This window comes from Staurois parvus, unplaced genomic scaffold (genome assembly GCF_062004578.1).
Source record: "Staurois parvus isolate SC_StPar_1 unplaced genomic scaffold, SC_StPar_1.0 ptg000087l, whole genome shotgun sequence".
NCBI lineage: Eukaryota > Metazoa > Chordata > Amphibia > Anura > Ranidae > Staurois > Staurois parvus.
This window is the reverse complement of record NW_028317883.1, coordinates 9,824,244-9,968,422: the sequence shown is the minus strand read 5'-3', so window position 1 is coordinate 9,968,422 and position 144,179 is coordinate 9,824,244. Positions and strand designations below refer to the sequence as shown.

The 144,179-nt window shown below is 42.5% G+C and overlaps 1 protein-coding gene across 1 annotated transcript; it reads left to right on the top strand.

Moving 5' to 3' along the window:
* Positions 1-45,484: 45,484 nt before the first annotated feature.
* Positions 45,485-142,789, top strand: POU2AF1 (POU class 2 homeobox associating factor 1). The gene is made up of 5 exons (XM_089670233.1): positions 45,485-45,725; positions 121,300-121,430; positions 127,304-127,346; positions 132,147-132,430; positions 142,431-142,789. The coding sequence occupies exons 1-5, from the start codon at positions 45,710-45,712 to the stop codon at positions 142,746-142,748; spliced, it is 792 nt and encodes a 263-aa protein (XP_089526359.1). The 5' UTR covers positions 45,485-45,709; the 3' UTR covers positions 142,749-142,789.
* Positions 142,790-144,179: the final 1,390 nt, after the last annotated feature.

Sequence of the window (144,179 nt, the reverse complement as noted above, 5' to 3'; positions counted from 1 at the left end):
AAATTTTAGCTTTGCAGTATATTATTTACCAGTCATACAGAGTAGGTGTGAATTGCAAGTGAAGGTGACATGATGACTCACTAGTATATAAAGGTTTTGCATGTATTATTACAAAGTAGGACAGATAGTTTAAAAAATATAGTGTCAGTGGTTCTTTTGGTATTTTCACAAAACGTAGCAATATTTGTTCTTTTATCTGTATTCATTACATTTAATGGGAACCTAGCTGTTTCAACTTGTGTAGCATCAGGCAAATACAAAATTTTTTTAGCACCATAAGTAATAGAGTAATATGTGATGTGTTTTAAATATTATACACATTCAAAAGCTTTGCTTGTTTTACCTCGGTATTAGTTTAGTTATATTCCCTGTGTCATTTGTTTGCTTTACCTTGTAATGATGGGCTCACATGTTGGAGCTGCAGTTTGTGTTTTATGCCTGATCAATTGATGCCCATTTATTGCAGTAGCTAGCCTGTCTGTCCCTATTCCCTTGTAAGCACATGCCTACTGTAGGTAAAGCTGCCAGGTGAACTAAATGGCTGCAATTATTGCAGTGGGACCAGGCGGTGGAGTAAATGTACAGGTGCCATTACATGTGATATTACAAGTTCTGTTTATGTGTCACTTACCTGATGTTAGAGCCTAACATGTAGAGGGAGGCGTCTCTTTGGCTCCAGCTCAGGGACCACTGGTAGTGAGACAGTGGCTGCACGACCACGGAAAAGTAGGAGCGCCTGTAGCATGACCAGCAGACCACATGGTTGAAGAGCAGGAGCTTCACCAGGAACAGATCAGATGACCAATACAGCAGATGGCAGTCGGAGTAGCAGGTCCAGGACTTGGTAGACAGAAGGCTGGCAGTTATTTGGCTGGCAGATGACTGGTCACAGATGCAGGGTAGACAGGTAACACGTGGCAGGCTGATTACCAGTAGGGACCAGGTTAGTAGCGTAAGGAACTGATGGATAAACAGGATGTGTAGTCAGATGAGCCAGTTCAGCAACAGACGGTCATGGACAGCAGGCAGGAGAATGGTCAGGAAACAGACAGAAGTCAGCAACACTGGAGTAGGCAGATGAATAAGAGGCAGAGCAGAATCCAAAGACAGGTCAAGGCAGGTAGAATTTTAAGCGTGATCAGGACAATCCAGGTCAGTCACGGAAGTCAAGTACAGGAATGGGCACATGGGCACAGGAACACAGGAAGAGCTGCAGATCTGGCTTCAACTAACTAGTACAGCTGCTGCACTTATATTGTCTCCATGGTGAATGCACACATGCTTGCGTATATTCTTGTACATATATGCGTGATTGTGCACAGAAAGATGAGCTACAGAGAAGGTGCACAGCCTGCCTGCTCATTCATGTGCACCTCGGAGGTTCATTTGCACTATAGCCAGAATTTCCTTGACATTATGTGAGATGGTCCTCTTATGTCGTTTTCAGTAAGTGCTATATGTGGTGAAGGCTGCATTATCAAGTAGGAATATGTCTCCGTAAAAAGAGGATTTTGTGCATCAGCTGACATTCCACAAGGAAAATGTGATGGGGAGCTTGACTATAATATCTTTATGATGGGAAGCATTAATTGGCCTAATATATATATATATATATATATATATATATATATATATATATATATATATATGCACACACTATATTGCAAAAAGTATTGGGACACCTGCCTTTACATGCACATGAACTTTAATAGCATTCCAGTCTTAGTCCGTAAAGTTCAATATTGAGTTGGCCCACCCTTTGTAGCTATAACAGCTTCAACTTTTCTGGGAAGGCTGTCCACAAGGTTTAGGAGTGTGTCTATGGGAATGTTTGACCATTCTTCCAGAATTGTATTTGTGAGGACTAGAAGGCCTGGCTCACAGTCTCCACTCTAATTCATCCCAAAGGTGTTCTATCGAGTTAAGGTCAGGACTTTGTGCGGGCCAGTCAAGTTCTCCCACCCCAAACTCGCTCATCCATGTCTTTATGGACCTTGCTTTGTGCACTGGTGCGCAGTCATGTTGGAACAGGAAGTGGCCATCCCCAAACTGTTCTCACAAAGTTGGGAGCATGAAATTGTCTTGGTATGCTGACACCTTAAGAATTACTTTCACTGGAACTAAGGGAACAAGAGTCCAACCCCTGAAAAACAACCACACACCATTTTCCCCCCTCCACACACATTACACTTGGCACAATGCAGTCAGGCGAGTATTGTTCTCCTGGCAACCACTAAACCCAGACACATCCATCAGATTGCCAGAAAGAGACGCATGATTCATCACTCCAGAGAACACATCTTCATTGCTGCAGTGGTGCAGTGGTGGCATGCTTTACACCACTGCATCCAACACTTTGCATTGCACTTGGTGAGGTAAGGCTTGGATGCAGCTGCTCGGCCATGGAAACCCATTCCATGAAGCTCTCTATGCACTGTTGTTGTGCTACTCTGAAGGCCACACAAAGTTTGAAGGTCTTTAGCTATTGACTCAGCAGAGAGTTAGTGATTTCTGTCCACTGTGCTCTTCAGCATGTGCTGACCCCACTCGGTCATTTTACGTGGCCTACTACTTCATGGCTGAGTTGCTGTTGTTCCCAGTTGCTTCCACTTTGTTATAATATCACTTTAATTTAACAGTTTACTGTGGAATATTTAGTAGGAAGGAAATTTCACAGATAGACTTATTGCACAGGTGGCAACCTATCACGGTACCATGCTTTAATTCACTGAGCTCTGAGAGAAACCCATTCTTTCACAAATGTTTGTAGAAGCAGTCTGCATGCCTAGGTGATTGATTTTATACATGTGCCTCTACTATGAGTATCCATTAAATACATGTGCCTCTACTATGAGGACTCCATAAATTGTTAGTTAGGACCACAGAATGTTGTGGTGCTGTGATGTGGCTCTGTGGCTTATGTATATATTTGCAAATGTGTGCTAACTAAACCCGTTTTTAAATGCATATTGTTAGACAGGTTAATTTGGTTGTTGGCTGGCTGGCATGTTGAATTGGCTATTTTATCCTCCTCTGTGATAAGTTATACCTATCCATGTTCCTTGTGGAAAAGCCATTGTTAGACTGGGGCTGGCTGACAAGTTGAACTGGGTAGCCTTAGTAGTTTATGTTTAATGCCCATCCATATTCACTGCTGAAAAAGCCAGTTATAGACCGGGGTGGTGACCCACTTCTATCGCTTGATTTTATACACCTGTGGCCATGGAGGTGATTGGAACACCTGAATCCAATGATTTGGATGGGTGTCCCAATACGTTTGGCAATATAGTGTGTATGTATATATATATATATATATATATATGTGTGTGTGTGTGTTGAGTCCTGATGATGAGCACATTTTTTGCACATGTGGTAATCACAGGGTGACACTGAAGGTAGAGCACTGATACAGTGCATCCAGAAAGTATTAACAGCGCTTAACTTTTGCCACATTTTGTTATGTTGCAGCCTTATTCCAAAATAGATTAAATTAATTTTTTCCTCAACATTCTTCAAACAATACCCCATAAAGACAACTTGAAAAAAGTTTGTTTTTAAATCTTTGCAATTTATTAAAAATAAAAAACAAAAAAACCACATGTACATAAGTAATCACAGCCTTTGCTCAATACTTTGATGAAGCAGCTTTAGCACCCATTACACCTATTTTTGGGCAATTTCTTCCATTCTTCTTTGCAGTACCTCTCAAGCTCCATTAGGTTGTATGGGTAGTGTTGGTGCACAGCCATTTTCAGATCTCTCCAGAGATGTTCAATCAGGTTCAAGTCTGGGCTCTGGCTGGGCCACTCCAGGACATTCACAGAGTTGGCCCATAGCCACTCCTTTGTTATGTGGGCTGTGTGCTTAGGGTCATTGTCCTGTTGAAAGGTGCACTGTCGCCCCAGTCTAAGGTCCAGAGGGCTCTGAAACAGGTTTTCATCAAGGATGTCTCTGTAAATTGTAGCATGCCTCTTTCTTTTTTTTAAAAAAAGAATATTTATTGGGGTTTTTTGAGACATACATTGTAGCGAACAAACAGGCAACATAAAAGGGATATCATGTCAATATAGAGATGTAGAAAATCTCTAATCATATTCTACAAGAAAACATTGCATAGGAACATTGAGGTGCTCTTGGATTAGAGAAACCCTAACACAGAGCAGATATAGACCAGTATCTGAGGGGTGCTGTGACAAAATGGTGAGAGAAAAATGATCTAAAAGCTAGAAACAAAGAATGATGGAAAGAGTAAAGACAACAAAATGTATGGTGTGGGATTTGTTTCTGGGCATGCAGGGTGCAAAGAGATGTCAGCCGATGTCCACCAAAGACACAAGAATGGAAATGAAAGATGGAGACAAAAGGAGAAGTTATGTACTAGAGATGAATAAACGGAGGAGAAAATGGAGGGAATAGAGAGGGGTTAAAGTAGGAAAAGAAGGTATGGGAGAAGAAGAGAGAGGAAAATGAGACGCTAAGGCACATGTATTAGAGTACGGAGAATGAGGAGACTAAGGGAGGGGTGGAAGGGGGGTAAGCAAATACTACCCGGGGAACCATGTATCCTGAAGGGACAAGAGAGTAGTTAACCTGGATCTGAGTTCGAGTAAATGTAATGGGATAAGTGGGGGTCAGAGAGGAGGGTGTCCCGTGACTCTGAGTGCTACCATAGATAAAAGAGAAAGCGTGCTCAGCTCCAGTTGCTTGCAGTAATTATGTGGAGCATTCTGACAACAGATGTACAAATAATATAATGAAATATATCATACCGAGGGTTCAAACCCTTTCATAGGGAAGGAAAGAAGAGAATCAGAAATGGAGAGGAAGGCAAAAACTAGTGAAGAATGTTACGCATAAAAGAGGTAGCGTGACCTATAAACAACATATCCATACTGTAGTTAAAGTAACATTGCATCATTTGAGAGGCTTAGTAAAATAAGGCTTAGTTTCGAATAGAGACAAGGCATATAGGCACGATGCAGGATCTTGAATTGTTGTTCACACCAAAACTGGTTTGAATTAAAGGCACAGGTGGTGTTGAAACCTGATAATAATTGTTGTACTGTAAAAGCATTATCAAAGTCCATGACCCGGTCACTGATGTGGAGGTTTCCAGGGGTTTCTTGTAATGAAGATTTAACGGTCCATAAATGTTTGATATTTTATATTTTCGGGTTTGTACCAGTACATCTATTATTGTCATGCGGAATCTAGTAGATTAGAGTGGAGCAACGGAGTTGACATAGTTCCTCACTTGTAGAATATAAAGGAAATGATTGGAGGGTAAGTTCAAGATGCACTGAATGTTGTGAAGAGGCTTCAGGGAGCCAGTAGAGGTATCAAACAGGTGCTGAACCAGAGTGAGGTCATGCATAACCCAGGTTTTATAAGCTGCATACAGTTGCGGAGGAGGAAAGGAAGGATTATGATGAATAGGATGAAATCGAGAGAGCCACGGAGAAACCCCCTAACTTACATCTGACTTCCCTCCATGTGATGAGAGTGTCACGAATGAGTGAGTTATGTTTCAGGTGGGATGGGAGAGTTTACATTTGAATGTAGGAGGGCTGTGAGGCTAAATGGATGGACCATAGCGTACTCGAAATGATAGTTGGAGTATCTGTAGGTTTGGGTAAGCCAGTCCAGGCATATAAGTGGCAGGCAAGAAAGATTGTAAATTTGTATGTTAGGAAGACCGGATCCCCGTTCTCTCCGTGAAAGAAACAATTTACTGGTTTAATCTCATTATATCATTATGCCTCAAAAGGAGAGGTATAGTCTGAAGTGGATATAAAAGTTTCGGGAAGCTCACCATCTTGAAAAGATGCGACCTGCCCAAAAGTGATAGCGGCAGATCCTTCTACATCTCCAATTTTGCTATAATTTTATTAATCGTTGGTGTATAGTTGAGCACATATAGAGATAAGGCAAGTTTCCTATCTTAATGCCTAGGTATGTGATGTATTTAGTAGAAAGTTTGAATATCGAGTTTTGAGACCACAAGGGAGAGCGGGCGTGATACAACGGAAGAACCTCACTCTTAGTATGCGTAGTCCTGAGTAAAGGCGGAAGTCAGAAAATGTGTCTCGAATATATGACAGATCTAAAGACGGATTGGAGGTAAAAATTAATATGTCATCTGCGAATAAGGAAATTCTCAGTTCTTCTTGACCAATTGAGATTCCATGGAGGTCAGAGTGAAACAATAAAAAGCGTGCCAAAGGTTCCAGGGCTTGATTAAAGAGTAAAGGGGATAAGGGACATCCCTGTCTAGTGCCCTTGTGGAGTCGTATAGGATTGGACATATGGATTTGATAGGTGAGCTGCGTTTGTTTCGCAGAACTCAAGCCAGGTGTCATTCAAAACCCGAAATAAGTCTTGATTATTTGCTAGGAAAGATGGAAAACGCCATGTCCGTGTGTGTTGACTAAGTTGTAGATAATTTAGTGTTATGGAAATCGGAGAATGATCTGAAATGGCAATATCATGTATAGTGGAGTCTGCAATGTGGTGTAGCAGAGTGGAATTGGAGAAGAGGTATTGAATTCTAGATAAAGTGTGATGGACGGGGGAGAAAAAGATAAAATCCCTACCTTCCGGATGGGCTAAGCACAAGCTGCAAGTGAAGAAGGAAGGAGAGGTGCGTTTGACTCGTTCCTTGTGGGTGCATCATATGGAACCAGCTAGGAGAGGGCTTAGGAGGTCTCACTGCACATGTCAGTACATAGTGACCCGCATCACTACAGTAGAGGCAGAGTTTGGAGCCTTGCCGTCGAACACGTTCAGCAGAGGATAATGGTGGTCTCCAAATCTCCTACGAGGAGAATTACGAAGCCCCCTTTTGCTGGAGAGTATGTCTGATGCGACAGCAGTGGGTGAGGGGACAGGAGTCTCTATTTCAGAGCAGATCAAGACACCCCTGCTAGTTCTTTTACCCTGCCTTTCCCAGAACCGTCGGTCAATTTGAATGGCTAGGTTTATCATGTCCTCTAGCCTGGTTGGTACCCCAACTCGGGCAAGCTCATCTTTCAAGATCTTAGAGAGACCAAGGCGAAACTGATGGCGGAAAGCAGACTTGTTCCATTGAGTTTCGGAACTCCATATACGGAACTCGGTGACACATTCCTCTAGAGGCCTTTGGCCTTGCTGTAGCTTGCTAAGCATAGATTCCGCAGTCTGACGACAGAAGGGATCAGTGTAAAGTTGTGACATCGCTGAGAAAAAAGAGTCCGTAGAAATCAGAGCTGGATCATGTTGCTCATGAAGGTGGTGTGCCCAGGATTGGGGTTCATTCTGAAGGAGTGAAATAATGAATCCCACTCTGGTGCTTTGTGATGCAAAGGTTCTTGGTAGCAGAGAAAAATATAGCTCACAGGAGTTACGGAGGGTTTGAAACCTTGTGCAGTCTCCCGTGAAAAACTCAGGTATTGGAACCCGGGGTTCCGGTGGAGTAGAAGTTCCATGAATCATGCTGAGCTCTGTCGGGGTAGTTATGTTTGAGAATGCAGAGGGACCCATGGCTGTTGAGACATCTGACTTGGTTGGTAGTTGGTTTTCCATGTGCTCAATGTTTCTTTGCAAACTCTGCACCATGTAAGACAAGGCATAGATTGATTGACAGATGTCCCCCATTGCAGAGGCCTCTGTTTCAGACTCCATCACTGGCTGACTGGTACTGTCACGTACTTGATTGGAGACTGAAATGACGAGGTCGTCCTCACTTTTGTCACTAGCTCTGACCCCGCTGGAAGTGGAACAGAGGGTGTCTAGGGACCAGGGGGACAAGAGCGCCAGCATATGTTGTTTGCAGCTCTTGCAGTTGGAGACTTTGGAAGACTGATGAACCTCCGATTCAGGCACAGTAGTAATATGCAGAGCTGGTATGGTAGATCGCCAGGTGTGCACCAGAGCAAGGCAGATGCAGGGATGGGAGACAGGAGCAGTGTCAAAGGAATAGCCAGGGTCATCAACGGGTGGACAGCGAGGTAACAAATCATAAGCAGGCCAAAGTCAGGAGCAGAGCCAAAGTCAGGAACAAGTATCAAGCAGGAGAGTAATCAGTCAGGTCAGGAACAAGCCGGGTCAGCAACAAGGAAATCAGACAGGAACGAGCAGGAAACGGGGAACAGCTGAAGACCAGTCAGCACTCAGAACAGGCAGAGGCACCTTTTAAATAGTCTGTCTGGCACCAATATTCACCGCGTGTGTGCGTGATCGTGCATTTCTGTGCACATGTTTCACCAGCCGTCTCACGGGAATTCCCTTACAGCACCTGTGCCACCCATAATTTTTTCATGCGCGCAAAATCGGAATCAGGTGTGTTTCTTGGTGAAATGCTATGTCCGATTTTAGCCGTTTAAGATGGTGGAGTATGGCCATACATTTATGAGGTGACTGAAGACCTGAAAAAGTGACAGACAGGTCAATCGGTAATAAGAAATTGGTTTAAACTAGTAAGTGTTTGCCCAGTCAGGGCGGTCAGAGCTTAGCAGAAGAAAAGTTGTCGCATTGCTGTTTAGGTGGGTCCTTACGAGGACTACATTGGTCTCTCAGGCCTGGGTGCATGTTGGGAATTTGGAGGGCCCATGATGTCAGAGAGATTGGACTATAGGTATTGAAGGGCTTCCTCCGGGTGAATGAATGACTTAGAATCCCCTGTAGGTGTGGTGAAATGTAGTGTAGCAGGATACGCGAGGGTGAATTTGACCCCTTTTTGGTATAACGTAGCACATATTTGCTGGAATGCTTTTCGTTTTCAGGAGACTTCTTGAGAGTAGTCAGTGAATAGTAATAGTTTATGGCCCTCTAACTGTAGGGAGCGAGAGTTGCGAAATGAGTTTAGGATGGCTATGCGGTCAGCGTAATTAAGGTATTTGACAATTATAGAGCACGGTGTGCGTCTGTCGTTTGAGGGCTTCCCTATGTGGTGTGCTCGTTCAACTTGACAAGGTGCAGGGATGCCAAGTGCCGTAGGAATGTGCGTAGAGCATATTTTGGATAGGATGCCTGAGTTGTAGGATTCTGGGAGGCCTACGACCCGCAGATTGTTCCTGTGCACACGATTTTCTAAGTCGTCAATTTTTTTCCAGAATACTTTGCTGCGTGCGTTTGGAGTGTAAAGCGTCCACTTGCATAGCTTGAAACTCATCTTCTAAGTCTGAAAGGCGCTGTTCCGCTTCAGTTGTACGTTTAGCGTTATCTCCCAGATCCTTTCTAAGTTGCTCTATTCCCAATGATACTGCTCTGTCCACAGCCTGAGTATAAGTAGGTAACAGTAAGGAAGCAACAGCTTGTGCAATCTTGTCATATTGATCTGTGAAACTAAAGGTGTCAGCATGTCCCAGTGTAGCTGCAATCAGTGCCTGTGTCTCTGCCATGCCTGTTCCTGTGTCCATGCTGCTGCTGCTGTGAGGATCGGCCATCTTGGCTGCAGGAGGGGGAGAGCTGCTTCCCTCTGGCCGTGCATCGGGACCGGAGCCAGGTGGAGCCGGCAACAGGTACCGATCCATGCAACAGGTACCGATCGGGTGAGGATCGAGTGGCACTTTTGTGCCTATTAAAGTAAGTCCCAGGTGCAGGGAGCCAGTTTTCTAGGTGGGTGTGTCCAGAGCCGCAGGTCCCATGCCTAGTGCATGCGGCGCCGAAACCAGAAGTGTATCTTTCTTTTGATCCTGACTAGTCTCCCAGTCCCTGCAACTGAAAAACATCCCCACAGCATAGTGCTGCCATCACCATGCTTCACTGTAGGGATGGTATTAGCCAGGTGGTAAGCAGTGCCTGGTTTCCTCCAGATATGATGCTTGGCATTCAGGCCAAAGAGTTCAATCTTTGTTTCATCAAACCAGAGAGTTTTGTTTCTCATGGTCTGAGAGACCCTCAGGTGCCTTTTGGCAAACTCCAGGCGGGCTGCCATTTGCCTTTCACTGAGAAGTGGCTTCTGTCTGGTCACTCTACCATACAGGCCTGATTGGTAGAGTGCTGCAGAGAAGGTTATTCTTCTGGAAGGTTCTCCTCTTTCCACAGAGAAACGCTGGAGCTCTTTTCAGAGTGCTTGGTTACCTCCCTGGCTAAGGCCCTTGATCGCTCATTTTGGCCGGGCGGCCTGCTCTAGGAAGATTCCTGGTGCTTCCAAACTTTTTCCATTTACGGATGATGGAGGCCACTGTGCTCTTTGGGACCTTCAATGCTGCAGAAATGTATCTGTACCCTTCTTTAGATCTGTGCCTTGATAAAATCATGTCTCAGAGGTCTACGACAATTCGTTGGACTTCATGGCTTGGTTTGTGCTCTGACATGCACTGTAACTGTGGGACCTTATACAGGTGAAACTCAAAAAATTAGAATATCATGCAAAAGTTCATTTATTTCAGTAATGCAACTTTAAAGGTGAAACTAATATATGAGACTCATTACATGAAGAGCAAGATAGTTCAAGCTGTGATTTGTCATAATTGTGATGATTATGGCTTACAGCTCATGAAAACCCCAAATCCACAATCTCAGAAAATTAGAATATTGTAAAAAGGTGCAATATTCTAGGCTCAAAGTGTCCCACTCTAATCAGCTAATTAAGCCATAACACCTGCAAAGGGTTCCTGAGCCTTTAAATGGTCTCTCAGTCTGGTTCAGTAGGAATCACAATCATGGGAAAGACTGCTGACCTGACAGTTGTGCAGAAAACCATCATTGACGCCCTCCATAAGGAGGGAAAGCCTCAAAAGGTAATTGCAAGTAATAAACGTCCACGCTTTACCTCACCTGTTCTGTACCGCTCACAATGGACGGGAGGTCTAGGTCTTCCCAATTTTTGGCTATATTACCTCTCAGCCATTTCGCACAATTATCACAATGGGCGACTGTAAATTCTCAGACCCCGTGGATTAGATTTGAATCTCAGTATATACACCCATTTTACTTACCGGGTATTTTGTGGTCCTGAATCCCCCCTCGATCGTTCACTTTTTACAACTCTATAGTTGCCCATTCACTGACACTTTGGTCCAAATATACACTTAAATTAAATCTGGTCTCTTCTGTTTCTTCGGGTGTTTCGTTTTTTGGTGATCCAAACTTTATTACGGCATTTTCTTCCCCTCAAACGTTTCGTTGGTGGTATGACAGATCTCTTATTAGATTATCTGATTTTTAAAAAGGAGGATCTTATATTACTTTTGATATACTGCGTGTACTTTTTGAGGTTCCACTTCGAGAGTACCATCGTTATCGACAGATTAGACATTTTTTTCAGTCACATTTTTGCCTCATACCCTCTTTTCCGATCTCATTCTTTGAACATATTAGCCGTGACTCTCCTAGGGGTAGGGGTCTTATCTCAGATCTTTATCATCAATGTTTGATCAGTTTCTCTCCCACGCCCCCTTTATATAGACAAAGATGGGAGAAGGATATTGGTATCATTTTCTCAGATGAGGAGTGGGATTCCATGATGGATAACATATGTAAGTGTTCGAGATCCCTTTCTGTCCGTGAGATTGCCCTCAAGGTATTAACCAGATGGTATTATACCCCATCAAGGCTACATGTACTGTACCCACAAACGTCCCCCTTATGTTTCCGGGGCTGTGGCCTCACGGGCACATTGATTCACACGTTTTGGGCTTGCCCAACTATATCCTTGGTTTGGCGTAGGATATCTGAGGTAGCTGCTTCATTGGTAGATGCCCCGGTACATCTGACTATACAGTCTTGTTTACTGGGAGCTCGTATCCCGGGGCTCTCTGATGCTGTTATGAGATTGATACATACCCTTTGTATTGCCACTTTATGGTCTATTACCCTACATTGGAAATCCATCACTGTACTCCTGGCCTCTGTTTTACATAGAGTTGACGCTGTGATGCTCATGGAGCGTATTCATTATACTTTGCTGGATAAGATGCACTTATTCGATAAAAAATGGGAATCATGGAGGGTTCATAGACATTTATTACAGGACTAAAAAGCATTCCATTTGAAGGTTATTTGGCATATACTATTGGCAGATGTGTCTTTTGACCCACTTTATCGTTCCCGTTTCTCATGTACCTAAAATCTTTTCTCTTTCTTTTTCCTTCCTATCTATCTCTTTTACATATATGTACTCTTTGAAATGTACTTTTCAAATGTGCCTTGTTATTAATGTACGCATTACTTGAAACTGTACTGTTGTTTTACAGTCTACCTTTGAAAAATAAAACCATTTGTAAACAAAAAAAGGTAATTGCAAAAGAAGTTGGATGTTCCCAAAGTGCTGTATTAAAGCACATTAATAGAAAGTTATGTGGAAGGGAAAAGTGTGGAAGAAAAAGGTGCACAAGCAGCAGGGATGACCGCAGCCTGGAGAGGATTGTCAGGAAAAGGCCATTCAAAAGTGTTGGGGACTTTCACAAGGAGTGGACTGAGGCTGGAGTCAGTGCATCAAGAGCCACCACACACAGACGGACCCTGGACATGGGCTTCAAATGTTGTATTCCTCTTGTCAAGAAGCGTCTTACCTGGGCTAAAGAAAAACAGACCTGGTCTGTTGCTTAGTGGTCCAAAGTCCTCTTTTCTAATGAGAGCAACGTTTGCATCTCATTTGGAAACCAAGGACCCAGAGTATGGAGGAAGAATGGAGAAGCACACACTTCAAGATGCTTGAAGTCCAGTGTGAAGTTTCCACAGTCTGTGTTGATTTGGGGAGCCATGTCATCTGCTGGTGTTGATCCACTGTGCTTCATTAAGTCCAGGGTCAACGCAGCCGTCTACCAGGAGATTTTGGAGCACTTCATGCTTCCTTCCACAGATGAGCTTTATGGGGATGCTGACTTCATTTTCCAGCAGGACTTGGCACCTGCCCACACTGCCAAAAGCACCAAAACCTGGTTGAATGACCGTGGGATTACTGTGCTTGATTGGCCAGCAAAGTCGCCTGACCTGGACCCCATAGAGAATCTATGGGGCATTGCCAAGAGAAAGATGAGACATGAGACCGAACAATGCAGAAGAGCTGAATGCCGCTATTGAAGCATCCTGGTCTTCCATAACACCTCAGCAGTGCCACAGGCTGATAGCTTCCATGCCACGCCGCATTGAGGCAGTAACTGATGCAAAAGGGACCCAAACCAAGTACTGAGTACATATGCATGCTTATACTTTTCAGAGGTCTGATATTGTTCTATGTACAATCCTTGTTTTATTGATTGCATGTAATATTCTAATTTTCTGAGATTGTGGATTTGGGGTTTTCATGAGCTGTAAGCCATAATCATCACACTTATGACAAATCACGGCTTGAACTATCTTGCTTTGCATGTAATGAGTATATCTCATATATTAGTTTCACCTTTTAAGTTGCATTACTGAAATAAATGAACTTTTGCACAATATTCAAATTTTTCGAGTTTCACCTGTATATACAGGTTTATGCCTTTCCTAATCATGTCCAATCAACTGAATTTCCCACAGGTGGACTCCAATCAAGTTTTGGAAACATCTCAAGGATGACCAGTTGGAACAGGATGCACCAGAGCTCAATTTTGAGTGTCAAGGTAAAGACTGTGAATACTTATGTACCTGTGTTTTTTTTATTTTTAATAAATTGCAAAGATTTCAAAATTAACTTCTTTCATGCTGTCATTATGGGGTATTGTTTGTAGAATGTTGAGGAAAAAAATGAATTTAGTCCATTTTGGAATAAGGCTGTGACATAAAAAAAAGTGATAAAAGTTAAAGGCTGTGAACACTTTATGGATGCACTGTATCTGGGGACACTGATGAACTTTTAAGAGGTTATAATCACAATATTATTGTATTATTGAAGCAGATAAGTTTGTGACACTTTTGGGTGGAGTACCATTTAAAGTTATTTTTTTCACTCATTTTGAACCATAACTGTTATAGCATAGTTAGTTTGGCTGAAAAAAGATAAGCGTCCATCTAGTTCAACCATAAAAAAAAAAAAGTGATAATCCTATACCCACAGTTGATCCAGAAGAAGGCAATAAAACCCCAGCAAAAGCATGGTTCAATTTCCTCCTGCAGGGGAAAAAATTCCTTCCTGATCCCCGGAGAGGCAATCGAATATTCCCTGGATCAACTTTACCTATAAATGTTAGTATCCAGTTATATTCTGTGTATCTAAGAAAGAATCCAGGCTTTTTTTAAAGCAATCTACTGAGCTGACCAGAACCAACTCTTGAGGGAGTCTATTCCACATTTTCACAGCTCTTACTGTGAAGAAATCTTTCCATATTTGAAGATTAAATCTCTTTTCCTCCAGACATAAAGAGTGCCCCCTTGTCCTCTGTGATGACCTCAGGGTGAATAACTCTACACCGAGTTCACTATATGAACCACTGATGTATTTATACATGTTGATCACATCCCCCCTTAATCTCCTCTTCTCAAGAGAGAATACAATCAATTCCTTTAATCTTTCCTCATAGCTGAGCTCCTCCATGCCACATATCAGTTTGGTTGCCCTTTGCTGCACTTTCTCCCGTTCCCCAATATTATTTTTGTGCCCAAAACTGAGCTGCAATTTATTTGATGTAAATGCTTTTAGTTGACAGATTTATCAGTAATTTTTTGGTACATGTACAGGGTTATTCAAAAAGATGGAGCAGATTATACATTCTGCACATCACTGGATAAAGGAAGGTTCAAAGTTTTATAATCCTTGAAGTTGTACTGTATGCACTCAACATGAGCACCATGTATTGCATGACACATTAAAACGGTAGACCATTTATTGCCACACACAAATCAACAGGTCGCTAGTTATGGAATTCACAGCTTCAACAATTCAATGTTCCAGATCTTGAAGAGTAACAGATATAGGTGGGACAAACACCCTTTCTTTTAAGTACCCCCACAGATAAAAAATCACAGGGGGTAAGGTCTGATGACCTGGGAGATGATAAACAAGATCTTGTTATCCACGTCTTCCAACCCATCGTCCTGGAATGGTGTAGTTCACATAACACCAGACCTCCAAGTGGAAGTGAGCCTGGGCACCATCTTGCATGATAATGAAGTAATTGGAATCTTCTTGAAGTTGGGGAAACAACCAATTTTATAGCATGTCCAGAAATGAAAATCCTGTCACAGTTTTCTCCGCAAAAAAAAGAAAGGACCATAAACTTTGCTTTCAGAAACGGCAGAAAACACATTCAGCTTCAGCCAGTCTGTTTCATGTTCAGGGGCGGACTGACCATTTGGAAACTTGGGCACTGCCCAAGGGCCCGGGGTCGGTAGGGGGCCCCATGAGATGCCCCTGGTACCTTTTTCATAGGTTTTTTTGAGTTTGGGCAAGGACACAGGGGCCCCATGATCCCCTATTGCCTGGGGGCCCCATGAGTTGATAGTCCACCCCTGTTCATGTTCGATGATTATGCAAAGATTTTCACTCCCTCTAATTCTAATATTGTAGTGATTAACCCTAACAGAAAGGTGGAACATTTATTCAGCCAAAAAAATAACTTGTTCGAAAAAATTGTCTTCTTCCATATCCTGCAGAATCTCAGTGCAAAATTGGAACCTTCTGTTATAGTCGCCAGGATCCTTGCAGTAACTGCATTTTCATATGAAACAGTTTCTAAGAACACGTCATACCACTGTGTGAGGAATTCCAAGTTCAACCTTTGCCCATGTTGTGGATTTCCTAGGGCTCCATTTGAAAGCACTTCAAATATGTTCAGCATTTTCATTTGACGTGCGAAGATGACCAGTGCTTTTCCATTTGTATATGCAACCACCTTCAACATATTTTTCATGTCACTCGTAAATTTGTTTATGACAAGGTGGCTGTTTGTTGAACTGATGATGTTATTCATGTTGCATTTGAACAATGGATTCACACTTCTCAAACTGCAGCACACAAAAGTCTTCTCCTGTGGCGTTGCCATTTTCCTGTAAACAAGAAACAGCACCTCTGTGTGGCAATAAATGGATCTTATAGGAGGGCTTTTAACTTTGAACCTTCCTCTTTCTCTCCAGTGATGTGTGGAATGTGCTTCTATTCCTTACAGCTTATTTGAAATAAAAAGTTGAAATCTGCTCTATCTTTTTTAATAACCCTGTATATTTAGATTTTATTTCATCACCATAAGAAGTGGAGTGCTACATTTGTATATTATATAAATTGGTCTTGAAGTATAAGTAATAAGCTTTTTGGTGTTAGCTAGCTTTACAAACTGGTTATTGGTGGTGTTGGGTAGCTGTGTGGGGAAATATATATTATTTTGTTCATTTTGATTTGCCCAATATTTTAAACCTAAGTGGTGCATATTAATTATTTTGGAAGACCTAGATATTAGTACCACACAGAAACAGTTTTTAAGAATCCTACTGTACTATGCTAGAAAAATCTTTGGAAAAACCTAGTTAGTCAAATTATACCCCATTACAAACTAACCTATGAAGCCTACGGCTGTCTACTAAAATGTAATAGGATATGGGGTGAGTGGCTGAACCTTGCTAACACTCGTGATGTGTGCACTACATAACCCAGTGAGGGAGATTTACTAAGGCTCGGTTCACACTAGTGCTGGTGGAAGCTGCTGCTGGACCTGCACTTTGTCCCACAGCTGCCACCACCAGCACACAAAATGTGGGACCCGCTAGAAGGTGGCATTAATCTTGATGGCATACCGCCTGCATTGGAAATCGCACCTGCACTAGGAACCATGCTGTAGTGCGGTTTCCAGTGCGGGCTGCAATTTCTGCAAACATGCAGGGACCTTTTCCCTGCATTTTGCAAGGCACGGTAGCCCATTAAAAACAACACTAGTGTGACCTGAGCCTAAAACTAGTGCATTTAGGATCTGGTGCAGCGGTGCATGGTAGCCAATCAGCTTATAACTTCAGCTTGTTCAAGTAGGCTTTGGAAATGAAACCTGGAAGTGTTAGTAAATAGCCCCCACTGTTTTCAACTAGAGATGAGCGAAGTATTCAAAAATTCGATTCGACTGATTCGGCGAATTCGTAGAAAAAATTCGATTCGAGTCGAATATATTCGCTGTGAATTTAACTTAAAAAAGGGTGTTTCTAGGCTTCAGAGAGACTTAATATTAGTGCTGAACACTGTACCTTTAATTTAAATGCCCTTGGAGTCTGCTGGGGAAGAGAAATAATACTGTCAGGCAGTATGACATGCAGATGAGTGCCGTCGATCTTAGAATCACCGCACACTTCACTCATTTGGCCAGTCACGGGGCCAAAACCAGAGTGTGGAGCCACAGTGTGGCGGTGGAGGCAGCAGCAATGGGAGGCCATGCAGCACCCTATGACAAAAATGGAAACCACCAGCAGTGTGAGGAGACCTGAAAGTGGCACATGGCAGAGTGTGGCGATAGAGACAGCAGCAATGGGAGGCCGTACAGGGACCCATGACACACTCTGGACCTGGCAGCAGCATGAGGAGGCGGTACAGGGGCCCATGGCAGATTACGGGCCTGGCAGCAGCATGAGGAGTCGGTAGGGGGGCCCATGGCAGATTACAGGCCTGGCAGCAGCAATGGGAGGCCGTACAGGGACCCATGACACAATCTGGACCTGGCAGCAGCATGGGGAGGCGGTACAGGGGCCCATGACAGATTACGGGCCTGGCAGCAGCATTTGGAGTCGGTACGGGGGCCCATGACACACTCTGGACCTGGCAGCAGCATGAGGAGGCGGTACAGGGGCGCATGACAGATTACAAGCCTGGCAGCAGCAACTTGGACAGGAGGACGTTCAGTTTCTGCACCGTCTGGTGCGTGCTCGCAAACTGTTGTCTCTTGGAAACGGATTCCAAGAAAGACTGCTGACGGAATCCGTGAAGAGGAGTAGCAGGAGAAGGAGCATCTGAACGAGCGGATTATGCCAACAAGCGACAACAGGGGCCCATGACAGATTACGGGCCTGGCAGCAGCATGAGGAGTCGGTACGGGGGCCCATGGCAGATTAGGGGCCTGGCAGCAGCTATGGGAGGCCTGTAATCTGCCAGCACCCTATGACAAAAAATGGAACCCACCAGCAGTGTGAGGAGACCTGAAAGTGGCACATGGCAGAGTGTGGCGATGGAGACAGCAGCAATGGGAGGCCGTACAGGGACCCATGACACACTCTGGACCTGGCAGCAGCATGAGGAGGCGGTATAGGGGCCCATGGCAGATTAGGGGCCTGGCAGCAGCTATGGGAGGCCCGTAATCTGCCAGCACCCTATGACAAAAAATGGAATACACCAGCAGTGTGAGGAGACCTGAAAGTGGCACATGTTTGGGGCATGATTCATGGCGGATTTAGTCAGTTGTGTCAGGAACTGGTGGTTTGAAATCCAGACTAATCCACGCCTGATTCATTTTCACAAACGTCAGTCTCTCCACACTTTGGGTGGACAGTCGTGTCCTCCGCGGAGTTGCAATACCTCCTGCCGCACTAAACACGCGCTCCGATGCCACGCTACTGGCCGGGCATGACAGCCTTTCAAGGGCAAATTCAGCTAGTTGGGGCCAAAGGTCAAGTTTCGTTGCCCAGTAGTCAAGGGGATTGTCTACCTCGGTTGGCAGGGTGCTGTCCAAGTAGGCCTAAGCCTGTTGTTTGAGGTCCTGCTCCAGGTCCACCTGATGCTGCTGCTGCTGCTGCTGCTGCGGCTGGTTAGTAGTTTCCTCACTGCGCTGGTGAAGAAAGCTACTCATCATCGACTGCAGACTGAGGCAGCCGCTGCTGGTGGAGCTGCCACTGCTCCTACCACCCCACCCCTCCCCTGCTGCCATGGCAGCGGAACGCGAGCGCACAGGGCCCACAGTGTCTGAGGATGGACGTTGGCGCAGACAGGCAGAGACCAGCTGACTACATAGGTGGTTTTTATAGTACGTTATTTTGGCCTCCCTCTCAGCAGGTGTGAAAAAGGCCACCATTTTGGAACGGTAGCGAGGGTCCAACAAGGTGGACAGCCAAAAGTCATCCCTCTGTCTGATGGTTATTATTCGGCTGTCGCTACGCAAGCAACCGAGCATGCTATGGGCCATTTGTGCCAAGGAATGCGAGGGACTCCCTGCCTCCATCTCCACAGCATACTGCCACGGTGCATCTGGGTCCTCTGTCTCCTCCTCCTCCTCCTCCTCTACCAGATGCTCCTGCTCCTCCACTCCTGTCCGCTGAGTGGAAAAACCACCCATTTCACTCAATAATTCCTGAGCACCAATGTCCTCCTCTACCTCCTCCTCTTCTTCCTGTCCTGCCCCCACAGGGGTCATGTGGCGTTGAGATCTGTGCGCCACGTCTACCGCACCCTGACCAGCCATTGTTAACAGCATTTGTTCCAGGACGTGCAACAGAGGAATGACGTCGTTCATCCCATAGTCCTGCCGACTCACGAATAGCGTGGCCTCCTCAAAGGGCCTGAGCAAGCGCAGGTGTCACGCATGAGCTGCCAATGGCTGACATCTAAGTTACACAGGGAATACCTTTATCCGCTTTTAACATCAGGAAATCTGTGATGGCCTTTTGCTGTTCGTAAAGGCGGTCTAACATATGTAGGGTTGAATTCCACCTTGTTGCAACGTCACAGCATGAGGAGTCGGTATAGGGGCCCATGGCAGATTAGGGGCCTGGCAGCAGCTATGGGAGGCCCGTAATCTGCCAGCACCCTATGTCAAAAAATTATACACACCAGCAGTGTGTGAGGAGACCTGAAAGTGGCACATGGCAGAGTGTGGCGATGGAGACAGCAGCAATGGGAGGCCGTACAGGGACCCATGACAGACTCTGGACCTGGCAGCAGCATGAGGAGGCGGTATATAGGGGCCTATGGCAGATTAGGGGCCTGGCAGCAGCTATAGGAGGCCCATAATCTGCCAGCACCCTATGTCAAAAAAATTCTACACACCAGCAGTGTGAGGAGACCTGAAAGTGGCACATGGCATGAGAGACTCTGGACCTGGCAGCAGCATGAGGAAGCGGTATATAGGGGCCTATGGCAGATTAGGGGCCTGGCAGCAGCTATAGGAGGCCCATAATCTGCCAGCACCCTATGTCAAAAAATTCAACACACCAGCAGTGTGAGGAGACCTGAAAGTGGCACATGGCAGAGTGTGGCGATGGAGACAGCAGCAATGGGAGGCCGTACAGGGACCCATGACAGACTCTGGACCTGGCAGCAGCATGAGGAGGCGGTATATAGGGGCCTATGGCAGATTAGGGGCCTGGCAGCAGCTATGGGAGGCCCTTAATCTGCCAGCACCCTATGTCAAAAAATTCTACACACCAGCAGTGTGAGGAGACCTGAAAGTGGCACATGGCATGAGAGACTCTGGACCTGGCAGCAGCATGAGGAAGCGGTATATAGGGGCCTATGGCAGATTAGGGGCCTGGCAGCAGCAATGGGAGGCCCATAATCTGCCAGCACCCTATGTCAAAAAATTCTACACACCAGCAGTGTGTGAGGAGACCTGAAAGTGGCACATGGCAGAGTGTGGCGATGGAGACAGCAGCAATGGGAGGCCGTACAGGGACCCATGACAGACTCTGGACCTGGCAGCAGCATGAGGAGGCGGTATATAGGGGCCCATGGCAGATTAGGGGCCTGGCAGCAGCTATGGGAGGCCCTTAATCTGCCAGCACACTATGTCAAAAAAATTCTACACACCAGCAGTGTGAGGAGACCTGAAAGTGGCACATGGCATGAGAGACTCTGGACCTGGCAGCAGCATGAGGAAGCGGTATATAGGGGCCTATGGCAGATTAGGGGCCTGGCAGCAGCTATAGGAGGCCCATAATCTGCCAGCACCCTATGTCAAAAAATTCAACACACCAGCAGTGTGAGGAGACCTGAAAGTGGCACATGGCAGAGTGTGGCGATGGAGACAGCAGCAATGGGAGGCCGTACAGGGACCCATGACAGACTCTGGACCTGGCAGCAGCATGAGGAGGCGGTATATAGGGGCCCATGGCAGATTAGGGGCCTGGCAGCAGCTATGGGAGGCCCTTAATCTGCCAGCACCCTATGTCAAAAAATTCTACACACCAGCAGTGTGTGAGGAGACCTGAAAGTGGCACATGGCAGAGTGTGGCGATGGAGACAGCAGCAATGGGAGGCCGTACAGGGACCCATGACAGACTCTGGACCTGGCAGCAGCATGAGGAGGCGGTATATAGGGGCCCATGGCAGATTAGGGGCCTGGCAGCAGCTATGGGAGGCCCTTAATCTGCCAGCACCCTATGTCAAAAAAATTCTACACACCAGCAGTGTGAGGAGACCTGAAAGTGGCACATGGCATGAGAGACTCTGGACCTGGCAGCAGCATGAGGAAGCGGTATATAGGGGCCTATGGCAGATTAGGGGCCTGGCAGCAGCTATAGGAGGCCCATAATCTGCCAGCACCCTATGTCAAAAAATTCCACACACCAGCAGTGTGAGGAGACCTGAAAGTGGCACATGGCATGAGAGACTCTGGACCTGGCAGCAGCATGAGGAAGCGGTATATAGGGGCCTATGGCAGATTAGGGGCCTGGCAGCAGCTATAGGAGGCCCATAATCTGCCAGCACCCTATGTCAAAAAATTCTACACACCAGCAGTGTGTGAGGAGACCTGAAAGTGGCACATGGCAGAGTGTGGCGATGGAGACAGCAGCAATGGGAGGCCGTACAGGGACCCATGACAGACTCTGGACCTGGCAGCAGCATGAGGAGGCGGTATATAGGGGCCCATGGCAGATTAGGGGCCTGGCAGCAGCTATGGGAGGCCCTTAATCTGCCAGCACCCTATGTCAAAAAATTCTACACACCAGCAGTGTGTGAGGAGACCTGAAAGTGGCACATGGCAGAGTGTGGCGATGGAGACAGCAGCAATGGGAGGCCGTACAGGGACCCATGACAGACTCTGGACCTGGCAGCAGCATGAGGAGGCGGTATATAGGGGCCCATGGCAGATTAGGGGCCTGGCAGCAGCTATGGGAGGCCCTTAATCTGCCAGCACCCTATGTCAAAAAATTCTACACACCAGCAGTGTGTGAGGAGACCTGAAAGTGGCACATGGCAGAGTGTGGCGATGGAGACAGCAGCAATGGGAGGCCGTACAGGGACCCATGACAGACTCTGGACCTGGCAGCAGCATGAGGAGGCGGTATATAGGGGCCCATGGCAGATTAGGGGCCTGGCAGCAGCTATGGGAGGCCCTTAATCTGCCAGCACCCTATGTCAAAAAAATTCTACACACCAGCAGTGTGAGGAGACCTGAAAGTGGCACATGGCATGAGAGACTCTGGACCTGGCAGCAGCATGAGGAAGCGGTATATAGGGGCCTATGGCAGATTAGGGGCCTGGCAGCAGCTATGGGAGGCCCTTAATCTGCCAGCACCCTATGTCAAAAAAATTCTACACACTAGCAGTGTGAGGAGACCTGAAAGTGGCACATGGCATGAGAGACTCTGGACCTGGCAGCAGCATGAGGAAGCGGTATATAGGGGCCTATGGCAGATTAGGGGCCTGGCAGCAGCTATAGGAGGCCCATAATCTGCCAGCACCCTATGTCAAAAAATTCAACACACCAGCAGTGTGAGGAGACCTGAAAGTGGCACATGGCAGAGTGTGGCGATGGAGACAGCAGCAATGGGAGGCCGTACAGGGACCCATGACAGACTCTGGACCTGGCAGCAGCATGAGGAGGCGGTATATAGGGGCCTATGGCAGATTAGGGGCCTGGCAGCAGCTATGGGAGGCCCTTAATCTGCCAGCACCCTATGTCAAAAAATTCTACACACCAGCAGTGTGTGAGGAGACCTGAAAGTGGCACATGGCAGAGTGTGGCGATGGAGACAGCAGCAATGGGAGGCCGTACAGGGACCCATGACAGACTCTGGACCTGGCAGCAGCATGAGGAGGCGGTATATAGGGGCCCATGGCAGATTAGGGGCCTGGCAGCAGCTATGGGAGGCCCTTAATCTGCCAGCACCCTATGTCAAAAAAATTCTACACACCAGCAGTGTGAGGAGACCTGAAAGTGGCACATGGCATGAGAGACTCTGGACCTGGCAGCAGCATGAGGAAGCGGTATATAGGGGCCTATGGCAGATTAGGGGCCTGGCAGCAGCTATAGGAGGCCCATAATCTGCCAGCACCCTATGTCAAAAAATTCAACACACCAGCAGTGTGAGGAGACCTGAAAGTGGCACATGGCAGAGTGTGGCGATGGAGACAGCAGCAATGGGAGGCCGTACAGGGACCCATGACAGACTCTGGACCTGGCAGCAGCATGAGGAGGCGGTATATAGGGGCCTATGGCAGATTAGGGGCCTGGTAGCAGCTATGGGAGGCCCTTAATCTGCCAGCACCCTATGTCAAAAAATTCTACACACCAGCAGTGTGAGGAGACCTGAAAGTGGCACATGGCATGAGAGACTCTGGACCTGGCAGCAGCATGAGGAAGCGGTATATAGGGGCCTATGGCAGATTAGGGGCCTGGCAGCAGCAATGGGAGGCCCATAATCTGCCAGCACCCTATGTCAAAAAATTCTACACACCAGCAGTGTGTGAGGAGACCTGAAAGTGGCACATGGCAGAGTGTGGCGATGGAGACAGCAGCAATGGGAGGCCGTACAGGGACCCATGACAGACTCTGGACCTGGCAGCAGCATGAGGAGGCGGTATATAGGGGCCCATGGCAGATTAGGGGCCTGGCAGCAGCTATGGGAGGCCCTTAATCTGCCAGCACCCTATGTCAAAAAAATTCTACACACCAGCAGTGTGAGGAGACCTGAAAGTGGCACATGGCATGAGAGACTCTGGACCTGGCAGCAGCATGAGGAAGCGGTATATAGGGGCCTATGGCACATTAGGGGCCTGGCAGCAGCTATAGGAGGCCCATAATCTGCCAGCACCCTATGTCAAAAATTCAACACACCAGCAGTGTGAGGAGACCTGAAAGTGGCACATGGCAGAGTGTGGCGATGGAGACAGCAGCAATGGGAGGCCGTACAGGGACCCATGACAGACTCTGGACCTGGCGGCAGCATGAGGAGGCGGTATATAGGGGCCCATGGCAGATTAGGGGCCTGGCAGCAGCTATGGGAGGCCCTTAATCTGCCAGCACCCTATGTCAAAAAAATTCTACACACCAGCAGTGTGAGGAGACCTGAAAGTGGCACATGGCATGAGAGACTCTGGACCTGGCAGCAGCATGAGGAAGCGGTATATAGGGGCCTATGGCAGATTAGGGGCCTGGCAGCAGCTATAGGAGGCCCATAATCTGCCAGCACCCTATGTCAAAAAATTCCACACACCAGCAGTGTGAGGAGACCTGAAAGTGGCACATGGCATGAGAGACTCTGGACCTGGCAGCAGCATGAGGAAGCGGTATATAGGGGCCTATGGCAGATTAGGGGCCTGGCAGCAGCTATAGGAGGCCCATAATCTGCCAGCACCCTATGTCAAAAAATTCAACACACCAGCAGTGTGAGGAGACCTGAAAGTGGCACATGGCAGAGTGTGGCGATGGAGACAGCAGCTATGGGAGGCCGTACAGGGACCCATGACAGACTCTGGACCTGGCAGCAGCATGAGGAGGCGGTATATAGGGGCCTATGGCAGATTAGGGGCCTGGCAGCAGCTATGGGAGGCCCTTAATCTGCCAGCACCCTATGTCAAAAAATTCTACACACCAGCAGTGTGTGAGGAGACCTGAAAGTGGCACATGGCAGAGTGTGGCGATGGAGACAGCAGCAATGGGAGGCCGTACAGGGACCCATGACAGACTCTGGACCTGGCAGCAGCATGAGGAGGCGGTATATAGGGGCCCATGGCAGATTAGGGGCCTGGCAGCAGCTATGGGAGGCCCTTAATCTGCCAGCACCCTATGTCAAAAAAATTCTACACACCAGCAGTGTGAGGAGACCTGAAAGTGGCACATGGCATGAGAGACTCTGGACCTGGCAGCAGCATGAGGAAGCGGTATATAGGGGCCTATGGCAGATTAGGGGCCTGGCAGCAGCTATAGGAGGCCCATAATCTGCCAGCACCCTATGTCAAAAAATTCTACACACCAGCAGTGTGTGAGGAGACCTGAAAGTGGCACATGGCAGAGTGTGGCGATGGAGACAGCAGCAATGGGAGGCCGTACAGGGACCCATGACAGACTCTGGACCTGGCAGCAGCATGAGGAGGCGGTATATAGGGGCCCATGGCAGATTAGGGGCCTGGCAGCAGCTATGGGAGGCCCTTAATCTGCCAGCACCCTATGTCAAAAAATTCTACACACCAGCAGTGTGTGAGGAGACCTGAAAGTGGCACATGGCAGAGTGTGGCGATGGAGACAGCAGCAATGGGAGGCCGTACAGGGACCCATGACAGACTCTGGACCTGGCAGCAGCATGAGGAGGCGGTATATAGGGGCCCATGGCAGATTAGGGGCCTGGCAGCAGCTATGGGAGGCCCTTAATCTGCCAGCACCCTATGTCAAAAAAATTCTACACACCAGCAGTGTGAGGAGACCTGAAAGTGGCACATGGCATGAGAGACTCTGGACCTGGCAGCAGCATGAGGAAGCGGTATATAGGGGCCTATGGCAGATTAGGGGCCTGACAGCAGCTATAGGAGGCCCATAATCTGCCAGCACCCTATGTCAAAAAATTCTACACACCAGCAGTGTGTGAGGAGACCTGAAAGTGGCACATGGCAGAGTGTGGCGATGGAGACAGCAGCAATGGGAGGCCGTACAGGGACCCATGACAGACTCTGGACCTGGCAGCAGCATGAGGAGGCGGTATATAGGGGCCCATGGCAGATTAGGGGCCTGGCAGCAGCTATAGGAGGCCCATAATCTGCCAGCACCCTATGTCAAAAAATTCTACACACCAGCAGTGTGTGAGGAGACCTCAAAGTGGCACATGTTTGAGGCATGATTCATGGCGGATTTAGTCAGTTGTGTCAGGAACTGGTGGTTTGAAATCCAGACTAATCCACGCCTGATTCATTTTCACAAACGTGAGTCTCTCCACACTTTGGGTGGACAGTCGTGTCCTCCGCGGAGTTACAATACCTCCTGCCGCACTAAACACGCGCTCCGATGCCACGCTACTGGCCGGGCATGACAGCCTTTCAAGGGCAAATTCAGCTAGTTGGGGCCAAAGGTCAAGTTTCGTTGCTCAGTAGTCAAGGGGATTGTCTACCTCGGTTGGCAGGGTGCTGTCCAAGTAGGCCCAAGCCTGTTGTTTGAGGTCCTGCTCCAGGTCCACCTGATGCTGCTGCTGCTGCTGTGGCTGGTTAGTAGTTTCCTCACTGCGCTGGTGAAGAAAGCTACTCATCATCGACTGCAGACTGAGGCAGCTGCTGCTGGTGGAGCTGCCACTGCTCCTACCACCCCACCCCTCCCCTGCTGCCATGGCAGCGGAACGCGAGCGCACAGGGCCCACAGTGTCTGAGGATGGACGTTGGCGCACAAAGGCAGAGACCAACTGACTACATAGGTGGTTTTTATAGTACGTTATTTTGGCCTCCCTCTCAGCAGGTGTGAAAAAGGCCACCATTTTGGAACGGTAGCGAGGGTCCAACAAGGTGGACAGCCAAAAGTCATCCCTCTGTCTGATGGTTATTATTCGGCTGTCGCTACGCAAGCAACCGAGCATGCTATGGGCCATTTGTGCCAAGGAATGCGAGGGACTCCCTGCCTCCATCTCCACAGCATACTGCCACGGTGCGTCTGGGTCCTCTGTCTCCTCCTCCTCCTCCTCTACCAGATGCTCCTGCTCCTCCACTCCTGTCCGCTGAGTGGAAAAACCACCCATTTCACTCAATAATTCCTGAGCACAAATGTCCTCCTCTACCTCCTCCTCTTCTTCCTGTCCTGCCCCCACAGGGGTCATGTGGCGTTGAGATCTGTGCGCCACGTCTACCGCACCCTGACCAGCCATTGTTAACAGCATTTGTTCAAGGACGTGCAACAGAGGAATGACGTCGTTCATCCCATAGTCCTGCCGACTCACGAATAGCGTGGCCTCCTCAAAGGGCCTGAGCAAGCGGCAGGTGTCACGCATGAGCTGCCAATGGCTGACATCTAAGTTACACAGGGGAGTACCTTTATCCGCTTGTAACATCAGGAAATCGGTGATGGCCTTTCGCTGTTCGTAAAGGCGGTCTAACATGTGTAGGGTTGAATTCCACCTTGTTGCAACGTCGCAGATCAGGCGATGCTGTGGAATTCCGTTCTGCCGCTGCAGCTCAAGGAGGGTGTGCTTTGCGGTGTAGGAATGGCTGAAATGCATGCAAAGTTTACGTGACATTTTAAGGATGTCTTGCAGTGGGATGGTGGATTTTAAGAACCGCTTGACAACCAGATTGAACACGTGAGCCATGCATGGCGCATGGCACAACCTTCCTTGACGCAGAGCAGACACCATGTTCTTTCCGTTGTCGGTCAACATGGTTCCGATTTTCAGTTTGCGCGGAGACAGCCATCTGTCGATTTCTCTGTTCATTACACTCAGAAGTTCCTCCCCTGTGTGACTACGTTCGCCAAGGCATACCAGGTGCAGAACAGCGTGACACCGTTGCGCCCTGCACATGTGATATGCCGGTCGGGTAATGGGACTTGGCACGGGGGTGGCGGCTGAGGACACGGCGGAAGAAGAGGTGGTAGAGGCGGACATCTTTGCCGGACCAAGGACGTGCAAACGTGGAGGCAAAAGCGGCGTGACCTGTCCAAGTTGCTGGTGCGGCTGTGACGGCACCACGTTCACCCAGTGGGCCGTAAATGACATGTACTGTCCCTGACCGTAGTTACAGCTCCACACGTCGGCGCTGCCGTGCACTTTGGCAGAGACCGACATGCTCAAAGACTGGCCCACCATGTCTTCTACATGTGAATGCAGGGCTGGCACTGCCTTTTTGGCGAAGAAATGACGGCTTGGCACTCTCCACCGCGGCGCGGCACAAGCCATCATTTCTCTGAAAGGTGCTGAGTCCACCACTTGGAAAGGGAGGGACTGCAGCACCAGCAACTTGGACAGGAGGACGTTCAGCTTTTGCACCGTCGGGTGCGTGCTCGCAAACTGTTGTCTCTTGGAAACGGATTCCAAGAAAGACTGCTGACGGAATCCGTGAAGAGGAGTAGCAGGAGAAGGAGCATCTGAACGAGCGGAAGATGCCAACGAGCGACAACTCCCCTCAGCAGAGGTGTTGGAGCCTTGACTGGCTGATGGAGGGCGATTGACGTCGGGTGACGGAGCAAGTAACGGAGCGGGTGATGGAGCGGGGGCTGGGGCGGGCAGAACCGTTGTATCTTTATCACGGTTTTCCCAGGCCACCAAATGGCGACGCTGCATATGCTGCCGCAACGCTGTAGTCCCAACATGGGCCCCCTGGCCACGCTTGACTTTCTGGCCACATAGTCGACATACGGCTACGTTTACTTCCTCGGGCGGCTTGACGAAAAATTGCCACACCGCCGAGTAGGAAACTTTGCCCCCGATACTCCTCACTGGCTGACTGCTGCTTCCTCCGTGCACACCGGCACCACTACTGGCCGTGGTGGTAGGCTGCAGTGGAGCTGGTGCTCTACTCCGTGGACGTTTGGCTCCACTGACACTGCTGCGACCCTGCTGCTGTCTCCTGGGCAACCCACCGACTGTTTTGCTCGCTGCCAAGCTGCCACCCTCTTCTCCTGATGATGCGGAAGAAATTGCCTGATGACGACGAGGCTGCCAAGTGCGATCAACCTCCTCATCATCAAGTAGGGTCTCCGCCTCACTACTAGCCCCCTCGGCTGCGTCTGGGTCAGGAGACAGACCTGTCTCTAGACCGGCTACCGAGCCACTCTCCTCGCCACTACTTCTTCGCCTGGCTGCTGAAAAGGCGGATGTCTCCCCCCGTTCCTGACCGCCCTCTGTTAGCTCTTCCTCACTGTACAGTGGGGCTGAGCCCACAGCATGCGATACTTCGCTTGGTGAGGGAACACCAAAGGACAGGGGCAGGTAGAGGACACGTGATTTCAGTGGGCTTGGTCCCGGGCCATGCCAACTAACGGTTGTGTCTGACGTACCCACCGACCGTTGGCTGTAGGTGTCAGAGGTGACCTGGGAAGAGGAAGACGACCGAGCCAACCAATCGACGACGGCAGGGTTGTCGGTGGAGACACGACCGCTGGATGACACCGGGAGCACTGGCCTCTGGCTGCGAATAGTGCTGCCTCGACCCCTTCCTCTGCTGCCACGTCTGCTCGCTCCTAAAACATTGCCTCCTCTGCCACTCCTCTGCATGTTGTCTGACATACTCTTTAATTAAACGATTATGTGTCCCTGAGTAACAATTCTGTGTCCCTGAGTAACAATTCTGTGTCTGTGCGAGTAACAATTCTGTGGCCCTAAGTAACAGTTCTGTGGCCCTCAGTAACAATTCTGTGTCCCTGATTAACGTTTCTGTGGCCCCAAGTAACAGTTCTGTGGCCCTCAGTAACAATTCTGTGTCTGTGCGAGTAACAATTCTGTGTCTGTGCGAGAAACAATTCTGTGGCCCTAAGTAAAGTTTCTGTGGCCCTAAGTAACAATTCTCTGGCACTCAGTAACAATTCTGTCTGTCCCTGAGTAACAATTCTCTGGCACTCAGTAACAATTCTGTCTGTCCCTGAGTAAAAATTCTGTGGCCCTAAGTAAAGTTTCTGGGGCCCTGAGTAACAATTATCTGGCACTCCGTAACAATTCTGTCTGTCCCTGAGTAACAATTCTCTGGCACTCAGTAACAATTCTGTCTGTCCCTGAGTAAAAATTCTCTGGCCCTAAGTAAAGTTTCTGTGGCCCTGAGTAACAATTCTCTGGCACTCCGTAACAATTCTGTCTGTCCCTGAGTAACAATTCTCTGGCACTCAGTAACAATTCTGTCTGTCCCTGAGTAAAAATTCTGTGGCCCTAATTAAAGTTTCTGTGGCCCTAAGTAACAATTCTCTGGCACTCAGTAACAATTCTGTCTGTCCCTGAGTAACAATTCTCTGGCACTCGGTAACAATTCTGTCTGTCCCTGAGTAACAATTCTCTGGCACTCAGTAACAATTCTGTCTGTCCCTGAGTAAAAATTCTGTGGCCCTAATTAAAGTTTCTGTGGCCCTAAGTAACAATTCTCTGGCACTCAGTAACAATTCTGTCTGTCCCTGAGTAACAATTCTCTGGCACTCCGTAACAATTCTGTCTGTCCCTGAGTAACAATTCTCTGGCACTCAGTAACAATTCTGTCTGTCCCTGAGTAAAAATTCTGTGGCCCTAAGTAAAGTTTCTGTGGCCCTGAGTAACAATTCTCTGGCACTCCGTAACAATTCTGTCTGTCCCTGAGTAACAATTCTCTGGCACTCCGTAACAATTCTGTCTGTCCCTGAGTAAAAATTCTGTGGCCCTAATTAAAGTTTCTGTGGCCCTAAGTAACAATTCTCTGGCACTCAGTAACAATTCTGTCTGTCCCTGAGTAACAATTCTCTGGCACTCGGTAACAATTCTGTCTGTCCCTGAGTAACAATTCTCTGGCACTCAGTAACAATTCTGTCTGTCCCTGAGTAAAAATTCTGTGGCCCTAATTAAAGTTTCTGTGGCCCTAAGTAACAATTCTCTGGCACTCAGTAACAATTCTGTCTGTCCCTGAGTAACAATTCTCTGGCACTCAGTAACAATTCTGTCTGTCCCTGAGTAAAAATTCTGTGACCCTAAGTAAAGTTTCTGGGGCCCTGAGTAACAATTATCTGGCACTCAGTAACAATTCTGTCTGTCCCTGAGTAACAATTCTCTGGCACTCAGTAACAATTCTGTCTGTCCCTGAGTAACAATTCTCTGGCACTCAGTAACAATTCTGTCTGTCCCTGAGTAAAAATTCTGTGGCCCTAAGTAAAGTTTCTGTGGCCCTGAGTAACAATTCTCTGGCACTCCGTAACAATTCTGTCTGTCCCTGAGTAACAATTCTCTGGCACTCAGTAACAATTCTGTCTGTCCCTGAGTAAAAATTCTGTGGCCCTAATTAAAGTTTCTGTGGCCCTAAGTAACAATTCTCTGGCACTCAGTAACAATTCTGTCTGTCCCTGAGTAACAATTCTCTGGCACTCGGTAACAATTCTGTCTGTCCCTGAGTAACAATTCTCTGGCACTCAGTAACAATTCTGTCTGTCCCTGAGTAAAAATTCTGTGGCCCTAATTAAAGTTTCTGTGGCCCTAAGTAACAATTCTCTGGCACTCAGTAACAATTCTGTCTGTCCCTGAGTAACAATTCTCTGGCACTCAGTAACAATTCTGTCTGTCCCTGAGTAAAAATTCTGTGGCCCTAATTAAAGTTTCTGTGGCCCTAAGTAACAATTCTCTGGCACTCAGTAACAATTCTGTCTGTCCCTGAGTAACAATTCTCTGGCACTCGGTAACAATTCTGTCTGTCCCTGAGTAACAATTCTCTGGCACTCAGTAACAATTCTGTCTGTCCCTGAGTAAAAATTCTGTGGCCCTAATTAAAGTTTCTGTGGCCCTAAGTAACAATTCTCTGGCACTCATTAACAATTCTGTCTGTCCCTGAGTAACAATTCTCTGGCACTCGGTAACAATTCTGTCTGTCCCTGAGTAACAATTCTCTGGCACTCAGTAACAATTCTGTCTGTCCCTGAGTAAAAATTCTGTGGCCCTAATTAAAGTTTCTGTGGCCCTAAGTAACAATTCTCTGGCACTCAGTAACAATTCTGTCTGTCCCTGAGTAACAATTCTCTGGCACTCCGTAACAATTCTGTCTGTCCCTGAGTAACAATTCTCTGGCACTCCGTAACAATTCTGTCTGTCCCTGAGTATGAATTCTGTGGCCCTAACTAGCGTTTCTTTGTCCCTAAGTAACAGTTCTGTGGCCCTCAGTAACAGTTCTGTGTCTGTGCGAGTAACAATTCTGTGTCTGTGCGAGTAACAATTCTGTGGCCCTAAGTAACAGTTCTGTGGCCTTCAGTAACAATTCTGTGTCTGTGCGAGTAACAATTCTGTGTCTGTGCGAGTAACAATTCTGTGGCCCTAAGTAAAGTTTCTGTGGCCCTAAGTAACAATTCTCTGGCACTCAGTAACAATTCTGTCTGTCCCTGAGTAACAATTCTCTGGCACTCAGTAACAATTCTGTCTGTCCCTGAGTAAAAATTCTGTGGCCCTAAGTAAAGTTTCTGTGGCCCTGAGTAACAATTCTCTGGCACTCAGTAACAATTCTGTCTGTCCCTGAGTAACAATTCTCTGGCACTGAGTAACAATTCTGTCTGTCCCTGAGTAAAAATTCTGTGGCCCTAATTAAAGTTTCTGTGGCCCTAAGTAACAATTCTCTGGCACTCAGTAACAATTCTGTCTGTCCCTGAGTAACAATTCTCTGGCACTCAGTAACAATTCTGTCTGTCCCTGAGTAACAATTCTGTGGCCCTAATAACGTTTCTGTGGCCCTAAGTAACAATTCTCTGGCACTGAGTAACAATTCTGTCTGTCCCTGATTATGAATTCTGTGGCCCTAACTAGCGTTTCTTTGTCCCTAAATAACGATTCTGTGGCCCTCATTAACAAGTCTGTGTCCCTGAGTAATGGTTCTCTGTCCCTAAGTAACTTTTCTCTGTCCCCAATTATCGTTTCTGTGGCCCTAACTCTGTCCCTGTCCCTAGTACAGAGCGGTCTGCCTCTGTTCAATAACTGCAGGCAAATGAAGAATTCCAAAATGGCCGCTATTTATAGCTCGACCATTACACAGTGCTGGCTGGCTGGCTGCTGATAGGCTGATGCGATCACATGTAGTTGAGGCATGCATTATGGGTCAGCGCGCCTTGTCTGCGCGCCTTCCCAGACATCCCCGCTCCGTCGCCGCACATGTCAGCCGCCATTTTCTGAAAAATTTCGATTCGCGCGTCCGAATTAGGCTATTTTTCGGATTCGGCACGAATCGAAATTTTTCCGATATTCGACTCGAATTCCACTTCGGATACTTCGATTCGCTCATCTCTATTTTCAACCTAAAAGACCCAGTAATACCCTTGCCCTCTTTTGCATTATCAGCATTAAACAACCACATGACGTTCTGTTTCTTCTATGTTCTTATATAAATGGTGCAACAGCATGCAGCTTATGCTCTGTTTTGTTTTGGTTTTTTTTATTTTTGTTTAATTTTACTGTTCTGCCTAGTTTCTTTTGCTCTGTAATAACTAGCTGGTTGTTTCCTTATATATTGCTGATTCACTGTCTGATGCCCTTTCTGTACATCAATATTACAGCTCTATTTTCTTTTCATTATTTCCTGTACTTTTTACTTATGTGCCTTGCATGGATACTGTACTGTAACCAATTGTACCTGGACCGCCTTTAAAATTTTAAAAAATTATGTCAGCAATAAAAACCACCTGCATTTTCCATAATTAATGCAAAGTTCTCTCTAATTGGACAAGGAACTGCAACATCTCCTCATCCCATCGCAGTGCAAGCAAGCCCAGCCCACTTGAGTGTGACAACACTGCTCTGAATTCAAGAGTAGCACAGCAGCATTGTCACTCCATTGCAGAAAGCTTCATTAGACTTATATTTAACAACTAAACTTAGATTTAACAGACTGATCTTAATTTGTCAGAGCTGTCCCAGGGTGTTAAACGATCAGAAATCTATGAAATCAACAGACACCTATAAAATCTGTAGTATACCAAATCACCCTGTTGTTTATATATAGTCATTTTTGGGTACCCTGTCAATCTGAACCTTTTGTTGAAAGCCCAACCTCTGCTGACACCACTGTACTTTCATGACCAGAGTAAATCACAACTGTAAAATGGACTCACACATAAGTTGGGATATACCAATATTAAGTTCATATTGGAGTTAAAGGTAACTTTGTAAAAAAGAACAAAATTGCACTGATATATGCAGCAAATGTAATCACTCTTAGCGGTTGTGAGCAAAAGTAACAACATTCACAGTAAAGTAACAATAATTGTTAGCAGGCCTGCTTTCAGAAAATATCCACTGCCTCCAATCTGAGGGGACTACTGAATCCCCAGTGAGCAGAAACAACTATCAAGAAACAGGTAAGCTCAATGTGGGTCCTCAGAACTAGATGACAGGGATTGGATGTGAAGGAAAGAGGATTCTCATTTGAAATTGAGCACTGTCCATTTAAAAACATTAGAATGTCTTCTGCGCACTTGTTGGCATGAAGTTGATCCGATGTGATGAGGACTACAGTTCCTTGGGTAGAATAGAGAAGGAATAAGGGAGATTTAACACTTTTCCTCTTGGGGGTTGCAAATTAGGGCAGGGTCCCCTTTAGAGTACTAAACAAGGGAAGGCTTGTGTTAATGAATAGCAAGAATTGGCATAACTGTTTATAGGCAAAGACAGCTCCCTCTGTATACCAAAGGCAAAAATCATCAATAATGGGAATCCTGCTTTGTTGAAGAAGGGAAACTTGTAGTTTCAGTTGGCACTGCTGTATCCTGGCCTGCAACTGTATGTCCCGCGGTCAGCTTGTAAAATAAACTGTATTGTAGATGTATCCCAATGTAGATGTATCTATGTGAGAACTATGCCGCAAGCTGAGGCAACAATATGTATTGTTCACAACTATGTGTAAGCAGATAGCTGAGGTGGCAAATTGTCAGTATTATTATTATAATTATTATACAGGATTTATATAGCGCCAACAGTTTGCTCAGCACTTTAAATTATGGTGGGAGACAGTACACGAGACAGTACAGTAACAATGCAATTCATTACAAGAGGGATTCGAGGGCCCTGCTCCTTGGAGCTTACAATCTAGGAGAGGGGGATAGAGGTACACGAGGTAATGACTGTGGGGGATGGAGTGGTTGGAAGAGTAGAGGATTCCAGTATTAGCTGAGGGCAGAATAGGCTTCCCTGAAGAGATAGGTTTTCAGAGTGCGCCTAAAAGTGAGCAGAGTAGGGGATAGTCTGATGGATTGGGGTAGGGAGTTCCAGAGGATGGGGGAGGCCCTGGAGAAGTCCTGGAGACGCGCATGGATGGAGGAGACAAGGGAGCTAGAGAGTAGGAGGTCTTGTGAGGAGCGGAGAGTACGGTTTGGGTGATATTTGGAGACAAGATTGGTGATGTAGTTTGGGGCAGTGTTATGAACGGCTTTATATGTCAGTGTTAGCGTTTTGAATTTTATCCGTTGAGCAATTGGAAGCCAGTGGAGGGATTGGCAGAGAGGGGTGGCAGATACAGAACGGTTAGTAAGGTGGATGAATCTGGCAGCAGCATTCATGATAGATTGAAGTGGGGATAGCCTGAAGTGAGGTAGGCCAGTGAGGAGGGAGTTACAATAGTAAGGCGTGATATAATAAGGGAGTGAATGAGTTGCTTAGTGGTGTCCAAGGTTAGGAAGGTCATATTTTGGAGATGTTGTGGAGGTGGAGTCTACATGAGTTTGTCAGCGATTGGACCTGGGGCTGAAAAGACAGATTGGAGTCTAGGATGACACCTAGTACCCTGGCTTGAGGGGTGGGACTGATGATAGTGTTGTTGGTCTTGATGGAGAAGTCGGCGGGGGGGGTGCAGGGTGGGGGGAATACTAGGAGCTCAGTTTTGGAAAGACTGAGCTTGAGGAAGTGGAGTGACATCCAATCCGATATGTCACTTAGTAGGCTTGTGATACGAGCGGAGACTGAGGGGGTGAGGTGAGGGGTAGAGAGATTGATTTGTGTGTCGTCAGTATGGTAATTGAAGCCATGGGAATTTATCAATTGGCCAAGGGAGGAGGTGTAAATGGAGAAGAGAAGGGGCCTGAGGACAGAACCTTGAGGGACCCCAACAGAGAGAGAGAGTGACGAGGAGGTGGCAGCATTATAGGTAACACTGAAGGAGCGCTGTGATAGGTAGGAGGAGAGTCAGGAGAAAGAGGAGTCTCTGGGGCCAAGAGAGTGTAGTTTTTTGAGGAGGAGGGGGTGGTCAACCATGTAAAAAGCCGCAGAGAGGTCGAGGAGTAGGAGTACTGTATAGGGCCATTGGTTTTGGCGGTTAGTAGGTCGTTGGTGAGTTTGAGTAGGGCAGTTTCAGTGGAGTGTAGGGGATGGAAGCCAGACTGTAGAGGATCGAGGAGGTTGTTGTCGGTGAGGTGGGAGCTCAGGTGATTATAGACTAAGCGCTCTAGGAGTTTAGAAGTAAATGGCAGCAGGGAGATGGGTCTTAAGTTGTTCCAGTCGGTGGGGTCCTGGGAGGGTTTTTTAAGTATGGCAGTGATGTGCGCATGCTGTAGAGGGGAGGGGAAGGTGCCAGTAGAGAGGGAAAGATTGAAGATGTGAGTGAGGGAGCGTAGGATGGAAGAAGAGGGTGACCGTAGGAGTTGTTAGGGGACAGCGTCCAGGGGGCAGGTGGTGAGGCGGGCTTCTGGGAAGACCTTAGTGACCTCTTCAGTAGTAGCGAGGTCGAAGGAGCAAAGTGTTGAGGGGGTTTTGGTGTGAGGAATGCTAGGTGGGGAGGAAGTCTGAGCAGTGGCGATGTCCCTACGAATTGCGTCAATCTTGTTTTTGAAGTGGTTAGCAATCTTGTGGGCGGTGAGTGAGGTACTGGGTGGAGGTGGAGAAAGTAGAGAGTTAAAAGTAGAGAAGAGCCGACGAGGACTGGAGGAGAAGGTATTAATGAGGTTAACAAAGTAGGCTTATTTGGCAGCGTTTAGGGAGGAAGCGTATGTTAGGAAGGCAGATTTATAGCGGGTGAACGCTAGTTGGGATTTGGTTTTGCGCCATAGTCACTCCAGCGCACGACTACGTCATTTGAGATTTTTGGTGTGGTCAGTCTGACAGGGTTGTAGCAGTCAGGGCCTAATGCTTCATGTTGTTGGGGGTACAAGGGAGTCTAGAGCGGCTGCCAGCGAATTGTTGTAGACAGTAGTGGCCAGGTCAGGACAGGACAGGGGAAGGATACTGTCGTAAAGTTGGTCAGCTGCAGAGTGGAAGGGAGCAGTGTTCAAGTTACGGAGATTTCTGCTGGTGATTGTTTGCTGTTTGGAGGGATAGGTGTTAGAGGACGAGGAGACAGAGAAGGTGATGAGGTTGTGATCCGAGAGAGGAAAGGGGGTATTTGTGAGGTTGTAGGGAGTGCAAAGATGAGAGAAGACAAGGTCTAGAGTGTTCCCTTCGGAGTGAGTGGTGGACTGTATACACTGTGCAAGTGCAAAAGAAGAGGTTAAGTGGAAGAGTTGGGATGTAGCCGGGTTATTGATGTTGATAGGGATGCGGAAGTCTCCAAGGATGATAGTGGGTAGCTCAGAGGAGAGAAAGAAGGGTAGCTAGGCAGAGAAGTATTCACTTGATTAGTGGGTGCATGGGCCTCTCTCGCCCAATCAAAGTAGTTCAGCAGGTTGTAGCGGTCTGTCTTTCTCTTCAAATAGGGTCAGTCCAGCTCAGACTCAGCGGCGCGTCTAGTCTCCTGCTGGGCTGCGTGGCAGACCAGGTGGTCAGTAGCCTCTTTCCAGTTTTCCTCTCTCTCTAACCCTGGCTCCATGGCCTAGTTCAGCACTTCAGCCTTCAACACACCTCCTTCTCCTTCAGTCTCTCCCTTGGCCAATCTCCCGGGCTTTGATATTTATATGCCTCCATCCACATGCTACCCCTCTTGGGAAATGTAGTTCCTGACTACCCTGCTCACCAGCTGAGTCCTGCTATTCAGCATACAAGTTCCAGAGGGCTGTTCTGTCCTTGTGAGTGACCATGAATGGCAGACTACTGCCATTAAATGTTCATTTTAATGTATTATAAGTAATAACATTTCAATGGGTTACACAGGGGTGTACCATTTTGAGTGATTATTATTCCAAATTATAAATGAATTGAAGAAATAACGTTTAATGTTTCCTTTATTTAACATATTCGTTATTTTCTCCATGTAGTAATATGACCCTGGAGTCTTGTTACTTATTCCAGCTTTACCTCTTCTGGAAAATACAGCTGGCTATTTAACACAAAATTAGTCACATTGGTTTTGTATAGCCTGTAATATATCTGTTATCTATTGCTATTTGCTTTCATTATGTTTATTGAAAAGAGTAATAAAATGAACTGAAGCAAATCAAATGTACATTGTTATATGCATATCATTCTTTTACAGTTCCGGACTGGGTATTTCTATGTAGTGTTTATTCACATAAACTCTTTTCCCTTCATTCACTCAAACAGAATACAGTTAAATAGGACTTTTTATTTCCTGTTCTAATTAGCTCACTTATTGACATCAATTAAATAAAAGAAGGTGTTCATTAAATGAAATTCATAGTTATGGACTGTTGCTTCTGAATACTTGCTGATTTCCTGATAGATATACCGAAAGAAACCGTATTATTAAGACAAACATAGTACTGTGTTATTTAACTGAGGTGCATAAACACGTGTGCCAATGTGCAGGCAGACTGTTACCAATCACCAGAGATTGTTGTCTGGGGTTACCAGAGAGCTAAATGCTGTAAAATACATTGAAATGATGCTACTACAAGTGTTCCAAAAATTTGACATGCATGCTGAAAGGGAGAAAAAGGAAAGAATAATGGAAGCTGACATTGCTGAACTCTCCTTTGAGAATGCTAGTTCGCTGGCTGTCATGTTCATACTTTGGTTTCACTGCTGTCTGAGACACAGATCTGGAACAAGTATGGAGATGGGCAATTCTGACACTAATTTTCAGCATGTTTGTTATAGGTATATGAATTATACGGTATGTGCTAAACTGCAATTGAAACAACAAAAATCTATGCAATACAAGCACACTCCTCCATGGTGCCCAACACTGAAAGAAAAAAATTGCTGAGATGCCAGAAATGCAGGCAGCTCCCTAGTTCTGCTGTGTGATGACAACACAGTACTATTGTGGACTGAGTGGTGGAAGCCCTGCCCAGTTTTCCTTTGCTGAACTTCTCAAACTCTCCACCTACCAAGTCTGAAATCTCAAGGTGGCCTTACTGTTTTATTGCATTGGTTTAATAGCACCTTAAATAGTGAGTGAACACAAAAAAGTGGGAGGAAGGTTAAGGAGGTTATGAAGCCTAAACATTTTTTACCGTTTTACAATCCTTGCACTAAGGTAAAAAATGTTTAGGCATCAGTATCGCCCCCTCATCCCCGCTTTTACTTACCTTAGCTCTCATTCAATCCAGCGATGTGTCCTTCTGCAGCTCTTCTCATACTTCCTGGTCTCACAGGCTTTGCTGAGACAGTAGGAGCCATTGTCTCCCACTGCTGTCATTCAAAGCCAGTGATGAGGGAACAGGGCTAAGTGCCACTGTCTGTGTCTATAGATGCAGACAGCGTGGCACGGAAATGAGCCAACATGAAAGCCCTTCTATGGGGGCACTCTCTGGAGAAGCGCCTGTTGGAGACCCAAGAAAAGGTTCAGAGGCCATTTTGTGCAATTTATTGCAAAGAGCAGGTAAGTATAAACCTGTTTGGTATTGTATTTACAAAAACATCATTTACAGTCACTTTAATATAGTTGTAAACCCTTACATATACCCAGTTAGGTGACTTCCTTCAGGTGGTATGCAGAAATGAAACAGATCATCCTATATATGTTTTAACTGTCTATCTGCAGCCAGATGAGAGCTGAGTTTAATCTGAGACATGAACGGAGAGAATGGACACATCCCTCTCTACACAATCTCATAGGGAAACATTGATAGCTAAGCTGTCAATCGCAGGCTATGTGCTGTGACTCCCCTGCCCTGTATGATCCTTTGGAGTCAGCACAATGAGTCAGAAATGCAGATAGCAGAGGAAAGAGACTGCGGACAGGAATCACATTCAATGCTTTGGATTGAGGCAAGTACACACTATACTGTATAAGGATATGCTTGGGGGGGGGGGGGACTAGCATCAGGATGGTTATTGTTTGTCCATGTTTTTCAATTAAATGGTTGGACCCCTACCATAATTACACCCCTTTGAGCAACTTCAAAATAGGCAGATGGCAAAGTTTCAAAAACTTTACTTAAAGTGCAGAACAACATACAGTCAAGGAACACAAAGTCTAAAGAGCAACAGAACTTTCCCAAACACTTTCAGCGACAGTCATTGTTCCTTAATCCCTAGTTCATAAACCTAACTAGGCTATGTGCTGTCTGGGTGCACCTGCAGAGGTAGAGTTCATGTGGTTACAGCATCCAACAGAGGCATACTCCAGTAGCTTGTGTCTTCAGGGTGAACCCCAAGTCTTGATGACTTTATGTCTTGATGGGTGACTGTGTCATTCTGGCACCTTATCCAGTTTTGTCTCTCTCTGAAGAACCGGGAAGGCGGTCGATGCCATGGAAATGGACCAAGAGTAGGAAAAGGCAACAGCAAGGAGCCAGAAAGAACATTAACCCCTCTCCTCCCATCCAGGGTAGCGCCTAATTAACTTAACTTCAACCTGTCTACATGCTTTTGTTAATTTTTTAAGTGAAAGGTTTACAGCCACTTTAGGCAGGTATAGGACAGATATCGCCTCAAAAATGACAATTTTTATTTAATTTTATGTTTTTTTTAGTTTTTTCTTTTTAATCAAAACATTTTTATTGCTAAAGTTTTATATATAAAGAACAATCAGTTACAGGTCATTCCTTTCAACATTTTTTAAAGTTAGATGTGACCATTTCTTACTGGAGTTTTTCTCTAACTAATCTGAACTATATACCGATACAATCACTATATCTTGGATATTGGTTTTCTGTCTGAGGGTAGAGTTAACTGGATTTTATGTATTGATAGAGAAATTTAAATTATTTATAAAGCACATTTAGAATCTTTATTTTGTTTTTACTATTGTAAGTTTTAAGTGTATTTTATTATTTTTTGTACAGTAAATCTTTATTTTACAAACAAATATGTAAAACATGGTGCACCCATAGCACTCTCTTTGTAGAGCTTTCTTGTAAAACAGAAACATTTTTTTTTAGCAGCGGCGGCACTAAACAAGGTATTTACATAAATGTCCCCTGGACACTGCCTGCCTGCGCTACCAATCCCTACTGTAATTAGGGGAACCGCAGTTCCTCCAAATGGTATACATGTAACTACACTGATTTATTTTCATCCACACTAGACTCACTTGCTCCTCTAACCACACGAAGCATCAGGCCCCGACCATTACAACCTTGGCAGACTGGCAACACCAAAAATCTTAAATGACATAGTCGTGTGCTGGAGTGATTGTGGCGTAAAACCAAATCTCACCAAGCATTCACCCTATATAAATCTGGTTTCTTAACATACAATTCCTCCCTCCATGCTGCCAAACAAGCCTACTTTGTCACTCTCATCAATAGCTTATCATCCAGTCCTCGTTGTCTCTTCTCTACTTTTAACTCTCTACTTTCTCCACCTTCACCTCCACCCAGCACCTCACTCACTGCTCATGAGATTCAAAATCATTTCAAAAGCAAGATTGATGCAATTTGTAGGGGCATCGCCACTGCACAGACATCCATCCCACTTAGCATACCTTATACTAAACCTCCCTCAACACTTTCCTCTTTTGACCTTGCTATTCCTGAAGAATATTGACTATTGTAACTCCCTCCTCATTGGCCTACCTCATCGCAGGCTATCCCCTCTTCAGTCTTTCATGAATGCTGCTGCCAGACTCATCCACCTTACTAACCGTTCTGTATCAGCCACCCCTCTCTGCCAATTTCTCCACTGGCTTCCCATTGCTCAACGGATAAAATTCAAAACATTAACAATAACATATAAAGCCATTTATAACTCTGCCCCAAATTACATCAGCAATCTTGTCTCCAAATATCACCCAAACCGTACTCTCCGCTCCTCACAAGACCTCTTGCTCTCTAGCTCCCTTGTCTCCTCCTCCCATGCTCCTCTCCAGGACTTCTCCAGAGCTTCCCCCATCCTCTGGAACTCTCTAACCCAATTTATCAGACTATCGCCTACTCTGCTCACTTTTAGGCGATCTCTGAAAACCTATCTCTTCAGGGAAGCCTATTCTGCCCTCAGCTAATAATGGAATTTTCTACTCTTCCTACCAGTCCATCCCCTACAATTATTACCTTTTGTACCACTAACCCCTCCCTCCTAGATTGTAAGCTCCAAGGAGCAGGGCCCTCCTATCCCTCTTGTATTGAACTGTATTGTTGCTGTATTGTCTCCCTTTATATTGTAAAGCGCTGAGCAAACTGTTGGCGCTATATAACTCCTGTATAATAATAAGTAAAGAAATATGTATTGAACTATTATATCTCTCCTTAAATCATTGGTAAACCCAGAATATGACTCTGGGTTGATTTTGTGCTTTGATGTTGACTTCTCTGGTTAGGAAAACATTTATTTTAATGTCACATAAGCTAACCCTTGGCATCTTCAAAGAAAAAAAAAGATTTTGTACTTGTCAAAGTAATTCACAAGGTGATACATACAAAAATAAAGCAACACATCATTGGGCAATGAAGCAAAGAAAATAAACATCTTTGGATGAATATTATCAAAGAGTATAAAGAGAAGACTTAATAAAGGACAGCAAGCCAGTGCAGAGATGAAGTGATTCCTTACTACAGCAGTTCATTATCACAAATACGGGTCATGCTATGGCAGGAGATTAAGTCAAAACAAGATGTAGGCAAGCTTTCATTCTAAAACCCCATGTATTTGTTAATTTATATGGTTGGGACAGATGTACCCTTGAAAAAGCAATAATGTATGTATACATATGCAAACTTGATTTTTGACTTTTAGATTCTGATTACAGATAATAACCTACTGGAGAAGATTCCAGAAATGTGAAACAATGACAAAAGTGCATTTGAAATTTTGTTTAAAAAATATATATGCTAAGTATGGATACTTATTTTGGCTGCCAAACCTTCAGCTGGAGAAGGCTGGCTCCAAGGCTTTTCTGGCATTTCACTTTTTACAGTCAGCCTTCTTAAGCCCCTAATGAAGAATAATATTTTAGGCCACTTAACAGTTTTTGCTTCATTGCAACTCATAATAAAAGCAAACCTTTCTTGTAGGCAGTTTAAAAAATTTCTAAAATGTGTAATTTTCGCCTGCACTTTTTCAAAACTAAAAACTGTATTAGAATTTGGGAGTGTTGTAGATAAACCTGAACATAATAGCTGTTCTACTATTGTATAGGATCTGCAAGTATCAAAAAAGCTCCAGACCGGAGATTTACATGTGCCACCATTAGGTATGAGGTTTGGATCAGGTCTAATACAAGGTTCAACTTCCATGTTCAGAGTTTGCTAACCAGCTGAATATTTGCTACTGCCAACCAATAAATAATTCCAGCTGTGCATTCTGCACAGCATAATTGCTAAAATGCCAATATACTGCTATCTGCCAGCTTGTAAACAAGCTGGTATTTATCTGAGGGGATGTACAGTAATTGACCATATTTGAACAAGTATGTCAACAATCTCCCATACATTTTGTTTACATTCCATTGGGAACTGTCAGTTTCAACTTGAAGTCTGTTGAGATCATATAGTTGTGTGTGGTGTGTGTTTTTTTTCCTGACGGGTCATCAGGATTGTGACTCCTATACAAAAACTTGCCGCTCAAAGCACTGCAAGACTTCCCCCTGTTGTTCAAGCACAGACTAGGTGCTGATGTTCAAACAAGCTCATCCAGAGTAGCTGAAACAGATTGGAAGACAAATGGCAGAAACACCACACACTGGAACCCAGACACCATATAAATACATCAGGGTTGTCAGGATTGTAATTCATCATGATTGATGCCAATCTTCTTTTTTGGATGACTTAGTTGAGAGTGGATTTACATTGTGGGACGGTTTTAAATAGAAGACTTTGTAAAAGTTGTGTGCTGTGAATGTGTAACCAGAGGTACTATGTACACTTTACTCATTCATGTAGGGGGGAAGGTATCTGGGGGATTCCTTATCTTGAAGGATGTTTCCAGATTTCACCTCCGCAGACTCCTGTAGACTTCCAGAGAATCTCAGGTTTTTGTAAAAGTAAGGGATCAACTAGCCAGTATTGGGATAGTTTGCCTTATGGTCCACCATATTCTATCTCTTCTGAAGGTCTTCTCACCCGGCATTCTTTACAATCTGAATAATTTCCCTCAGTCTGGTGTGAATCTACTGTTTTATGTATTACTGGTTCACTTGTTCAACTTTGCTATCTTTCTATTTGTATTAATGCTTCTGATTATTTTTTTGACGCTCTGTAACTGACATTTTGATGGTCAGCTTTAATCTTGTATCATACAGAAATGTACTTACGTGCCATGACTTGATAACAGCTACATGAGATGTACTGTGTACTTGCGATTTTGATAGTCACTTTCTTTGACATGTCGTATGTCCTTCACTTTGTATTGAACATTTAAATACTATGTTCGACTTCTTTTGTAATTACTTGTTTGATCCTTGTAATCTTGACAAATATCTTGAATAAACTCAATAAAAAAAAAAAATAGGAGCAGAACGGGTGGCTACCTAGGGCCCCAGATTCTAAGGAGTGCTGTGGATTCTGAAAAATCCTGCACTTCAGTACTCTTAAAATTAAGTCAGTTTCAGGTTTATAAGTTTTTAAACCTTTTTTTTCAGAGGTTAATCATCAAAGGAAGCTTTTGTATTTCTCTCAATAAATATTTCCTTTAAGATTATCAAATGATCCTACATAATACATACAGTATGTAAACCCATTATTATCTAACACCATCGTTAATATTATTTTACAGGATTTATATAGATCCAACAGTTTGCACAATGCCTAACAAAATTAAGGGAGACAGTACAATTACAAAACAGTTCAATGCAAGAAGGATCAAGGGACCTTGCTTGTTGGAGCTTATAGTACATCAAATATATACTTTACAAACTATACCAGTACCAGTGCAAAAGATTCAATTCAAAATTCAAACATTGCACTCTAAATTCCACAGAAATGGTTCACAAACCCGTGTAAAAAGATAAACACAAAAGTTTTGTAAAGTGACCCTTATGTACAATCCAATTAAAAATAGGGGTAATTAACTTAAAATTGCTTGTGACTCACAGAACAATTAATTCACTATTTATCCATAAACTCTACCATAAAAGCACTGCACAGAAGAACTTACAACTGCATTGCCACAGTCATATAATCTTTTTCAGTTTTCAAATGTATTACAGTCCTGTAAGGGATAACATGAAAAAAATGTTTCATTTCTAAATTAGGTTTCTCTTAACCATTATATGAGAACTGTAACTTGTCATGAAGTAAGAGAAAGACTTTTTGAGGATCAGTGATGCTTGAAGAGCTTGCAGGTGTTTCCTTGCCACTCTATAGTCCTTAGGGACTGTACCTCATTAAAAGAGGAAAAACAAAAAAATATGTTGACTGAATATATTCAGATAACCGTCTCATGGTTTACATAAACAACTTATATTCAAAATCAGTGTAAATGTTATAACATTTGACCTGTAAAATACAAGGAACTAATTCAGGAGATGCATTAGACTGGCAAATATTTTGTTCACTAGTTACTTGGTCTAGTTCAGGAACAGATGCTAATTCAAAAATATTTTTTCTGATGTTTCACTATCCTGCACATGTTACTTGTTCTAAAAAGTAAGTTAGCTTCTTTCCATGTGTGCTTTGTTTGACACATTACTTGTGGTCATGTGATGATGTCATCAGTGAATCGGGTACTTTGACTTATAAAACCCTGATGAAGACATACTCTCTCAATTGTCATCCTGCTTTCAAAGGCAAAAGTTTTCCATACTAAGAACCTTTAAACTGCCAAACTGTCTACTTCAAAGAAGAAAAACTCTAGCCTGCTGTCACAGAACATGCACTGGCAAAAATGTAAGTCTGCTCTTTTTTGCTTAAGTATGATTTAAACTTTATATATAAGTATATAACTGAAGATGGTACACATATATTGAAGGAGCTTTTAGTCATTGTTATATCATTAAGTGATGGAACTACGCAATATTTTTTACAGCTGAAGTAGCACTATGGACAAAATAGGAAATTACACATATGATACAGTCTGTCAATAGCATTAAGGCTCCATTCAAACGGGGTGTCCGCTGATCCCCTGCTGATCAGAGCGGAGTGGAGTGGGTGGAAGACAGGTCCGTGTCCACTCAGTTTATGCAGAGTGGACACAGACACAGCCCACTCTGGTCTATAGGCAGTTGGGAGTAAATGGAGTCTGGTGTCCATTTCCACCGTACTGCCATCTGATTTGATCCACTAGATGGAGGGGGGTGGATCCCTTTCCATTTGTTTTTAACAAACCAGTTTGGATTGGAGGTAGGCAAGTGCAAACGGACACAAGTCAGTTTACACCTATCAGTCCATAGAGGTGAAAGGACTGTCTGATCAGGTCCACCTGAAAAACTGATAGGCGGACCCAATTGGGCCCTTCATTTGAAAAGGCCTGGTACCGAAGTCTTTGTTTTTCTGAGTACCCTGTAATATAGTTTTTAACTGTTGATCCTACCAGTAAGTCTGTTATTTTTCAGCTTCCTCTAACAGACCAAGTTATCCAGCAAACGTGGCAGTTAGATGGTTGGGACAGACCATTTAACAACGATCAGTTTTTGTTCATTTAGTTAAGACCTTTATCGCAATAGTAAAAAAACTGTTTCTGTATCTGCTTAAAAAGTGTTCGCTGGGGTTAGGATTTAATTTTGATTTAAAGGATTTAATGTCCACCTAAATATACTAGTCCATCCAACACCACTTTCTCCACAGGTGAAAAATGTTGTTGTCCAAGGGTGGCTACATTGCTCTTCCAAAGTTGAAGTGGAGAAATGATTGTAGCCACCCCAAAAAAAAGCCTATAAAAAATGCAGCCACCCCTTCTAAGAATTGGTAAGCTGCAATATATTACATTTTTGTTTTTGGGTTTAGATATTCTTTAACGTATGATTTGCTCTAATAACTGGTATTGGTGAACAGTTTAGGCGATGTGTGAAGTGTTGTGGGCAATCTTGTAAGATATAATCTCTGTTGTACACAATTTTAGTGATTTCCATAAGTATTCCATATTCAAAACAAAGAAAACCCTGTAATAGAAACCTAATAATAAGGACAATAAAATGAGTAATTTAAGCATATAAATAACATGCATCATCTAGAGCACTGGTCTCTAAACTGCGGCCTGGGGGGGGGGAGGTTGGGAGGCAGATGTGGCTCTCTGCTTGCCTTTATGTGGCCCTTGGAGCACTTTTCTTTCCACTTATGCAAGACACTATTTCTCCCACTGACACTATCAATGGGGCATAATTCCTGCTACTGACATCAACGATTGGGCACTATTGCTACCATTGATGCCAATAAATAAGGAGAGGTGGATTCCTGGAAGCAATACATCAGATTCGGGAATTTATACATAAACACATACAGTAGAGACCAACTGTTAAATGAGAAGGTCATGGCTGTCTTCTGAGTTTTCTGGAATGGTGGTGGCCACAGTGGTGGAGTGAAACACTGGAGATAGCATCGAAGCAAAAAGAATTGAAGTTTACACCATTCTTGCATGAAGCACTTTTAATTGCACATATGGAAGAAGAAAAGCAATAGCAATACACATTTTTGGAAGAAGCACTTTACATAAAGAAAAATTGCACTTTGTGGACTGGATAGCACTTTAAAAGAATTTGTGTATTTATAGATATTTAAGAGATTTTTTTCACATTCACTATAGGAGCACTGTATATTGTGAGTAATCTTGATATAAGCACATGGTTGTGTGAAAATACAGCTGCTGAAGTGTGGGGAATTGGTTTTAGCACAGGTGTTAATGGTTAGAAATGATGGGACACTATTCCTCAAAATAACACCAATGATGGAGCAATCCCACTGACACCAACAATGGGGTGCTATTTCTCCTACTGACACCAGTGATGGGGCACTATTCCCCCCACTGACACCAATGATAGGGCATAAATACCAAAGATGCATTGTTTACTCCCACCAAGATAATTTATACTCCCAATGGCCACAGCTCAGCCCCTCTAAAGTCTGAAGGTCAGTGAACTGGCCCTTTGTTTAGAAAGCTTGGAGACCCCTGATCTAGAGGAAAAGCATGAAACATGCAGGTCAGAATCAGAAATATAGTCTCGCAATATGCTTATAGAATCATCAGGTAGATGAAAGATTATATCTGGGGACACCAAAACTAGGTAAAACGCATACCTGAAATAGAGACTGCATGCCTTTTTCTTGAAGTCCCTTCATTAAAAATATTGACCATAATATAAATCTAGAATTCTAGTTTTCAATCTCCTTGAAACCCCATGCACTTTGTACTGAGTCATTCATCTATCAATTTTTGGATAATGTTTTCATTAAAATAAAGCTCCCAATAATTTACAGCAATATTAATTACTGTAGCTATCAGACTGGGTAGTGGGCTTGATTTTTCCTTGGAATTAATCTAAATGTAGCCTTATGTTGCTATTTCATGGTAGCTATACTGAAGTTTTTGCTTTTATCTTCTTGCTTGAAAAATAAAGTAATGAATATGTATTTCTGTATTTTTTAGCTTTTGTAAGTATGTAATGATTTGTGCCAAACTGGCTGACCATGGAACACTAACAAACTGTCAGATGACCACCTAATATCCATAGATCAATGGTAAAAAACCAGTAGACTGGGGAAGTTATGCAAATATAGTACTTATTACTCCATATGCAATGTACATGTGTTGCAGTATTGTTGTAAGGCTAAATCTTGATAACTTAGCAAACTGTGCCAAAAAAATGCAAATCTTATGTTCAGTGATTGAAATGGCAATTCACACAAAATATTTAGCTGCATTTTATATTGATATTTAAAAGAACTACAACCCCCTACCTCCAAAAAAATGTATTATGTGAATAAGACGCTAAGATTTTCTGTGTGTAAAAGTGATTACACCGCTATAAAAATGGAAACATTAACTGCCACTGGGGGCAAAAATGGACAATGATATGAAGGTTAGTGGTTTTATTCTAGGATTGGTGGACAAAAAGTAATTTGAGTATTGGAATTGTAAATCCGGATATTCTTAATCGGCTATGTTATTCACACCAAAGATAAAAAAAAACTCATAGAACTCATTTTTTTTAAACGGTTCAAATCTGAAAATGGAACCACATCCAGTAATCTAGGGTCCTATTGACATCAAGACCAGAGAAGGGTCCATAGCCCTGCACTGGATGTGACCCAACTCCAAGAAATCATGTTTGGGTTTCCAGGCTTGGGCTGTAAATATTTTCGGCCTGCAGAAAGCAGCAAGGACAATATAATTTACATTAGAAATTTAAATGAGAACATCAGCCTTAATGGAGCATGGATTGTTAGAAATTTACCAACAAAACTATCCTTTATCACTCGAGCATTGCCATTTTCATGCCACGTTTTATTTATTTATTTATTTCAGGTACTTATATAGCGCTGTCAATTTACGCAGTGCTTTTACACATATATATTGAACATTCACATCAGTCCCTAACCCTCAAGGGGTGTACAAACTAAGGTCCCTAACTTACATTCATACATACACATATTAGGGCCAATGTAGACAGGATCCAATTAACGTACCAGCATGTCTTTGGTGTGTGGGAGGAAACCGGAGCACCCGGAGGAAACCCACACAAGCACAGGGAGAACATGCAAACTCCATGCAGGAGGCGCCATGGTCGGGAATCGAACCCATGACCCATTTACTGCAAGGCAGACGTGCTAACCACTAAGCCACTGTGCTGCCCATTGTGCTGCCCACTCTGCCATTTTTAAGAATTACTATTATATGTACATTTTGATGGACTAGTAGCTCATTATGTCTAGGCTATCACTTCCTAGGGAATGCTGTGTGTGCATTTCTTGGTCAAAATAGCAAATAATGTATTTATTTTTACTAAGAAAATATGCGTTAATGTTATTTAAATTATAATGCGTACACAGAGAGCATGATTTACTAAAGAAATGAGAAAATGCACAGATAAATTGCTAGGGTATGTGTGCATTGCCAGCTTGCAAGAGTGTCATAATAATCGTGGTCCCGGAACCTATCTAGCAAGTCAGATACTGATGTTCAATGTGTACAATGCAGTCCTAGGTTGCCATGTACATTAAACAATCAGATAATACTACTTTTGTACTTTATGTTCCAGTAGAGTACACTAAGGAATATTCACCAGTATTTCACTTGAAATTGGGCACAAAAATTAAAATTGTGCTGTTAAAGCAAAAAAGCAACATATGCATGGATATTTACCATTGGAATCTTCATTATGAGCACCGATGTTGGAAATTGGGCATACAGCAAAAGCAAACCACATTTTTTAGTAAATTCATCACTGAAACGTTCACATCTCTAGCGCATTGAGGGTACATAGTAAATACTGTGAGGATATAATTTGCTGACAACCTATTTTACAAATGTATATAATAAATAAATAGGTTTTTAACAATATCACTTTTTTTGTGTTGTATCTGTTAGCACTAAAAAATCCCCACTTTCCACAACACTTCTTTTGAGGATGATAGTTATGGCCTTAGAGAATCAGGCCCAGAGAGAGGAATGCACACAACAGATGTTTTACGTTTAGGTCGATGTTCATGGTTTTAAACACCCATTTGATTTTGATATATTCTGGAGCAATAAGGAGCAGACTGGTTGTGCAATTTCATTACATAAAGAAGGCCCAGCTTATATATTCACTATGATAGAACAATGAATGTTGTATAGGCACAAAGTTAGGTTACAAAAAGACATATATCCAGCAAATTCAACCTCAAAGGCCCAACAAAAATAAGAAAATACTGTACATACCGCACCAACAAAAAGTGCTAGGGAAGATAAAAACATACTGTATATAACATTTTGAATCAAACCAATCCTTCCTGGCTTTTAGTGGCAATCTATGTGATGATCTTAACATGGACCTTGCAGTAAAATGCAAGGCCTACCTATCCTGTAGACTCTGAACCATCCCTGCATAAAAAATACAGTTACCCTAAAAAAAAGTTAGCACAATATCAGGCAGCCTTTTCCTGGGATCCTGGGAAAGCTGAAGATCATAAATTTCATGAGAAAATATTCCTGTCCAGTATTAGAGCACCTTCCTGTGAGAGGAAGCCAGAGTGCAAGTAAGTAACTTTATTTTTGTCTTACAGTCTTTTTGTTTTCATTTGAATCTGTTTTTTTTTTTAGTGTGGGGTACAAATAACCAGACCATGAATTTGCTGTGTGGGTCATTATAATCAGGTGGTCATACCTTACAAATTCTTATATTGATTCAGTTCAGTTTGTCTGTTGTCATCAAATACAATGCTTCTATAATATAATAATATAATTTGATTCTAGCTTCAGAATCTGTAGACAGATAGCTCAAATGAATAGATTAACCTATTTTTCCATCTCTGTAAAAATTAAATGTGTCACAAATGTTCAGTAGGTCAGATTTGAACTTCCCATAGATAAGATCAAAGTTGTATAAATTTATCACTGTTGCAACTGCTGAAATAAAATGATCTTTCCAAATACTAAGCGGTATAATAAACTATGAATGATAAAGCAAATACATTTTCCACTTGCTAGTGATTTTAAACTGTTCTCAAGCATTCATTTAATATATGTTATTCAGCACCGAAGCTGTATGAGCGGTAGGCTTGGCTGGTAGCATTGGCATCCACGGTTTGGTCCCCTACAAGAATGTTATAAGAATGTCAGACCTGTTATCTGTGGGGTTGATTTACTAAAGGCAAATAAACTGTTCACTTTGCAGGGGAAGTTGCAATTTGCAAGGGAATTTTTCTCAAAACGTAGTGAATGAGGTGAAGATTTGCTGACTGCAATCATCCAGCTACAATCAAAAATACATTTATACTGTACATATTTTTTTTCATTTTCCACATGATTGGGTATCTTTGCACAGTGAAATTTCATGTTCACTAGGCTGTGGAGTGAATTCCCTTGCAATGGTACAACTTCCTTTGCAAAGTGAACAGTCCATTTAACTTTAGTAATTATGTGTGACTGGGATAAGGACATTAGGTTGCATCCTTGATGGGGTAAATACTGGCGTGAATGCTTCTGTGTACTTTATAAAGTGACACTGAAACACAATATATATATTAGTAAAACAAATATTTCATAACAGTTTTATTACAATTCAGTTGTATGTAAAGACTCTGTAAATTCATGTGTTTTCAGTGGTCCATGATGGAATTTTGGGAGCATTGTACTGTACGTAATGATGGTATTGAAGGCAGAAATAAGATCTAATGCTTGTTTAATAGAATATATTCCATGAAAGCTGTTTTCAGCAAAAAGTCAAGCAAGGGGAAAATGATCAATTCCCATTATTGCCTAATGTTCGTCTCAAGACCTATTTTCCATGCCTTATTTTGCACTGTTTCTCTATTGGGAGGTGGCTTTCCTGGGAGAGGACCAGGGTTTTCTTCCTCATGTCAGACTCATTCCTCTGATGACTGATGTTTTGAAGACAGCTGGAGTACTGATCAGTAAACAGCAGAAAAGGTAAAGAAAGCACAGATCAACAGAATAAATGAAATAAAAACAAGGGGATTATTCCACTGCAGGTCCTCAGTTTCTTGCCAGTATTCAGAAGAACACTGAGCCCCACAAAAGTGACATCACCAACAGTAATTTCAATGTTCAGGAGGAGACCTTGAGAAAAGTGATCTCTTAGATTGTAAGCTCCAAGGAGCAGGGCCCTCCTAACACTTTTGTATTGAACTGTATTGTTGCTGTATTGTCTCCCGTTATATTGTAAAGAGCTAAGCAAACTGTTGGCGCTATATAAATCCTGTATAATAATAACAATAAATAATAATAATCTCTAGAGGCAGAAGCAGGGAGTATAGATGACCTCACACTACAGACACCGGAGTATCTAGGATACACCATGTATAAGAAAGTACACTGCAACATTTTATAGGCAATTCAAGCTAAATGGTAGATTTTTTTTGTCAGGGTACTGTCTAGGCACAATTAATTTCTCTAAACAATATAATCTCTGTTGCTGCAATTCTTCCCCTTTTCAATATAGTTATATTATAAGAGATTCAAGTGTCTAATACAATTGTAATGTACTTTAATAAAGGGTTAGACTTTTATTACTTAAAAGTTCCTATGATATTATATTCCTTCAGATATGTGTACATTGCATAATAAATTCACTCAACTTGAGAATATAATAATAAAAGGAATTTACTTAGCTTGGTTTAAAGATGTATTACAGATGTCAAAAATAGATAAATACAGCATATTCAAGCCAGTGGTAGCTCACAACTTCTTCATTTGAAGTTCCAGGAGGTAATAGTCCTTGATTCATACTTGTATTCTGCATCTAATTTCAAAAGGCTCTTTGTCTTTTATATATATATATATATATATATATATATATATATATACACACACACAGTATATTAGTAGTTAGTAGTCCAAAGACTAGTCAAAACCATGGAATAGGAAAGGTCAGAGGTTCCCAACTTCCCACATACTAATAAGACCATATGTCTCAGTATACATAACATAATTGATAAATACAGCATAAAATATTAACATATTACTAAGTTTCTTGTAAATCAATGACTATTAAGAACCTACATTACCCTCGTCCTACCTCACTGGAGCCCAGAAAAATATGTTTCTGGCAATCATGGTTTGACTAACTAACCACTCGTTTAAAAGTAATAAGCCACTTATAAATGTTTAGTCTTTCATTGTAGGTTAAAAAAATATCTGCTAGCATAGAAGCTACTCACTAAGCAACATAGCAAAGATTAGAATGAAAACCATAAAGTGATATAAAGTAATTTTAGGTGATTTAGGTGTATACTGTCCTTGCATCTAGATTTCTTTTTTCTTTTAAACAATGCAGTTGTGTGTTGAGAATAAAAGGGAGCTCCAAGAACAGAAGTTTAGCAAAAAGTGAATGCTGTGCTTTGAGCACCCCACAGGCCCTACCAACACCAATAACCTCCCCCCCACCTCCACCTACAAACAAAAACCTTAAAACTAACCCCCTTGAAACTAAATCTAAATTTTTTTTAAAGGAAAGCCTTTCAGCAAAGAAAAATAACAACAGTTGCCATATAAGGTACAGCAGCTAAAAGAGACTGCTACCCTGAAATCAACCACAAACTAATGTAGCACCCTCCTAGGTAGGAAAGTTTAGTCCTGGATCACTGTGTTCAGTGGAGCTGAGTTTGTTTGTGTTCGGTAGATTTAGTTGTTCTCACTGTAATCAATGCAGGTGCATAGGATCAGTTAATTCTGTTCAGTGTTTCAGCTGCTGCTGTTTTGCCCACTTCCTCTGCTTTCCAGAGAGCAGTAGAATCCTCTGAAACAGGTGTGGAGCAATATAAATAGCAGTATGAATATTTATACAGCCCTAGCCAATCCTAGGGAGGGTGGCCCTGTAGGTTGCTGGGAGTCTGTATAAATACTTGGAGACACAGAGTTTTGGGGACTTTTGCTTGCAGAGGGGAAGTCCAGCCTGGAGGGTTTGCTGGCCTCTGGGCAGTCCTGCCATGTGCTTGCTGTTTGTGAGGCTTCAGCTGGGTGACCTGAGGGCCTGGATGCTGAACCTACAGAGAGCTGACTGAGGGTCTGTCCTCTGAAGATCTAGTCTGGTATCACAGGAGAGAGGTGTTGCATGGATGTTGGAAGGAGACAACCAACTTTCCCTGGACATTTATGAGAACAGATTGCAGTGAGAGACCTTTAGAAACTTTTTGGGCTGCTGTCACCCCTCTTGTGCTACGGAATCAGCTGTGTGACCAAAGAGAACATCGGCTGATTTCCTGAAGAACTCAGTCCATCTAGTTCTATGGGAAGGAACTCTGCTCTTGTTGCTCTAAAAAAAGAAGCTTGCTTTTAACTGCTTCTCCTATCAAGCAAGTCCAATAACAGTTTGCTATTGAAAGGACTTCTGCTTCAGCTTTTCAGAAAGGAGTTTACGGTCCTCAACCTGTACATACTTCTCATTGTTGGAGTATCCCACTCAATTTCCTAAACCCTATCCCAGTTACTCCAAAAATAAAATAATGGGAAAAAAAAGAACACTCCTAGACTCGTCATTGAGCCAAAGAGTGACTGTGATTGTGTGCCTGGCTGCGGGGCAGAATATTGGAAAAGACCAAGGGACCTACAAAATTATTGGCTCCTACAGGGGTATCGCTACACTAACATTCAAGAAAAAAAGCCACGCATAACAATAATAAAAATAAGAAACAAAGGTGGTGATTACCCAAAGAGTAAGCAATCAAATTTAAAGCCAATTTTCCTAACTGTCACTAAACTCTCCCTATGCAGATTTTCAGCTTTCCTTATCTATACTTTCTTATGTGACATTCAGTAAAACATAACTATTGCTGCATTGTGCCCACCTCTTTATATTAAACTAGACCTAGCTTATCCAAAAACCCTTTTATTGGCCATTCTAAGCCTGGCAGCCATGTTTTAAAGGCCATGAACTTCATTATGATTGAAAATAAATATTAATCCACGTGATAAATTCACTGGGACTAGAAATTTGGAACCTGCAGGGTTTGATGCAAGCCCACAATAACAGCAAATCTGAGCCTTATCCTCAAATGTCACAGTGATGATAGCAGACAGAACACACAGCTAAGATTAGCACAACCAAGAATGTCTGTAGATTTTAGCCGACAGTCAGATATGCATGCAAGGTGCAATTTCTTCAACGACAACTCTGTTAGTACAAAATAAAATAAAATTACCTCTGTATAAACTATTCTTTGGGCAAATTGCTCTGTTTCATAGAATATTTACATCACATAACACTAAACCCTGGAATTTCTCTATGGAATCTACTAATACATTTTTTTTTTTTGCGAAGTAGTTAAACATCACTATACTCCCGTCACTATGCTTCAGAACTGGGATTTTGTTTCCCCCAAAATTATCGGTGTATACATGAACCCAAAGTTCATGATTATAGGACAAATTACACATGTTCCATATTCAGCACATATCCCCAAACTGGTGGTTCAGCAGCTCATAATAAAATATCTCAATTTCCAGGGTTTGTGGTCACTTTAGGCAGTCAGACTGAGTTTTCGGCTGTCAGAAATACATCACCATCATTACCTGTTTGTCAGTCACCTCATTTATGATACCCCTCATTTATGATACAGGACGACCACGCCTAGGGAGAGTTGCAACAGTGCTAAACTTTCTCCATTTGTAGACAGTCTGTCTTACCGTGGACACATGAACATCAAGGCTTTTGGAGATACTTTTGTAACCCTTTCCAGCTTCATGCAAGTCAACAATTCTTGATCGTAGGTCTTCTGAGAGCTCTTTTCTGCGAGGAATGGTTCACATCAGACAGTGCTTCTTAAAACCAGTAAACCCAAAACAGGTGTGTGTTTTTTAAGGGCAGGGTTGGCTTGCTCCTGGCTCCAATTAGCTCTGGGAGAAGTCATTAAGCTAGGGCCTCGCATACTTTTTCCTCCCTGCACTGTGAATGTTTACATGTTATGTGCAATGAAACCATGGCAACATCTAATGTTTGTGTAGTATTATGTTCAGCAGACTGTGTTCTTCTATTGTTGTGACTTAGATGACGTTCAGAGCACATTTTATGCCCAATTCATGCAAAACCACGTAATCCCAAGGGGTTCACATACTTTTTCTTGTAACTGTACATGAACAGGATCTGGTGAGCTAGGATTCTTTTCATCATATCAATTAGGATGTTTGCAGCATTTTGGTGACAAGAATGGTGAGCTGCAACAAGGTGGGGAATAGTGATACAATATGTTTCATGTTCTTCCTGGAGTACACACTGTATGGTCTGATATTCTAAGCACTGGAGGCTCAGCAGCAGCAGGAGGTGAATTTGTTGTCTCAGAGCCAGCAGGAAACTTTACTTACAGCCTCCATCCCTCCATCCAGGCAGCAGGACATTGAGTAGGAATACAAGGAGGTAGAGGAGGGTTGGGATACTGACAGCAAGGAGGAAATTGGACAGACTTCCAGGTGAATATTTCACCCCTCCCAAACCCCAGGCGCTGTAGGTGAGTGGGATGAGATTGTTGAGGACAGTGTTGTCCTCAGCACCAGTGATGTCTCAGAGTCCTCTGCTGCAGATAATTTGTGCATGCATTGGTGAATGGGCTCCTTTATTCTCAAATGCCTGAACAAGGACCTCAGGATTTGCATCAACTAAGAGAGGGACCACTATTTGATGACCATCCTTATAGCTCCCCAATCCAAAAGGTAAAATGGTTGATCTCTTGTCACAATGTCAGAGGAAGACTTAAATGCAGAATTTTGAAGAGATGTATGTAAGAACTTCTTTGCAACACTTCCTGATGGTGTCAAGATCCCTTCTGATGACCATTGTGCCTTCAATCCTCTGATCCCTGATAGAAGGAGTGATAATGACAGCTGCTTTAGCACCACTTCTTAGTATTTTTTTTAAAAACACATCGCCCGGGTCCAGCTGTATGGAGCACTGAACATGTGACTGCTGACTACATCAAATGAAGTGCTGATGCAAACACTCCCAGCCAAAAAAAGACGATTGATCCCTGCCAGAATTACAGGTTGTGGCTGCTAAATTGTGCATTATGATACAAACTTTGTAATCTATTCCAGTTCTCCAGCACTGTAAAAGTACCACACAGTATTTCCACAGATGGACTTCAGGTGCCAAATTTCTAATGTATACTGCAGAGCAAATCCTGCTTTGTGTCTAAATGTTTGCAATGTATTCCAGTGCCCAGTCACTCAAAAATATTTGTGTCTATTGTCTCTAATAATACACTGTAATTTTCATTTCATTATAAAACCTGTCTCTTCTTTCTGTATTTCTATTACAATGTTACCAATCTGCTTACATAATTTCCAGGCACTGTGTGACATTTGTGGCTATTGCCTCTCAAATAATACACTCTAATGTTTATTTCTAGAAACAAATTCCCTCATCTAGCACTCTTACTTTGCAAACTTACCAAGTTTCTTACATGCTTTCCAGCCAATTAACAATATTTATGGCAACAATGTCCCAAATATTACATCTATTTCTATTTCAAGCTGAAGCCTGGCTCATTTCTTTATATAATATTTGACCTAACTAAGCAGCTGACATACAGTACTCCCAGAAAAAGAATAATTGATGCTGCTATTACAAATAATGCATTCTAATGTTTATTTAAAAATAAAACCTGTCTTGTCTCTCCATCCTACTGTCAGGAGCTTGTAGCGGGAGAGCCCTCTCCTACGTTGGGCAACTCACAGGCATCTTCATGGGAAAAATCGGGTGTTGGAAGCCACGCACTCCGCCTCCTCTGGATCCCCTGCCTTCCATGCTTGACCTGCATAAAACTGCCCAGTCTCTCGCCTGGGCTAGGCAAAAATGTTAGGATTTTTCTAATAAACCGCCTTGCATGCCCATAAATAGACTTAAATCTCAAACATCCCCCTCACTACCGGGTCACCTACTCCAGTCTGATGGCAAACCCGCATATTATGGTTACAACATTTGGGGAATACTATGAGAAGCCTTATAACTGTCTAGCCCTGGATACTCACCCTCCCTTTCAGATGGCTGCTTCTGACACTTTCTTTGACCCCTTACAATTACTATTTTGTCACCTTCTCCTGTCACAGCTCTGAATGCGCATTTTAGGCCCCCATCTTCTGACCTTGTTTCGGGATCTCCTGAAGGGGTAACATCCGCACAATGACTTTACATGTGTGTAAATTTCTGTGATCCCCAAGCCAGATAAAGACCATTCCCTAACAGATAATTATCCCTTATAGCCTTATTAAATTCTGACTACAAGATTTTTACGAAAATAATAGCTAACAGACTTGCCAAATGTATCTCCAAGCTTATACACAGAGACCAGGTGGGCTTTGTCACGGCTAGAAATGCCGCAGATAACACCAGGAGAACCATTGACCTATTTGATATTGTCAATAAGTCCCCAACCCCTGCTCTCTTGTTGAGCTTGGACGCCCAAAAAGCATTTGACCGATTAAGTTGGCCATACTTGTTTCTAGTCCTAGAGAGATTTGGGCTCAGTGGTCCATTTGTAGCTGTTTTAAAAATTCTTTACTCCACTCCCTCTTCTCAGGTCATATTAGCGTCATTCTTATCCCCTTGCTTTTGGATGTCCAATGGTACATGCCAGAGATGCCTGCTTTCCCCTTTGCTGTTTATCCTCTGTTTGGAACCCCTGGCTATAGCTATCAGATCCAATCCAGATATCCATGGGATATGCACTCACAATAGTGACTTTAAACTGTCTTTGTCCGCTGATGATATTTTGTTGACGCTGAAGGAACCCCACGTTACTCTGCCGGTCTTACATCATACTTTATAGCTTTTCAATGCCCTGCCAGGTTAACGCGTCTAAAACTGATGCATTACCACTCCACATACCATCGACCATTTTATCTTTTCTTCAGGCAAATTATCCCTATCGATGGTGCCCCCATGCCTTGAGGTATTTAGGTATCAACCTTACCACCTCTTATCACTCCCTTTATGAAGCTATTACCTCCCCTCTGTTTCATGCAATCTCTCAATCCTTAAAATCTTGGGACAATCTCACCATCTCCTTCCTTGGTAGGATTAATGTGCTTAAAATGACCGTACTGCCCACACTTCTGTATCTATTTAAGACTCTTCCTGTTCCTATTTCCATGTCCAAGTTACGCTCTCCTCAGAAATCCTTCCTCCACTTCATCTGCCATAATAAATTTCACCGAATTTCCCGTACTGTCCTTCTTTCTCCTCGAGCTAGGGGAGGTCTGGGGGCCCCAGACATTGTGTTATATTATTTGGCTACTCCCCTTCGCGCTCTTGTCTCGTGGTCCTCCCAGCGCCCCCTTAATAAATCGGCCGAGATTGAATGGCTACAATTACATCCAAAACACCCTTGTTCCCTACTCTGGTCTATGACCAACATTGAAACCACTTCTCACAAACATCTCCTGCTTTGGCCCATGCATTTTATGGTAGCTATATGAAGGCGGTGTAGGGTTAGATTCGCCCTGTCTTCTCTGTGTTCCCCCCTGACCAATATCATACTTAATCCCAGTCTTCCAGATAGTTTGGCTTTGGCTCGCATGAGTCCCTGGGCTGAGGCCAATCTATTTCAATTGTGACATTTGGTCCACCCAGTGACCTGTAAGCTTAAACCCTTTTCTTAGCTTCAAAAAGCTACTCGTGTGTCACCTCGTATGTCACCAGTATTATGTTTATCTACAGATACATCACTTCTTTTCCTCCAAAGCCCCTTCTCTAACCCTTGAGAAGCCTATTCCCTTTGAACACATCTGCATTCAGGGTCTATACCTTACTTATGAGCTACTTCAGGGTGCCTGCCCTCTTACTATTGATACACACCTTTGTTTGCACAAACGGCTCTGAATCCTCCAATGTGATATTGATTTGGATCAGTGGAGTAGGATTTGGGAGGCTGTCACCAGATCTTCTGTGTGTAGTATATAAAGAAAACACTTATAAAATGCTGATGTTTTGGTATAAGACCCCTGAGGTTCTCCATGCTTGCAATCTGACTGTTTCTCCTGTCTGCTGGTGATGTGGTAAGGAAATTGGCACTCTCTTCCACATTTTCTGGACTTGCCAACACATTGCACCATTCTGGAAATAGTTCCTTATCCTTTTGCAGCTACTTTTTCAGGCTCCCATTTCATTTGAGCCCATCCACTTTTTGCTGGGTCTACCTTTTTCAGGTCTCTCCAAATTTGCCAGGAAACTATCCTCAAATGTTTTAACAGCGGCCAGGAGAACCATTCCCATGCATTGGCTTTCTACTACACCTTCTGCATGATCGAAATTGGTAAAGGTTATAGCAGAGATTAGAAGAATGTATCTCACTGCTTTGCGTGCTAACTCTGTCCCCATCTTTGAAGCAGTTTGGGAACCGTGGGATCTTTCTGTTTCTGATTTGCCTACTCAGTTGTCTGAATATGAAGGCTAATTCACTGTTATGTACTGACATTGTATGTACCTACATGTATATCATCAATGAGCCTATTTCTTTGTTCTTTTATTGCCTTATGAATGTTATTCTATGCAACTCTGTTGGTTGCTTTGTTCTATGTCCCTCATGGCAGTGGTCAGCTTGCCTATCAGGCTTGAAGACAGCTACAATTTAGTATCATGATTCTTCTCCCACTTTAAATTAAGTGCTGCTGAGATTGGGGTTTTTCATATTTCAGGCAGTATTTGATGGACCTCCCTTGCCCTATATGTTTCGAACCTGAACAGGTTTGCTCATCCCCAGGCTATTAAGATTCAGATATATTAAATACATACAGTATATTAGTTCTTAACAAGCAGTAAATGAGATAAAAAAAATTCTCACTGACCTCTGTTTCTTGATACCTCTACACTCCCTGTCAGTAGAGGGTTAACAACCTCCCAGTCTTCTAATTTCTAATGCAATGGTCTCCAGGCTACAGCCCATGGGCTATATTTGGCCCTTTGCCTGCCTTTATCTGATTGCCTTGGGATACTTTCCTCCCTCTGACATCAACAATGAGGTATTATTACTCCCACTGACACCAATGGTAGAGCATAAAATTCTTCCTCTGACACCAATGAGGAAATATTCTGCCTCCTCATAACCACATTGGTGCTCCCACTGATCTGTAACTCTGTTTCTGTGCTAAAACTAGTCAGTCAAGGCATTCTTCTAAAAGAAGAGTGTAAATACTTATCACGGCCTATCCTGTATCACATAGTGACATGGTAGTCAGCAGAACCAGTGATATCTGCAGAGGACTAAGGATATCTACAATCCCAGACATATTGGTTTCCCAGTGGACTTGGTGACTGTAATGGTGCACAGCGGCATGGAAAGTAGGAAAGGTGAGTATTAGTACACATCTTTTACAGTTATGACTTATGTAGTTTTAGTATAGCTAGCCACAGAGTCATTTTAAAGAGACCCTGTTGTCAGACCATTCATATGTAGTGCTCGCCTCCTAAAGTTCCCGCTGTTTAGGTCCCAAGGTTCCTTCCCTGTAATCATATTAGCAGCCAGGTACACTGTCATTGTCACTCTTTTGGCTCAGTAATCAGTCTAGGAGTATTCTTTCTCTGATGCTTTATTAAACTTGGACTTGGATGGATGCAGAGTAACTGTGGGCTACTCTGGCAATGTTAAGAAGTAATTTTGAGGACTCCTATCTTCCTCCCAAAGGTGCTGAGCACAGTCCTTGCAGCAGCAAATAGGCTGAGCTGCACAGGGACACCAAGTACAATGTCCACTTTTAAGCACAGGCTGACTGATGCAAGAAGGACAGCAGCAGCACACAGTCACTAGGATCTCTCACACCGGTCTGTGCTCACTAATGTTCTTGGATGATTGGATGCCTCCTTTCATTATCTTTCAGACACCTCTCCTGTGAATTTTACAGACCAGATCCCAAAAAGAAGTCCCTTAGATCCAGCAGAGGTCAAAACTGGGACCTTGGTAAACAATAGAAAAGCACAGCTGGCTTCAGACTTAAATCTCCTCATTCCCCTCTGTTCCAGGCCTCAACCTATTTATACTCCCTCCCAGCCACCACCTAGCCACCCTACCCAAAGGATTGGCTGCCACTGCATAAATATTGCTGATTTGACTCTCCCAACCCACTACTTTCTAGAATCCTCCAGAACAGGATCTAGGGGGGTGCTTGGGTGGGCTGCCACCCCCCCCTCCCAGATTTTAGTTTTGCCCCCCCAGATATCTGAGAGTGCATCCACTAATCCATGAGACTTTATGGAAACTATTGATGTAAGGGGAGCTCTGAAGGGGGCATTTGATGTAAGTGGGCACTCTGATTAGGGCAACTGATGTAAGGGGGCACTTTGATGTGGACATTTTATGTAACGGCACTCTGATGAGTACACCTGATGTAAAGGGGACTCTTATAGAAACCTTGATGGAAGGGGAAGCTCTGATGAGGACTCCTGATGTAAAAAGGGACTCTGATAAGGACACCTAATATAAGGGGGGAACAAGATCTGTTCATCCTAATCTAATGACAGCCTGATAAATACTATCATTCTCTGTTCACTCCTGCACTATCTGTCGGATGTTTTTTGCAGGTTGTGACTCATGGTACAAAAGCGTGCTGAGTGAATAGAGAATACTGGTTCCCTGCACACCCATCATGCCCTTGACTTTTTTATTGCACCCACAGATCAGACTAGATATGGCCCTGCTGCAGAAGGCAGAGGGAAGCAACCAATCCTGCAACCAGTAAGATACAGAACAGCCCAAACTAATCACAAACAGCTCAAATTATTACAGTGGAACTAAGAACTAAAATTACCTAACTGAGCACCTATCTAGGAGGGTGCTACACATATACTCAGAAATCTTCCCATAATATTGTGTGTGCATTTAACATAGTTTATGCATGTTATATACCATACCCATTAAAGCTTTCGTTGTGTAGGCATTCAAAACTTCTGAGGCTGCTCTGCCATCTTGGACATAGTATCAGCAGCCCCAACTGACTCAAATGACACTTTATAGTATTTTCCTTCCTTGTTTTACTGACAGCTACATAAAACGTTATGTAGCGGTGTGTGTGTGTATGGGTGGGAAGGGAGCTGGCTCAGCACAAAGAATAATTAGACGGGGGTTATGGTCTGCTGGAGTAGTTCCATTTTCTAACATGTTCAAATGCTCATTGTGAGTGAATAAAATATAATTTTGCTGGCAATTGTTTAGGTTAGTGACAGGGTCTCTTTAAGGATGATAGTGTGTCACAGGTTAAGGGCTCTGTGCAGGCTGACCACTTGATAGTGGTGAGCACAGGGAGCAGAGTCTAGGTAATGTCTGGTCTTTACCAAGGTTTCTGATAATGGAGACAGATTTCATTGGAGGATAGCCAGGTACACTTATGCAGGCAGCAGCTGAACAGATTCAAAGAAGTACAGGAGTCTGGGAAAGCACAGAATGCTGACCTCCCAGGAGTGGCTGCAGTACAAGAGTATCTAGTCCAGTGATGGCGAACCTTTTTGAGCCCGAGTGCCCAAAACTGCAACACAAAACCAACTTTTTTATTTCAAAGTGCCAACACTGCAATTAACCACTTGCCTACTGGGCACTTCTGCCCCCTTCCTGCCCAGACCAATTTTCAGCTTTCAGTGCTGTTGCACTTGACAATGACAATTGTGCGGTCATGCAACACTCATTTTTTCACACAAATAGAGCTTTTTTTGGTGGTATTTAATCACCACTGGGTGTTTTATTTTTTGCACTATAAATGAAAAAAGAGCAAAAAATTAAAAACATAAAAGGTTTTCTTTGCTTCTATTATAAAATTTTGCAAACAGGTAATATTTCTTCTTTGATGTGCATTGGTGAGGCTGCAATAATAGGCAGCACTAATGGGCATTGATGAGGCGGTACAGGTAGGTAGCACTGATGAGGCGGCACTGGTGGGCACTGATAAGGAGGCACTGAGGTTGCACTGATATGCAGCAATGATGGGCACTGATAAGCGGCACTGACTGAAAGCACCAACTGGAGGCACTGACAGACGGCACTGATCGGCGGCACTGCTGGGCATCATTGATGGGTGGCACTGATGGGCGACACTGCTGGGCACTGACAGGTGGCACTGCTGGGCAGCACTGACAGGTGGCACTGCTGGGCAGCACTGACAGGCGACACTGCTGGGCACTGATGGGTGACACTTCTGGGCACTGATGGATGGCACTGCTGGGCATCATTGATGGGTGGCACTGATGGGCAGCACTGATGGGCGACACTGCTGGGCACTGACAGGTGGCACTGCTGGGCAGCACTGACATGCAACACTGCTGGGCACTGATGGGTGACACTTCTGGGCACTAATGGATGACACTGCAAGCAGTTAATCTCACCTCTGGCAGTGTTGGTGTGGCTTCCAACCCAGCAGCTCATTCCCATCCACGCTGAACACGTTGCCCCTGGCCCCGGAGCAGTGTGGGAGCCTCTTCCTCTCTTCCACGCCCATCCCCGGCTACATCACCCCTGGTGCCAGAGCCGCATAGGAGCCGTTTTCCTCTCGTCCACACCCACCCTGGCCAAAGAGACATGTGAGAAATGTAGTTTGATGGGGGTCCAGTGTGGACGAGATCTGGATGGCCGGTCAGTGTGCGTGGTCCGTGTGCGCTCATCTTCCTCTTCTTCCTGGCGTACCCACTGAGATGGCTCTGCGTGCCATAGGTTCGCCATCACTGATCTAGTAGAACAAGGTGTAGAAATTATAGAAAGGCAGGAGTACCTTGCAGTACTCAGATTCTGGACCTTCTGAAAGGCAGGAGTGCCCAGGGGGTACACAAGAGTTGGAAGACTGAATGCAGCAGTAATGCACAAGAATACACTGGAGCTGGAAGGCTGAACGCAAATGGGATACAAAGTAAACGCACAGATGGAGAATTGCTGGCTTCGGCTGGACTGCACTAGAAACACACTGGTGCTGGAAGGCTAGATGCAGCTGGGGTGTACAGGGAACATGCAGAAGCAGGAACAGGTACCAGGAACTGGTACTTTGAGCTTGAAACAAGTACTAGGAACTCTGAACCAGTAGTAGGAACTCAGACCAGGTACTAGTAACTTGGAAAAGGTACTAGGAACTTAAAACAGGTACTAGGAAATGGGACATGCAGCTAGTAATGCTATTCATTGCTCAGGCAATGATTACTGGTCTGAACACAGCTTAACCTCCCTGGCGGTATGATCATGTCAGGAATTTTGTGCTGAAAGCGGTACCATTTTTTTGCATGGAAATATGTAGTTTTTAATTGTAGGCTGTAATTTTTAGGAATAACTCACTGAAATCTGTCCGAACAAGAGTCTATTAAACATTCCGGATATGATAAAACTTGAAACACAAAATCATAAATTATAATTTAATTAATAATCATAAAAAATAATAATATAATAATAATCAATTTAATTCAATAATATAATCAAACCAAAAACACTGAAATTTGAAATACAGAGGCAAATTCGCACATCGCTGAGCAAAGTCGCAAAATCGTTTTCAGTGTCTGATGACGAATTTCCCCACAAATCATTATCACTCAATTCTGCAAGTGGTTCTGATTTACTATCGCTGTTCTAAAACCGCTTTTGATGTAAAGGGACGCTTTTTGGCCGCCATGGACTTTTCTAAGTTTCCAGGCAGAAAGAACAGTCAAAATGCAGGCAGGGCACAGGACAAAGCAGTGGGGACAAAATGTATGTGAAATGCAGTGAAAAAGCAATGACAGCAAAAATGTCATTTTTTAAAAATGTCAAAATTTCCCGCCGGTTCCGCCGCCCGAACGTTCCGACGTCACGGGGACTGGAACACGGAAGTCAGATGCCGGCATCCGCTGGAGGAGATGGACGGGGACGCTGCAGGGGACACATCGTGGGAGCGAAGGACAAGGTAAGTGCTGCAGGGACCCCCAGGGAACGCTGCATGGTAAGCCCGAGTGTAGCTCGGGGTTACCGTTCTTGGTATAGAAATTCTACCCCGAGCTACACTCTGGAAAACCGCTAAGGAGGTTAAAGTGGTTGTAAACCTCAGACATGAAATATGAACAAAGTCTATTCCCCTGTAATGTGTACTTGTCTCACTTAAGAGCACCATGTTTTATTTCTGTTTCTCTGCTATCAGCATGAATCACTTCTGACAAGTTTTCCTGCCACCAGGAGAAAAAAAAAGTGACAGGGGAGGGAGCTCCAGCAGATTTACAGCCTCAGCTCTGTTCCTGTGAGCTGTGTGGAGGGGAGGGCAGTTGTCTCCTCCCTTCAATCAGCTCCCAGAGCTCTCCTCACTAATGTAATTTCAGTTATCTGCCCCCTGCTTTTCAGAGTTTAGAGATCCTGTGTAAATGCTGCACTTTGAATGGATGTAGCAGAAAGAGTGCCATAGGTAAACAGATACAACTTATGTAGGGGAATTTGTTTCATCTCTGTGTATCACCTGAGGACGGTCACTTAATTTGGTATATGTGAGGCTTTACAACCACTTTAAATATAGATGATCATAGATAGACTAGACAGAAACTACCTGGGAAGATGCTGTATTAAACAGCAGGTGGATTCAGGTGACACTTAAAGCTCCAGTCTTTGAACACATGTTTTTGGGACAACAAGTATCAGAGGAGCTTTGCATGCAGAGATGTGGGACTACGGGACTAAAGGTAACAAGTCAACCTTGTGTAGCCCCTTGGTCCTAGATTGGGGCTACTATGCAAATGTAGTTTTGGACTGGGCTGTAGTTAGCTCAGACTGTAGTTTCTTTATTTGGCTTTCCCCTAATCTCAGTTAAGTTGTACATTTCTCACTGTTGTAAGTAGGTGTCACTGATACCCCAGGTCATAGTATGAGATTGCACAACTAGACTGAGTTATGAATATTTATATTTCTTCCAGACCGACCAGTAGGAGGTTTATGGCCTTGGAGAGGATATATATATATATATATATATATTTGTGGTGGGCCATGTACTCTCTCTCTCTCTCTTGCTCATGATGAGGCCTGAGGAGCTGCTGCTGGAGAGAACTCTGTGTCAGACAGGCTTCTGGGCTACCTGCCTTGAAGTGGTCATGAGACTGGTCTGCCCCGAGTGGTAGAAGCTGAGCCAAGATGAGAAGATCCAGGGGAGGCCCTTTGCTGGAGAGAGCCAGCATGAAAGCTGGTCTCACAGAAGGGCCTAGTGCCTCGCTTGGGGGATGCATTAGACCAGGGGTCCTCAAACTTTTTAAACTGGGGGCCAGTTCACTGTCCCTCAGACCGTTGGAGGGCCGGACTATAGTTTAAAAAAAAAAAACTATGAACAAATGCGGACACAGTACAGGAGATGATCAGAGACTGCGGACATACAATGGCGGCAGGAATACTGGGCCGGCCGCTCCATAAGACGCACAGACATTTCCCCGCAAGTGTGTCTTATGGAGCAAAATAGTGCTCCATCATTAGTATCATTGGGAGGAATAGTGCCCCATCATTGGTATCAGTGGGAGGAATAGTGCCCCATCATTGGTATCAGTGGGAGGAATAGTGCCCCATCATTGGTATCAGTGGGAAGAAACGTGCCCCATCATTGGTGTCAGTGGGAGGAATAGTGCCCCATCATTGGTGTCAGTGGGAAGAATCGTGCCCCATCATTAGTGTCAGTGGGAGGAATAGTGCCCCATCATTGGTATCAGTGGAAAAAACGTGCCCCATCATTGGTGTCAGTGGGAAGAAACGTGTCCCATCATTGGTGTCAGTTGGAGGAATAGTGCCCCATCATTGGTGTCAGTGGGAGGAATAGTGCCCCATGATTAGTGTCAGTGGGTGGAGGAATAGTGCCCCATTGTTGGTGTCAGTGGGGGGAGGAATAGTGCCCCATCGTTGGTGTCAGTGTGGGAGGGGGGGGAATAGTGCCCCGTCATTGGTGTCAGTGGGGGAAGGGGATAGTGTCCCAACATTGGTGTCAGTGGGAGGAATAGTGTCCCATCATTGGTGTCAGTGGGAGGAATAGTGCACCATCGTTGGTGTCAGTGGGGGGGAGGAATAGTGCCCCATCGTTGGTGTCAGTCGGGGGGAGGAATAGTACGTCATTGGTGTCAGTGGGGGGGAGGGAAAGTGCCCCGTCATTGGTGTCAGTCGGGGGGATAATGTCCCAACATTGGTGTCAGTGGGAGGAATAGTACCCCATCATTGGTGTCAGTGGGGGAAGGAATAGTGTTCCATCGTTTGTGTCAGTGGGGGGGTGGAATAGTGCACCACCGTTGGTGTCAGTGGGGGGGAGGAATAGTGCCCCATCGTTGGTGTCAGTCGGGGGGAGGAATAGTGTCCCATCGTTGGTGTCAGTAGGGGGAGGAATAGTGCCCCATCATTGGTGTCAGTGGGAGGAATAATCCCCCATCATTAGTATCAGTGACACCAATGATGGGGCACTATTCCTCCCACTGACACCAATGACACTTAACTTGCTGACCCCTGCTCCAGCATGGTGCTGCAGCCAGCATACCTGGTTGCAGCAGCACCATCAGCACGGCACACTTACCTGTCAGCTGTCCTTCTTCACTCCGGCCTCTCCCTCACTCGATGTTCGCGGGGCCGCTTGGCTCCGCCTCCTCGCAGGTGATTGGCCGCCTGTGTGCCTTTCCTGAGCTACAGTTCTGGCGCCCAATCACCGGTGAGGAGTCAAAGCCGAGCGGCAGGAGTGAGGGAGTGGCCGGAGTGAATGAAGGAGCAGCGCTTCCTGGACTGGATCGTCATGGGACTGGGACCAGAGCCAGGTAAGATACAGCAGCCCCCTGCCCGCCCCTGTACTTAGTGGCCGCATGCAGCCTGCGGGCCGTAGTTTGAGGACCCCTGCATTAGACTCTGAAAATGTGCTTGCAGTGTTGCTGGATTGGCTTAAAGTCTCTGAAACTATGAAGCTGAACTTTGTTCTGCATTCAAAGAGTCTGTAAGTGATCTGTGTGCACTGATACTCCTAACCCTCGCCTTCTACTTTGTTTCAAATTCAACATTAAAGCTTTAAAAAGACCTGCAGTGACTGGTGCCCAATTTCTGTACAAATCTCCCCTCTATAGCCATGGACTCAGCCCTGGGGTAAAAGCTAGCTCACTCTGCTCTTTGGAGGTAATAGCTGACATCCTGGGGAGTTGGGGGGCACTACACTTGCATGTCTCAGGAACTAGTAACAGGTCAGCCTTGGATGTCTGCAAATAGCATGCAATATTCTGTGAACAATTCACCAAATACATGGCATTCTGGATATTGTAAGGGTAAAGGGACACCAAAAACCAACACTAGCATTACCGTCTATGAGAGCCACAGCTCTTACAATCAGAGTGGGCAAGAATTACAGCTGTTCTATCCAGCAGAAACAAAAGTATTGATATGATGATACTGTAACGAAATCTGGGCTATTTTTTTTTACTTAGAGGTAACATTTCTTTACACATCAATATTAACAAAGGTCACTGTGCCCGGTGTTTCACATCATCTACAGATTTATGTATGTATATTACTCTAAAAACGTTAACTCCGCTAATAATTGATGCTGCTTTATTTACCAAGCTGCAAAATAGCATAACAATTATTTTTTTATCTAAATATCTTCCGAAACTTCAAATGGTCTAGCATTTTCACCATGAATCTACACAGTCTTTTGTATTGCTATAATCTTGGCCATGTTTCATTTTCAATGATTCATAGTGATAAAGGAACCAGCTCTCTGATTTCATACTTTTTTATGACAAAATCAAAGTTCAGTTGAGCATACACTGACAAGAAGATCAGGAAAGGTATTCAGAGGGGGATATCTAATATGTGTGACACCCACAATATTTCCTCTGCATATATGAATCACAGATGAAACAGGGTTCATGAGTCAACATTATCTTTATTTTGTTTCTTTAACTTAATATTAACTACCATCAATACATGCATTGGTAAAACCCTTTCATGGGGTTTTCACTTGTATATCATATGGTGGAAATGTCAACTGAATCTAATCCCAATATAGTTTGTTTGGAATAATAATAATAATTAAAAAAAAAACTATCATAAGACTTTTGCTGTGATCTAAAGGCCACTGTGGTCCAAAGTTGGTCACACACATTGCAATATGAGAGTACAATCTACTTCAGATTTACCATATATTGTGCAAGGGCCTCCCTAAACAATTTATTCAATGTATGTCTTATTCGAGAGGCCCACTGTTAAGATATCTAAAGGAGGTTGTATAATCAGACTGTTATGTGGGTGGTCAACTTAGAGGCCCTGTATCCAGACCATTCATTTCAACAAAATCTTATTATATTGGCATTTAACATATTTTAGGCAATATATTTACCTGCAAAAAGCTCCTTATTGTAGACATTCAAAATCCCTGAGACTACTGCTGGGTTCATCCATTTTGGATGTTATGTCAGCAGCCCCAGCAGACTCAGACCTGTAATTCAAGTAACACTTTATAGTATTCCCCTTTACTCCTCTTCCATAAAAGACTACATAGGGAGGAAAGGGGAGGATGGGGGAGCTGGGCCAGCAAAGAGAATAATGACATGCTCCAAAGAAGGTTAGGGCTATGATTTAGGCTGTGCTAGGAAATTTACTCTTCATGGAGTACTTACAAGTAATTCATCTGGTGGGTGAATATCAGCAAGGGATAAAAGAGTTACCACATCCCAAGAAAGGTTCTTTAGGACTTTATCAGTACCCCAAGAACAAAACAATATAAAAAAATAACAGTTTATTAGAAATTAGTACATGTAACAAGACATTAAAGTCACAAAACTGTATTAAAATCAGCTATGAAAACTCATATACATATCACAAGGCCAACTTAGTGAATACTCCAGAGGCTGAAGGTTAAAGGACAGTTCACTTAAAAAAAAAATAAAAAAAAACATTTTTTGCAGGTATAAATATGCATTTACTAATTTTTTTTTTAAGCAGGTGAAGCATTGAACCAGTGATCAGCAGATCGCTGGTATCATGCAGGTCTCCTGCAGACTGTCAGTGTAATCTGTGTGCCCATACATCATACAGGCAGACAATTTTACACTGACAGGAAGACTCAATTAACTACAACAGCGCCCAACAGTGCCATGGTAGTTCATTGAGAAGTACAATTCTACATGTTGGATGTTGGAATTGTAGTTCATTCATTCACGAAACTCTGTGAATGAATGACGGGGCTGTATAAGTGGATTTCTGCCCGGCCGTGCTGTTTTCAAAAAGTGACAGCTGGTAGGGGGCACTGAATAGTGATGAAATGTAGCCCCTAGTAAACAAGTCAGAGGAGTAGCTCTGCAGAGATCCTTTTATGGCTCCCAAGCAAATGCATTTTACGCTAAAGAAAATCCTTTATTTCGAACGTTAAGCACTGATTGTATGTAAAGTCTTCCAAATTTATTGTTCCCCCCCCTTATTAAGCTATGAAAACTCATATACAGATCAAATATTAAAGCAGTTAATGTTTCAAAACATTTTGAGGAACTTGGGCTCCCCCTTAACAGCTTTAAAGGATAAGTTCACTTTTGAGAGCATGTTACATCTTCCACCTGTTTTTAGGGCAGAGAGAAGTTCCCTGTACTAGCTGTCTCCTTTTGAAAACAGCGTGGCTGGACTCCACCCCAGGGGCGTATTTGCTGTGGGGTAAACAAGGAGTTTGCCTTGGACATATTTTTTGAGGGGGGTGGCGCCGCACCCCAAGAGAAGGGACGCTGGTTGTCCTGCTCTGGTTCCTGCGTGGTGATATCGCACTAAGGAGGCTTTAGGCTCCGGGGCTGGGTGACAGGTGGAAAAGTGGAGTGAGGGGAGCCAGGAGAGCAGTCCTGAGACTCCGGAAAGGGAGCCGGGATTCCGGAGAGCTGTGATGGTGAGCTTCTCTTCTTCTCTCCTGGGGGGTGGGGGGGGGGGGCGGGGGTGTATGGATATTTTGTGTTTTCTAGGGCAGCGCAAAATGTACACACAGCACTGGCTCTGCCCAAATGGCCTCTGTGAATGAACTCTGTGAGTTCTGTGAATGAAGGAACTGCAAGTCCTGACATTCTTTGTGGCTGTTGGCTTGTAGTTCTCAAGGAACTATCACGGTGCTGTTGAGTGCTTTGGTAGTTCATTGAGTCTTCCTGTCAGTGTAAAAATGTCTAACTGTATGATGTACGGGCACACAAATTACACTGACAGTCTGCAGGAGACCTGCATGGCACCAGCAATCTTCTGATGCAATGCTTTACAGGCTCCAAAAAAAAAAGTAAACGCACGTATTGTTTTTAGCTGCAAATGAACGTATCCTTTAAGTCACAAATACTAGCTGAGTCTGAGTCTTTCACCCACATCTCTAAGTTCCTGCCTTTTTGCCTATCTCTGCGGTAATGAGGTTAGTTTGTGGGAAGGTTTAGTGCCACATATGATGATGGTCCAAGATACAGAATGTGTCTATACTGCCAGCAGAGTCATTTGCTCTTGTCAAGGCTTAGGGACTAATGAGGTTTCACCTCTGCCCCCCACAAAGAAGGCTAGAAATTAGTTGCATGGCATCTCTCATATTGCAGCACCCAGGTTTGCTTCACTGATTACATTGGCAATTCGGATAGCAGAGGAAATGCATAGTTGAACATTTTTGTATCAGGTACAGGTTAAAGGACAGGTGACAGACATGGTATAGTCAAGAAACCAGACAGAAGATTGGGCAGACAACTGTGTGAAGAATTCACACTAAGTCATAATTACGGTATGAGCAACTAAATAGAAATAGATATCAAATGTCAGGCTGAGTTTCAATCTGTCTGCAGGAGATTAGAAGATTATGCTATAGGTCATATGTAGTCTTAAGGTAATTTCACATTGGCGCACAGTATACCTGCAGTTTTTGTGTGGGTTACCCATACTTTTCCATGGATATCTATTTGATCACATCGTTTTAGCACATTTTCGGAAAGCGCATCCAAGGTCCTGCATGCTGCATCTTTGGTGTGCTTTCAGAAAATGCACCAAAAACATACAAATCTAATAGAAAATGAAGGTATATTATTATACAGGATTTATATAGCGCCAACAGTTTGCTCAGTGCTTTACAATATAACGGGAGACAATACAGCAACAATACAGTTCAATACAAGAAGGATAGGAGGGCCTGATCCTGGGAGCTTACAATCTAGGAATATTGTGCTGCAACTGAGCTGAGGCCAAACCAAAGAGTGGCAGTGTGAATAACAAATGAAGAAAATCTCAGGAACGTCCACCCAATCGCACATATAGAAAGGTCTGTTATAGCTTGTTTTACCTAATCACACTTCACACGCGTTATTTACAGTCAGGTCCATAAATATTGGGACATCTACACAATTCTAACATTTTTGGCTCTATACACCACCACAATGGATTTGAAATGAAACGAACAAGATGTACTTTAACTGCAGACTGTCAGCTTTAATTTTAGGGTATTTACATCCAAATCAGGTGAACGGTGTAGGAATTACAACAGTTTGCATATGTGCCTCCCACTTGTTAAGGGACCAAAAGTAATGGGACAGTTGACTTCTCAGCTGTTCCATGGCCAGGTGTGTGTTATTTCCTCATTATCCCAATTACAATGAGCAGATAAAAGGTCCAGAGTTCATTTCAAGTGTGCTATTTGTATTTGGAATTTGTTGCTGTCAACTCTCAAGATGAGATCCAAAGAGCTGTCACTATCAGTGAAGCAAGCCATCATTAGGCTGAAAAAGCAAAACAAACCCATCAGAGAGATAGCACAAACATTAGGCGTGGCCACAACAACGGTTTGGAACATTCTTAAAAAGAAGGAACATACCAGTGAGCTCAGCAACACCAAAAGACCCAGAAGACCACGCAAAACAACTGTGGTGGATGACCGAAAAATTCTTTCCCTGGTGAAGAAAACACCCTTCACAACAGTTGGCCAGATTAAGAACACTCTCCAGGAGGTAGGTGTATGCGTGTCAAAGTCAACAGTCAAGAGAAGACTTCACCAGAGTGAATACAGAGGGTTCACCACAAGATGTAAACCATTGGTGAGCCTCAAAAACAGAAAGGCCAGATTAGAGTTTGCCAAACGACATCTAAAAAAGCCTTCACACTTCTGGAACAACATCCTATGGACAGATGAGACCAAGATCAACTTGTACCAGAGTGATGGGAAGAGAAGAGTATGGAGAAGGAAAGGAACTGCTCATGATCCTAAGCATACCACCTCATCAGTGAAGCATGGTGGTGGTAGTGTCATGGCGTGGGCATGAATGGCTGCCAATGGAACTGGTTCTCTTGTATTTGTTGATGATGTGACTGCTGAGAAAAGCAGCAGGATGAATTCTGAAGTTTTTCGGGCAATATTATCTGCTCATATTCAGCCAAATGCTTCAGAACTCATTGGACGCCGCTTCACAGTGCAGATGGACAATGACCCAAAGCATACTGCAAAAGCAACCAAAGAGTTTTTTAAGGGAAAGAAGTGGAATGTTATGCAATGGCCAAGTCAATCACCTGACCTGAATCCGATTGAGCATGCATTTCACTTGCTGAAGACAAAACTGAAGGGAAAATGCCCCAAGAACAAGCAGGAACTGAAGACAGTTGCAGTAGAGGCCTAGCAGAGCATCACCAGGGATGAAACCTAGCATCTGGTGATGTCTATGTGTTCCAGACTTCAGGCTGTAATTGACTGCAAAGGATTTGCAACCAGTATTAAAAAGTGAAAGTTTGATTTATGATTATTATTCTGTCCCATTACTTTTGGTCCCTTAACAAGTGGGAGGCACATATGCAAACTGTTGTAATTCCTACTCCATTCACCTGATTTGGATGTAAATACCCTCAAATTAAAGCTGACAGTCTGCAGTTAAAGCACATCTTGTTTGTTTCATTTCAAATCCATTGTGGTGGTGTATAGAGCCAAAAATGTTAGAATTGTGTCGATGTCCCAATATTTATGGACCTGACTGTATGTATAGGTAAATATTTGTGTCCCAGAAAGACTTCCACAAAGTGACCAGAACACACTGAGATACAAGCCACCAGAGCAACAACCTGTAGCTGTGTATAGTCTTTTTGCTGTCATGGTGGGTGAGCCCCCTATTATCACTTACACCCTATACTCACTATAAAAATAATAAACTGGCTTCAGCTTTACCATTTTACCCAAATACATGAATTTTATTATTAGTATTAGAATTAAATCTGTGGCAGAAAATGTCACAATATTAACTAAACCACTACAATGTGTCCTAATGTCTACTGGACACAAATGCAAAAAGGCAGCACCGCTTGCCTGTGCTTGCTACCTTAGTGTAACACCACAAAAAGAGTTACCGTATGTATTATTTGTTAAGCATTTTAATAGGAGACTGACTATTTGATTTTATTACCAAGAGGGAGACACTGAAACACAACAACCACCACAGACTACTAGCATACATAGTTTAAAGTGCTTGTAAACCTCAGACATGAAAAATTAACAAAGCACATCCTTTTATAGTGTGTACCAGCCTAAATTAAAAGCACCGAGTTTGGATCCTAAGTGATCTCCCCTCCCTTCTATATGTAGCACTACCCCCTTAGGGATTGCTATTTAATTTGGGTCCCTCTATAGTCCTGCACAGCCAGTCACTTAGCATTGTCCACACAAGCTTGCATTTGGAGACAGAAATCAGTCCTTGAGTGTTGGATTTGTTATTTTATTGAAGGGATTAGAACTTGGATAGGGTCAGGGGGTATAGGATGCCCAAGGGTATTGATATCTGAGGACAACTTCCTGAAAAATTCACAAGCTTCTCTTATCTGATGCAGTCTCTGTTGGAGTGCTAGCCAGCATCTCCATGTTGTACCACCCCAGGCCCCAGATGGACTCCTCTTCACCCAGCAATCTGGAGACTTTTCCTGAGCAGGGGATCTGACTCCTTTCCTTTTAACTGAGGTTAACAGTCACTAGTAGGGGGCTAAAGAGTGCTCTTTCCCCTATCTGCCCAGGGATGCAGGTGTTCTCACTTAGATTCTCTCCTGTACTGCTTGTGGGTTGGCTGCTGCTACCAATCCTATCAGCTGGGCTTCTCCATCCCTGCCATACAGGTGTTCTTCGCTCAGGGGGCCAGTGAGCTCCAAGTTTTCCTCCTCTTCAGCTCCAGGCTCGCAGGCAGGCCCCATCCCACTAGGCCTCCTGGCAGCCTTCCTCCTCCAGCCTCATCTTCCTCCAGCTCTTCTGCTGTTCCACCCAACTCTCTCCATTCCTGCTACTGAGACGACTCTTAAACTTTTAAGGGAGTCCCAGCCCCTTGTCAAGCCTTCTGTTGGGGATTAGCTGAGGTCCCTCAAGAGTGCAGCTTGCCACTCCTCAGATCCACCCAATGCCTCCAAGGCCCTCCTTCAAAAGCCTCAGAGCAGGGGGAAATTTCAGAGCGGCTGGCCTGCATTTTCTCAGCCCTGACCATAATTTGACCCTCTGGCTATAACACCTAAGCTGCTAACCAGCTCCTGACTAACCACTGGGATCTAGCTCCCCCTAGCTAAACTAGGAGGGTGGTGACACATATATTTGCATTGGTTGTTTATGACAAGTTATCCCAACACAACAGCCTCCAGGGAAATGGCCCTCCACCGTCAAACAAACAACAGGTGACCAGGGGAGGACTGACCATTTGGAAACTCGGGCACTGCCGAGGCCCGGGGTCAGTAGGGGGCCCCATGAGATGCCCCTGGTACCTTTTTCATAGGCTTTTTTGAGTTTGGGAAAGGACACAGGAGCCCCATGATCCCCTATTGCCCGGGGGCCCCATGAGTTGTCAATCCACCCCTGCAGGTGACTCATAGCTTCAGTAGTGTATGTGTTTCTATGAGCATTTTAGAGGGGAGTGTGTTCCTTCCCACCACTGAGCTATCAGATTACAGGCAGCTCTATTCTCTAGCTCTGCTATGTGTGTGTGATATCATCTTCCCCACCCCCTGCCTGCTGGAGAAAAATCCTTTGATCTGTGTGTTTTAGATCACCTGAGGCTAGTCATTTTACTGGACATGGCCTCATTCACAGTTAATGTGCAGAGATGTGAGTTCTTCTGCACAGAAATCTGAAACACATATGCAGCTTTCTGCATATATCTCACATAACACCAACATTGTTATGTGAACAGGGCACATAAAGAGCATTTGTTTTTTTTGTGCCCTTGTAGAGAATTTATGTTGCATATATCTGTGCAGGAAAAAAAAAACCCATGTGAAAGTGGTATTATGGTGTGAACATGGCGCATAGAGCCCAAAATATTCTATGCAAGTCAAATCCGTGTGATTTTCTGCAGCACTAACCCCTTACGGGCTGCTGGATTTGATTTGGATCCCCCTAAACTCTGCATGGCCAGACAAAACACATTTTCACACTTTGCACACTGGAGTCAAAGAACATCTTTGAGCTTGGTTTTGTAATTTTATTAAAGGGTTAAGAACATGGATGGGGTCTAGGTGTGTATGGAATACCCGAGGAACTGCAGAACTTGAGGACAAACTCCATAGCAATTATGTACAAAAAAAATGTGGATAGCAATAGTCTCTTTCCTTAAAGAGCTTCAAAGACTCTTCCTAGTGTACCTCCTCAGACCCCGGCTTAGTACTCCTCTTCACACAGCTGCACTGAGGGTATTCCCTGGGCAAGGGGGCCCTAGAGCTATCAGGTTAGAAATAGTCCAAGATTAGATTCTAGTTGGGTCTTGCACTTGACTGCCCTCTCCCCTTATCTGGCCTAGGGGGTGTAAGAATACTCACAGTGGCCTCACCTTTTAGCTTGGTGGGTTGGTGGCTGCCTTCAGGTTCTACACTGGGCTGGCTCCTTCCCTGCTACACAGGCTGTCCTCCCTGCGAGGCATTGAGGCAGTGGGGACCCTCTTTTCCAGTGACCTGCCTGTAAGTGGGCTCCCTTCCCAGGTTCCTCAATCCATCTTCCACCTGACACTGCTCAACTCTGTCCCAGGCTCTGCCACATTTGACAGTTGCCCTGGTCACCATGCCCAGGCTCCTGCCAGGAGATTAGCAAGGTCCCTGAAACATGAAGATCTGGGCCTCCTCTTCTTCTCGGAAAAAAAAAAACCCGCCTGGAGGGTGTTATATTTCCATCAGTTTTTATGCACGTATGGTGTGAATGGGGCCTAATGGTTTACAACTACTTTAATAAATAGGTCTCTAGTTTCGAGTACAAGAGTTTGAGACCTTTTCAGTAGTTGTATCTGTAAAACAAAACTTACCATTAATTAAATACATTTCTGTTTCCATTTGTGCAAAATCTCTGCAATATATAAAAATACATACAGTATGCGCAAGTATATTATCTGATGCTCAAGTACAACACAAATACTGCAAATACATTTTTCACTGTCACCTGAAAGTCAAAATATATATAATGGCTAGCATATATACAGTATATGTGCAAGTGTGTTATCTATTATTGCATGCATAAATGTTTTTATTTTGTGGTATTGAACACCTTTTTGAATAACTAATTGTACCTCAGACCAGAACTCTGGCAGCAGTGGTAAGTGAAACATTTAGCAGCGGTATTCCTACCGCTGTGACAGTTCCAGCTCAGAGATGCGGGTTGTCAGGGAGCCAGTGACTCATCTCTACCCTGCTCATTCCCGGTTGAGAGGTGAATGTAAACAAAGTAGTAGAGACAGTGTTTACCCACTTGCCCTCCAGAGGATTTACCCCCCTTTCTGACAAGGGCATTTTTTGTGCTGAGGCGCTGCTTTATTTTAACTGATAATTGCGCAGTCATGCAACGCTGAACCCAAATTAAATTTATGTTATTTTTTCCCACATATAGAGCTTTCTTTCAGTGGCATTTGATTGCCTCTGCGTTATTTATTTTTTGCGCCATAAAAAAAAAAAGACCGACAATTTTGAGAAAAAAAACAATATTTTTTACTTTGTGCTAGTAAATATGTACAGTAAAAAAATGTAAAAAAAATAAAATTTTGTCATAAATTTAGGCCAAAATGTATTCCGCTATATGTCTTTGCTAAAAAAATTTCCAATACATTTAAATTAATTGGTTTCCGTGAAAGTTATAGCGTCTACAAATGGCGGTATAGATACTGGATTTTTTTTTACTAGTATTGGTGGCGATCAGGACTGCGGCAGGCATTTTGACACTGAGGGGGGAACTGACTAACTGCCACTGACATCCCAATGACACCAATACAGTGATCAGTGTTAATAAAAAGCACTGACACTGTACTAATGACACTGGGCAGGAAGGGGTTAACATCTGGGGCGATCAAAGGGTTAACAGTGTGCCGTGTGTTTTACTATGTAAGCGTGCTGCTTTGTATTGCTCTGCTGCACTTCAGCTTGAAAAGGGAGCGCTCTTCCGCCATCTAGTGGTTTAGCTCATGCTCCGAAACGCGTTGCTTTGCATGCTGGTCTCCCCTATGTGATCATGCTGACTTTGCACTCCAAGGTACACTCCAGATGCCATCTCAGAGACTTTACATGCCGGCCAGCTTTCTTGTGACATCCACAGTCTCCCTTAGCGCGGAAGTGGCCATTGCAGCGAGGACTCGGCTATTGCTCCACTTACCTCTGCCTTCTTATTTTTTACACAATGTGTACATTGCTTCCTAATAAATGTTGTTACATACTGCACTTAGAGGCACTTTCTTCTTCTGTAAGTTGGTGGAACAACCGGCTTTCATTGGCATGCGGCGGGGGGACCAGCCTTCCCGCTGCCTGAAAAAGCCATCCAGCAGGTAGGATGGCTTTCACATAAAAGCCGTCCGCTGGCTGAAAAAAAAACAATATCAGGATGATGCCTGTAGCTGCAGGCATCATCCTGGTGACACCACTTAAAGTCAAATTATGTACATGTACGTGATTTTGCCTTAAGTGTTGAAGACGCTTCATTACTCAACCTCTTCATACGTCTTTATAAGTAAACATTAATCATGATGGTCATTGAGGGGAAATCTATACATGAATTATTTGTTCTTACACAGTAGACAATAAGTGCAGTTTCTGGTTCAGTACCTGCTGATCAGTCATGCATCTCACTAGCTTCCCAGGAAGCTCTACCGCCTATTCATGAAACTTTCCACACCTACACATTTCAATAAAAATAAAACCCTTTTGAAGATATTGATCTTCTTCTGAACACTCATATTCTGTATACTAAAAAATGAAAGCTCAGCTAATGAGGACAGCAGATTGAAGAACTGAGCACAACATGCAAAATTAGAAGAAAATACTTTATTTGGCATCTGGGTGGTAATATTTTCATCGTATAACATATTGGACATGCTATAAACAAAGGTATAGGTAATGCTGGAAACCAGATTACTACTTTCTGCTCAGAAAGTACTTTCACACTTGATTTTATCTTCATTTACTTTAAATGTTATTGTTGATAATTGTCATGCTGAGTCATAGCGAGTACTCATGCAACCGCTACCCAGAATGCAATCAGACTGTCCAGAACAGTATGTAATTATTTTTCATGTTCTATATATATAACACATATATATGTGTGTTTCTATATGTTTATAGGGGATATACATCTATATACATCTAGGGGATTTTACCTTCCTGTAGCTCACTCTTTCCCCTTCTCACTTCCTTTCTTTCCCCCCACCTCTTTCCACTTTCCCATCTCCCCATCTCTCTCTTCCTCCTATTCCTATCTCTCACCCATTTTTCCCCTATCCCTTGCATTTTAGCCTTGAAAATAGGAATAATTGATTTTTCAGATTCTGCTCCCGTTGACATCAGTGGGGTTCATATTCAGCATCCAAACCTGTGATATGTTAGTGAACATTCCACCAACTAAACCGGCCCATCTCTACTTTTGTCATGTCTCTACCCTCATATATGCTTGCATTCACAAAACGATAGTTGCAGTTTGTATTGTGTTTTGTAAACAAGAGTAGACAGAGCTGTACTATCCATATAAACTAAAAGCACTCTTTGTAAAGTAGTTCTAAAGGCAAAAGGTTTTTACCATAATGCCTTCTGTGCATTAAGGTAAAAAATCTTCTGTAAGCCATTGGCTTCTGCTGCTGTCATAATCCTGTGAGAAGAGAGCGAGGGGTGAGGCCAAGTCGCACTTTGTGTGTCAATAGACACACAGAGCAAAGCTCGGGATTGAGAATGCAAGAGTGCCCCCATAGCAAGCCACATTCTATGGGGCACTCGACAGGAAGGGGGAGCTAGGTTTGCCAGCTGGGGGCCCGAAAAGAGGATTGGTGCTGCTCTGTGCCAAAGCATTGCACAAAGCATGTAAATATAACATGTTTGCAATTAAAAAAAATTACAGTAGGTTTACTGTTACTTTAAGGTTTTGAAAAAAATCACACATTACCCAACTTACAGAGGTAAACACCTACTATGCGCTCTAAAACTTTGAAAATTATGGTGCCTAGAATTGGGCTCCAACATTTTGGGTCTCCTACTCTGCCAGACAGGGTTGTGCTATGTTACAGAGCTGTGTAAATCTCAGGACAAGATGGACAGAAATATAAATCTTTTGCCAGGTAAAAAAGCTCCCATGTATGTATTTTAACTGCATATTGGATCCTTATCTTTAAGATTTTTTTTCTTTGTAAAGCAAACTTTTATTTGTAGATTTTTTCAGAATCATTAGGGCATATACTGTATAAGCATTTTCCAAAACATCATATTTTTTAGGAAAATGATCACCTCATTATTGTGACTTAAAAACAAATTGGCTCTGAGCTATATCATATCACTAGTTGAGGCAAAGGTGACGCAATTATTGCTGCCAGATTCATTGTGACTGGTTCAGCCTTGGTTTACACTGATGTGGTGTGGAATTTGCAGTGGTTTCTGTGCGAATTCCACACTGCATCACAATCGCACCCTGATCATGCAAACCACTGTGTGTGTATGTTAACCAATTCAATACCGGGCAATTTTACACCTTCCTGCCCAGGCCAGTTTTCAGGTTTCAGCACTCTCACACTTTGAATGACAATTGCGCGGTCATACAACATTGTACCCAAACTAAAATTTTATCATTTTCTTCACACAACTTTCTTTTGGTGGTATTTAATCACCACTGGGGTTTTTATTTTTTGCTAAATTAACAAAAAAAGACCAAAAATTTTGAAAAAAAATCACACGTTTTTCTTTGTTTCTGTTATAAAAGTTAGCAAATAAATAATTGTTCTTCATAAATTTAGGCCGAGATGTATTCTACTACATGTCTTTGGTGAAAATAACCCAAATTAGGATGTATTTTTTAGTTTGTAGGAAAGTTATAGAGTTCACAAACTATGGTATAGATCTGAAAAAATATATATAAAATATATAGTGCAGCGCTGTAAACCAAGTATATACCAAATAAGAGAGCATATAGTTCATAAGTCATTCATGAGCGTGAAAAGATTGCAGAAAACTTGACGTGAAAATCTCCTCTATGCAAAATAGGTGACTGGAACCATATAGATAAAATGCGCACTCACTGACCGTGCATTAAATATGCGCATGTATAAGACCATCTATCCAGGTAATCAGCCAGACACACGGACCTACGGATCATCCCTCCCAGGTGGATCATCAACCTTGGGTGTAGTAGTATGCAGAAAGGTCTAGAGAGCACTCACAACCAGTGCATGAAGATGGATGAGCTCCCTCTCCTGGACACAATATATATATATTTTTTATTAATTTTTTTTTCTTTTTTTTAAGATTTTTTTTCATATTTCACTATGACCAAAGTAGTACAATGTTACCATAGTAACATTGTACTACTTTGGGGAAGTGATCAGTTTTTTTTTTTTTTTTTTACACAATTTGCTTATAGCAAAGAATTACTTTGCTATAAGCAAGCATTTACCTGAATGACATCGATTCATTCAGGGTTTTTTTTTTTTTTTTTGTGCTTAGCTGTGATTTGGCCACAGCTAATCACATGACATGTGCATGTGATTAGCTGTGACCATTCACAGCTAGACATTAGTATACAATGGATGGCATGAATGAAGCCATCCATTGTATACAACTGTCATGTGACCTGCTGTGATTGGTCACAGCAGGTCACATGGTACCGGCAACAGGGGCCGATACTCAGATCTGTCATTGGCCGTGTCAGATCGCGCCGCTGTGCGGGCTCTGCAGGAGCGCGATCTGCGCATGTGCGGGAGGACGCCATATGGCGTCCACCCAGAACACTGATGACATTTGCCGGCCGCCATTCGGCCATAGGGTGAGCTGCAAATGGTTACCAACCCCCCGAAAACAGTTTGTAAAACTTGGTGTAATGTGCAGAATTGGATCGCATAGGTGTGAATACCAATGCGATCCGATTCTAGTGCGGACCAAAAAAAGGGTCCTGCACCTTTTTGCTGTGGATGTGATGCAATTTGAGCCATACAAAATGTATGATTTAAATCTCGCCGCACAGAATTTGCACAGGAATGCGGTGCGTTTCCTCTGCGAATCACATGCGATATGCCGCACTGCATCCGTGTGAACCCAGGCTGACAAGACCAGGAACTACAGAGACTACAGAATGTCTATTGTTTCCAATCATAGTGAGATAAGAGGATTCTCAGTGAGCAAATTATATAATGAGCAAATATGGCTGTCCCATGTGCATGTATGCAATCTATACAAGTGTTTTAAAACAAACTTTGATAAGGCTATTTACATGATTGTTTTCATATGTTTATCCAAAAACATGACTCAACTTCTTGATCCTTGCAGCCAAGATCATAATTCCTAGATATTGGAAACAGTCCAAGCCTCCTTCTTTAAGAGAGCGTATTAAAGAAATGTAGCACCCTGTAGGTAGCTAGGCTTGTTGTTGTTTTTTTAGACAGAGGCTGGGTAACAGCCTGGGATGAGTCAGCCTACGAGTGAGGCAGGAGTTCTCTGCCTCCACTCAGCTGAGACAGCAAGCAAGAGCCATTGGCTCCCACTGCTGTCAATCACAGCCAGTCATCCAATGAGGAGAGAGAGGATGTGGGGCCAAGCCACATCTCCATGTGTGAATGGACACACGTAGCAACGGGTGCCCCCATAGCAAGCTGCTTGCTGTAGGGACACCCAACAGAAAGAAGGAGCTAGGAGAGCCTGTGGGGAGAAGAGGAAGATCCAGGCTGCACTGTGCAAAACCACTGTAGGTAAGTATAGAGGTTTGTTATTTTACAAAAAACCTTTAGTATCGCTTTAAGGAAAGAATATGATTTTTTTTAATATTCTGTACCTTGCTGTTGTATTGGAGTAAAGACTGAGTTATATTTAGTTGAACCCTCTCAGAACATTCTTTATTGGTGTGCTGCAATGAGATGAAGAAGAAAAGAGATGCTTAGCATTGGTGCGAGTTCTAATGTTGCAGTGAGGGCTGGTGCCCCTTGTGTCTCTTCTGTTATGAGTGTGAAGGAATACATTAATGAGCTTGTCTGGAATAACTTGATGTCCCTGAAGTTTTATAGAGGGAACCACAGAGAAACAGTCTATAGACTGTGAGGTTGTCCTAAAGTAAAGAGCTCCTCTCCAGAGACTGTAGCTGTGTGTTATAGTGAGTTGCATTAGTGGGCCTTTGGCTATTTGCAACTGGATAGAACCTATGACCACTGACATGGTGATCCCATTCCCAACCACAAAGGGAAGCAGGACTACCACCTGTGCACAATATTATATACCGGTATGTGTTTAGATGGTCATAAATGGACAGAATTGTGGTCAGCTCAATAGGGAATGGCCCAATTTTGAATCATGTGTGGTCATTCCTCTTCGACAGAAGTTGATTGTTAGATCGACTTCTGTCAAACTGAAATGCCAGAAAATGTTTGCTGATCAGCAGCTGCAGTCAATCATTTACAGCTAGTGATCAATGTGTTCTGTCAGCTGCGAGTCCCCCAGTCAGAATACTATGGTGGATTATTAACTAAAACTGCATGGTGCAAAATCTGGTGCAGCTTTGCATAGAAACCAACTGACTTCTATGTTTTATTGTCAAAGCTTAATTGAATAAGCTGAAGTTAGAAGTTAATTGGTTACCATGCAGAGTTGCAGCAGATTCTGAGTGCACCAGTTTTAGTAAATCTCCCACAATGTCTCAGTGGGAGAGATTCCTTTGTCCATCTTGCCTGTATGGATGGAGAAATCCATTTGCTTTTTTTTTCAGCCAGTGAATGATCCACTTATGGCCAGCTTTATCCTTGTTCTGGTTATTCTTTATTTTTCTTTTAAATTACCTGTCTGATTATGATTTTTCATACTGGAAGCATTTTTACAATTTAATTGTATTAAAATTGATAAGTCCGTTTTAATACAGCCATTTCAAAGCAAATCATATTTCATTAATGCCATTTAACATGTAATTGATATCAATATTGGCAAATCATTTTGTAACAAAAAAAAATAAAAACATAACCTAATCCTTACTAGAATAAAAATCTATTAGATGTAACTAACTGTAAATAATTCATTAAATTCATTCATTGCATGTAGCTGCAAGCCAGATGGAGTGATTTAAACCATGAACTCTGAAATGAAGAAACACAGAAAGCTGAGAAATGAAAGTAGCATATGTGGCCTAGTCATAAATCCAACAAGACTTTGGTGACAGTCTGTTAATCGTAAAATGAATCTATCCTGAAACCGAACTGTAGTCAAGGAAAGATCGCAGTATTAGAAATGAAACTACTTGCTGAAGGTCTACAGCAATTACTTCATAAATGAAAGACAAATCAGCATTCTGATGGACCATCTATATAGTCTTCTATTTATCCACAGGGCCAGATCAAGAACAAACTGGACCATGGGCAGGTAATAACTTTGGTCCAATTTCTCTACTTATAAGCACACACACTAATTTTTGGTTCTAGGGATTTGTGATGAATAATCTAGCAAGTATTACATAATGACATACCAAAATTGAACACAAACACATTTTTCTTGAGTTCAGCCAAAACAAACATGGCCAAACTTGTTGTAAAACTACAAAATCATGTTGGAATTCATGCTGTTTACATGTACCCAGCTGGGGCCTTCAAACTATGTATCTGCACAGTACTAATATTGCTGCCATAACATACATTATAATGGCCATATTCACAACTAAAGCTGCATTAAAGTCTCACATCTTCCTGTACATCTTTATAGTCCTTCCTACAACATTGATGATTTATGATTGACGTTTTCTTGGAAATGCATTTGAATACCTTTACACTTTGTGCAAATGTTGCTTCCCGTATTCCTACATTGGTACTCTAGGCTGACAGAACTGGGTGACAGCCACACCCGTCAGCACATGTATCCTCACACAGACTTGTACAATAGTGGGAGATAGAAGACGTGTTGGACCAAGCCTATTGCTGAGTACTGATTACTGCGAGCGCTAAGTCCAACTCTGGTGCCTATTGCACAATCATACTTTGACACCCTGCACAAATGCTGTCACAGGAAAGACTATGAAAATAAAGGTTGCTAGTACAATGTCTACGTGGCTGCATATCATTTTGTGTGACCTCAACTGTAAAAAGAATATTATAATGTAACTCATCAGCACCCACACTGTCCACACTGCTAGGTGTCTGACGTTTGTTGGAATTCCAGCATGACCACCCTAGCAATTCTAATCCCCTCCTCCCCTAATGACCTACCTAGACATAGTATTACACTGACTACCTTTTATTATGCACAGTAATCGGTTACTTCTAGCCAGCAATATGATGCATGAGAGGATGTGTACCAGTGCCTTGCTATTAAAAAAAAGTGTAGTAAAAAGAAGCAACCAGTTAGTTTCCAATTTACTGAATTCAATTCAGTTAAAGATACATTTTGACTGTTGGTAAATATTTAGTAACTTAAAACGGTATTAAAAATGGAACTTCACCAAAAGGAGAAGTTCCGCTTGTTTTCCTCCCCCCCACCTCCACTGCCATATTTGGTACTTTTTAAGGCAGGTATCTGGTTTTGACAGGTACCCGCTCCCACTTCCAGCCAATTGCGTTGTGAAAATCTGAGTCGGAAGCCCGCTCCTTCCCCCATAGTTTTCTGGGACCATTCACAGAGCGCAGCAGGCTTCATGCATACACAGTAGGGGACCTGCTGTGAAGCCATAAGGCTTCACTTCCAGTTTCCCTTAGCCCTGGTTCACATCTGTACAGTCGTGCGGGCCATGATTTGCTCGGACACGAGAGTCCATTCATTTGAATGGACTCCCATGCCCTTAGACATGCAGGAAAGAAGTCCCTGCACTACTTTGGAAATTGCAGCCAGTACAGTTTTGATTTCCAGGGCGGGCGGCGTGCCATTAGAATTAATGTTACCCCCCTGCATGTCCCGCATTCCTCTGTGTGGGTGGTGTGGCTGCAAGTATTTGTGCGGTTCCCTCAGCGGCACCACCTGCATAGATGTGAATCGACTGAATATGCCGGCACCTGTACCTTGCAGCCAATTAAAGAATCAGCTCAGGTGAGAACATCGCTGGATCCCTGGACAGGTAAGTGTCCTTATAAAGAAAGTCAACAGCTACAGGATTCGGAGCTGCTGACTTTTAATACTTTTTTTGGGTGAGCCTGGAGATCTGGTTTAAACCCAAAACTGTAGTTTTTTGCAGTTTATCAATCATTAGATGTGTTGGTTGCATTAGTTTTTCTTTTTTAGAGCTTTTTTTCTCCTCTTTTTTCACCTTTTGATCTGGCCAGTAACACACCTCCTGTATTAGAGCGTATTAGAGTGTCTAATGTTGGCTGTACTAACAAATTTAGATACACTAACGAATTGAAGCCAAATGCCAGCTAACACTTTAAGAAGTTACAGCAACAGTTTTTTCCATTTTTGAGATAAAGGTTTTACTTAAATAAATAATAATAATAAAAAAGGCTGATCACCATAAGCACCTCTGTCAGTGGTAAATGGTTTATCTCAACCCTCTATCTGCTACACCTAAAGAACAGCTTGTTCTGTTTAAAAACAACAGACCTACAGGCTGCATCACAAGGTGAAAATAGAAGAAAGCCTAAAAAAGAAAATCAATACAGCCACCACATCTAAGAATTGGTAAGCTGCAATATAATAACTGTTTACTTTTGGGTTTAATACTGCTTTTAGCTTTATTATCCAAGTGCATTGCCTCCTCCCCTTACTGGAAGGTAAAGGATTTCTTTATGCCTCTTCTTTTAACACAGAGTCCGCCCCTGGTAGAGCATGTACATTTAGTGAGTTAAGTGAAGCTTTTTTCATGTTAACATAGCAAATGATTTCATTAAAAGAACTAAACTTTTAAACCAAAACTCTCTGTCCCTCTTACCTTTCTAATTAAGTGTTCTTGCATGGGAAGACCACTTACTGTTATCTCACATATAAATTTTTATTATTATAGCCAAATTTACAGCCCTAACTTCTCCCACAGTTGTTACACTACATAGACAGTAATATACCGAAACGTGCGGATTGTTCCTGATTGGTGTGCTATTACTTTGTGGAACGTTTCGCCGAATGGTTCACGAAATATCGCTATTTTTGTGGTGAAATTGGTCCCCTAGGAATGAATGGCGCAATGTTCAAAACTAGAGTGGGAGCTGACAAAGCTAGAGTGTGAGCTGAAAAATCAGGACATGATTTCTAAACTGCCATCACTCCCTCATTTTCAAGCCCATCTACACATATCTTATATCAAAACGTTCAGCTATCCCTGCTGCCACTAAAAATGTTCACAGCTAAGTCATAGTCCTGATAGTTTTCACAATATGACCATTTGTTTGCAACTCACGCCGCCCATTGACATTCATTGAAACTCCACTCTAGACACCTGAAACTTGAAGGGCAATTTCTAAACTGTGACTGTGCCTTCATTTTTAATATTTCAGAGACATACTATGCATCAAAATGTAGGTCTGGGTCTTGTGATTCTACAATATAAAGCTCTTCAGTGTAGGATATATAATTTTAAAACTACAACCGTTTGAAGATGGCAACAGCCAGTGAAGTGAGCAAGTTGGAGCAGTTTGTTTTTAACCGCTCTTCTCTACCCTTGCTGTAGAGTGAGTTGCCATAGGAACCCAGGTGTGTGAGCAGGCAGCAGAGTGACAAAAGCTACTCCGCCCACTCCAGTTGTAGACTACTGGTGGAGGCAAGAACACTTCACACAATTTCCCCAGAAATTGTAGATTTTCTAGTTATCTTTTTTTGCTCTGATGTGCAGACCTCTGTAAAGATGTTACACTGACTGCACTAAACATTACAACCAGCCTCTCCTGCATTACTGCATTTGTTACTTTGAAAAACCAGTAGAAATGAAAAGTAGTGGTGGTGACCACATTTCTGCTAGTGCTACTATTACCACTTGTAATAATAATATATGTAAGCAGTAGTAGTCCAAGTTTAGGTTAACTATAGTTGTACTAACATTACTATTATTTTTATTAATTGTAGTCCCAGAGGGCCTTTTTTAGAAACTTGTTATATATACCAGAAAATCTCTGTATTTATCTCCTCTCATGTATTGTCCTTTGGTGGAATATACACTGACCAGGACAGATGCAACTCAGCCTGTTTTCAGTTATGTCACTGCTGTATGGGTAACCTACTGCTCTTATTTAGAGGAAATAGTATCATTATTAAGCCTGCAAAATCCATATAATCACATGCTGCCACCTGCCTGTCATCAGTGCGTTCAACAGCTGGATGGAGAATTTATTGAAGATTTTTTCACAAAACAATAAATACACAAACATGAATTACTAAAATATACTGCACATGGATACACTAAATAAAAAAAAAAGAAAAACATATACACACACATATACATACATACAGGTGAAACTCGAAAAATTAGAATATCGTGCAAAAGTTCATTTATTTCAGTAATGCAACTTAAAAGGTGAAACTAATATATGAGATAGACTCATTTCATGCAAAGCAAGATAGTTCAAGCCGTGATTTGTCATAATTGTGATGATTATGGCTTACAGCTCATGAAAACCCCAAATCCACAATCTCAGAAAATTAGAATATTATATGCAATCAATAAAACAAGGATGGTACATAGAAGCTATCAGCCTGTGGCACTGCTGAGGTGTTATGGAAGACCAGGATGCTTCAATAGCAGCCTTCAGCTCTTCTGCATTGTTCAGTCTCATGTCTCTCATCTTTCTCTTGGCAATGCCCCATAAATTCTCTATGGGGTTCAGGTCAGGCGAGTTTGCTGGCCAATCAAGCACAGTAATCCCACTGTCATTGAACCAGGTTTTGGTGCTTTTGGCAGTGTGGGCAGGTGCCAAGTCCTGCTGGAAAATGAAGTCAGCATCCCCATAAAGCTCGTCTGCGGAAGGAAGCATGAAGTGCTCCAAAATTTCCTTGTAGACGGCTGCGTTGACCCTGGACTTAATGAAGCACAGTGGACCAACACTAGCAGATGATATGGCTCCTCAAATCAACACAGACTGTGGAAATTTCACACTGGACTTCAAGCATCTTGCAGTGTGTGCCTCTCCATTCTTCCTCCATACTCTGGGTCCTTGGTTTCCAAATGAGATGCAAAAGTTGCTCTCATCAGAAAAGAGGACTTTGGACCACTGAGCAACAGACCAGGTCTGTTTTTCTTTAGCCCAGGTAAGACGCTTCTGACGTTGTTTGTTGTTCAGGAGCGGCTTGACAAGAGGAATACGATATTTGAAGCCCATGTCCTGGATCCATCTGTGTGTGGTGGCTCTTGATGCACTGACTCCAGCCTCAGTCCACTCCTTGTGAAAGTTCCCAACACTTTTGAATGGCCTTTTCCTGACAATGCTCTCCAGGCTGCGGTCATCCCTGCTACTTGTGCACCTTTTTCTTCCACACTATTCTCTTCCACATAACTTTCTATTAATGTGCTTTGATACAGCACTTTGGGAACATCCAACTTCTTTTGCAATTACCTTTTGAGGCTTTCCCTCCTTATGGAGGATGTCAATGATGGTTTTCTGCACAACTGTCAGGTAAGCAGTCTTTCCCATGATTGTGTATCCTACTGAACCAGACTGAGAGACCATTTAAAGGCTCAGGAACCCTTTGCAGGTGTTATGGCTTAATTAGCTGATTAGAGTGGGACACTTTGAGCCGAGAATATTGCACCTTTTCACAATATTTTAATTTTCTGAGATTGTGGATTTGAGGTTTTCATGAGCTGTAAGCCATAATCATCACAATTATGACAAATCATGGCTTGAACTATCTTGCTTTGCATGTAATGAGTCTATCTCATATATTAGTTTCACCTTTAAAGTTGCATTACTGAAATAAATGAACTTTTGCACGATATTCTAATGTTTCGAGTTTCACCTGTATATATACTGTATACACACACACGCACACACACAGTGCTGTGAAGCAGTATTTATCCCCTTCCTGATTTTTTTTTTTGCATATTTGTCATTTGTTACACTTAAACGATTCACATAATTAGTCTGGCTGAAAAAATACACAAGTCCATCTATTTCAACCATAAAAGGGAATTCAGGGGATTCAGATCATTAAACACATTTTAATATGACACAAAGATAACCCAAGGAAATACAAAAAGCAGTTTTTAAATGATAATTGCCCCCTAAACTCCCTGCTGCATAATCCAAGTGCGCTTGAGGTCACAAACTGAAGGCCAGACATTCTCCTTCAGGATTTTCTGGTAGAGCTCAAAATTCTTGATTCCATTAATTATGGCAAGTCATCCAAGTCCTAAAGCTGCAAACCAACTCCAGACCATTACACCACCATGTTTGACTGTTGGTATGATGTTCGCACACCTTCCAAAAAGTTCAACTTTTGTCTCATCCGTCCACAGAATGTTTGATCAAAAGTCTTGGGTATAATCAAGATGTTTTTTCGCAAATGTGAAATGAGTTTTTGTGTTGTTTTTGGTCAGAAGTAGCTTCCCCTTGGAACTCTTCCATGGATGCTGTTTCTTATTGTTGAAACATGAACACTGACCTTAACTGAGGCCTGCAGTTCTTTAGATGTTGTTCTGGGTTCTTTTATGACCTCCTGGATGAGTCGTCGTTGTGCTCTTGGAGTAATTTCTGTAGGCCGACTACTCTTGGGAAGGTTCACCACTGTTCCAAGTTTATTTGATGATCTGAATAATTTAAGTGTGATAAAAACCCCAAAAAACAACAAGAAGGGGCAAATACTTTTTCACAACACTGTATATTATATATTATAACATTATATTATATTTTGTGTTCTAAGACCTATATATAGCCATGGTTCTCAGCTGGAGGTAAGTCATTCACTGGGGATAGCTTGAGGTGTGCAATATATACACACAGTATATATATTAGTATTATAGTCTATATCTTCCAGGTTCACAATGGACTATGGCAATCAAATATTTACTTGTTATACATGTGACAACAGACAACTCACCAAGTCTCCAAAAGTGAATAATAAATGCCTGAATGGGTGTACTGTAAAAAAATTGCCAGTAACAAAATGTAAACAAGTAAGGTAACAGGTTGCAACATTTAAACACTGCAAAGTACTGCTTGTATACTAAAGCCTGGTACACACTAGAAGTTTTTTTTTTCATTCAACTCAGCGGGCTGAACAAAAACAACAACAACAACAAAAAACACACCTTAGAGATTGCCGTACTAACACAATGTTACTGTGGCAATCTCCCCCTCGTTGTGACTTTGTGTTCTGACAAGGGGACTGCCATCCCGGCAAAACACACTGATCAGCGCTTACAGCTATTGGCTGCCAGTGCTTCACAGATGGTGGTCGGACACTGGTTTTCAAGCATGACCATTTGACAGAAGCTGTTCGTGGGACTGGCTTCTGTAAAACAGACAGCTGTACACATGGGCCGAAAGTTGTCCGATCGCTGCTGAACTGAACAATTTTAGCCCATTTTCGGCTTGTGTGTACAGGGCTTAAGGTTCTTTCAGATGGAGCCACTCCGCTTGGTTTGGCAAGGAATCCATGAGCATATCCCCTGCTGAATCAGAGCTGAATGGGTCAAATTTCAGATTTTTTACATTTGTGGCCATGCAGTCATTCAGTTTGCATGTGCCAGTCACAGGCTGATGTGTGATAGCACTATGGGCGGGATTGGATGTGTCAGTTTACAGGCTAACTTCAATTGGCCATGTTTAGTCCCAGAGAAAGGGAAAAGGACGCAGTCCTTTTCCTTCTTTTTTCCTGCCAGGACAGATTAGGAGGTAGGCGGGTGTGGACAGATAAAGTGACTTGTTAGAAAATATTGTGCTCCTGTATATATTATGTTAGCAGCACCTAAGGTCATATTTAAAGCATGTAGAATATATCACTTTTTGTTTCATATTTCTTACACACATGGTTATTTTTTTATTTACTCTTAGGGTCTATGCATACGCAAAACACAAAACTCCTGTAGAAGCAGGGTTTTTTAGCCCTTATTTTAATGGAGTTCTGTTCCAAACTTAATTACATGCAATAAAAATTGTATAAGGCCTCTTTCACAAGGGCGATCTGATCAGGTCCTCCGGTTTTTCAGGGAGACCTGATCACAAGTTTTATTCATTCATATGGACAGGCAGGTATAAATAGACTTGTGTCTATTTATGGCCTGAAGAAGGAGCACATGCTCCGCAACGCGTCGCCATCTTTAATCATCCGTTCCGGTTATTGACATCACTTCTGCCTTCAGCTGCGTTCCATGTCCATCAGAAAGCCCTGGGAGCCTCCAGAACAGGCTGAAAGCTGGTTGATAGCCACCATCCATTGCAGTCCAGGGCTACTACTGATGACTTCCTCTTGCTTATCAATGCCCAAGAAAACTCATTCTTTGTGAGTGATATTGCTTTTGTTTATTAAATTGGCGTTTAACACTACACCTAGATAGCGCTTGTTTTTCTCTCCTCCTCTCTCGACAGAGTCATCTTCTGCTCTCACAACAAGCTGCCTCATTTCAAAACCCCACAAGGTCCTGTACTGTATTGGCTTTTATATATATTTTGATTATTGCTACTTAAAAGCGCTCAGTTGTTTCTGTTTTGGTCCATTTACACCCGCCTACTTCCAGGTCTGATCCAGCCCACTTAAAAAAAAAACATACAGGAAGGAGAAGGAGGATCCATTCTCTTCTGTTTTAATGCAGTTGTCGGGTGTAAACTGATAACAGAGACCATTTACACCTGGCAGCCCATAGAGCACAGTAGGTTCTGTCTGTGTCCACTCTGCAGAAACTGAGAAAACATGGACCTGTCATCCACCCGCTCTGCTCCGATCAGTAGGGGATCTGTGAGCTGATTCTCTGCAGGTCAGGAACAGAATCACCTCTGTATGAAAGGGGGCTTAATATTCACTCCGATGATCTAATCATGCGAATAGCAAATTCCTGTTTACTCATCTGCACATGATTAAACGATTGAAGTGAATATTCACACAATTTACCGTACGAAGATTCTCAAGTGTACGCCCCTTGAGGGTTAGGGACTGATGTGAATATATAGATATGTGTAAAGTGCTGCGTAAATTGACAGTGCTATATAAGTACCTGAAATAAATAAATAAGTGTGTATTGCTAGACAGGAGTCCCCTCAACCTGAAAACCATTTATACATTCATCTCTATCCTTCACAGTGTATTACTTGGTTTCAAATATTTTGAAATCCTTGATATAGAGTTAAATGACGTGTTAATAAAATAACTAACAAGGGATGCAATTTGATAAATATGTTAATTTCACGTACTGATTTTCTTGTATGGAAGTATAATAAACAATGTAGGAATACTGTGTAGATGTTGAAACAGGCAGGTGTTTATACTGTGGTTTTCAGTTTCTCAAATTACTGTTCACATTGCTCCAGCTCATTTCCTATGCTTTGTACCAGTGTTATCTTACATGCAGTACGATACTTCCTGTAGATCCCATCCATATCATAATAAACACAATTCAACAGTTTGGTACAGTTTAAGGCTGGCCATAGATGATTCTTTTCTTGGCAAGCTAGAGGGCGGATTAAAAAAAAAATTTGCACAAACAAGGTGAATAGAGGAATCCTCCCCACTGTGGTTGACAGCGGGGACTCCGATTGGCTACATCCATTGACAGAATGAGAATTTTCCAAGTTGACCCTTAGATCGACTTCTGTCTAATAGTTACAGAGTTAGTGAGGTTGAAAAAAAACAAAAGACCATCCAGGGCAACACACATGTAGTATACTGTGTGTAATAAATATATATACAGTAAAGGAAATAAGTATTTGATCCCCTGCTGATTTTGAATGTTTGCCCACTCACAAAGAAATGATTGTGACCAGATGAGACCAAAATCGAGCTCTTTGGCATCAACTCAACTCGCCGTTTTGGAGGAGGAAGAATGCTGCCTATGACCCCAAGAACACCATCCCAATGGTCAAACATGGTGGTGGAAATATTCTGCTTTGGGGGTGTTTTTCTGCTAAGGGGAGAGGACAACTGCACTGCATCAAAGGGACGATGGACGGGGCAATGTACCATCAAATCTTGGGTGAGAACCTTCTTCCCTCAGCCAGGGCATTGAAAATGGGTCATGGATGGGTGGTCCAGCATGACAATGGCCCAAAACACATGGCCAAGGCAACATAGGAGAAGCACATTAAGGTCCTGGAGTGGCCAACCAGCCTTCAGACCTTAATCCGATTGAAAATCTGTGGAGGGAGCTGAAAGTTCGAGTTGCCAAATGTCAGCCACCAAACCTTAATGACTTGGAGAGGATCTGCCAAGATGGGATTCTGAGGGCTTCTGTCCATTGTAACATGTACAAATATTCAGCTGGACTTTGTCATCTGTTGCAAGTATCTAGTAGAACTTGTTGCTATGAGAAAATTAATTTCTTGTATAGTGGAGTTTTACATTCCATATTGGCTAGTGAACTTTACAACAATCATAACATATATTATGTCCTCATAATAAATGACAACACAACAGAGAAAAAAAAAAACAAACACACACACAAAAAACCCCATGTACACAATCCTATACTCACCATTGATCCAGAGGAAAGTAAAAAAACAAAAAAAAAAAACAAAGCATGATCCATTTTGGTCCGGCTAGGGTTGTCCGAATTCCTTCCTGATCCCCCAGGAGGCAATCGGATATTCCCTTGGTCAAAATTCTGCCAGTCCCTGCTGAACTGGATGAATTTTGATCCGTCTATGGCCAACTTAAAGTGTTACTAAACCCACAACAGTAAAATCAGACTGTATATGCAGTAAAGCATGCTTGTTATACTCACTGTGGAACCGAAGGGGTAAATCCTCTGCACTGTGTAAAAAGGCAGTTTGATCCTGCCTTCTCTGTTTATCCCCTTTTTCAAGTGACCACCTCTTATCTCCTGATAAGGCAGACTGAACCGTAGGCATTTGCACATGCTCAGTTTGGTGTGTATGACTACAGAGGGTTTTTTTTCCCTGTGAGAGTGTGTGTGATCAGCACAGGGCCAATCAGCACTGGTCAGACAGAGGTCAGGGGTTTTGCATCCTCTTAGAGCAGAAAGAAAACTCCTTCTACAAGTTTTAGCTAGTGCTGGGCTGGACACTGATAGAAGTCACAAGACTGCTCTAACTTCTGATGAGAAAAAGGTATTTAGCAGTTTATACTTACTAAAATAATTGCATTGCCATGTTCTGTGTACTGTGGGAGACCAGATATAGTGAATGCAGGGTCCTGGGTTAACACTTTTCATTTCATTTCACTTTTCATGTATTGGCTACTTTCCCATCAACCTGCTAGATATTCCTTTAGACCAGCGGTTCTCAACCTGGGGGTCGCGGCCCCCTTTGGGGGTCAAACGACCATTTCACAGGGGTCGCCTAAGACCATCGGAAAACACATATTTCCGATGGTCTTAGGAACCGAGACACCGCTACTGTCTCAGGTGATGTGTGGGCGGGATGATATGCTGCCCCTGTCACCTGGCCACACCTCCGGGATCACTCAACAGCTCCGCCTCCTCGTCGCTGATTGGCCACCGGAACTGTAGCTCAGGAGAAGTACACAGGCGGCCAATCACCGGCGAGGAGGTGGAGCTTGGAGAGGAGGAGCCGAGCGGCAGCGCGCGTAGATCAAAGAAGATCGAGGGAGCTGCAGGAGTGAGTGAAGAGAGAGGCCAGAGAAGGAAGACAGCTGACAGGTAAGTGCAAATTTTGCTGCTGCAGCCAGATATGCAGGCTGTAGATGGGAGAGGGAGAGAGCGAGCCCAGGCTGGAGCAGGAGTCAGCAAGGTAAGTATCATTGGTGTCAGTGGGAGGGATAGTGCCCCATCATTTGTGTCACTAATACCAACGATGGGGCACTATTCCTCCCCCCACTGACACCAACGATGGGGCACTATTCCTCCCCTCACTGACACCAACGATGGGGCACTATTCCTCCCCCCACTGACACCAACAATGGGGCACTATTCCTCCCCCCACTGACACCAACGATGGGACACTATTCCTCCCCTCACTGACACCAACGATGGGGCACTATTCCTCCCCTCACTGACACCAATGATGGGGCACTATTCCTCCCCCCACTGACACCAACGATGGGGCACTATTCCTCCCCCCACTGACACCAAGAATGGGGCACTATTCCTCCCCCCACCGACACCAACGATGGGACACTATCCCCCCCCCACTACACCAATGATGGGTCACTATTCCCCCCTCTGACCCCAATGATGGGGCACTATTCCCCCCTCCACCACACTGACATCAATGATGGGGCACTATTCCTCCCACTGACACCAATGATTGGGCACTATTCCTCCCACTGACACCAATGATGGGACACTATTCCCCCCACTGACACCAATGATGGAGCACTATTCCTCCCACTGACACCAATGATGGAGCACTATTCCTCCCACTGACACCAATGATGGGGCACTATTCCTCCCACTGACACCAATGATGGGGCACTATTCCTCCCACTGACACCAATGATGGGGCACTATTCCCCCCACTGACACCAATGATGGGGCACTATTCCCCCCACTGACACCAATGATGGGGCACTATTCCCCCCACTGATAGCAATGATGGGGCACTATTCCCCCCACTGATAGCAATGATGGGGCACTATTCCCCCCACTGACACCAATGATGGAGCACTATTCCTCCCACTGACACCAATGATGGGGCACTATTCCTCCCACTGACACCAATGATGGGTCACTATTCCTTCCACTGATACCAATGATGGGGCACTATACCTCCCACTGATACCAATGATGGGGCACTATTCCTCCCACTGATACCAATGATGGGGCACTATTCCTCCCATTGATGCCAATGATGGGGCACTATTCCTCCCACTGATAGTAATGATGGGGCACTATTCATCCCACTGACACCAATGATGGGGCACTATTCCTCCCACTGATACCAATGATGGGGCACTATTCCTCCCACTGACACCAATGATGGGGCACTATTCCTCCCACTGATACCAATGATGGGGCGCTATTCCTCCCACTGATACCAATGATGGGGCGCTATTCCTGCCACTGATACCAATGATGGGGCGCTATTCCTGCCACTGATACCAATGATGGGGCACTATTCCTCCCACTGACATCAGTGATGGGGCGCTATTCCTCCCACTGACACCAATGATGGGGCACTATTCCTCCCACTGATATCAGTGATGGGGCGCTAGTCCTCCCACTGCAAAATTACAGTTATGAAGTAGCAGCGAAAATAATTTTATGGTTGGGGGTCACCACAACATAAGGAACTGTATTAAGGGGTCGCGGCATTAGAAAGGTTGAGAACCACTGCTGTAGACCATTTGGCACAGGTACCCTGGTTGTCTGTTGCCACTTGTTGTTGGGGTTGATTCCATATGCCCATATGCCCTGTTTGCAGCCAGACATTCTTGAACCTGAAAGCATGGTGTCTAGAACATCTGCTATAAGTGGTGGGTTGGGATTATCTAAGAAACACAAAAATACATTTTGGTTATAACTACAATCTAATAAATCCTAATTCAGTTGTGGATGAAGATCGTCTGCAGTTGTTAAGGATGCATTAGGTTTAGCACCTGTCCACAATGATAAACAGGAGCAATGAGACAGACTGTGCAACAGATTTAATACAAGGTTACAGCCAGAGTTTAGATTCCTCCCTCAGCTGCTCTAAAGTAGTATTGTGAAGGAAACCTGATGCTGACCACTTCCTAATTGTTAGGCTAAGCTTACACATATGGCTAGCACTGCCAGTGATCTGCAGAAGGACTGCTTCTCAACAGTGAGGAGGCAATATATCACCTCCTGGCTGCCTCCTTTAACCCTGTAAATGGCCAACCACTGCAACTAGGTGTTGTCTGCATTGACAGCTGAGGGGTTGTTGCAGAAGAGCCCTGTTCACTTAAATGGGTTGCGTTAAGTGGGCAATAGTGCCCACAGAATGTGAGAGGGGGTTCATTTCTTTTGGCAGCAAGTGTACATCCTGGTCTGCTGCCTTTACAGCTTAAGTGGGAATGGGTGGAGGTAAAAACACAGCTCAACCACAAGTTTTTGCCCCCTTTCCCCAACTATAAGTGTTAAAGGGCCCTAAATTTGTCTCAGAACTTTGCAAATGGTTACACTTGGCTGCCCAGAAACACAAGTGCATGGTTTGTAAATACAGTGTGAACCTATCACAGAGACTTTGCTGAATAGGTGTAAGAGAAGCTCAGTACATATTGGAACGAGAAGGCTTGCACATGCTCATACTTGCGTGCATGCTCATAATTCTTAGCAAAGGCACAATGCAAGACAGGCATTGTCACACACGGCCAAACGTATTAGCGTGTACAGAAACCATATGTGCATATGTACATGTACACGTACGGGTGCTAGTGCCAAACAGCCTATTTAAGCTGAACTATGACATGGATTGCTGAGTGGTCTCCAGCTAGTTCCTGATTTACCTGAGCTTTGACCTGCTTACCTGTCACCTTACAACTAGGCTTGCCCCTGATCTGTCTTTGCCTGCCTGCTGTCACCTCAGTTTGTATTCTGACTCCGCTCCTGTCTTGCGCTCCTGTACCTCTCTGCCCAGCTGTGTACTGATCCCAGCTTGTCTCCTGACTCAATCTCTGCCCGATATTCCCGTACCTCACTGCCTGGCTGTTGATGACCTTTTGGCTTGTGTCCTGGCTATACTCCTGTCTACCAATCGAGTGTCACCAAGTACCAGTTCCTGATTCTTGCCTAGTGATCTATGGTCAGCTGCTTCCTGCAAACCCCAGTTGGCGCTGCCTGCTGTACTGGCCTTTGTGCCAATCTGTGTCCTCACACTTGTCAAACACCCCTGGTAGTGATGACAGGAGGTGCAAGAGAAGCCTCCTCTCCAGCTTGATTTGCGCTAGGTAGGTGACAATAATTTGTGGTTAATTGTGTCATTAATTTACTTGACAAATGAAATGTATTTTGACAATGGTGGTGTGTTGTCAGTTCCATAAACACCTGACTAGACCAGAGTTCTAGCTAGGGGAACTGAAACATAGAACTGTCTGTATATTTGTGTTTTTATGGGTGAATTTTGAAAAAGGGCTTTCAGTTGTTGGCTGGTCCTCCAGCCAACAACTGAAAGCCCTTTTTCAAAATTCACCCAAAAAGAACACAAACATACAGACAGTTCTATGTTTCAGTTCCCCTAGCTATAACTCTGGGCTTCTGTTTGTCTGTACGGTGGATGAATTTTGAATAAAAGTTGGTGATTGTAGCAGAAAAGTGAACAGCTTAGTTGCGTTTAGTAAATTAACCCCATGCAGTCCAATCAAAAAATAAAATATATTTCCACACAGCTTCCAAAGTTCAATGCAGGGGGGAGAGTAACAGACCCCACAACAGGTTGGTACTATGTGCAGAGGTCTCATAGTTCCTGTGGACTAATCAAATGGCACTAAAGGTCTTATGTGTTTTCTTTGAGCCAACAGCATTCTTGAATGATCCATTCCAATAACAGATTTTTTCACTGTAATAATGGAGCAAGAAAGTCTGAGTTCTGTAAACTGCTTAAATGTGCTAAAACCTGCTCTGAATATTGTGTAGTATTGGAACAACTATGGTTTGAAATACTTTTACTTTAGAAACAACGAGATAAAAGAGAACATGGAGTTGTTTAGCACATAGATGTAGTCAAGTGCTAGTAATTAGGGCCATTTACAGATGAGACTATGACTGATCCTTTCCCCTCCAGGGCCCAGTACTGGGACCGCTACATCCCTTCCTATTAGCAGAGTGGATCCAGTTCTTCTGACAGCAGAGGATCTTGGGACCTGCAGTTCTAAAGCCAATACATATTGTACTCTGAGTGCTGATTAAACTACAACTACCAGACAGTTGGGGAACCAGAAGCTGCTGGGAGAGCAGATATATTCTACAGCAAGGAACTGGCTCACTGTCTGGGCATTGGATTCAGAGCTGAACACAGGGGGACTGCCGTTTTCCTCCAGAAACAAATTGTTTGCCTACTGCTGCAAGATTCTTAGTTTAGTTCAGCACAGCGGTGATACAAATCGCCACACCAGGTCACGTCAGCTTCTCTGCATTGGGACTGTCACTATCCGGTCTTCACACAGACGTCTCTGCTCCCTGCACTGACAAGCCGCAGGACTCATCACAGGACTCAAGTTGCAATCTCTAGTTAAGGAGAACTCTTCTCTTATAAAGCCATTATTACTTAAATTAGGATACATATATGTATTTATATCAGAGTATACATGACATAATTCTCTGCATCCACCATTGCGGCACTGATGGCCTACAGGGAGCTGATGACTCAACAAGCCTTTTCCTCCCCCTCTTACTACTGGTGTTGCAGTTTAATAGTTGAAGCTTACTACTCATGACTATATCATTTGTTAAACATTGCTAGCTGATTATTCCTATTTTGCCAGTGTTCTATTTTTATGTGTTAACTGGGGTTGTATATCCTAAACCTATTACTCTTGTGGCCTGCTCGTTTGAACAAGACTTAGGCTGGCCATACATTATACAATTTTCTTAAGATTTTTGCTTTAGATTTACCAAAAACCATATATGAGGTCAAACCTAAATAACACTTTCAGTTGTATCCAATTAGGCAGGCCCTTGCACTACATAGTTGAAGGTAAATCTAAAGGAAATTGGGCAGAAATTTGACAGAAAATTGTATAGTGTATGGCCAGCCTAACATAGAGGTGCTGCTAAAGAATTGTGTCTTTTGCAATATTATCCTATACTGTTGAAATATGTCTGAACCCAGAGTGTCAGAGGTGTCGGGAGTCTTGCAAGGTCAGGGCAGCCACCGTGTTGGCAACTCATACTGCGGTAGTAGCACTACATATAGGTTGTAGGTTTATTTATTGGACATTTGAATATATCAGAAAAACACAATAATACTGTAATGAATTTGAGTATAAATGGCATAGACATTTTATAGATAATATATAATATTTATACCTTGGAACAATAACATGTTTTAAAGAAATTTCTCTGGAACACATAAAACTCTATCCTTTTTTGCCTGTTTGCTTAGCTTCTTATGAACTGGCCATTTTTTAATATATTCACATTCTTTGGGACTGAGCAAATATTGAAATATTTCAAGGGCTGTTCAAGAGAACAGTACATATTTATTCACTACTCTTTCAAAGGGCAGAATGCAATGTCCAGTGGAAATATCTTTAAAAGACAAATTGCATATATAATATACTATAAAGGTACCTTTATATAAATAATAACATTCCTATCCAGTCCTAGCACCATAACTGAATACAAAATATACAAACATTTTAAACAAAGGGTAAATCTTCTTAATTTTATGTTAGTGCTGGATCCATTTTCACATTTTTATTGAAACAAACATCTAAAACGTTTTTTTTTTAATAATAAGTAACATTATTATCTGACTTTACCCATCCTATAGGTAAGTTTTATATTACTTATTTTGGAGGATTTGTATATTTTTCTTTATTTGTTAAGGTTAGGGCTTAAAAAATAAAATAAAAACATTGCATATTATTATTAACTATAGTCTTCTATCCAGTCAGCAGGAGGAGCTTTAGTTTCTTTATTAAATGTGAAGCACTGTATCACTCCCAGCTATATTAACTGCTTCTGCACCACCCTATAGAAGAAATACTGCTACAGGGCGGCATGGGTGTGCAAAATCACGTACAGTCAGGTCCATAAATATTGGGACATCGACACAATTCAAACATTTTGGCTCTATACACCACCACAATGGATTTGAAATGAAACAAACAAGATATGCTTTAACTGCAGACTGTCAGCTTTAATTTGAGGGTATTTACATCTAAATCAGGTGAACGGTGTAGGAATTACAACAGTTTGCATATGTGCCTCCCACTTACTAAGGGACCAAAAGTAATGGGACAATTGGCTTCTCAGCTGTTCCATGGCCAGGCTTGTGTTATTCCCTCATTATCCCAATTACAATGAGCAGATAAAAGGTCCAGAGTTCATTTCAAGTGTGCTATTTGCATTTGGAATCTGTTGCTGTCAACTCTCAAGATGAGATCCAAAGAGCCGTCACTATCAGTGAAGCAAGCCATCATTAGGCTGAAAAAACAAAACAAACCCATCAGAGAGATAGCAAAAACATTAGGCGTGGCCAAAACAACTGTTTGGAACATTCTTAAAAAGAAGGAATGCACCAGGGAGCTCAGCAACACCAAGAAACCCAGAAGACCACGGAAAACAACTGTGGTGGATGACCGAAGAATTCTTTCCCTGGTGAAGAAAACACCCTTCACAACAGTTGGCCAGATCAAGAACACTCTCCAGGAGGTAGGTGTATGTGTGTCAAAATCAACAATCAAGAGAAGACTTCACCAGAGTGAATACAGAGGGTTCACCACAAGATGTAAACCATTGGTGAGCCTCAAAAACAGGAAGGCCAGATTAGAGTTTGCCAAATGACATCTAAAAAAGCCTTCACAGTTCTGGAACAACATCCTATGGACAGATGTGACCAAGATCAACTTGTACCAGAGTGATGGGAAGAGAAGAGTATTGAGAAGGAAAGGAACTGCTTATGATCCTAAGCATACCACCTCATCAGTGAAGCATGGTGGTGGTAGTGTCATGGTGTGGGCATGTATGGCTGCCAATGGAACTGGTTCTCTTGTATTTATTGATGATGTGACTGCTGACAGAAGCAGCAGGATGAATTCTGAAGTGTTTCGGGTAATATTATCTGCTCATATTCAGCCAAATGCTTCAGAACTCATTGGACACCGGTTCACAGTGCAGATGGACAATGACCCAAAGCATACTGCAAAAGCAACCAAAGAGTTTTTTTAGGGAAAGAAGTGGAATGTTCTGCAATGGCCAAGTCAATCACCTGACCTGAATCCGATTGAGCATGCATTTCACTTGGTGAAGACAAAACTGAAGGGAAAATGCCCCAAGAACAAGCAGGAACTGAAGACAGTTGCAGTAGAGGCCTGGCAGAGCATCACCAGGGATGAAACCCAGCGTCTGGTGATGTCTATGCGTTCCAGACTTCAGGCTGTAATTGCCTGCAAAGGATTTGCAACCAAGTATTAAAAAGTGAAAGTTTGATTTATGATTATTATTCTGTCCCATTACTTTTGGTCCATTAACAAGTGGGAGGCACATATGCACACTGTTGTAATTCCTACACCATTCGCCTGATTTCGATGTAAATACCCTCAAATTAAAGCTGACAGTCTGCAGTTAAAGCACATCTTGTTTGTTTCATTTCAAATCCATTGTGGTGGTGTATAGAGCCAAAAATGTTAGAAATTGTGTCAATGTCCCAATATTTATGGACCTGACTGTATATATATGTGATTTTGCAGTTCCGGATAGGGTGTGTGCGCACCCTAACTGCGCCACCATTCGCGACCTCAACTGTCAATCACCTGGGATCCAGCCAGTGATTCCCCACCGGCACCCGGTGATCTCCGGGGATTTCCAACGGGGGAGAGACCTGTGTATAAACAATGCACATCTCTCCCCTGGCAGTTCCTGCACACTGCATACCAGAGCCATCCAAAGCAGTGTGCCTACAGTGAAACACACACACAGCCCCCACAGTAAAACACAGCACACAGTTAACTCTTTGATCGCCGCACATGTTAACCCCTTCCTGCCCAGTGCCATTAGTACAGTGTCAGTGCTTTTTATTAGCACTGTATTGGTGTCACTGGGGATGTCAGTGACACCAAGTCAGTTCCCCCCTAGTGTCAGAATGCCCAACGCAGTCCCACTATAAGTCGCTGATCGCCCCCATTACTAGTAAAAAATAAAAAATAAAAATTCCAGTATATATACACTGCCATTTGTAAATGCTACCTTCACATAAACCAATTATTTACATGTATTGGGATTTTTGTTTTAAGCAAAGACATGTAGCAGAACACATCTTGGTGTAAATGTATGCCGAAATTTGATTTTTAAAAATTTTCTTACTGGACATGTCTAATAGCAAAAATTAAAAAAAATAGTTTTTTTTCTCAAAATTGTCAGGATTTTTTGTTTATAGTGCAAAAAATGAAAAACACACAGGCGATCAAATACCACTGAATTAAAGCTCTGTTTGTGGGAAAAGAAGGACGTAAATGTAATTTGGGTGCACGTTGCATGACCACGCAACTGTCAGTTAAAGTAATGCAGTGCCGTATTGCAAAATATGGCCTGGTCAGGAAGGGAGGTAAATCCTCTGGAGGGCAAGTGGTTAAAAGAAGTCATTTGCTTAGAGAACATAGCGGTAAAACATTCCTTATCAGAAGGCTTAATCTGAACCAAACAGAGCTGCAAAAAAAGCTTTGTCTACTTTTGCTGACTCTTTAGCCAATCTATAGTGCAGTAAATGTTTATCAGAAAAAATACAGTATATAGTTGTGTGTGTATATTAACAGATCCTCCCTCCTAGATTGTAAGCTCGAAAGAGCAGGGCCCTCGAACCCGTCGTGTATTGTATTGTTACTGTCTTGTCTCATGTTCTTTCCCCCTTGCTACTGTACAGCGCTGAGCATACCCTTTGGCGCTATATAAATACTGTATAATAATAATATAAAACAACTTTATCATAAAAAAAAACAAAAAAATAAAATTGATTCAAAACCATTATAATTTCCCAGAGCACACCTATGCACATCTCTTCTTCATTCACCTTGACTAGCCAGTAACTGCTCTCCCTTGAAGCAACTGAGCAAATCAAAACACAATCTAGTCTGTCTTTAAAGTGGTTATAAAGGTAGAAGGTTTTTTCCTTAATGCATTTTTCTGGCTTGCTATGGGTGCACTTGGCAGGGGGAGGAGCCAGGAGCACCAGCGGGGGACCTGAGAAGAGGAGTATTGGAGCTGCTCTATGCAAAATTATTGGACAGAGCAGGTAAGTATAGCATATTTATTATTTAATTCTCTTTTTCCTTTTAGAATCACTTTAAGCTATCTGACAAATGGTATTCCAACTCTGTATCTATATTTTGAACATGCTCTTCAGCAAACGTTCAGATAATGTGGGCAGTTAAGCATCTTTATTCCTCACCAAAGAGCTTCATCGAGCTTTGAATATTTCTGGGGGCACTTGTTAAACATCTGAATAAACTTAACCACTTGCTCTCCTGAGGATTTACCCCCCTTCCTGACCAGGCCGTTTTTTGCATTACGGCGCTGCGTTACTTTAACTGACAATTGTGCGGTCATGCAACGCTACACCCAAATTAAATTTTGGCCTTTTTTTCCCACAAATTGAGCTTTCTTTCAGTGGTATTTAATCACCTGTGCGTTTTTAATTTTTTGCACTATAAGAAAAAAAAAATACCGACAATTTTGAAAAAAAAAACAATATTTTTTACTTTTTGCTACTAAACATGTTCAGTAAAAAAAATTTAAAAAATCAAATTTCATCATACATTTATGCCAAAATGTATTCTGCTACATGTTTTTGCAAAAAACAAAATCCCAATACGTGTAAATTAATTGGTTTATATGAAATTTATAGCATTTATAAATGGCGGTATATATACTGGGATTTTTTTTTTTCATTTTTACTAGTAATGACGGCGACCAGCGACTTATAGCAGGACTGCTATGGGCATTCTGACACTGGGGGGAGCTGTATTGGTGCTACTGACATCCCCAGTGACACCAGTACAGTGAGCAGTGGTAAAAAAAAAAAAAAAAAAAAGCACTGACACTTTACTAATGGCACTGGAGAGGAAAGGCATGTTAACACATGAGGGGCAATCAAAGGGTTAACTGTGTGCTGGGAGTGTTTTACTAGGGGGCAGTGTCAGTGTGCTTCACTGTAATCACACTGCTCTGGATGGCTGTGCTGTGCCTAATGTTGATAACTGTAAAGTTCTGCACTTGGGGGCTAAGAATATGCATGCATCATACATACTGGGGGGGGGGGTACAACTAGGGGAATCAATGGTGGAGAACGATCTGGGAGTTCTGGTAGGTCACATAATAATGGCATGCAAAGCCAAGCTGCGGTCTCTAAAGCGAGTAAACTCCTCTCTTGTATTAAAAGAGATATAGACTCCAGACAGGGATATCATATTACCCCTGTACAAATCATTAGTAATACCTCATTTAAAATATGCAGTTCAGTTTTGGTCACCAATTCACAAAAAGAACATGGAGAAAGTACAGAGAAGGGCTGTAAGGGATAAGGGAATCCCGGTGAGACGACTGGTGAATAGAAGTGCGCATGTACAAAGAAATGCGCAATCGTGCACATGCACGGTGAAGATTGGCATCAGGCAAACTATTTAAAAGGTGCCTCTGCCTGTGCTGACTGGTCTTCAGCTGTTCCCTGTTTCCTGCTCGTTCCTGTGTGATTTCCTTGTTGCTGACCCGGCTTGTTCCTGACCTGACTCTGATTACTTTCCTGCTTGATAATTGTTCCTGACTTCAGCTCTGCTCCTGACTTTGGCTTGCTTATGATTTGGTACCTCGCTGTCCGCCCGTTGATGACCCTGGCTATTCCTATGACATTGCTCCTGTCTCCCATCCCAGCTTCCTACCTTGCTCTGGTGCACACCTGGTGACCTACCATACCAGCTCTGCATATCACTACTGTTCCTGAATTGGAGGGCACAGAGCTCAACTTCTACTCAGACACCAGCAAGGTGGAGGGGGTTCTGCTATGGGTTGGTATTATTACTGTAATAATGTAATACAGTGTAGTAAATGTGAGTACCATTTTGAAATGGCTTTCTTCTTCTCAGTCGACGTTTATAAGATAGATCATGACCTTATACTTCAAATAGGCCTAAATTGCTGGAGCTGTCTTGCAGACCATTGTCTAGGGCAGATAGCAAACATCACCAAAAAAGATAGTAGGTTTTCTTTTGGTACATTACCTTAACTCTTTAAATTAATGTACAATCATGAGACAGTTAATTCTTCTTTTGAATATATGTACTGTTTAGTGCTTAGTTTACTCAAGCCGTTTTGTGGAAAGCAAATGGTGGTTGTGGCCAGATTATGCTTAAAAGAGGAAGTGTCTTAAAGGGGATAATTAAATAGTATGCAACCTTATACACTGCATACACTGCATGCTATTAAGATTTTAAATGCTCAGCCCCAAAGGCTAAGTGAAGGAAATCACTGCATTCCCTGATCTACACAAAACAGCATGTCTGCATTGCCTGCTATTGTATTCTGAGAAAGGCACCTGCGGCTTCCAGAATACCTGAACAATGTCTGCATTTGATTGGATGCAGACACTGTTCAGGCCATCAATTTTCCACCTCACTCCTTGGACGAAAGTTGAATAAAAAAATTGACTTTAGTTAAGCTGGGTATTGAGGTTAGGGCCACCCATGGAGTGAATTTTAATTGATTCAGCATTAATCTGCTCTAATTCGATTCATGTATGGCCAGCTTTAGTCTTTATATCCTCAAAATGCTCCTTAATTACTATAGCACAAATTACAGTGACAGACACACATAAACCTCAGGACAAAATGTAATTTAAAAACGAAAACTAATCCATTACAGACATTTTTGCACATAGAATATAGACAGAGATCAACTCTTTGCCTGAGCCTACCATATTAGAAACTGTATAGCATCCAGCAACTATTGAAACAACAAACTCTTTGGTCGGTCAGGCGGATGTGATAAAAATCATAATGTAGGAAGTGTAGCAGTCACAATTATAATATACAGCATAGCATATACAGTGCAGCGGTTAGGACCTAGGACTCTGTATATGGCTACATGCATTCTTGGCTCTAAATGTTCTGAATACACAATTAGTAAGAGATGTGTCAACTTGCCCACATTGTCTAATGTACTCTTTTGTGATTTTGGAAAAAAACAGTTCAATGCAGAACTCTTAAGGTGCATACTACTTAATCATATTAATGAATACAGCAGACATGTTGCGTGACAATGGACAGAAATATAGAGAGTGTAGAGAGAGCAAGGGTCAGGTCTTAATCATATACAACATAGTGGATACAGTATAGTGCAGCTGACTGCACTTTGTAGACCCAGATGGTTCGGAATGGCTACATGCATCATTGGCTCAAAATGTTGTTAGCACATTTCTTACTAATTGTGTATTCAGCTTTATGGCAAATACACAATTAGTAACAAATGTGTAACCTTGCCCATTAGTTATAATTTACCAATGATGTAACCTTTTGTGATTTTGGAAAAACAGTTCAATACAGAACTATTAAGGTGTATACTACTTAATCATATTAGTGAATAGAACAGACATGTTGCGTGACAAACCCTAGAGTTTTAATCATAGATACATTTATTCAATAACTAAAGGTTCAACCAAAGTACAGCAGGAGAAAGAAAATGAAAAGAAGTAATTGTGATAGCCTTAAATTCTGTTAATAACAATCTTGTGTTTGCCTACAAACATGTTATAATTGATATGTTTCATTAAACAGTTTTGATTATTGAATGACTCATTCACAAGTACAATGCTATCAGAATTACACATTGTAGACTCAAGAAACATAGTTTTAAAAAAGCGTGGTGAGTGGAAGCAAAAAACATAATCAAAAAATCTGTACAAAGAAAAGTGCACATATTTGTTAGAAAACAACAGGCAAAAATAAATTACCTTTCCAGAAGGTAGGGATGAACAGGCAAACTTGAGGTGTCTCTAATTTGTACAGAAAGGACCAAAAATTACTCTCTTAACTATTAGATCTCCATAATGTAAACGGTTGGCGCTATATAAGTCCTGTATAATAATAATAATTAGATACACAAGAATAGCAAGGCAAATGTGCCTGTCTGACATACCGTAGTCCCACATTTTTTTACAGGTTTACCACTATAAAAGTTTATCAAAGTATTCAATTATAATTTTTTTCATTAAATTGTTGGTAGTGGGTTTAAAACACAGTTGGCTATTGTACAAATAAACGTTTTACTGGTTCCTTTCTTTATATATTTGAAGCTCAGGTGAAGCCTAAGATGCATCAGCCACACTGAACAATGACATTCAATATCACACATTATAACCCTTAGGACACTTTTTCATTGCTGATAATCAACAAAACAGTCAAATGCAATACAAAAGTTTTACAAAAATTTTAATTTTGTTGTAAAATTTAACTGTTAGTCAACCAGATGCTTCCACTTTTTTTTTCTTATGTAATGAAATAGTCCAGACAAAGAAGAATCTGATGCAGTGTGATAGGACACAGGTGTGATGGGGCACGCAGTGATCACACATGCAGAAATCAAAAGAATAATTTTGTAAACTGACTATGTTTGTAAGCTGACTATGTATTTCTATTGAACTCTTCACACTGATCTGTTGTGGGTCAGGTGCATTTTTCAAAATCCTGCTTGCTGCATTTGTGGCGCAGGTTTTGTGCGGTAAAAAAAATGGTGAGGTACCAAAAATGCACATCCGCATTAATGGAAAATTTGGCCAAAATGCAGCACAAAACACCTAAAAAACGCACCTGCAGTGCTTTTTTAGTGCAGTTTTTGAGTCACATAACACATTAAAAATGTACAGCAAACGCAGTAAAAATATGGCAAAAAAACGCAGAAAAACACTTCAAAAACGCAGGCCAGTGTAAAAGTAGCTTAAAAACAAAAACACATGGTTTAGTCAGGGCCTATCAACCTAACAAATACGGTATATTGATAAGACTCAAGAACTCAAATTCCTTCACATAGTATGTGTAAATGATATATTTCCAAGCTAACACAGGTCATATACTGATGATGTCCACAGTGTGGTTTGTTCCATCTCTTAGAGGGATCTCTCAGGGGCAATGGGTGGGCATTCTGTAGAGGCCAGTGTGATGGAATAAACTACATTGATGTCATCAATAATTTCCCTTTGGGATTAATAAAGTATTCTGGATCTGAATCAGTGTGTGGCCTGCGTTAGCATTAAGGCTATTTTCACATCTATGCAGTTTGTGTTTTATCTGTTTCTGCAGTGCTTTTTGCGGTGTGTTTTGCTCTTTTGCACATGCATTTTTTACACTTTTTTATATATTTTGTGTTTTTTTTCCCCAACTTATTGCTGGGCATGATTAAAACGCATCAAAAATGTTCAAAATGCATCAAAACGCATAAAAAATGCACTACATTCATTTTTGCAGCATCTCCATTGAAGTCTATTGAACCAAAAACACGATGTTTTCCGTTGAAAAAAGTCCCTGACCTTTCTAAACACAGAGATGTGAACCTGTCCCTTAGGAAATCATGTTAAATGGACTGCTGTGCGTTTCTGCAAAACACAACAGAAAATGCATAGGTGTGAACCTAGACTTAGGGACTGAAAGATCGCACCCACAAAACTTGTAGTGGCTTTGCTTGTTTTGATCTATAATAAATTATATACTTATTACAGTATTTATGTTTAAATGTATTATTTATTTTTAATTCATTCATTTTTAAATAAAACATACTCTGCTGCTATTCGCCTTCATAAAATTGTAAAGATATTACTATATCTAAAAAACAGAGCAGAGCGCAACAGCCCTCCAGTTAAAATTTATAAAGGTGTATTAGTATGCTGCAAATCACAAAAAATACAGACATAGACTGTCACCTTCCTGTGACTGTAATCTGGGAATTTCATAAGCTTTCTGGTCAGAACTTTAAGATGCTTCTGCAAACTGTAGCATTCCATTTGCATTTACAATCTAGAAAATCTAAAAAAGAAGGATTTCTGGTTCAGTATAGTTCAGTATAGTACTTCTGGTTCTGTGCAGTATAGTACAATATATTAGGATAGGTAAAGCCCGCACCTGTATTGACTGAAACGCCTGCTTCATTGATTGGAATATCTGACTTCAATTACCCTCATTTGGTCAGTGACCTAGGTAGTTTAACCCATTTGTTCAAAAAAGATATGGAAATATAAATGTTTTATATGTTTGTTCAACATGCTGGTCTTTATGTACAGTATTTTTATGACTTGAAAATCAGATCTCTTTACTTGGAAATGGAACATTTAATAGTATAGGTGTGTCCAGGGTGTCTATATAGATAACTCCACCAGCATACCTACTGTAAGAACTTGTTACAATATTTGTTAGGCGTGTTTAGTGAAGGGTTCCTGTACAGCTCTTAAATGTTGCAGCTCTATGTGATTTTTCAAAAAAAAATGTGAACTCTGCAACATGTTCCTTGGTGTACTAGTGATATTTTTTGTCTATGATCTACACTGATACTAGTCGTAAGTTGCAACAGCTCTCTTAAAACCTCAAATTCAAATGTAGCATGCAATAGGAACATATTAATCATTCATACATCAATGCAACCAAGATAATTCTTTAAAGGGAAAGGTCTGTTGGCTTCTTTGAGTACTGGATTTAGCAATATGAGAGTTTCACTGATTTGCATTTCCTCATTTTCAGTTTTTCGGAGGGCCTTGAATTGGACATATGCTATTGACCAAATAATATAAAATAAAGTGAAAGGTCTTTCAGAATAATCTCTTGTAACTTTTAGTTGGAATGGTATTAACCATATAATAAACACTGTATTTATTTTCTACCTACTGTATGTAATTAGCATGATTTAAAATACATTGTACAAATTGCTAGGGTCTCTTAGTAAATCAGACCATATACAAGATCCAGTATATCCATACAAACACTCCACCCTCAACACTAATGTGCTTGCTCCCCACCACTGTACCTGTCAGATAGCTCTCTAACTGGAAACTTTTTCCCTGGGGTGGAGACTGGTGGGGATTCACAGACACTAGTTCCCCATCAGGTCTGCTCCCCTTGTGATTGACAGCAAGTAGTTGGCGGATTCTTAGCCAATAGACAATCTGCTATTGTCTGTAGAAACTGCCCACTTCCTACTGTCAATTACAAGGCAAAAGCAGACCTGATGGGGAACAAAGGGTCTCAGCTTTCCCACCAGGTTTTGCCCAATGCAGCAGAGATGGTTGCTAGGAGGCTGTCCTTTAAAACCAAGTGACAGATAGAGGGTAGCGGCAGCAAATATGCCACTCTGCTACACTGTGTATAGAGACAGGCATCTTACAGACAGAAGAATAACACAATGTCACATATCTAGAAATCCCTAAGCTCACTTTTTTCCAAATAAAGCAATCTTGGCCTGCTTGTATTTGGTTCCTGATTGCTACAGAAAACTGACTAGTACAGTCTCTGCTTTACTATTGACTTAATTATGATAAGGTGCCCGTAGACCCATGCCAACAAAAGCATTAGAAGACTTTGATCAGTGGACTATACAGTCGAATAGACACTACATAAAACATTGCTTTCTGGCTTTAATTATCAATACACAGTATATCATAACATAATAGTTAGTGATGAGAAAAATGTTTTTTGCAAAACAAGTAAATGGGCAAATCACACATTTTATTATTTATCTGGACATTTAGATTTGGCAAATTCACAGAGAATCATGTTATTAATTGAATACAGCTGTCTGAATTACCAAGTGTCTTCTTTTACATTTGCCTAGGACAACACAAACTATAAAGTGTCTATCAAACCAAAAACTATTATTTAATGGTGTAGGGTAAGATTAGGAAAAGTTTTCCAATTAGCCTGTTCAACAGATCAACTTTCTTCCAGGAGATGGCAAAAATAATCAACCAAAAAAACTTGTTTTAGTGCACAATTACAAATGTTTATGCATGCTTACAGGTGTATGTGTAAACTCATGTAGTGGCTAGAATGAATAGACACATATACATGTGCATTTACACATGCTTATGTATGTTTACCCAGGTATATGCATAAATTATTATTTTATGCCTCTAAATTCTGCTTCAGAATGCACATCTAAACACCATAATGCACATAGACGCTAGAAATAGATATTGAAATAGAGCTGTGTTCAAAGGCATAACGAAAAAAATAAAAAACACTTCGAAAATCAGCTTTTTTTCTGCCTGAGCATGAAGCCCTAGAGAGATTTCCTCTCACTTGCTCTCCTTCTGACAACAGATTCACCACACATGAAGTGAGGGAAAATTTGCATCTGGGACAGCAATACAAATCTAAATTAAAGTAGAGGTGATGGAAAAACTTTTTTTTTTATTTTTTTATTTCGAATAGAGTAAGGGGGAGGGGATGGGAAGATTTACATTCAGTTCCTGTCCCATAGCCAAAACAGGAAGTGATAAAATCTCTGCAAATTAAGGGAATCCCTCGGGAACCTCCAGGTCACCAGAACTAGTGTCCCCATTTAAAAATTTCCCTTCTAGTACTTTTCTTTTACTTTCACTTTTTATGATAATGGTAAACAGGACAAAGAGAGAGGGTGAATCTCCCTAACAGGAGCACAGTCAGCAATGAACACAGGTGTTCTAATCCCTCTCCATCTTGTCCAAAACTAAAAAAAAGTATTGCCTTTAGTTATACTTTAAAACAATAAAATGTTTGGTTTGGCATACACTTTATGTGATTATTTAAAAAAAATAAATAACAAACAGGTTTATACTTACCTGCTCTGTGCAATGGAACCTTCTCTTCTTGGGTCCCCCGCTGGAGCTTCTGACTCCTCCCCTCCACCGAATGCTCCATAGAAATCTGCTTTCTATGGGGACACTCATGCAGGCTCGCACCGGAGCCTCACTGTCTGCATCTATTGACACAGACAGCAGGACTCCCCGCTCCCTCGTAACTTGCCTTGATGGATAGCAGCAGGAGCCAATGGCCTCAGCAAAGCCTGTGAAATGAGCACAGCACTGGATCAAGGTAAGTAAAAAGGGGGGTGAGGGGTGACACTGATGCCTAAACATTTTTTCCTTAATTCAAGGCATGCATTAAAGTGGGAGTAAACTCCCAATGGACACTTGTACCTACAGGTAAGCTTATATTAAAGCTTACCTGTAGGTACAAGGAATATCTTCTAAACTTGCACTGTTTAGGAGATATTTAGTGTCCCTGCAGCCAGTGACGTCACTGGCACATGAGTTCTGAACAGTATAAATGTGCAATGCATACTAGCACATTATGACATTATCTTGCAGGTAGAATATTTTTTTTTTAAAGTCAAGTTTACTATCACTTTATGGTAAAAAATGTTTAGGCTTTATTACCACTTTAACTTGCTCAAAACCTCTGTCCATGTACCTTCTAATGTGTAATCTAGGTCAAAGATTGTATACAGTATACCTTTAAACAGACTTTTTTTCTAAAATTGGAATGCATAGGATACAGATGGGTGGGGTATTGACAATTTCGCATAATCTTTTATCAATGATTTACTGACATTTTGAAAGTAGGTGTGGATTTTATTACTAAACTACTTTTTCTTTAACCACACATTTTCATATGTTACTTTTACTGTAGAACAAATGCTTTGTTCCTCTCCCACACCTAACTTCAAAGACATACCAATTGCTTTCCTGTTCTTTTACATATCTGCTGATATGTGTGTTTACTGTGGTTACAGAAACATTCCGGACAAGCTCATATATTCAAGAGGCGAACATACAAAATTACAATCTGGAGAAGATTGGAGAAGTATAGGAGTTCTGTAGAAGCATAGTGCTGTAGCCTGACTACATTTACTGTGCTCTAGTGATGAACTATAAAGAAATTAAAACAATTATGAGAAATCTCTTTGAAATGACATAGCAACACTTTATGCCGTATTTAAAGATTGTATGTGAACAACATGTTTAAAAGGCTAAAAATCAAACCTATGTGGTTTACGGCCAAAGTTAAAAAGGCTATAGATAATAAGAAAAGAGCTTTTATCCAATATAGAAATGAAGGAACGCTATCATCGTTTAAACATTACAAAGAATATAACAGAATATGCAAAAAGGAAATAAAGGCAGCAAAAATTGAAAACTAATGACAGATTGCAAAAGATAGCAAATATTCAAATATATTAATAGTAAAAAGGTTCGGTCCGAGCATGTAGGCCCTTTACAAAATAATCTAGAGTGGGTGACTGGGGACAAAAAGAAGGCAAATTTATTTAATACCTTCTTCAGCTCTGTGTATACAAAGGAGTATGGGGGAGCTCTTGTCCATAATGGGCATGGTATTGGCACAGCCCCAGATGATCCACATTTGCTCACAACTGATATGATCCAAAAATATTTAGACAGTATATAGGTGAATAAAGCACCTGGACCAGATGGCATACACCCACGAGTCCTTAAAGAATTGGGCTCTGCCATTTCAAAGCCATTGTTTCTAATTTTTAGGGACTCTTTAATGACTGGCATAGTACCACTGAATTGGTGTAAGACCAACGTGGTGCCAATATTTAAAAGGGGTCAAAATCTTTACCAAGTAATTATAGACCTGTTAGTTTAACTTCTATAGTTGGGAAGATACTGGAGAGTTTAATAAAAGACCACATAGATGAGTTCTTGCTGGAAAAAAATATTTTAAGCAACAGACAGCATGCATTCATGAAAGACAGAAGTTGTCAAACAAATCTGATTTCTTTTTGTGAGGGGGTGAGCAAAACCTTGGACAGAGGGGTGGAGGTGGACGTATTATACTTGGATTTTGCAAAAGTGTTTGACACAGTTCCCCACACACAGCTAATGTGTAAGGTAAAGTCTGCAGGCTTGGAAAAATCTGTATGTAAATGGTTAGAAAACTGGCTAAAAGATCATATCCAAAGAGTAGTGGTTAATGATTCATACTGTGAATGGTCTAGGGTCGTCAGTAGTGTACCCCAGAGTTCAGTGTTGGGACCCTTACTTTTTAATATATTTATAAACTATATAGGGTTTGAGATTAATAATCCCATTTCAGTTTTTGCAGATGACACCAAGCTGTGCAGTGGAATAACGTCCTTACAGGATGTCTTCAACTTACAAGCATGGAGGAGATCAGCTTTGAGGAAAGATTAGAGGAACTGAATTTATTCTATCTTGAGAAGAGGAGATTAAGGGGGGATATGATCAACATGTATAAATACATCAGTGGTTCATATAGTGAACTCGGTGTAGAGCTATTCACCCTGAGGTCATCATAGAGGACAAAGGGGCACTATTTATATCTGGAAGAAAATAAATTTAATCTCCAAACACGGAAAGGTTTCTTCACAGTGAGAGCTGTGAAAATGTGGAATAGACTCCCGCAAGAGTTGGTTCTGGCCAGCTCAGTGGATTGCTTCAAAAAAGGCCTGGATTGTTTCTTAGATACACAGAATATAACTGGATACTAACATTTATAGATAAAGTTGATCCAGGGAATATCAGATTGCCTCTTGGGGGATCAGGAAGGAATTTGTTTCCTAGCAGGAGCAAATTGGACCGTGCTTTGCTGGCTTTTTTGCCTTCCTCTGGATCAACTGTGGGTATAGGATTATAATGTTTTTTTTCTATGGTTGAACTGGATGGACTTTTGTCTTTTTTCAGCCAGAGTAACTATAACTATGTATTTAGTTTGGAGTCCAACTTTAATCTCCCTAAAGCCCCAGTGTGACTTTATCCATACCTATTTTTCTGCAGTCTTCTGGCTGGTTTGGTAATGTATCAGGGCCTTTTTCTTCCTTGGCGGAGGTGGGGCATTTACACCTTGACAGTGTGATGCTCACTTAATGATGTGGCAAAGGTTGATGTGGTAACATGGAGTGTGTCAATGACATCTTTATTATCCCATGGCTGTGATCACTAACTATTTTACTACACCAGGAGTCTCTTGACAGTGTTTTACATGCAAGTTCAATTATACTTTAAACAAAACTTGTGCTTTGTCCATTCAGGGCACAACAACAGGTTTGCCTTTCCTTCACTTACTCTGTTTAGTGCTGGGAGCTGAGGGAAATATCCAGTGCTTCTAGGCGGAGCAAGAGACGTTAAGTGACAATGCCTGGCCAATCAGTGCTGTTACACTGGGAGTCGGTAGATCTATGTAAGCTCCAACTACCGAAACTTAAATCTTACACAAGACTTTTTATTCAATTCCAGCAGCTATACAGAACGGTGGAGCAGTGAAAGGATGGTAAGTAGGTTCTACCAGGGAGGGCAAAGTTACATTGCACATTGCACAGGTGTTGGAGAAGAGGATCTCCAATGTACCACCGTCTTTAAAGGAGGATACCCTGAGAAACAGGGAAGGAGCCAGCTCAGCAAAAGGCCTGAAGGCAGCCAGAAACCCATTAAGCTATCAAGAGAGGACAATGTGACAGTGTGACGTACACCTTGTGGGCTGGATAAGGGGAGAGGGCAGTCAGGTAGAAAACCCAACTATCTTCTCGTCTGGGACTGCTGTGCTATATTGTCAGTTTCTGGGCCCCCTTGCCCAGGGAATAACCTCATTGAAACTGGGTGAAAAGGTGGATTCATCTGGGGTTTGAGGAGGTACACCTTGGGCATCCTATACACCCCTCAACCCCATCTAAGTTTTAAACCCCTCAATAAAATCCCAAAACCAAGTTCAAAGAATTTTATTAAATAACCCCCACTGATGGTGCAGGTGTGTGCTGGTTTCTTAGGTAATCAGAACTAGGGGTCTGGGCTCCACCCGAGAAAAAGGGGGGTCTCTTCATAGGTGGTCAGATGTCAGAAAGGCTGCACGGGGCAGCCAGTGCATGTATGTTTGCACAGCCCAGGATCAGACAATGACAGAGCAGCAAGCAGCTGGAAGAGCACCAATGTACAAGGTGTGTGCTGGAACAATGAGGTGCTGTGTTTGATAGTCTGGAGCAGGGGTCTCCAAACTGTGGCCTGAGGGCCAGATATGGCCCTTTGCTGGCCTTTATCCAGCCATTGGGCACTATTCCGCTCACTGATACAAACACTGGGGCAGTATATCTCCCACTGATACAAACGTTGGGGCACTATTCCTCTCACTGATACAAACATTGGGGCACTTTTCCTCCCACTGATACAAACATTGGGGCACTATTCCTCTTACTGATGCAAACATTGGGGCACTATTCCTCCCACTGATACAAACGATGGGGTACTATTCCTCCCACTGATACAAACGATGGGGCACTATTCCTCCCACTGATATAAATGATGGGGCACTATTCCTCCCACTGATACCAACGATGGGGCATTTCTCTTCCTCCTACTGACCACCAATCCTGAGGCCATGTTTTTACCCCCACTGGTCACAATCCGACCCTCCTAAAGTCTGAAGGACAGTAAACTGGCCCATTGTTTGAAAAGATTGGAGACCCCTGGTCTGGTGGACAAAAGCAACAGGCCTGAGCAGTGGCGTCACAAGACTGAAGATATTTATGTTCATGCTGATGGTGGAAACCCTTGCATGTAAAGTTGACATTCTGTATGCACTTTCTCCGTTCTGTTTATTAAAAGTGGATCAACAAGTCCTTGTGATTCTAAAGGCTCAGTTTTTAAATTTAACAAACATGTCATGCTTACCTGCCAGTCTTCATCCTCTTCTTGGGTCCCCCGACAGCACTCCTGGCCTCTCTCCCCTGCCGAGTGCCCCCATAGCAAGCTGCTTGCTGTGGGGGGACTCATTTGTACTCACTCCTGAGCCAGCTGTGTAAGTCCATAAGATCATGGCTCACCCCCCCCCTTCCCTCCTCACAGACTGTGATTGACTCCCACTGCTGTGTCTGAGCCAATGAGGTGGGACAGCTGAGAGAGCCTTGGTTCTCGAGCCCATCGCTGGATGAAGATCAGGTTCAGGCAAGTATTTAGGAGCTGGGGGGGGGGAGTTTTCAAAAATACATTTAAGTAAAAAAACTTCTGCCTTTAGAACACCTTTAAAGGCATATCTGGATTGGACTGGACTCATTGGTGAACACTGCATTTGAGTTAAACGACCCCCAAATGACACACATGCAATAGACAAAGTCGTTTCTGTCTCCTTATGTGCTACTCTTTCCCCTAGTTTGGCCATATACAGTACAGCCTCCATCAAGCATACAACCAAAGGAAAAGAGCACAATAGTGGTTGCTACAATTAAAGGGGATCTACAGTCACAGCACACACTTTCAGTCTATATCATCATCTATAGCATTGTAAAAGTAATACAAACAATTGTTATTTTTGACAATACAATATAAGCTCACAAGAAGAATTTCCTTTTATGTTCTGGGTACTTCCTGTCTGTTGACTGCCTCTTTCCTCAGTTTCCTGGATTCCCTGCATGCTTTGCAGCATCTCCTCTGCTTTTGACTTTCCATTTCTAAGGACTACATATCCCATGGTACCTTGATGCCTGCAGGCTGTGATTTCTGTACTGACTCCGCCTCTTGAAACTCCTCCTCTCAGCACCTCTGTAATGCAGAAGGCAGGCTCTGAAATACTGACACCCCAGTGCCTACTTTCAGGGCATAGTGACTAAGTGTCACAGGATTCACTGAAGTAAATATGTGGACATCTTTTACAGAGTAGATTTACCAACTTCAGTATTATGCAATGATAGAAATGCAGTGTGAAAGAAATAAAGATATGATTTTAAAATGTGATCATAGTAATGCTTTAAACTTTGTGTCACATAATTGTGTAAACATTCTGTTTACAGAATGTTTACACAATTATGTAATAACTATAATTGTGTAAAACTGTGTAAAAACTATAATTCGTTCTCCAGCTGTGACTTCAGAACAACATCAGCATAATCAGACCAGGCCGTATCTAGGTGTGCGTGTAAAGGAACCAGTCAAAGAACTTCTGAAGAGAAAAAGAGGCAGTGCCAATGGAACCAACACTACGACCCCCCAGGTATTATGGTTTATAGCACTGTATGAGCTGTAAAGCTGAACTACACTGCATCTGAGTATCACAAGTCAAATTTTTAACATTTTTAATATTCATAGCACACTCCCCCAAATCATCCATGTCTACATGCTTTATGTTGCTGAAAAATTACTTTGAAAAACACCCCCTAGCATTTCTGGCCAAGGCCATCTTGAGTAAGGGCAGATGATTCATGTAGCATTTACTTCCTGGAATCCAACTGCCCTTAGCTCAGGCATGCAGGCAGGGGAAGCCCCACTGTCATAGCCTAGGCTGTCAAGGCTGTGATGGTGGGGCTACGTGGGTTCTTTCTGGACAGGCCCTGTTGGGCGAGGCGGTGTTGGCGCTCTTGGAAGCTGGTTTCTTTGGGATCTTCTGTGGCCAGTAAATACTGTGCCATCACATCAGGGAACTTTTCCTGTGGTTTGGTTTCAATATACTTAGGGATTTTTTCATATATGCAAATATATGTTGCGCTCCTAAATATTTCTCAATAAGTAATAATTAAATTATCGCCATTAAATTAATTCAAATTATAATACAAATAACTAATAAAAGTGTAAAAATACAAAAAAAAATATTTAAATAGATTCTTTTTTGCTTATTACATCCATTACTCCTAAAGGAAGGATCTCCCTATTTTACCAGCAAAAGTATATGTCTAGCAGGTTCCAGGGAAAGTGAACCGAAAGCGTGTATAGCCTAATTGCAGGCATCAAAGGAGCTGAGCGCACATCTTCACTATTTGAAGGATTCACAAAAGTCACAAATTGAAGAACAACAAGCACCAAGTCACTATATATAAAATATTGTTTATTTAATGGGACTATTATTTTTATGATATTTGGATTCATATTAATCATTAATTAATTATTTATGAGCATTTGGTCATTTTCTATGTGTTTTAGTTGAGGGTTATAAGTTGGTTTACATTTGTATTATATTAAATGAGGGTATTATGAATTTATATGTAATTGAGGGTATTAGTAAGTACAGTTGTGGCCAAAATTATTCAACCCCCACTGAAATTGAGTGTTTTGGCCAGTTTGACATTGCTTTTGATCATTCAGTCATCTTGCTTACATTTACATTAAAGAGGCACTTGTAGGTCAGACAAATATAACATAACAGTTATAATGAAATAACCACAAATGTCTTTTCTGTGCTCACAGCATTATCAGTTTTATTCAACCCCCAAGTGACATTCAATCTTAGTACTTAGTACAGCATCCTTTTACAGTTATAACAGCTTTTAAACGTGAAGCATAGCTTGACACAAGTGTCTTGCAGCGATCTACGGGTATCTTCGCCCATTCTTCATGGGCAAAGGCCTCCAGTTCAGTCACATTCTTAGGCTTGCGCACTGCAACTGCTTTCTTTAAGTCCCACCAGAGGTTCTCAATCGGATTTAAGTCTGGTGACTGCGATGGCCACTCCAAAATGTTCCAGCCTTTCCTCTGCAACCATGCTCTAGTGGACTTGGAGGTATGCTTGGGATCATTGTCCTGTTGAAAGGTCCAACGTCTCCCAAGCCTCAGGTGTGTGACGGACTGCATCACGTTTCCATCCAATATCTCCTGGTACTGAAGAGAATTCATGGTACCTTGCACACGCTGAAGCTTCCCTGTACCTGCAGAAGCAAAACAGCCCCAAAGCATGATTGACCCTCCACCATGCTTCACAGTAGGCAAGGTGTTCTTTTCATCATAGGCCTTGTTCTTCCTCCTCCAAACATAGCGTTGATCCATGGGCCCAAACAGTTCTAATTTTGTTTCATCAGTCCACAGAACACTATCCCACAACTTTTGTGGTTTGTCCACATGGCTTTTGGCATACTGCAGTCGACTCTTCTTATTCTTTGGAGACAGCAAGGGGGTACGCCTGGGAGTTCTGGCACGGAGGCCTTCATTACGCAGTGTGCGTCTTATTGTCTGGGCTGAAACTTCTGTACCCACATCTGACAAATCTTTTCTCAGTTCCTCAGCAGTCACACGGGGACTTCTCTCCACTCTACGCTTCAGGTAGCGCACAGCAGTCGAAGTCAGCATCTTCTTTCTGCCACGACCAGGTAGCGTTTCAACAGTGCCCTTTGCCTTGAATTTGCGAATGATGCTTCCTAAGGTGTCTCTTGGTATGTTTAACATCTTTGCAATCTTCTTATAGCCATTGCCCTTCCTGTGAAGAGAAATCACCTCTTCTCTTGTCTTCCTGGACCATTCTCTTGCCTTCACCATGTTTGTAACCACACCAGTAAATGTCTAGAAGGAGCTGAGTATCACAGTCATTTTAAAGCTGCCTAATTGGTGCTTATTATGCTTGATTGCTGCTCGGTGACATCCACAGGTGTTTTCAATACCTGATGGAAAGCACCTGTATGAACCTCTGTTCTTCAGAGTGGTAGTCTTTAAGGGGTTGAATAATTGTGGCAATGAAGAAACCACATAAGAACCATTTACTACTGTATTACATAAACAATTGATGTCATTTTAGTTGCATTTGGGTAGTTACAACGTCCTTGTAGGATTTGATTCTGAATACAATTCCAAATGTACACTATAGTCCCTAAACCCCTTTACAGCATTGGGGGTTGAATAATTTTGGCCACAACTGTACATCATGTCACTAATAGATGATTAATTAGCACTTGAATAATTTTTTTTAGAGGAGTATTTCATATGGAATTATTTTGATATTTATTTGGAGGAGATTGATTAGTTGTAATAATCTATTTAAATATATTTTTTTGGTATTTATACACTTTTATTAGTTATTTGTATTATAATTTGAATTAATTTAATGGCAATAATTTAATTACTTAATTTTACTTATTGAGAAATATTTAGGAGCGCAACATATATTTGTAGATATTTCCAACACAGTTGTAGTTATGTGTTTCATGTTTGCGATCCTATAGTAATTATCACGCCTGTGGCTCGCAAGTTACTCTGATTCGTTTATACCGATTTTTTCATATATTATACTAGCTTATTGCTAGTTTTTTTCTCTCATGTACTCTATTTGGACCAGAATTGGTAACGTAATTGCATCCTCACACCATACTAGTTTATTGCTAGTTTCTTTACATGTGCCCCATTTGGATTAGAAGTGGTGACGTCAGTGCATCCTTATCAGTGGGAAGGAGGCCTTGTGGAGTGCCGTCTGCCCTCTTGGTTTGCCCTCACTGACTAGCCTCACATGGGAAGGCTGAAGGCCCTCCTTTACAGCCTTTGCACAGATGTCTGTAGTTTAAGAAATCTGTTTACAACTCCTGAAGAAGCGATATTATAGTGAAACATGTTGAGTTACTACAACCATTAATATCAGACTATCTGTTTTCAAACTTTTACAGGGATACGGTACATAATTATTGTGGAATATACCAATACTATATGTATCTATGTATCTGTACTATATATACTTGTATTGAATATATCATTCCATATACTGTGGGAGTATATCCTCTGCAGTGGATTTTATAAATTATATGTATTGTTGTACATCTATGTATGTTCAATAAAGCAATACTTTTATTTACCACTGTTGTAGTGCCTATAAGGTCCATCAAATGGCCCTTCTTTTTTTCCCAATAGTTTGAATAGGACGTGGCACTTGGGAGTGTTGCATAAATCCCCACAGTAATCACCCTGTGTCGGATATTCTTTCTCTATAATCTAAACATCTATAGGAGATCCTCATCTGGGATGCTGTAATAGTTTGTATACATCACACAGATGTGACAGTTTACAGACAGGGTCAGGGTAACCCCCAGGCATGTTATTTAACTTCCTTACCGGGCCAATTCTGACACTTCTCTCATATAGGTAAAAATCGGGGGGGGGGGGGGGGTTTCTAGAAAATTAACTGTTTTTTAGCAGAGGCCCTAGAGAATAACATAGTGCTCACTGAAATTTTTTATGTCACACGGTACTTGTGCAGCGATTTTTGAAACACTTTTTTTTTGGAAAAAATACACTTTAATGAATTAAAAAAAAACAACACCAAACACAATATATAACCCATTAAAAAAATATGAAAGATGATGTTACACAGAGAAAGTAGATACCCAACACATCATGCTTTAAAATTGTGCAGACTTGTAGAATGGTGCCAAACTACAGTACTTAAAAATCTCTATAGACAATGCTTTAAACAATTCTACAGATTACCAGTTTAGAGAGTTACATAGTACTAGAATTATTGCGCTGACATTTACATATGTGAGCGTGACCTACGTATGCGTTCACCACTGCACATTAGCACGTGGGGACTGGGGTACTTTTTTAAAACAAGTATTATTTATATTCTTACATTTTTTTTATTTTTGCACTGTCCCTTTAAATTGTTTTTGATCACTTTGTTCCCATCACAAGGAATGTAAACATCCCTTGTGATAGAAAAAGGCAGTGGCAGGTCCTCTTTATGGAGAGATCTGGGGTAGATAAGATCCCACATCTCTCCTCTACAATGTAAAGCATTAGATATTAAAAAAAAGATGTAGTGCTTACAAAAATGGTCTTGTTTTTCACATTAGGCCGGAACCAGAAGTGACGTCATGACGTTACTCCAGTCTTCCTAGGCCATAGAGATGAGTGGAGGCCATCTTTTCTCCAATCATCTTTGTAACAAGTACCGTGTTCATTGGATTGGTTCGCGGTGCCATCGATCATCCAGGTAAACCCAAGAACCATAGGGAAAAAGCAACCCCTCCCATCGCTTCTAAAATGATACAGCGGTGAATTTGCAGTTCAGATCATTTTTATAGGTTGGAGAATCGCCGGCTGAAAAAAAACAGTACCGGGGTTATGGAATATTGCTGCAGCCATAGCCCGGGTATTCCACTCTCCGTTGAGGACATCTTTTGTCTATGGGCCAGTCAAGAAGTGAAACTTTAATAACATTGCTGCTCCCTGTCAAACAGAATTCTTCTTTCATTTGTATTATTGTATATATGTTTCTCTTAGCCACTTTCCGCCATTAGGCTGTATATATATGGCTTCTGGTTGAAGTATCAGAATCATGGCTACAGCTACAGCCATGATACTGTTCTTTTCTGCTGGATATTCTCATTTTTGTAAAAGTGATCTGAGTGGCTATACAGCCATTCAATCACTTTTACAGGCAAATTGGGTATTATATTGTGTTTTTATTCATTAAAATTCATTAAAGTGTATTTTTTCAATAATTTGCATTTGAAAAACCACTGTGAAAATATGGTGTGACATAAAAAATTGCAACACCCACCATTTTTTCTCTAGGGCCTCTGCTTAAAAAATGTATAATGTTTGGGAATTCTAAGTAATTTTTAAGCAAAAAAAAAAAGCATATTTTTACATGTATGCAAGAAATGTCAGAATTGGCCTGGAGGTCAAGTGGTTAAAGTAAAGCTACAGGCAATTTATTTATTTTTTTTCATTTTGGAAAGAGTTTGGGGGGGGGGTGCTATTTTTTTTTGCTATCTGTGTACCATTGAAGAGTATCTTTCACTCCCTGTTCCACAGCCAAATTAGGAGGTGAAACAAAATCTCTCCATTGGAAGATTTTTCCTTTATTCTTTTTCTGGGAAAACCCCCAAAATTTGGAATTTTCTCTTACTTTCAATTTCGATGGTGATGGTACATATGACAAATAGCCAGGGTGAATCTGAACAGCGGCACAGACAAGAATAAAAACCTGACAGGTGTTCTAATCGCTTTCCACTTTACCCAAAGCTACAAAAAACGTTTTAACTTTAGTTATACTTTAAGATGTGGTTTCATTATTTGTTTAAAAATACTGTCTTTTTTATAATTCACTACATATTAATCTGATATGAATACATTAGTTTACTTTTATAATTAAATTTTGATGTATATTTCCAGGTGACATCAACTTTCCAGACATATCCATCCTACACACCAGTAGGTAATTTATAAACAAAAAAAATGATATAGTTTTTATGTGCTTTTTTATTTTAAATTAAAAACAGAATGTTATTGGGTATATCTATATGTAGCAATGCAAAAGTATTTACCATGCCGAGCCCCCCATTTTTCCACGTACAGGAGCTGACACTTAACACCTTAACAAGCTAAACTTCTTATTGCTGCCTACAAATTTTAATATAATAATGCTCTGTGAGCACTATTATATCATCAGGGTTGCTCTAAGTCTGTTATGCAATGTATAAAATACAAAAGCAAAGTTTTGGCTGTTGCTTAATTGGAAGGTACTGGTATAGGGCCCATCTTTGTTCTTGTACTAAGGTCAGATACACTTTATTTTTAGCAAATGAGGCTAAGTACACATGCTTTTTGTGCAGGACCATTGGCACTTAACACACAGTAAAGTTGTTTCCCTACAGCCTGACACCTACCTTTCACCTGGCTCTTAAATTCACTGTCAAATTGTTATGTTTACCCAACCCCTAAAATGAACCATTAAAGTGCATGTATAGCCTATTGGTAGCCAGGACCATTTAATCTCTTCAGTAGAGACACAGACAGAAACAAAAAGGGGTTCTAATCCTAGCCTACTCAAGCTAAAGCTAAAATAAAATAAAAGATTTGGTTATACCATAACCTCTAACTTCCCTAGTAAGACTTAACTCCAAACCTAAATTCCAAAAATCATATATGCAGTAAAGTAGAAGAAGAAATGTTTCATTAAAGGATAAGTTCACCTTTTAGAAAAAATAATAAATGCACATTTGTTTGCAGGTAAAAAAAGCACTCATTATTTTTGTCTGCAGGAGCCTATAAACCATTGATCCAGCAATCAGCAGGTCACTGGTGCCATGCACCAGGATGTACGAGCGAGCAGATATACTGACAGTGCTGTGAAGTTCATTGAGAACTACAAGCCTCTAAGACTGTTGAGACTCGTAGTCTCTCATTCACAGATGACTGTGAATGAGTGACGTGGCCAGGGGCGGACTGACAATTTCGAAACTTGGGCACTGCCCAACGACCCGGGGTCAGTAGGGGGCCTGGTACCTTTTTCATAGGCTTTTTTGAGTTTGGGCAAGGACACAGGGGCCCCATGATCCCGTATTGCCCGGGGGCCACATGAGTTGTCAGTCCGCCCCTGGACATGGCCATGTGACAGCTAGCAAAGGGGTAAAAGATCCCCAGCTAGCTGTCACAGTGGGAATCGGGGGAAGCGGGGATCGGTCTGATTGTAACATGTTACACCCTGAATATGGGTGTAACATGTAACATGTTGCGAAAGGTGAACTTATCCTTTAAAACACATAAAAGCTGTTTGATTTTTTTGCACAGCACTCTTGGAAAAATATTCACTCAAATACAGTACTCTTCCTTGGTGATTGGGTCCCCCACTTTAAAGGAAGATGCACTCGAAGATTGAAAGTCTTGAAGGCTCTGGGACTCCTGTTTGTCACGAGCAAACCTCTGTTTGGTGTGATTCAGGTCCACCTTCAGATCCTAAAAGTTCTATAAGCCTAACTCCAGGTTTCATTTCTCTGTAAAGTGGTTCTGAAGTCATTAGGTTTTTTATTCTAATTCATTCCCCTCACCCCCTTTTACTTACCTGAGTCCTGTATAGATCCAGTGCTGTGCTCATCTCTCTTCTCTCTCCGCTCTGTTACAGGCTTGGCTGAGAGCAGCGAGAGCCATTGGCTCCTGCTGCTGTCAGTCAAATCATGAGAGGAGGGAGCAGGGGTGGTGCCAAGCCACAATGTGTGTATCAATGGACACTCACTGCCCAGCTCAGGATTGACTTGCATGTGTGCCACCATAGAACCAGAGGAGCCTAGAGTGCCAGTGGGGGACCCCAGAAGTGGAGATTCGGGGCTGTTCTGTACAATAACATTGCATAAAGCAGGAAAGCATAACCTGTTTTTTATTTTAGGGGAAAAAATTATACTTTGCAATCACTTATAATAGTTCATGCGGGCCAAGATGATCCACAGAAACTATTTCCTTAACTAGGTAATGTGTCAGCATTGTGTTCTGGTACTGGCACAGGAACTTCCAGTCCTGTTCCTGGAACAAATTTAAGACAGGCTGAGCAACATTCACAGGAAGTTTTGTACTTTATGAATCAATACAAGGCTTCCTCTGATTGGCTGAGGTAAAGAGCTTGACGTCAACCACCAACCTCTCCACCTCAACCAATCAGAGAAAACCTTGTGTTCATTCATACAATTCTGTTTAATGCTAAGCCTGACTCAGTTTTGCTCCAAACAGGATGAAAAGTATTCCTACTGCTGCCAGAATATAGCACTGTATACTGTATGTGGATGATTGCTGTTGCAGCCTTCCACTCTATGAAAACATTAGCTTAGTGAGATCAAAAAAGAAAAATTCAAAGTAAAATACACTTACAAAATATTCTTTAAACCACAGTTTCTATTGCTTCCCTGTGTATTCAGATGTTGGGGAGGCTACAAAGATTTGGGGGTCTAACAGGGATTTACTATCAGAGATGAATCTGTAAAAAAATTACCGTAACATAAAATTCTAAATTAGAACTAGCAGAGTATTACCACATGTGATGATGCCTAGGCACACTCTGTTCTTCTAACTTCGTAGGAGCCTATTAGGAGCTTGCCATAATCAGAGGCATATTTAGCCTACAGGTACAAACAATAACAAATAGTAGCACACATTATAAAAGCCTGTGTGATACGAGAGTCCATCAGTCTCTTAGCCCAATATACACTGATCCTGCAGCTCCTTACATGGATTTGGGGGATCAAACTGAAGCTGAAGACATTTATTAATATTACACTCACATGAAAGTAGCCTGTCTCCAGCTTAGCCAGCATCCACAGAGGCAAGATACTGTATATAGAATGCCAGGATCTCTTTAACAAAGCAGGATTGTTAAGTTAAGTTTACTTCCAATTCAAGTAGTTACAACAACAGTTTTTTTTCTCCTTTTGGGATAAGGTTTTACATAAATGAATAAAGTATGGCAGTTTTAAGCGTCTGTGGTAAAAATGTTTTGTCCTAACCCTCTAACTGCTACTTTTACTGAACAAATGACAGATTTACTGGCAACATCATAGCCCCACTTGAAGGATGATGTTTCCTGAATATACACTGCTCAAAAAAATGAAAGGAACACTTTTTAATCAGAGTATAGCATCAAGTCAGTTAAACTCCTGGGATATTGATCTGGTCAGTTAAGTAGCAGAGGGGGTTGTTAATCAGTTTCAGCTGTTTTGGCGATAATTAAATTAACAACACGTACACTAGATGGGCACCAATGAGACAACCCCCAAAACAGAAATGGTTTTACAGGTGGAGCCCACTGACATTTTTTTTTTCCTACTCATCTTTTCTGACTGTTTTTCACTAGTTTTGCATTTGGCTAGGGTCAGTGTCACTACTGGTATCATGAAGCGATACCTGGATCCAACAGAGGTTGCACAGGCAGTCCGACTCCTCCAAGATGGCACATCAATACATGCCATTGCCAGAAGGTTTGTTGTGTTTCCCAGCACAGTCTCAAGAGCATGGAGGAGATTCCAGGAGACAGACAGTTACTCTACAAGAGTAACAAGATGAGCACTGCCAGAGCACTACAAAATGATCTCCATCAGGCCACTGGTGTGAATGTCTCTGACCAAACAATCAGAAACAGACTTCATGAGGGTGGCCTGAAAGCCCGACATCCTCCTGTGGGCCCTGTGCTCACTGCCCAGCACCATAGAGCTTGTTTGGCATTTGCCATTGAACACCAGAATTGGCAAGTCTGCCACTAGTGCCCTGTGTTTTTCACAGGTGAGAGCAGGTTCACCTTGAGCACATGTGACAGACGTGAAAAGGTCTGGAGAAGCCATGGAGAACGTTATGCTGCCTGTAACATCGTTCAGCATGAGTGTTTTGGTGGTGGGTCAGTGATGGTCTGGGGAGGCATATCTATCGAGGGATGCACAGACCTCTACAGGCTAGACAATGGCACACTGACTGCTATTAGGTATCGGGATGAAATCCTTGGACCCATTGTCAGACCCTACTAGTGCAGTGGGTCCTGGGTTCTTCCTGGTGCACGACGTGTGCAGAGAGAATTCAGGCAGCTCCTGGAAGATGAAGGAATTGAATGGCCCCCACGCTCTCCTGACCTAAATCCAATAGAACAGCTCTAGGATATCATGTTTCAGTCCATCTGACACCGCCAGGTTGCACCTCAGACTGTCCAGGAGCTCAGCGATGCCCTGGTCCAGATCTGGGAGGAAATCCCTTAGGGCACCATCCGTCGTGTCATTAGGAAAATGACCTGATGTTGTCAGGCATACCTACAAGCATGTGGGGGGGCCATAAAAACTACTGAGTACCATTTTGAGTTGCTGCAATGAAATTTCAGCAAAGTGGACTAACCTGCTGCATCATTTTTTCACTTTGATTTTTGGGCTGTCTTTGAATTCAGTCCTCTGTAGGTTGATAATTTTCATTTTCATCAAACGATGGGTCATCCTTACATTCCTAACACATTACCCAGTCCATATCCGTATAGATATCCAGCATGATATTTTTCCCTGTTGAGAGCTGATGTGTTTTCAAAGTGTTCCTTTAATTTTTTTAGCACTGTAGTTCCACTTTAAGTACACAGTGAATGCCTAGAAGTCCCAAAAAAATGGCTATTGAACGTATCAGTGATGAAATTTAGTGTAGACGTTTTATAGATTAATCAAGTTTTATAATACGCTGTGGAAACATCCTTATCTGTCACATTTTATGTTTTCATATTTTTTAGCAGTCTCGAGCTCCACTGATGTGTCTTATGTTGATCTGGATGCTACAACAACAGCATTGCCAATTCATGATGAAAGCATCCTATACACTGGATTGATTTCACAACCACCCTCCTTTCAACCTTTAACTCAATGGACAGCATGTCCGGAGTATATTTCACATGAAAGTGTTAGCTGTCCTTATACAACAGATATGTATGTTCAGCCAATGTGTCAAGGTTATACTGTGGTTGGTCCCCCTTCTGTATTAACATATACTTCACAGCCTCTTCTAACAAATTTTACAGTAAGTATGCTATAACTTTTTTTATAAATTCCTGGGGAACAGGTTTACAGTGCTTTTTTTTGTGTGTCACAATAATGTGTCATTATTTATTTAAAAGATGAACAGCTACCTACATGGCCAGTAAAATAAAGGAAATATATGATTTACTCATCCTTTCAGTTTAAAACAAAATTGCTTTCCAATGAAGAGATTACTCTGTAAGGACCCTTTCGCTCAAAGGGTCTGATCAGGTCAGCAGTTTTTTTTAGGCGGAACTGATCAGAGCTTCTATTTACCCCTACGGACCGGTGGATATAAATGGATTTGTGTCCATTTACACTCACCTACCTCCAATTTGATCCGGCCCACTGAAAAAAAAAAAAAACAGAAGGGGATCTGCCTCCCTCTATCTAAGCAGATCGGAGGTGTAAAGTCTTTTTACTCTCAGTCACCCACAGAGCAGAGCTGGCTCTGTCCATGTCTGCTCTGCCTGCTGATCCAAATGGAGTCCGCCTGTGTGAAAGGGGCCTAGCTGTAAATGTCAGTGACTACATTGGATTGTTGGTAATTTGTAGCACATTCACAATGTTATTCATGCAGAAGTGTAGTTACAAGTGTCCTGCTGCTGTCATTTGCACAGGGGCAAACCAGCTGTGCGGATGTAGCCATGAATGTATCCTTGGCTTAATCAAGAAAGTGAAGCTCTGCAACTTCAACACTTGCAAACAAAAATCTTGTTTTTCTGTTTTGCCTAATCTTATATCTTTTGATATATTATTTGTTGTAGGTTTATCAGAAAATGAATGCGATTTATGTAATGTATTCATACTGTATCATATAGTAAACATGTGCTGAGAGGAAAGTGACTGCTCTCATTGCTGACTTTCTTTTCGTAATGGTAGCCTCTTAGCCATTCTTAATTATTATCTGCTTCCCGACTGCCCTATAGCAGAACTACTGCTACAGGTGAAAAGGCCAGCGCAAAATCACGTATATATACATAATTTTGCATTTCTGAGTAAGGGGCGCGTGCATGCCGCCCTGCCCGTGCCGCCATTGGCAGCTACAGTTGTCAATCAACGGGTGCCAGCTGGAGATTCTCGCTGGCACCCGGAGATCGCCGAGGAACACTGACAGGGGAGAGGTCTGTATGTAAACAATACATAGCAGAGTAATGCAAAGTAGCATGCTTACATAGTAAAACACACACAGGCCACATAGTAAAACAGCACACAGTTAACCCTTTGATTGCCCCAGATGTTAACCCCTTCCCGCCCAGTGTCATTAGTGTCATTAGTACAGTGGCAGTGCTTTTTATTAGCATTGATCACTGTATTAGTGTCACTGGGGATGTCAGTGGCAGTTAGTCAGTTCCCCCCAGTGTCAGGATGCCCGACACAGTCCCGTTATATGTCACTGATCACCGACATTACTAGTATAAAAAAAAAATTCCAGTATATATACACCCATTTGTAGATGCTATAACCTTCACGTAAAACAATTAATTTACGAGTATTGGGATTTTTTTTTAGCAAAGACAGAATACATTTTGGCCTAAATTTATGATGAAATTAGATTTGTTTAATTTTTTACTGGATATGTTTTATAGCAAAAAGTTAAAAAAAAAATTCAAAAGTGTTCTTTTTTTGTTTATAGCGCAAAAAATAAAAATGCACAGGTGATCAAATACCACCAAAAAAAAGCTCTATTTGTGGGAAAAAAAAGAATATACATTTCATTTGCATGACCTTGCAATTGTCAGTTAAAGTAACACAGCGCTGTATCACAGAAAATGGCCTGGTCAGGAAGGGGGGTAAATCCTCTGGAGGGCAAGTGGTTATACCAGTTTTGGATAAGAGTTTTAAAATATATTGCAGCTTTTGGATAAACATAACAGCCAGGGCCGGTGCAATGATTCTTGTCTAGGCAGGTGAAGGTGCACTTTGCCTTGTTTTCGTAGGTGTGTGAGAAGGGGGCTTTAAAATGTTTTAATTTTTTTTTATGTATCTCTTTATATGCGTAAAACTTTTTTGGTTGTTTATTTATTTATTTTTACATTATTTACTATTATTGCTATCATATAGAGTACCAATATCCCCCTATGTGATAGCATACAGGTGACAAATTCTCTTTATGGAGACACCCGGGGTCTGTTAGACCCTGGATGTCTCTTCTCTTCTCCACTGCAACTGTTGGAACACAGACCGTGTTCCATCAGCCACTTCCCCCAGCACTGATCTCAGAGAATGACAGCTTTGGTCCAGAAAGTGATGTCATACATGTGACTTCATGGTTTGTGTACAGGAGAGACGCTGAGCGGATGGTGGTTTCCTGAGCTCCTGCCACTCTTCCCAGCAACACCTGCCATGACAGCATTGGGCTCAGGGGAGGGGGGGGGTATGGGGGCATCACACAACGTTGTGGAAGTAATAAGCGGATTCACAGCCACTTATATCACTTCCACATGAAAGCTGACAGTCAGCTTTACTAAAGTACACACACTCCTGGCAGGTATAGCGATGAGGAGTGTGTAAAAAAGCACATGTCTGCAGCACTGTTAAAATCTGAATCCTCAGATCCTCCTAAACCACCTGGCTCCAACCCTGATAACAGCCATACAACTAACATTTCTAGGGATTGTTGGGACCCTTACTTTTTAACATATTTATAAACGATATAGGTTCAGGGAATAAAAGTACCATTTCAGTCTTTGCAGATGACACCAAGCTGTGCAGTGGAATAATGTCCTTACAGGATGTCTTCAACTTACAAGGCAACCTCAATGCACTGTTTAATTGGGCAACTATGTGGCAAATGAGGTTTAATGTTGATAAATGTAAGGTTATGCACTTGGGGGCTAAGAATATGCATGCATCATACATACTGGGGGGGGTACAACTGGGGGAGTCAATGGTGGAGAAGGATCTGGGAGTTCTGGTAGATCACAAGCTTAATAATAGCATGCAATGCCAAGCTGCGGTTTCTAAAGCGAGCAAAATCCTCTCTTATATTAAAAGAGGTATAGACTCCAGAGAGAGAGATATCATATTACCCCTGTACAAATCATTAGTAACACCTCATCTGGAATATGCAGTTCAGTTTTGGGCACCAATTCACAAAAAGAACATTGGGGAACTGGAGAAAGTACAGAGAAGGGCAAATAAACTGATACGAGGCATGGAGGAGATCAGCTATGAGGAAAGATTAGAGGAACTAAATTTATTCTCTCTTGAGAAGAGAAGATTAAGGGAGGATATTACAGAGGACACCTGGAGGAAAAGAGATTTAACCTCCACCTATGGAAAGCTTCGTAGTAAGAGCTGTGAAAATGTGGAATAGACTCCCTCAAGAACTGGTTCTTGCCAGCTCAGTAGATTTTGACCCCTTCACGACCAGGTCTTTTTTTATGCTATTTCGCACTGTGCTACTTTATGCGCGGTCATACAACACTGTATGCAAATTAAATTTATATAATTTTTTGATCACCACTCTTTTTTAAATTTTTTATTATATAAACAAAATAAAATTGGAAAAAAAATTATTTTCTGCTTTCAGTTATGAAACATGTCCAATAAAAAAAATCTAATTTATTCATAAATTTAGGCCAAACTGTACTCTGCTACATGTCTTTGGTAAAAGTTATATAATCTACAAACTATGGTGTATATGCTGAAAGTTACTCAGCTATGATGCTATATTAGTTATGGTGGTGTTCAGCTACTTATAGTGGGGCTGTGATAGTGTGGCAGCAATCTGACACTAGCTGACACTTGCTGGGTGGTACACTAACTTACACTGACATCAATAGTGAATCAGTGATCAGTGCTAATACTGTGCACTGTCACTGTACTTTTGACACTGGATGAGAAGGGTTTAACAGAACTCTGTGTGGGAACAGACACTGCTGATGAGCTGATTTCAGCCACAATCACTGGGGCTGAAATCAACTGCCACACTTCTGCTATGTCCAATTACAGCAGGGGTTGGAACTCGGAAGAAAGGTGATCATGTACATGTACGTGATTGTGCCTGTGTGTGCGCCGCCTGCTTGCAGTATATTTACTGCAAGCAGTCGGCAGGTTGTTAAAAAAAGGCCTGGATGCATTCCTAAATGAATATAATATAACTGGATATAAATATTTGTTTTACAAAAACAGGGTGTTTTATTGTAAAAGGAAGTATAAAACATTATAATAGGTACATAATACAAACATTTGACATGAAAGTTATAGTATAGAACAAGTGAGTAGAAACAATATATTGCATAACATCCAGTGTAGGACAAGAGGAAGGGAAGAGCGAAACGATCTGCACACAATAATCATAAAAATCAGTCCAATAGTGCCGCAATAGAAAATGTTTGAGGAGATAACCCAGGGGTGAAATTAATGGAAACCAGATATCCAGGAAAATAGAAAAGGGGGAAAAAAAGGGGGGAGAGACGGGGGAGGGGAAAAAGGATGGAAAGAAGGAGGGAGGGAGAAAGAAAAGAGCACAAGAAAGAGGGAAAAAGGGGGAAAAGAAGGGCGATGCTACCATAAGTCCCCACTCCAAAATCCAAGTAGAGAATAATGGGTCACCACAATCCCTCAGTGAGAAGTCTAGGGGAGCCACACCTTATCATAATTCCATGGACAGCCCCTGTTGATATAGGTAAGCTTGTACATTGGGATTGTCGCATCCACAGCCATTTCCCAGGACGACATCCCCAGAATTCCACTTCAATAGAATCTCTATTTTAGCATAATAAAGGAGATAAGATATCAACAACTTCAGATGGTGGGATCGTTGCACATCATCATGAAGCCCCAACAATTCTAAGGCAGGTGAGAGGGTCAAGGACAACTGAAGCCATAAATTAATTAGATGAAAAAAAGACCAAAATAAGACAATTCTAGGACATGGCCAAAACATATGTAGAAAGGTACCAGGATGTAACCTACAATGAGGACAGGTAGAGTCCCACTCTGGGTATATCCGAGAGAGCCTCAAAAGGGTAAAGTAGACCCTATGTAAAAATTTAACCTGTATGAGCTTATCCCTGGAGGAGGTAACCAACTTAGGACCCTGTTCCAGAGCCTCTGCCCAATCCTCCTCATCCAGAGAAGGAATATCTTCTTTCCATATAGCCCATAATTTCTCAACCTTAGTGGAATTAAGACCAAGCAACATTCTATAGAGGGCAGACAGTGGTTTGTAGAGGTCCTCCTGGGTCAACAGCTCCTCGACAGGGTCCCACTGAAGGATAGGTGGCTGTGGGAATTGGGCCCTGGCAACAGTTGGAAATAACGGAAGAACATCTTCTGCAGGAGACAGAACTTCTGGGAAAGCTAATACCATATCTAGCCAAAAGGTGTGGGTGTGGGATGGAGTGAAAATGAGGGAGTGTAGGATTACCCCAAAGAGGTTCGGCTAGGGAGACATGGTTAGGTTGAAGGAAACATCATCTAGCCAAAATCCAAATTCGTAAAGTAGCCTGCGTCTGTGCAGGAATGGTGTCATACGTCCTACGTCCCCAATAAGGGATATTGTGGAGATCTGCTAAAGATCCCAAGCAGGCAGGTGGGCAGATGGCAGCATTGGACCTAAATTTCCCAAACCACCAGTAAACCAACACCAGCATCGCTGCCCAATAATAGATTTGAAAGTTTGGGAGGGCCAAACCCCTCATGTCAGCAGGGAGATGCAAGGTGGATTTTGCATCTATTTCCCTAAAAAAGATGCAGGGATCCAAATTGGGCAATTTCAAAAGAAATAGTTAAACTTAGGCAGGATCATCATTTTCAATAGATTGATACAGCCTATCAAATTTAAGGGAAGAGCTGACCAGGTTCGACACCGCTCTCTCAGAAGGGACAAAAGGGGGAAAGGATTATGGCTAAGGTACTGGGTCACATCTCTAGTCATCTGGATCCCTAAGTAGTGGAATTCCACTACCCAAGAAAGCTGGGTGTCAGCAGCCCCAACATGGGCACTATCGTCTATGGCGAGAAGCAGAGACTAATCACAGTTAATACTTATAACTGAGAATGAACTGTAAAGATCGAAGAGCTCTAGAGTCACGGTGAGCGACGGGCCCGCATCATGCAGATACTGCAGGGCATCATCTGTGTGTAGGGACAGCTTTTCCTCCAGAGCCCCTACCCTCAGCCCCTGAATAGAATGGGATTCCCTAACCAAAATAGCTATAGGCTCCAGCGCCAGGGCAAAAAGGCCAGGGGACAATGGAAAACCCTGCTGGGTCCCACGGTGTAAAGGAAACAGATCAGAAATCCAATCATTAGTGCGGACCCTCGCTTTGGGGTCCCTGTAGAGAAGCTGAACCCAACGAAGATACCTCGGACCAAAGCCAAACAGTCGTATAACTCCCTACAGGTACGTCCACTCCACACAATCAAAAGCCTTTTTGGCATCTGAAAGGATGATTTTCTTTATCCCGTCAGAGACCCCCGGTCTGTGGAGAGATTCCTGGTTTATCAGCAGAATTCTGGGAACACCCCTTGAACACGGAAATAACGGCAGCTTATGTTCAGAGATGTTCAAAGTTTATTAGACATTACTAAGATTTTATAGGATACAGAAAAATAAAGGAGGGGGGAGCGAGTTTCAAAACTGTAACTTGTAAATTTCCATCATGAGCTAACTACATGAAACATGACATATACATTTCTTGGTACAAATTGTTTTGGCTAACTTTCTGAGAAACAACCAGACAAAGACATTGTCAGGGTCATGTTAGCTTCTGTTGATACATCCTTGAACAACTAAAACAGTTTCATTAAGCTTCTAATATATCTGCAAAAAGCTAACTTAATACTTAAAATGGCATACATTAACAAAATGGAGGTTATCTAGATCCTTTCAGCATCCAGAGAGGAAGTTACGCCAGGATTGTCATGTTGCAGAGCCAAACTAAAAAAAAGGCGCCATATATTGATATCAGTACCCTTCCCCGGCATAAATCCACATGTATCAAATCCTCAATAACTGTGGACAGGCGAGTAGCATGAATTTTCACAAATATCTTGGCATCAACATTAAGCAACGAGATCAGCCGATAGGAGGCACAATCTAATGGATCCTTGCCAGGTTTGGGAACCAAAACAATAATAGCCTCCTCCATGGATGCAGGCAGGGTCTCCAGAGACAGGAGCTTAGCAAAGAGGGAAGTTAATCTAGGAGCCAGATGATCAATAAATTGAGAGTAAAATTCAGTCGGGAGGCCATTCATCCCAGGTGTCTTTTCCAGGTGACTATCGCCTCCTGCACCTCCTCCAGAGAAATCTCAGCCTCAAGCCGCTCTCTGGCCACAGGAAGGGAAAATTGTCTAGGAAGGCAGTCAGGTCCCCAACAGTGAAGCAAACTGTAGAAGAGTAGAGGGCCTGGTAGTATTCAAGAAAACAGGCATTAATTAGAGCCAGGGAGGAGAGCAAAGCCCTCCCCCTCATCTCAGACTCTACCAATGTGGGTGGCGGGGAATTTACCCTTTGCCAACCTTGCCAATAACTTGCCATTTTTATCCCCAAATTCAAAGACCCTCTGGGCTGAAGCCAAAAGAGCCTTCAAAGAATTGTCTTTGGCTCAACTCGGGCTAAAGACAAGTCCCACAGCAATCGACGCCATGCCAGGTAGTGGTCCCGACAGGGGTAATTTGTATAAACAGCCTCCAAAGTTTTGGAGGTATCCTCCAGATGGACCAAGGAGGTGGATATAAATATTTAGAGGTAATAACACCAGGGGTAGTTGATCCAGAGAATATCCAATTGTCTCCTGAAACATTTTTCTCCCACTGGAGCGAATTGGATCATGCTTAATTTATTTTATTTTTTTGCCTTCCTCTGGATCAACTGTGGGTATAGGATTGTGTATATGGGGGTTTTCAAATCTTTCTCTTGTTTGTTAAACTAGATGGGTGAGTGTCTTTTTTTAATCTCAGTATGTAACTACTGTATATAACATTCCAATGATGTTATTGTCCAGAGGTATTTCTTTTACAGCATAAGAAATTTTTTTTAAATCCAATGGTTTTTGGAGGTTTGTACAGAACCCCTTTATCAAAGCTTGAGGCTCTTTCACCACCAGCTGCGGAATCCCACTTCAGACGAAAAGACAGCCTAAAGCCGACCATACATAGGTCGAATTCCAAACAAATTTTCCTTTGAATATTGAAAATTTTGTGCGTTTTGTAATGCGATGGTGCCACCATTGATTTCAAAATTTGACCAATCAAGCCTTTAATTTTATGTTGCTACAGAAAGGAAATTTTGTGGCTGAGAATCTTCTTTTCTTTCCAGGTCACAGCTCATGTACATTTCTTTTTCAGTTATATTTTTCGCATGATTTTCCCATCATTGATGAGAAATAAGTTTAAAAAAAAAAATTTCAACACATCCTATCGTTCAGATTCGATGGCTGCACGATGACTGTTTCTGCAGCCCACTAATGGTGCAAAATTTTAATGAAATTCAAAATTACGATTTTTGAAAGAGAACTTGTTTGGATATTGACCCATGTATGGCCTGCATTACTTCTGATTACTACAAAGTCATTAGAGCCCATGAATTTTCCACATAGCACATTAAGCCCTGATAATAGGCGGGTACTGTACAAACCTCATAAATACTTTCAGGATTTTTTAAATTATAAATTCAATTGTTCTGGACTCTAAAATGTTTGGTGTGGTGATCTGGATTCTTCCAAATTCCTGGATCCCACTCAAGGCTAAACTCCTTCTTTTTCAGAGCTATTGTGCTGTACAAATTAGACTTCATTCTGCCCTGTAAAATGTAAATAACAGACGATCCACTTCCTTTTACACCCTCTGAGACTACCATTAGAGTCACAGTGGTATCCTTTCAGGTTTTGATTAGGCAGGACAGCAGGATTGGGGACCTGGAACAGATAAACAACTGTAGCCAACTGCAATCTCCAACATTTGTATAGTGAGCTGGTGTGAGGAGTACAATCCTACTGGGTCTCTTATCCTCCATCATTCTCTTTAAGGGTAAATTTACACCAGCCACTGCATTATAATGTAGAGGCTGGTTTGTGGTGCAGGCAGGCTGGATGTGCTAATCTCGACACTCTGCTCTGTTTACTTTTTTCAAACAAATTTATTCAAATGTCACCCAGAAATCTCATAAAGTTCACTTGGCCACTGCGCGGTGTAAGGCACTGGCTTGTCTTATGCTGGCTGTGCTGAAAAAAATGTAGGGCCTGCCATTATTTTTTTACCACACACCACCTCAACACAGTGGTGTGAGCTCAACACACAGGAAACAAGTTATCTTGACTTGTCATGCTGTGGAACTGCGCTGGGATAGACGCCCAATGCAGTCCCACTGCATCTGGTGTGAATGGACCCTTAAATAATTGCTTGTCAATAAACTGCCATTATGGCAAGCCTAACCCATCACTAAAGTAGATCTAAAGTTTTTAAACTTCTTTTTATCCTTTGTTGTACCTCAGTGCCGTTGATGTTCTTTGGCCCAATTCAGCCACATGCATTTGTTTGCATACACTAGCATCAGCTCATAGCTTGAACATTGTTTCTTAGAAATGGCTTGCTGATAGAGATAATAGTGGACCTTGCCTGCGAAATGTGTACTGGCATGGCTGCTTTTAGTCTTTATCAGGGGTATATGACCATGGTAAAAATGCAAGAACACAATTGGGAAAAAGTTGTTGCCACATAACAGGAAGTGCCTGAACAAGGACTTTCATACCATGATCAGCAGGTAATATTCTAATGAAAGCTACACATTTAAATAGACTGAACCATCTTTTGGAATTACATTAACATGTTAAAGCTTTTATGAGATTTTAGTGATTAGGTTTAGATCTAATTTAACTTCCTCCAGGTCTATATCAAGACAACATGAAATACTGCAACAAACAAATCTGGTTATGGCCAGAATCAGTATGTTATGAAAGGTGAATGTGATAAATGCAATCCTGTTACATAGTTTGTGTTTCTTAATTCTTACTTGTGGTATCATTATAATATATGTTTACTTTGCAGGCACGAAACAGCACTCAGTGTGTTGCTACTCAGTTAGAATATGCCGATCAGCAAACTTCGCTGACTTACTTCCCGTGGGCTCAGCCAATTCCAACTCTGCCAACAGCAACTCACTCTATACCCTACCAAGCAACAGCAACCACAATCCAAAGCCCACAGTTTGTCCCAATACCAATTTCTTTACCAGATCCTGTGCCAGAAGAACTGAATCACTCGAGGCAAGCCATCAACAATGTGCCCATTGAAAAATTATTACATGGAGAAGAAGGGAGTGACTCATATGCTCTTAATCATACTCTGTCTATTGAAGGGCTTTAATTGATGTTTCCTGAAAAATTATTAAATAGCTTTTGGTTTGACATTTTCTGATGTCTTATTAGGTAACAGATATATTTTCTATCTGTTATTTTAAGGGTCAGTTTGTCCAAAAGTGATATTTCAGATTTTGGTTGATTCTGGAGAGTTAAACCACCTCACATCCAGGCGCATTGGATGCCTGTATCCTGTGCCGTGTGCTTTGGCTCATTCCTCCAAGTCACTGCTGTGTTTAGTAAAGACATACTGGAGGGCTGGAGAAAGGAACCACAGTACATGGGCAGCGGAAAGAGGGATGCAGTCATCTTATACAGTGTTGAATGCTGACGCTGTGGAATAAATTGATAATAAGCAACTGAAGAGGTAAGTATAGTAGCCCTACTAGTTGTAGGGAACTGGGCTTTCAATGTATTAAAAGTGGCACTTTACCTATAACAACTTGATAAAAAAATAATGTTTTTTTATTGAGAAACAAATACTCCACATTAATAATTATGCTACCAAAATTAGTGTGTTCTGTAAATTGCCTCCAGCATTATTCCTGTTTCTCCTTGCAAGAGCCTGACATTTTGTTGAAGCCCAGAGTCCTGAGCAATCATTAAATGTTTAGGTTGTCAGCAGATTGGCCTCAAATTCAGCACAGTACCTAAAAATAGGGAGCAACTGAGAATGTACAGGGCAGGGTGACACAGTAAATAGGAAAACAAGGGAGGCGCCACTGACTGTAGTATTAGTATGTGGTTTAATACAGCAAAGGTAAGTTGCACTCACAAGAGAATTGAACAGTGATCGCTTGTTGTCAGTGATGCACAGATACAGTACAGCCCAACATCCAGGGAAGGAGTCCCGATGTCACGGATGGTGAGGAATGCTTTCACTGAAGTCCCTGCAAGGAAACACTGACTGGTAGTGGAGGAACCAGCGTGGAAGGCATCTGAGGGCAGAAGTGAGATCACCGGATGAGGGCCAATGCTTATGCAGGCAGGCTACGTGCTCTGAGCTCTCTGGCCAGTGTAGCAGCTGAGCTTTTGCTCCTTCTAGTGTTTCTCTCAGACTCAGTCCCTTACTGCAAGCTGGCTGGTGGCTGTTGATCACTGTGCAGTTCAAGCCCTTCTCTTCCCATTCATCAGCAGAGGCAGAGCTGCGCCTGCGTAGGAAGGTAATATCTGACTCTGATGTCTGTGTGAGTGTGACCCGGCCGGCTGGACATCCATCACATGTGCAATGCTGGGCTACTGGGAAGAATTAATCCCTTACAGAAAACAAATAGATCAATTGTGTCAGTAGGGACATATCTGAGAGGCAGAAATTGCTCATTGATTGAGGAACCCCTAGCAACTTCTAGAGGAACCTTAGGTCTCCATGGAACCCTGGTTGAGAAACCCAAGTTCATACCTTTGAAAATGTTTTTGGCCTGTAAAATGAAAACATATG

Bases quoted from the DNA above. Each gene is read 5' to 3' on its own strand.
- POU2AF1 (XM_089670233.1), top strand. The intron at 121,431-127,303 runs GTATTATGGTTT...GTATATTTCCAG, and splicing joins CCAACACTACGACCCCCCAG to GTGACATCAACTTTCCAGAC. The intron at 132,431-142,430 runs GTAAGTATGCTA...TTTACTTTGCAG, and splicing joins CTCTTCTAACAAATTTTACA to GCACGAAACAGCACTCAGTG.